The sequence below is a fragment of the Pinus tabuliformis genome, chromosome J (genome assembly GCF_031772625.1).
Source record: "Pinus tabuliformis cultivar Carrire ecotype Pingquan chromosome J, CPIR1, whole genome shotgun sequence".
Taxonomy (NCBI): domain Eukaryota; kingdom Viridiplantae; phylum Streptophyta; class Pinopsida; order Pinales; family Pinaceae; genus Pinus; species Pinus tabuliformis.
In genome coordinates, this window is record NC_142295.1 from 297,427,873 (window position 1) to 297,572,051 (window position 144,179).

Sequence of the window (144,179 nt, forward strand, 5' to 3'; positions counted from 1 at the left end):
GATGAATGAATGGAACAAGATTTATTGATATTTGCATTTGATATCTGCTACTGATGTTTCACTTTTGTACTCTTACTGGATGTTAGATCAAGAAGAGATAAATCATTATCACTTGAAGCTCATGAGTAGGACTAGTTATAAATGGTACTTCTATCTCTTAACTATTTATGCCTTTGTGTTAAAGTGATATTCATGTTCAGTTGTTTATATATTGATGCGTGAATGCTTGAGTTATCATTTGGCACTTTTGTACGGTGATAGCTATTTATTTATGCTTAATGTATGACTAGCTTATTATGCGATATGTTTTTCACAACTGTTTCATCTAACATTTTTATACGAAGTGGTTCATCCTTATTGAATTCTTTTCTCATAACAGTTGAATGATATTTATTACCAGTTGTTATTTGAAATCATTTTAGATCGCATAACGGAAGGACTACACCTCGGGTTAGTGTAGACTTAGATATTTCTGCTTATTAGAATACAATTTCCATATTATTAGATTAGAGTTAGAGTAAAAGTATTCCATTTAGAAACTGTTAGAAAGAGAAATATCAGTCCTTCACACACACACATAAATTGGGAAACTGGTCCCATATCCCCAGTCGGACCCACTATACCAAACGGAAAAGGAGCTGCTAACCAAGGTCCGGACAGGGTGGGTATCCCCCTTGTTGTAGACTCGATTTTCGGGGCTTCAACAAGCTACTGAGTCTGAAAAGAAAAAGGAGTAAGGTGAAATCTCTTCTGCACAGAAAATAAAAAACATGAAAATGGTTCCTCTTGTTAGACCTTTTCCTAATATTTGCACAAGAACTCGGAGAGGAAAACTTGCAGCTGAAGAGAAATCTAAAGCGCAAGTGCTTCCTAAAATTTCGAAAGCACATAAACAGCGACAAGAAAACCAACCTATTGATTCTGATGAGGAATTGTTGAAAGAAGCAGGGTATAAAGTGACCAGTAAAAACAAGAAAGAAGAAATAAAACCAGTTGCTAGAGCTAAGAAGAGACATACTAGGGAAAGAAACAAATACAGACTAAAATCAAAGCCCTAAATAATCCTAGTTTACTGACTGAAGTAAAAGTCATACAAGAACAACATGCAGAGTTGCAGACTGATGATCCTTCAATTGTAGAAATCAGAAGATCTTTGAGGAATCAAAGAGGTAAAGCTCCCATGGACCAGCCATCAGAGCCTTCCAAAAGAAGAAAGGTCCAAAAAGAAGCAGAAAATAAAGAGACCATCATCAAAGAAGAAACAGCCAAAATCACAAGTTCAAAATATGTTGTCGGAAATAAAACAAACTTGGATAAGCTTGTAGAGGGTGCAGCTCACATGAAATGAAAGGGTAATTTTCCTATAAAAATACCTTTTTGCATATTAAGTCAAAGTTTTGAATGTGAATATTAAAGCTCAGAATATCCAAGCATATACAAGTGTTTCGAAGTATTTTCTGTTAAAATTTTGAAGTGAAAATGTTATCCTACTGGAAATTCTGGAAGCGTTTCCAGTTTTTCATTGTTGTAGGTATTACCGAAATTTCCGATAGCACCTGTTTTAACAGAAATATACAACTGTTAGCAGAAACCTTTGGGCCAGTTTTGGAAAGACAACAACCCATAACAATATGGATAAGGAAGATGATGGATATGAGATAGTTATGAGGTTGTTGAAGGTTGTATTTAATGAAGCCATATGGTCATTTAATAGTCAAGTCCATAAAGAGAAAAACCAGCAGCAAAAGGGGCAGCTAGTCAGATTTTCCAACAGCAAAGTGTCATTTTTCCTCTTCTTCTCATCTACACCTGTACTTTCTATTGCAATTCGATGGGAGATGTTTTTAATATATAAAAGACACCTATGTAACAAGGAAATAGGGGAACCAACAATTTAGGAGAGTTGGATTTGGTGCCTTTCTCTCAATATATATCTTTTGTAAACATCATTTCAGGGGATATTGGTTCACCTGAAGATTTAGCTTAATAAAACAGCTTTTTTGCACTTCATGCTAGAGGATTTTGTGATTCAAGTTATATCTATTGTGTGGTTTTGTTATTTCCTTGTTTCAATTTTATGAATTATAAATTTGTAGTAGCTAGTAGAGTATAAGTGAGAATAATTAAGAGGATCTGATGATGACTTATCTACTATCCAATTTTCTGTAAATTATAATATATGTTCAAGTAGAACTTGTTAGTGAAGGTTTCACAAAGGGTTTGTGGGATACATTATACATGTTTTTACTTTCTATTTGTTGTTTTCCTTGTCAAGCCTGTTTTAATCTTTTAAATGATAAATTACAGTAGCTAGTATAGTATGAGTGAAAAATCATTAAGAGGATCTAATGATGACTTATCTATTATCCGTTTTTCTGTAAATCATAATATCATTTCAAGTAGAAATTGTTAGTGAAGGTTTCACAAAGGATTTGTGAAATACTTTATACATTTTCTTACTTTCTAACTATTATTTTCCTTGCCAAGAAACAGAGTTTGTTACAAGGTTGTTTATGTAGTTGAAGCGATTGTCTTAAAATACTCAGTTTCTTAGGATATTTATCAGCTACTTGTTCTCTTTCCTCTGCTCCCCTATATTACTCACTTAACCAGACAATTTATGCTTGCCAAAGCGTGCCAAATTCATGAAAGTTAAAGAGGAACACAATCATTTCAAAACTTCTTCAGAAGCCATCCCACCACTCCAAAAACCCTTTTAAATTTTGAAATGAAATCATGATGTGTAAGGCTTACTCCTTTTGTAGTCTAGGAGTAACTCCTTCCACTAACATCTTTGGCGTCGTTGCTGAGGAGGCGAATTGAAGTTTATCCCTGGGTAAATGACAAAGTTATAAGTATGGTTCTGAGGTGTACAGTTCCAGCTATCCTTTTAGACTACTTTACACCTGGCCACTCCATTATTGAAGTTATGGCTCCAAGAAAGGCTAGAACTAGGACAAACCCATATTCTCCTTTGAAAAACCATGTCCCTAATCCTGAGAAGCTAATCAAGAAAAAGAGTAAGTGAAAGCTTGTTTCTTCTGCTTCTAGTTTTTCAAAAGCTATTCCTGTAAAAGTACAGCCAATTCTGTCTCCTGATTTTACAAAAAATTATGTACCTCTCTCGTTTTCCAGTCAACAAACAACCTCTACATTGAGTGTTGGTGCTTCCTCGTCTACTATTCAAAATCCTCCAATTTTTATTCCACAAATCCTAGTAACTCACACCATGCAAGTCCTAATCCACCCCCTAACCAAATGGATGCAATTGTTGCTGCTAGGTATGCTCCTTTAGTTTTACCTCAACCTATGAATGCATTACAAGTAGTATATTATCTCAAGTATATGCCTAAATTTAATGGTGAAGGGGAGGTAAGAGCTAAAGATTCTCTTGCTAATTTTTATGCTTATGATGATAATCTGAACATTGAGCATGAAGATGTTTGGATGAGAGTTTTTGTTCAGAGCCTTGAGGGTGATGTAAGGAAATGGTTCAGATCTTTGACAGTTGGTAGCATCACTGGAATTGAAGTCCTAGATGATACATTTTTAAGAAAATTGGGTGACAAGAAATATTTTTTGTATTATATCACAAAATTTGGTGTAATGAAAAGAAAAGAGGGAGAATCAGTTTCTATTTTTTTTAAGAGATTCAATAAAATGTATAGCAAGATACCTACTAAAATCAAGCCTATTGAAGCTTCAGCTAAAATCACTTATGATGGTGCTTTTTATCCTAACTTTTGTTTATTGTTGAGGGAAAGAAGATCTACTACACTATCACAAATGCATGACAATGCACTGGAGGTAGAATCGAACATATTAGTAGCTAATAGACTCGGAGGAGGGATTGACAGAGAAAAAAGAAAGCAAAAAGCTAAAGTTTCTAATTCAAAAACTTCTGACATAGATCCTAAGCTAGATGAGCTTACCAAGATGGTCAAATCATTGACTACTAATATTTCTAAGTTGAAGATGGAAGCAAGACCACCTACTACCATAAATGTTTCATTTGATTTGCCAAATAGACAGTAGTTTAGAAGACCTAATGCTTCACAAATTCTGTAGAGAGAAAGAAGAGATGTTAATGATCAAAAGGTGTTGCCTCATTTGTAGAATGTTATATTTGAAGATGAATAAGAAGTTGAAGGGTTGGAAAGAGGTGCTGATATAAATTGTCTTAGAGACAAAGAAGGGATGATTCATCTTATGCAAGCAAAGTATGAAGACTTCATGTCATATACTCAGAATACTGAAGTGAGTCCTAATTATTCCATGATTGCCACTGATCATCAAAGAAGATATAATATTAGATCAAAGAAAACTAATGACACTTCTAATCCTGTTGCACAGCTAAAGAGGAATAAATATGTAGTTAAAATTTCAGCGGAAAAATATGGCAGACTAGAAATTCTGGTAGCATCTAATATTCCAGCAGGGAAACAAGTGACTAAACCTAACAAACCAAAAATTCTGGTAACATCTGATTTTCCTTCACTTGAGGTAAAAATTTCTCACAAACCACACTCTGCCTTCAATTTTGAAAATGAGATTCAGAAAATCAAGATTCTTGTTCCCCTTGTAGAACTCATGAAAAATCAAGATTTGAAAAATTCGTTTATGAAAGCTTTTTAGCCTTCACCTACTGAAGTAGTCTCTAATTTTGTTAACCTTCAATATGATAAGCTCACTATTATTTTAGGTCCATTGGTAGAAGATAGAGATGACTCTACTGCTCCTTTCTATCTATCTCTGAATATTCATGAAAAGATCCTACATAATTGTCTTATGAACTCTGGAGCTTCACATAATTTAATGCCCAAGGTAGTTATGGATGAACTAGGTCTTGAGATAACTAGAGAGTACCAAGATATATATTCTTTTGATTCCCAGAAAGTCCAATGCCTTGGTGTCATCAAAGACCTTGCAATAAGTCTTTTTCAGTTACCTATGAAAGGGATGGTAATGAATATTGTTGTAGCTAATATCCCTCCCAGATTTGGTATGTTACTTTCTAGGTCATGGATTAAAAGGTTGGGAGGAACCTTGCAAATGGATTTAAATTATGCTATTGTTCCTGTTTTTGGAGGATAACAAAGAAGACTTTACAGAGAATCTCAGCTAGCATATATCATTAGTGAAAAAAGAGACCCTACTAATTATCCAATATATGCTAGAACAAATGGAGTAGGTTCAAGCATTCTACATATGGATGACTCCACCTTGCCTACAAAAAATTTTCAGATTTTAAAGCTAGCTGAAAATCAAATCAGTCATGAAGGATCGAAGGTATGGCAAATGTTTTTTGATGGCTCACGTTCCAAAGAAGGTCCTGGTGCAAGGATTGTTCTTATTTCTCTTTTGAAGGAAAGTTCCACTTTTTCTTTCAAACTTGAATTTGAGACAACTAATAATGTGGTTGAATATGAAGCTCTGTTAATTGGTTTAAAAAAGGAAAAAGATATGAATATATCAAAAATTTCTGTTTTTGGAGATGTTGAACTTATTATTCAGCAAATCAGAAATGTTTATCAAACTAAGCATCCTAGACTAAGAGATTACTAGAATGCAGCATGGGACATTGTAGAAGACTCCTTCCTGGCCTTTAACATTTCTTTTGTTCCAAGAGAAAGTAATATTCTAGCCGATTCACTCTCTATTTCAACTAGCTCATTCAAAATTCCAATGCCTATAAAGTTGAAATATGAAGTGGAAGTTAGGTTTAGACCTAGCATTCCTAATAATGTTAAGCATTGGAAAGTTTTTGAAGATGACCAAGAGATTAGAAAATTCATTGAAGTTACTGAAGAGTTTTTTGTTCTAAATATTGATAAAGAAGAAGGCCTAACACAAGTTGATGTTGATCATCAAGATTCTAGAAATCTAAAAAAACAAATTGTTGATCAACCTACCAATCATATTCCCAAGGGGTTAATTCCACTTGAGAACCTTTTTTATCATAATGATGTTATAGTCAAGCCATAGTTAGCTGAAGCAGATGTTGAATTAGAAGATTAGAACTTGGGTACAACACAAGAACCAAGGTATGTGATGTTGTCAAAAGCTTTACTAGATGAAAGAAAAATGGAATATCACAAGTTGTTTTGTGAATTTGTTAATGTTTTGGCCTGGAAATATGAAAATCTTAAAACATATGATACATCTATCATTGAGCATAGAATACCATTGAAAGATGGCACCAAACCTTTCTGGCAGAAGTTAAGGCAAATCAATCCACTATTGCTACCAGTGATGGAAAAGGAAGTGAAGAAGCTGTTGGATGCTAACATCATTATTCCATTGAGATACTCATATTGGGTTACCAATCTAGTGCCAATAAGAAAGAAAAGTGGTGAAATCAGATTGTGTGTGGATTTCATAAATCTTAACAAAAGCTCCAAGAAAGATAACTATCCATTGCCAAAGATGGAGCATATTCTTCAAAAGCTAATTGGGTCAGACATAATTTCCATGTTAGATGGTTTTTCTAGGTATAATCAAATATTTGTCTAGCCAGAAGATCGACAGAAGACAACATTTGATACTCCTTGGGGTGCATCCATGTGTGCAAAGATGCCATTTGGGCTCATGAATGCTGGAGCTACTTTCCAACGTGCTATGGACTTTGCATTCATTGGAGAAAAGGACAAGTTCTTGGTCATCTATTTGGATGACATTACTATTTTTTCAGCTTCAGATCAAGAACACCTTCAGCACTTGAGACAAGTATTTGTTAAATGCAGAAAATATGGTATATCCTTGAATCTGAAGAAGTCTCATTTTTCTCTCAAAGAAGGTAAGATGTTGGGTCACATAGTTTCTAAAAATGGAGTGAGGATTGATCCAAAAAGAGTGATTGCAATTCAAGATTTAACACTTCCAAGATCCAAGAAAGAGATTCAATCTTTCCTTGGTAAGATCAATTTTCTTAGAAGATTCATCCCAAATTTTGTTGAAGTGGTGAAACATATTACTTGTATGCTAAGGAAGGACAAAAAAGTCAAGTGGACAGTTGAATCTAGAAATTCATTTGAGCTGATCAAAAAGGCTATCATTGAAGCACCTCACTTGCTAAGTCCTGAATATTCAAAACCTTGCTTAATCTTATCATTTGCTTCTCAAGACACCATTGTTGTTGTTTTGTTACAAAAAGATTCAGAAAATAAAGAAGCGCCCATAGCATTTTTCAGCAGAGCTCTTAGAGGTGGAGAATTAAAGTATGAAATGTTGGAAAAGCATGCTTATGCATTAGTTAAAGCTCTAAAAGCTTTTAAAGTTTATATTCTGCATGCTCAAGTGATAGCATATGTCCCTTCATCTATCATTAGAGAGATACTAGTTCAACCTGATATTGATGGAAAGAGAAGTAAATGGGTGACTAAAGTTCTTGAATTTGATTTAGAAATAAATCCTACTAAACTAATCAAAGGTCAAGGATTAGCCAAACTACTTGCTGAAGAAAATTGTAAAGTGTTGGGTTTGAATTTCATGGATGATAATCTAGAAGGGAAAATTTCAGAACCTATTGACAATATGACAATAGATTCAAAGCTTGCTGAGTGTAGCTAGTACAAAGATGTTATTTATTTTCTGAAATATTTTAAACCTCCTCCAGATTATGATAAAAGCAGAGTGAGATCTTTGAAGTTGAAAACCATTAAGTATTGCATCAAGGATAATTGTTTGTATTGGAAAGATCCTACAGGAGTTTTGTTGAGATGCATTGATCCAGAGGAATCTAAAAAGGTCATATTTGAAATGCATAGTAGTGTTTGTGGAGGTCATCATTATTGGAGAACTACTGCATACAAAATATTGAGAGCTGGCTATTTTTGGCCTAGCTTATTTTCTGATGTATGTGCTGAGGTGAGAGCATGTGAAAAATGTCAAAGGTTCACTGGTAAAAAGCATCTGAAGTCTTTACCTCTCAAGCCCATAATTGTTTCTGCACCTTTCCAGCAGTGGGGATTAGATTTCATTGGTGAAATTCATCCACCTTCAAGTGGGCAGCATCATTGGATTCTTGTTGCTACTGATTACTTCACCAAATGGATCGAAGCAATACCTACCAGGAATTCCACTCATAAAGTTATCATTAACTTCATGGAAGGAATCATAACTAGATTTGGATGTCCATCAAGACTAGTAGCAAATAATGCAGCTGCTTTTAAAGCCACACCATTGGTAAATTTCTGTGAAGATTATGGTATTCAACTTACTCATTCTACACTTTACTATCCACAAGGGAATGGTTTAGTTGAATCATCTAATAAAAGTTTGGTAAGAATCATCACCAAGTTGTTGGAGAAAAATAAGAAATTTTGGGACTCAAAACTCAAATTTTCTTTATGGGCTGATAGTGTGACAATAAAAATGTCTATTAATACATCACCTTTTCAAATGGTTTATGGGATTGATGTTGTTTTTCCAATCCACTTAGCTATTCCTGTAGCCAAACTACTGCAAGATCATGAAGCTGAACCAAATGACATGACTAGAAGAATTTATCAGATCATAGAAGTGCAGCAAAAGAGAGAACAACAATATGATTTGGTAAGAAAATATCAACAAGTTGTAAAGGAAGTCTTTGATAAAGGGACTAAAAAAGAAGATTTTCAGATTGGAGATCTCGTGTTGAAGTGGGATGCACAACACCAAGATCCAGGTAAGCATTCAAAATTTGATGCTTTATGGCTTGGTCCTTTCAAAATCTCAAATGCCTTGCAGAATAATACTTTTGAGTTGCAGCATCTTGATGGGATAGAACTGTATGGAGGCCCATTTAATGGGCGTTTTGTCAAAAAAAATCTTTTACTAAGGTTTTTGGTGGCCTGAGTTCACTGTAAATACCGATGTGATTTCATAATAAGACTCCATAACCCAATGACAAGGCACTGAAACTGTAAAAAAAAAAATCTTAGAGCCTCGCAGGGAGAGCTCTATCCCCTGTGGAGCCAATGTTAGCACAATTCTAGGCTAAGTCATGAGTAGGTTTTAAATTTTTTATTTTTTAGGATTAATTTTGTAAATTTCAAGAAAAATTAAAACACTACCGGAATTTCTGGTAGCGCCCTATTTTCTTGTTCAGACAGTCTGCCCTGTTTTTCAGACAGTCTTTTTGTTCCTGTTTTTTTTCCTATCTTTCTTTTAATTTTCTGATGCTACCAGAATTTCCGGTAGCATATTCCATTTTAAAAAATAAAGCCAAAAATGCAATCGTTTTCAATTGTCCATGTGTCATAATGGTGAAATATTTAATCCAAATCATGAGATTTCGTGATTGGATAGGTCACAAACTTTAAGTCAAGTCAAGTGGTAGTAGTTAATCAATTTGGTTGATGGAATTAGCTAGGTGTCAGTCACAACCATAGCCAATCGTTGCTTACTCCACTGATCTTAAATAAACCCATGTTTCCAAAGTTAAAACGTGTCTGTAGCATCAGTCTTAGTTATATGTTTAAATTCTGATGGTCATTCTTTCTGTTCCATATAGCGCACTATTGGAATTTCCGTCCAGCCCGAATTAAAGCAGAAAAATTGCCAGATTTGCAAAATATCTCGTACAACCACCTGTAGCAGATTAGATGGACTCTCCAAAGAAACTTGACTTCATCATTACTATTACATGTTGTCTATTATGACATGAAATCTCATTTAATCATGAAGGATCATATGCATAGGAGATTGAACCAAAAATTTATCTCAAATATTCGAAAATGGAGGAAATTTCACCATTTCGAATTTCTAAAGTGCAACAAAGGAGACAATAATTGTACTGGTTAAGAACACATCCCAGTTTTTCAGGCAACCTAATTCAAGCTAATTGCAACTTTTCTTGGGTAAGCTTCCATGCTTTGACACCTATTCTTCATAAAAAGCAAGTGGATATCCAAGAAATCAAAGTCTAGGAAAGGTGGAAAGCTTAAGAGAAATCGAACCTCAAGGAGTTGAACTAGTTGATCCTAATCCAAGTGTTACAAGACTGTTTATTCAGGAAGGCTGGTATCCACTCTGCACTAGGTTAGGAGGCTCACATCAAGGTGTATCCCAAGAGTTTGCTCAAACTTTCAATGGATAGGTAGCTACCATCCTTGGTTTCAAATCGCAGGTTTCAGAACAGTCAATTACAAAAGATTTTAACCTTCCCAGGAAGGAGAAAAGTGGTTTAAGGGACAACTCATTACAGGAGAAGATCTCAATACTTTTATTAGAGATGAAATAGAGATCCCAATTGGGCCAAAGGAATTTCCATCAATTATCTTAAGAAGGAATGGGAAGAAATAGTCAAATTGGTTAAGATTTTTCTCATTTGTGAGAGAAGGTATACAGTAGTATTTCTTTACCATATGAGGTTTCTTTTCATTTTGTAGGTATGAGGACTCTTAATCTTCCCTATATCATAATGAAGACCCTGACCAAAATGGCAGCTATAATTTAAAAACACCAGGAAGCATCAGAATACAACATGTTGCATCAGGCAATTATCAAGGTTCTGGTTGAAGAAGAACTGAAAAAGAGAAACCAAACTTGGGAAAATTTCTTGTTTTACAGGGCAGGCCAACCTGCACCAAAACCCCAAGAAACTTCTAAATCTTCTTCAACACAGGTTCAAACAGAAAGGACATCAACTACATCAGCTGAAGGAAGTTCCAAAAGAAAGGAAAAGAAGGAATGTGTAAGCATAGGTACCAAAAGCAACAAAGAGAAGCCTTTAGCTGTTGAATCTAAAAGGAAAAAGGAGTAAGGTGAAAGCTCTTCTGTCCAAAAAACAAAAAGAATGAAAATGTTTCCTCCTGTTAGACCTTTTCCTAAGGTTTACACAAGAACTCGGAGAGGAAAACTTGCAGCTGAAGAGAAATCTAAAGCGTAGGTGCTTCCTGAAATTCTAGAAGCACATAAACAACAACAAGAAAACCAGCCTATTGATTCTGATGAGGAATTGCTGAAAGAAGCAGGGTATAAAGTGACCAGTAAAAACAAGAAAGAAGAAATAAAACCAGTTGCTAGAGCTAGGAAGAGACATACTAGGGAAAGAATAAATACAGACTAAAATCAAAAGCCCTAAATAATCCTAGTTTACTGACTGAAGTAATAGTCATAGAAGAACAACATGCAGAGTTGCAGACTGAGGATCCTTCAATTGCAGAAATCAGAAGATCTTTGAGGAAGCAAAGAGGTAAAGCTCCCATGGACCAGCCATCAGAGCCTTCCAAAAGAAGAAAGGTCCAAAAAGAAGCAGAAAAGAAAGAGACCATCATCAAAGAAGAAACAACCAGAATCACAAGGTCAAAATCTACTGCTAGAAATAAAACAAACTTGGATAAGCTTGCAGAGGCTGCAGCTCACATGAAATGAAAGGGTAATTTTCCTTAAAAATACCTTTTTGCATATTAAGTCAAAGTTTTGAATGTGAAGATTAAAGCTCAGAATATCCAAGCATATACAGGTGTTTCAAAGTATTTTTTGTTAAAATTTTGAAGTGAAAACGTTATCCTACAGGAAATTCCAGAAGTGTTTCCCGTTTTTTCACTATTACAGGTATTACCGAATTTCTGGTAGCACCTGTTTTAACAGAAATATACAGTTGTTAGCAGAAACCTCCGGGCTAGTTTTGGAAAGACAATAACCCATAACAATATGGATAAGGAAGATGATGGATATGAGATAGTTATGAGGTTGATGAAGGTTGTATTTAATGAAGCCATATGGTCATTTAATAGTCAATTCCATAAAGAGAAAAATCAACAACAAAAGGGGCAGCCAGTCAGCTTTTCCAGCAGCAAAGTGTCATTTTTCCTCTTCTTCTCATCTACACCTATACTTTCTGTTGCAACTCAATGGGAGATGTTTTTACTATCTAAAAGACACCTATGTAACAAAGAAATAGGGGAGCCACCAATTTAGGAGAGTTGGAGTTGGTGCCTCTCTCTATACATATCTTTTGTAAATATCATTTCAGGGGATGTTGGTTCACTTAGAGACTCAGCTTAATAAAATAGTTTTTTCTACACTTCATGTTGAAGGATTTTGTGATTCAAGTTATATCTAATGTGTGGTTTGTCTATTTCCTTGTTTCAATTTTCTAAATTATAAATTTGCAGTAGCTAGTATAGTATGAGTGAGAATCATTAAGAGGATCCGATGATGACTTATCTACTATCTAGTTTTCTATAAATTATAATATATGTTCAAGTAGAACTTGTTAGTGAAGGTTTCACAAAGGGTTTGTGGGATACTTTATACATGTTTTTACTTTCTAGTTTTTTTTTTCCTTGTCAAGCCTGTTTTAATCTTTTAAATGATAAATTACAGCAGCTAGTATAGTATGAGTGAGAAATCATTAAGAGGATCTAATGACGACTTATCTACTATCTAGTTTTCTATAAATCATAATATCAGTTCAAGTAGAAATTGTTAGTGAAGGTTTCACAAAGGATTTGTGAAATACTTTATACATTTTCTTACTTTCTAACTATTATTTTCCTTGCCAAGAAACAAAGTTTGTTACAAGGTTGTTTATGTAGTTGAAGTGACTGTCTTAAGATACTCAGTTTCTTAGGATATTTATCAGCTACCTGTTCTCTTTCCTCTTCTCCCCTATATTACTCACTTAACCACGCAATTTATGCTTGCCACAGCTTGCCAAATGCATGAAAGTTAAAGAGGAACATAATCATTTCAAAACTCCTTCAGAAGCCATCCCACCACTCAAAAAACCCTTTTAAATTTTGAAATGAAATCATGGTGTGTAAGGCTTATTCCTTTTGTAGTCTAGGAGTAACTCCTTGTGATAAAACTTTCACTTTAATTAGTGTCATTTTCATGTTACATTTGCTCTAGCATGTGTCTCTTTCAACATCGTTTGCATATCACAAGTGTCGTTCACACTTTATAAAATGTCAACTTTTCACATGAGAAGTGTCTTGTACCGTGTAGAGTGGAGTTTTGGTTTGTTTCAAGGGGTAATATTTTTAATGATGAGTTGTTCTTATCATGAAAATATGTATCAAATGAATTTCCAAAGTTTCAAGAACTATCACACAAGTGTCGTCACTGTCATCGCAAAGTGTACATTTTGTGTCGCACTTGGTGTAGGTCATTGCAAAGTTGTTGCATTAAGGAAAATCATGTTATTCATGTGTTCTAAGTGTTCCTTGTTGTGTCATCAACTAATATAAGTGTGTGATCATGTTGAAGTATTTCATTGGTTTAAATTTTCCTCATTGATCCAACACTTTGTCAAAACTAGGAAAACTCCCCGACCAAGCCACTCAGCCTCATTTAGCCCTCCTGAACTGTGCACTATGCAGTCCCATCCCTCAAGTAGTTATGTTGTCTCTTGGCACTGTGCAATGCACAATTTCTACCTTCCAGAACTGTGCACTGCATAATCTCAATGTTGAAGCCCAACCCCTGAGCTCAAAAGTTGTTCAATCCTTGTCTCCAGCCCAACCTTAATTGTGCATTCTGCAGTCTCAAGCCTCAAACCTCATCCTTGAGATTATGAGTTACATAGTTGCACAGTCACCTAGCCTCATTTGCCTCCCAGAGCTGTGCAATAGGAAAACTCAATGCTCAAGCCCTTATCTTAGCTCCTTGGGTCCCTCAATTGTGTAGTCACTCATCCCTAGCCTTCTAGAACTATGAATTGCATAGTCTCAAGCTTCAAGCCTCAACCTTGAGCTCTTGAACTATGTAGTCCCTTGGTTTTTGTCCCTCCAGAATTTTGCATTTGGAAACCTCAAGCCTCAATCCATGACCTTGAGCTCTTGAGTCCCTCACTTGTGTAGTACCTCTCCTGGGCCTCTAGAACCGCACATTGCACAGTCACAGCCTTTAGTCCCGGACCTTGATCTTTGGAATTGTTCAATCCCTAAGTCAGTCACTCAACCAGTCACCAATTCTAGCCTCGAAAAGTGATTTCATGAAGCACTTTAGATTAGGGGTTTATCGTACTAATGTCATTTTTTCATGAGTGGATTGTAATTGCAAGTATTATTTCATGTTATGAAAAGATGATGATGAAGGATATGGAGAAGGATACTATGCTAAGAGACACCTATGGATCTAAATAAATCAGATGATCATTAGGTCAAAAGATGAAGGAACACAAGATTACAACAGAAGGAAGAAGATCAAGACCAGATTAAAGACTCCTAATCTTCAAGTCATGAGGAGGAGAAAGAAAAGTCCATGTTCTATCTATTAAGAAGACACAAAGTAACTAGCAACAAAGAGTGACTTGACACTTCCATGTCATCATGTAGTCCATGTCATCATTTTCATGTCACGTTGTGTCATGAGACATCATGTGCACATCTTTTTTTGGATTATAGTGGAGAAATATAATGTAAAGTGGAAGTCCAAGAGTCATTCATGTAATGTGAAAAGTCATGCAGGAAGTCAAAAGGTCATAGAGAAGTTGAACAATCATGAGGGTAGTCCAAGAGTCACATGGGAGGTGAAGGATCACTCTACTTGTTATATATAAACCCTCATTGTACAAGAAATGGACTTTTCACCTTGGCTTCTCCCATAATGCATTAGAGAGAAGAATTCAATACTTTTGGGGAGAAATTCGTGTCTCCAATGCTCCACTATTGGAGCAGTGATGTTTTTTGTATACATGTACCTTGGGACTTTTACTTAATACTTGAAGTCTAATGGCCAACACCTTTTCATACATGGATTGTGAATATTTGTAATATTGTTCTATAAATGTTTATTATTCATGTTTGCTTTCACCTGTACTAATGTAGTTGAACTATTTCAACTATTTTATTGCTTATCATATTGAGAAAGTGTTGTAATGGTTGTAATAATTGTAGCATCTATGTGGACTATTCTAATTGATGTTAGGCAATTCTTTCTTTCTTGTGTGTGCCTCTACTAGGATGGTACTATAACCTCTCTCTTAAAATCTCACTTTTCCTCCCTCTGAAGTATAAAAACCTTGATACACCTGCAACGAAACATTTACCAGGCACACTTGCTTACTTTTTTCGAAGGCACATATGTGCTTCTCTCTCTTACTGAAAGTTAAAGCCAAGGCAAATCTATAAGAATATATGGAAACCAAGACGATATTCTAGATGCGGCTCCTATTCCAAATTGTGTGAGGTCTAATTTCAACTTCACATCATGGATACCCCCTTGGTTGATGGATTTCCAGCACCTGTCAAGAGACCTTTAAGTTTTGAGGTGAAATTTTTAGGTTTGTCTTAATTATGGATTTCTTGAAATTCCCATAGGTCCTAACCAAGGAACCATCCTTATAATGATACTAGACACACAATCAAAATACGATTATATGGAACATTAACATGCAATGTAATATTTTTGAAAGTTTCTCATAATGAAAATGTGTTCTAATGAGAAATAAGTGATATTAAGAATTAGATACTTTTCTTCAAGAAAATGGTAAATTTACAATTTTATTGTGGAGTGTTACATGCCATATATAAGGTATGTGATCCAGGTCCGGGTGTGACAAAGGACCCTTCCAAGACCTTTTACTTTGGTGATGTGTTAAGTTGCATTTTTAAAAGAACATAAATGAATACATCTGCATGTTGTAAAGAACAGGAACATGACAATCATAAACACACAAAAACATAAGCCATTGATAAAAGAGTTCGTCCAGGAGGGACTACGTCTCTGGGCCCTGATGTCACGGTGGTGTAGGCCACTTCATTAAGTGTTCTCAATAGTGATGATGTACATAAGAGGCGATTTCACTATCATACAAGGAAAATGCCCTCACGCAGGAGTGGCTCCAAGAGATGTTCTGCCACAGGAACTCTCAGTCAAAAGGACTCCTATCAGTATGACACAAACTCATGCATGATGATAATGAACATCCCTCCAACATGGCATAAAAGGGATTTCAATACAATAATACATGGCGACACATGAGTATCCCATCAACATAATGACAAAGGGATCTCAAACAAAACATGATGAATCATGACAACAAGTACATCTCACAAATGATTTCACATAACATCAAGTAGGAATCATGAAAACAAGTAAGAAACAAGATCCCTCATCAAACATCAAACAGGGATCTGTGTAGCACAATGCATAGAAAAATAAGTACATGAATACACTGCATATACCTCACATCCAGGGGCCATTTGAACAAAAGGATGTCAAGCTGCTGAAGTTGTTCGTACCATCAATCTCACGGCGTTGAATCTCATGGAATGATAGCTCGCACGTTGAATTATGACACTTGCAATCCACTTTGAAAAGTGGCTGGAAAATGAAATGAGCAAATGGAAAATCTGAATGCACCATCAGATTTGAGGTGTCGAATAGTGCAAAATCAACTGTCAAATTTCTGAATTCTGAGAAAGTGGAAATCTGGGGCTTAAGGAATCTTTTATATTCCCCCTATATTCCTCAAAGATTCCCTCCTCCGTGTCCTCTGCAAATCGACTTCTTAGATCAAGAAACTGACTATGCCATCGGGTTCGTGTCGCCGAGAGGTGTAGGATCGACATAAAATTTATCCAATTTGGACACTGCAAAAATTTCATCCTCTTGAGAATTTTGCTCAATCATGGTTCCACCTGAAATAAATTAATTAAAAATCATCTCAGTTTCCATGTGCGCTCCTTTTCTCCTCCATGCTTGGGCGCATTAAGAAAACTGGTTTTATATAAATATTTCATGGTGGATTAAACATGAAATTTTGTTTAGCTGGATTGGTATGAGGAGGCGAATAGTAAGGAGGAGGTCGGGTGGTCAAACCCCAACCCCTCCACATTAAAACTTATTTTGTTTAAAGAAACTGCAATGCATTCTTTTGCGGGGGGGGGTTAGATCCGCATTGGGCAGCCCGCCCCTTAACTCCCGCAACCATTTTTTTGTTGGCACATTTAATGGAGGGTACATGGTTTGGTGTTTGGTGATTCATGGGGCCACCGCGTGGGCGGGACCGGCCCTCCTGCCGGCCGTGGGTTCAACTCCCACCGGCCTCATTATACGCAATGGCATTTGGCATTAAGGTGTCGGTCGGGTCCACCGAAGGTGGCCTGCGCCCACCCCATTTAAGTTTTAATATGTTACATTGTTCATTGGAGGGTTGGAGGGCTCGGTGTGGTAATGGCCATCGAGCCATATTAATTTTAAAATTTTGTTATGGTAAGGTTGGGGGGGCTAACAGGGGTCACGGCCTATCGGCCCAAAATTTTTATAAATGTAATATATTTTGGGGTCCAACAGCGGTGGCGAGGGTCATGGCCCACTGCCATTTTTTTTTAATATATATATATATATATATATATATATATATATATGTATATGTATATATTTTATTTTAAAAATCAATAGTCATTTTTAAAAAAATTGAAAAATGACCAAAGGGGACAAATTAAACAGGCCACAAATTCACCCAGAATCTGGCCCAGGTTGGCCGGAATCCAGTGGCTGGATTTTGTCCAAATTGTTGCCTCCTTAAGCCTGCCCAGTCACCCAAGTGAACCTGAACTTTGACTACTCCTAACTTTCACATACGGACTCAGTTTGATGAACCGTTTAGACCACTGTGATCAGGACGACGAGATCTACGCTCTAGTTCTGGTTCAAAATCATTCTGATCACTTTGATTTTCGAGCTTCCATAAGCCCTCTTTGTCCTGTGTGTGTCTCTGGAGCCACCTGGATCAATCCTCCCCACTGAGGAGATTTTGGTCCTCCAAAAGCATGAAAAATAATTTGCAACTTCTCTGTACCTTGTCTGCATCACAAGCATCCTGAAAGGCCTCGCTTCCATCTCCTTCACCTTTGTCCTTCGAAGCCTTAAGCGATGAGCCGACACTTGCCATTTCTGCAACCTGTAGTACCATTCTGCAAATTACATGCTTGACTTTCATGACTAACTAATGACCCAAGCATCCCATACTTGCCACGAGTTTATAACACATACTCGGTGGTAAAGTTTACATCAAGATGGACGCAATACCCCAGCTACGAAAACAAGGCCAACATATCATTATTGCTTCAACAAGTGATGGAAAACACATCATCATTGCAACATTTGATTTGAAAAAATAAGGACAAACACTATTGTTTCTTTGACAAGTGATGGACATAAGACATCACTTTCACAGTTCAACATGCAAATCAAAATAAGACCAGACATCATTGTTGCCTAACAAGTGATGGAAAACATCATCACTTTTACATTTTAAAATGAAACACATGCTTTACAAAAGCATGGCCATGACAAGCTAACATATCTGGAAACCATTTTTGACTTATCAATGTGAATGGGTTACCTCCCTATGGTGGTTTTGGTTGTTGAACAATTGCTTCACCTGGTCCATGCATCGACACTTTGTCTTTAAGGCACTGCTCTGGATGGAGCCTCCAAAATGTGGCTCTTTGATGGCCACTTCTGTCACAATGAATGCAATACATCTTCTTCTTCCAGATCTGCTTTACCTTCTATCGAGAGGGTTTTTCATGCCTCATCCTTTTGTGGGTTGCCATTCTTTTCCAACACTTCAAAAATGTATGGTTATGTAATCCACAAAAGGTACATGTTTTTTGATGCCATGTTTTACGTTCATATTTAACAACTTGGTTATAATCGAAATGAACATTTGAATGTCGAGAGTGGTTATACCTTTCCTTTCCATCTCTGGTGTCATTGTGGCGATGAGAGCTTGTCTCAGCTCTTTTCCTGTAATGGATACTACCATGGGATGATGGGGATGTGTTCCCATCATTCTCTTTCCTTGAAAATTTCGATGATGTCTCGGAAGCATCTGACACCTTCAAGCATTCTCCTTCAGTGTACCTCAAGCATGCAAATCGATGTTTATGCACAACCTCCAAAGGTTGAATTATTCCTTCGTTATTAACACCAAGTTCTTTTTCCTCCTCGTGCCTCCTCTTGGTAAGGAGCCTCATGTTTGTCCCTGTAATTGGGATCTCCACATCTCCAACAGAAATCATACTATGTGATGACGAAACTGAAAGGAAATCAACATCCTTACCTCCTTTGTCGATTTGGAAAGAACTGATGAGGGTTTCTCATCATCTGTTATTGGTGGTTCGCTTGCTGTTGTGGCGCATTCCCCAACTTCTTTTCAAACATACCCAAGTCCTGCCTGATGGGCTAATTCTTCCACTTTGATGGGGTTGACAATGCCTTGGCCATTAATGCCCAAGCCTTTCCCTTCATACCCCATTCTCTTCAACAATTTGGAGCCAATTCCTGTGGTATGATTTTCAGAAACAGCGAAATCATCATCAGGACACATACATGAATTTAGAAAACTACTTTTTACCTCACATGGGTCACGTTGCAACTTTTCCAAGGCCTCGTCCTTTGTTTGCAGCTGTCGTATCAAACTATGTTTCTCCTCTTTCTCTTCATGTAGAAGCATCTTCAATTCAGCGTTATCTATTTGAAAGTTTTGGTTGTTGTGCTTCAGTTCTTCTAGGTCCTCTTCCATGGCTTGTAATTGAAGCTTTCCTCTATGTCTTTCTGTAGAGTTTCATACATTTTCCACTCTTTTGGAAATTTTGAGCATGGTATCGTATATCGCTTTTTCATCCTTCATCCTTGCATGTTCCATTGTTCACGCTTTCAATTCACATCCATGCAAAGACCACTTGATCCAGGTCTGGGCGTGACAAAGGACCCTTCCAAGACCTTTTACTTTGGTGATGTGTTAAATTTCATTTTTAAAAGAACATAAATGCATACATCTGCATGTTGTAAATAAGAGGAACATGACAATCATCAACACACAAAAACATAAGCCATTGATAATGAGGTTCATCTAGGAGGGACTATGTCTCTGGGCCCCGATGTCAAGATGGTGTAGGCTGCTGCATTAAGTGTTGTCAATAGTGATGATGTACATAAGAGACGATGTCACTATCATACAAGGAAAATTCCCTCGCGCAAGAGTGGCTCCAAGAGATTTTCCGCTACAGGAACTCTTAGTCAAAAGGACTCCTCTCAGTATGACACAAACTCATTCATGATGATAACGAACATCCCGCCAACATGGCATAAAAGGGATTTCAATGCAATCATACATGGCGACACATGAGTATCCTATCAACATAACGACAAAGGGATCTCAAAAAAACATGGCGAATCATGACAACAAGTACATCTCACAAATGATTCTACACATCAAAAAGGAATTATGAAAACAAGTAAGAAACAAGATCCCTAATCAAACATCAAACAGGGATTTGTGTAGCTCAATGCATAGAAAAATAAGTACATGAATACACCACATATACCTCACATCCAGGGGCCATCTAAATAAAAGGATGTCAAGCTGCTGAAGTTGTCCGTGATCAGGACAACGAGATCTACACTCTGGTCCCAGTTCGAAATAATTCTGATCACTTTGATTTTCGAGCTTCCATAAGCCCTCTTTGTCTTGTGTGTGTCTCTAGAGCCACATGGATCAGTATGTAGATGATGATCAAAATAAACTCATAATATAAAATTATATAGCAAACTGACTAAAAATGTGCATTATAAAGAACTATGGGCTCTAGTTAATGAGTTGGGCTATATCTTCTTAAAACATTGATGATTTCTCAAACAAAGGTGTAGCAATAGTGGAGTTTAATCCATGTCCTACTTGCAAAGAGAGCACCAAGTCCATCCAAAATTAGATAAGAAATGAATAACTATTGTAAAATGATGTTATCAAAAAAATATTTATATGAAGAAGGATGGGAATGAATTTCAAGGAAAAAAATACAGTACATTGGACCTAACAACTCTTCAATTATCAATTCTCTTAATTTTATTAAATTCACATATCAAGTAATAACGCTTACCTAGTATCTTAGATAGCCTTTTCAAAAAATAATAGTCCCTTTATTCCTACTAGAAAGCTAATACAATTTACGCGCTTTCTAAATTGGTAATTCCTTTAAGTACACCATATTATAGAAATGTTGAGTATCTTATTATCATAAGGTTTGCAAAATAAACTATATATGTAGTTATTAGTCTGTGCCAAGGAAGGACTCTAGCAATGGATTTGCTTATTGACCACTATTAGTTTAACATTGACCAATTCAAGTTAGAATGTTTAACTTTGAAAAAAAAAAATCAATATCATTGAAAAAAATATTTTTCAAGCATTTGATTGGGCGATAACTTTGAAGGTCTTATTGCAGTCTTTGTGCCATATGGATAACAACCTCAAATTTTTTTGGCATAATTTCTAGATGTAGTTGCAATATTTATGCCATGATTTTTAAATATTTGTTCAATGATATTTTATTGTTAAGCTTTATAGAAAAACCACCTAAAATTAAAATCCATGAAAATAGTTCATACTAGTGAAAATTATAATGTTTAAATTGTGTGAAATTTTAATTATGTGGTAGTTTTTTTAAACTTCCAATATACTGAATGAATAATCTACTTTTTATCTAAGATAAATAAAATGATTAAATAATGTTTGAAAAACCATCATATTTTGGAAAAAAATATTTTTTTTGTTAAAGATAATGAAATAAAGAGGAGAAAGGGAATTGTCATTGGTATCCTTCCATAGCCACATGGATATCTTCCATGTAATACACAAGATCACACACAAAAAAGAACATACCCACTTGGATCTCTTCCCTGTGATACACAAGATCACACAACAAAAAACACAAAAAACCAAATCAAAACACGGTGAAATTAGCCCACTACAATCTTATCTTGCTACTAATACTTAGAATAGGAATATGAAGAAAATTTTATAAGAATTGGCAAACAATTCTATCACTACTAATGAATAACTGTGAATGGGAAGTGATATATATGTCTTTATAGAGAGAAATCTAGAAGACTAACTTTGGTGGAGGGTACTCTATCACAGGAAAAAGGAAAATATAGACTTGACACAAGTGAGGGTGGTCATGTTAGGACAATGAGGCTGAAAGAGAATGATAAAAAAATACGTGATGAATGTAAATTGTTGTTGCAAACACTGTCATCCATCAAGGCATATATATTATCAAATATTTCTTGAATGGAAAAATTGTTATCTAAACTTTTATCATTTTAATTGGAACTTAGTAACTATGCCATAATATACTTGGGAAGTTTCTAAAACATTTCCAACTTTCATCTTATAGGGATTCAATTATATATATATATATATATATATATATATATATATAGTATTTAGCTATATCGTAATTTTGAATTGATAAATTCCAAAGCAAATTATTAGGCAAAGACATAATCTCATATTAATTAACCAATATTTTTAATTTTTAAGTAAGTTAACCTAAAACTTAATATCAGTTTAACTAATATTTTAGTTTTTATTCTTTTTCATCCAATAAAAATTCTATAGTAAAAGTATTTACAAAAAACGAATTGGTGATCATCCAAGCTTCTATATGCTTGCCTTTTAATATGAACTTTTCAAAGTATTAAATGCTTATTTGGTTGTTTCCAAGTATTTTTTCTTGTTTTAATTGCAACACACGTTTTTTAACATTGAAGTTAGGGAGTGCATGAGAAAATGTTTGAACGTATTTTAGTTGGAAATATAGATTACATCTACAAACATATTATTTTTTCATGAATAATACCATGTCTCGTTTACATATACTTTGTTCTCAATTTTTTTAGTTTGTAAAGTATATATTTTTATTTGTATTTGAAATTTATTGGGCAGAGATGCTCTCTACAACCCACCTCTCTACAACTCACTATGAAGTAGATGTCAAGTGTAAATGTTTAACATTTAACAAATTTAATCTAATGTCAATGCCAACCCTAATTAAAAATCGATATAATTATTATGTATAAACAAAATATAAATTCAACATTGGTTTTATGAGACAATGGGAAGTGGAATTTTGCTTTTGAGAAAGAGTGAAATAATTAAAGTAATTTTTTTATTGGGTTGAGAGGTGCTCTCCAACCCAAAATCGAGATGTGCAACGTTATAATAAAATGACATGTGGTATTAAGAATCCATGGTATTGACCCATGGTATTCATGTGGAATATCAAGACGTTGAATCCATGTAGCCTGTAAAGATATCCTCCTTTATTTAAATTTTATTTGAGTAAATAACTTTTATTTGTATTTATTTATATTTTTATAATTAAATTTGATAATATATAAAATAAATTAATGCTTTCCTTTTTAAATTTAGAGTAATTAGTTTGTATTTTAACACATAATTGTTTTGCTAAACAATAATTTTTAATGAACCATCTAATGTGGTTAACATTTAACAAATTTAATCTATTGTCAATGCGAGCTCTAATTAAAAATCAATATAACTATTATGTATAAACAAAATATACCACATTAGATGGTTCGAAACATCGAAAAAAACTCATGATATGATTAATCTGAAAGAATTTATCAAAATCAGTATGGATCACAAAAGTCTAAAATCAAGCAATACTTTTTAATGTTTTCAACCTTATTCTATGATTCTTTAAATAACTCTATAACACATACAACTATATAAATTTGTTGTTACTGTTTTTTTCCATTCAAAAAACTTAAATAGTAACAATCATATTAACTAAAAAGAAAATATCACTATTATATGAAATGATTATACTTTTATCATAACTGTTTTTATGATTTGTTAATAACAAAATATCATCCACATAAATTAACAATAACAAAACATAACTTTTTATATGAATTACAAAGATTTTATTTTTTTGGAAAATTTAAATTATCAAACTTTATTACATAAATATGAATATAATGTTTTGTAAAACAATTTCATAAAATAATAATTTTTTATTAGCTTACCTATATAAAAAATATATATTAATATTTTCCATATTATATCAGTTTAAATATCTCTTATCATAATTTATATGTATCATGCTAACAACTTTTATATGCAAATTTTGAAACATAATGGTTAAGTTCAATAACAAAAAAATAAAAATATAACATATAGAATAACAAAAGCTTTAACTCAACTACATGTCACCAATGTTATTATATATTTGACTAATTTCATACCAACAAATACATAATTCCAATTGCTCAAAATTAAGTGCACTTATCTATATTAATAAATTTATTAAAATACTAAAAATTGAAAAACATCTTTAAATTTTTCTTTAAAACATCACATAAAATAACTAACTCACGCCACTATGCACAACACAAAACTACACCTAAAAAACATCAATACATAACACAAATAATTTGCAAGGCATAATCATTTCCAAATTTAGGGTTTCACACGTGTAAAAACCACCATTTACCAGACATAATCATGCCCAAATGTAAAGCTTTCACCAGTCTTGAAAGACCAATTTATTTATCGTAAAAGACTTATGAGTATCTCGTAAACAACAACAGAAACAATGTATATAAAAACATAATAATAAAAAATAATAATAATTTTTTTTTATCGTGGTGTGATTAACTGAGACTATTTTCTACTTAATAATATCCATAGTTACACGGGTACGGGTACGGGTACCGCTCTAGGTATTGGAGAGCAGGTACAGAAAGCTCCTCGCCCGGGGGAGCAGATCAAAAATGTTCCAAAATTGTCGGGAGTTTCAATTTGTATTTTGGAATTTTTCGGGAGGTTCACTGTCGTTGATTTTGATGTTTTGGGAGCTTCACTACAATGAATAAGTGCAAATTTAGGTGTATTCGTTGTCAGGTGCTGCTTAAACTGATGGAGCTATGCGAAGGGAAGGGTATGCGGATGGGTTTAGATTTGGATATGGGTTTGGAACTAAGATAAACAATTGTTTATGGAAAGCCCTTCTATCCAAATGAAGATGAGGCGTCTCGCCAATCTTGATCTTTGTTATTGGAAAGCTATTCATTATCCTCATATATGCGGATGGCGGATGGATATAAAAGAATTTAGGAAGATTGTTGACCACTGGCAAAACCATCATTATCGTTTAGCAAAACCATCATTATTGTCCGAGCTGAATGGACAAAAGATAGAATACTAAAAAAAATATAGTTGAAATTATGAAATATAAATGTTATTTAAAAAACAATTTTTAATTTAATTTTCATATTTATTTAAGTATAAATTATATATTAACTTGGAAATTTATAATTTTATCATACAATTCTTTTTAAAATAACATTGGATTTAAACTCTATTATTTTAATTCTTTTCAATTACTATTAATATATATTTAATTTTTTCTTATCTTTATTATAATTAGATGTAATAGATATAATATTTGGTGAAGTTACATCAAGGGCGAAGAATTGAACCAATGACTTAACATATAGCGTTGCATAAAATCACCTAATAATCAATCTTTTACATGTTTCTCTGCAAGATGGAATTTGATCCGCAAGTTTTGGATAGAAATAAATAAATTATTTTATTTTTATTTTTAATATATATTAAGTTTTAATATATTATATTATTGTCACTGCTAATTTAATGTTTCATGTAAATTTGGGCAATACTTCTAGCCGTGTCAAATACTCGTTCTCACGTATCAAAAATACCCATATACCTGAAACTTGTGCAACATAAATAATATCCCATCACAAAGAAGTAAGACATTATTTCTGTGTGGAAGAACCCAACGAAAAAAAGAGGACATGACATCCAATTATTATTGAGCCATCTATTCATATGGTGGCTACACTTTGTAAATGCAGACAATCACAAAAATGGAAACCCAGTAAAGAGAATCACAACACCCAACTTTTCTCACATCGATCATTCAAACAATGACCATTCTTCTTTTTTCTTAACAAGGAAAGTTCAATCAGCATTGACACCACCACCAGCCTCAATCAGCATTGACACCACTTCCCGCGTTGTTGGTCTGTCAGAAGGTGCCACACTGGTGCAAAACAGAGCAATTTTTAATACCAGGACCATGTTATCCACCACCCTCCTTTGGCTCAGATCTAATCGACCATCAAAAACTCCAGAAGTCAGTGGTGTTGTCTGAATTGAGTTCCTTACCCACGTCACAAGGTCTCCTCCCTGCTCAAGTGGTTGTAGTGGTTTTTTGCCCGTAATTAACTCGAACAAAACAACTCCAAAACTGTAAATGTCACATTTTTCAGTGACTTTCATTGTATATGCATACTCTGGAAACCAGAGAATAAACTGCGTTAGAACCTCATTACAGTAATAACAAAATATCTACGTGCATAGACTGAATAATACTACTGGTAAATTCAAATCTGGTGATGTATTAAATTTTTAGATTTCAACTCTATCAATATTTAGTCATCTTTAATTGTAGATTTTGAACACTACAAAGTGAAATTACAAATTCAAGTATTGACATTGTGGCCATAATCCAAATTTACAATTGATTCTCCTTAACTAAATTGTAGAGTTGGTTAATGAAGTGTGAAAACACAAATTCAACTATCCACTTTGTGGCTTCCCTACCATGACCCAAATCTACAGTACAATTAAGCTCAACCCTCCTTTTAGTGATTCTACAATTTCCTTTAAATTTCTTTGTTTAATGTTCCATTAGTTATTTTCCTTCCATTAAAATTCTTTGTTAAATATTCCAGAATTTATTTTCCTTCCATCAATGAAGCTTTCCTGATCTACTTATATTCTGTTCCTCAATCAGAAGCTTTTGCTCTCTTGGTTAAGTCATATACTTGAAGTTGATTCAATATTTCACTAAAAACTTGTTATACAAAAATGTTTTACAAATTTAAATTGTAAAAGCAAAAAAATGTCTTATAAATCTAGATGGTAGTTTTAGTTTTGCAAAAAGAAAAATCATTAGCTTTAACTATTATGAATCTACCAAACATCAAAAAATCAAATCATAACCACCAAGATCAATCATAACCACTAAATACATCTGATGAATAATAACGGTTCTGGAGTGCTATCTGTAAGAAATCAAAGAATTAATCTCAATAAAAATATATTCAATAATATACTCCAACCTAGTATCGTCATTGTTGCAGTAGTGACTCGTGACATTTTTCTTGAACAACTCAGGCTTACTATGATTTGATTCCACTGGCAGCCTTAACAACATCGAGTTTAGAAGGAATCAAAACTTTTGAAAGTCTTTGTGCACAGACATCAAATAATTATAACACAGGCAATATTTGATAATGCTGCTTAAAGTTTATAGTTATTATTAATTTGAATCGTATATCATTTACAAACAAACTCAATTACTTCATAAGTTTGTTTTTAATGTGTGGTGTAATATACTCAAGAATGATCTGCCAGTGCTCAAGAAAGTGTAGATTTGGACATCTCAATGAAAATTTAAAATTATTGGAATAATATATAGATATAAAGTTTTATTAAAGGGATTTTAATAAATTAGCAAGTTTACCCAACCAAGATACATCTAGATTAATTTTCAAGGGGATTAAAGATATTTATATTCACTCTAATAAATTATTATTATTATTATCTAATTTTAAGGTCACAGCCAAGGGACTTACTTTCGCATTTGACTGTTATTGCTAAGTCTATGAAGGCATACATACTCTAGCCCCTTTCACTTTTGAACTATTGGGCCCAAGAGGAAACACACGCTCTTAACCATTAGGCCCACTCATAAATATTATTCAAAAGACTAAACCCAAAAATTAAAAGTTTATATGTAATGTCAATGTAAATTACACTTCCAAAAAAATGGGACTAGGAAAATGTGCATAGATTCAAGTGTATTGAAAAAGGTCATTGTTGCTTTCTCAAGGGTAATTACTTCCATACCACCATTGGAGTGGTGTATTCTTTGGATGATTTCTTTTACTCATATCTTCTTATCTAAATTTGTTCTTCTAGTTCCATCATAGACATGACAATCTAGTCTTTTTCTCATTAGTTCTATCACATGACTCTACCATACTATATCAACTCCTGTGTCTTAGACCTCATATGTTTTGTACATTTCACATCAAACATCATGCATGGACATTATTTTAGTCAATATGTTCTTGTGTGTGAGTTTCTCACTTAACAATAAAGATTTTACTGTTTTCTCTAATTGAAATATGAAGGGCATATTTGTCCTTAACTAAGTGTCCACAAGACTTAGCTCAAATCATACTACTAAGAATATAGTTGAGTTAACATACTTTATATCATATATATACTTAAAAATTTCTATTTTTCCCTTTTCCTTCTCATCTCATTGTTGAAAATGCAGCAAGAAAATGTTAGTTTGACTTGCCTTGGTCAAACTAGAGAGAAAATTTGAATTTATATTTCAGCAGACAACTTGGATGAATTGAATTAGTTTGAGTGACATGGCTTGTGTCACCTAGTTAGCTTAGATAATTTGAGTTGGAAGACTTGTGTTTAGTCTAGTATGAGTGATTGTTAATTTCGAGCAATCTACATCAGTAAAATTGAGTTATTGTAAGTTAAACTAGTTCTAACTATTGGAGAAACTCATGGATGGTCTAGTAGTCGGGTGTGACTTCAGTCACAACTCAGCGATCAACTAGTTAACTGATTAATAAACCCAATATAACTATTGCATGCAGAGAATTTGAGTTACCCAGTTGAGATAGAGATCCCAAGGTAGTGTCTTATCAATTGTAGACTATTATGAGCTATACATGTGGTGCATGCAGTCAAAGGATGAGCCTAGATGAAATGTGCAATTCCTTTGATGAAAATTCTTATGCAATAGGGGCTTAATTCCTCATTAAACAACACAAGGAAGCAGGAGCTTGGAGGACACGAAAATTGGCTAAGCGTTGGCCAAAGTCAACTAGTCAGGCACAGACATAGCTTATGCACTTGCAAAGGTTGCTCAGGATTGAGTAAGCATTATATTTCATCTCTATTCTTTGATTAATGCAATACATATAATAAGGAGGAGTTTTGAGAATTTGTTTTCCCCTAGATAAATATTTGTGTTTGTGTGTTTAATCTTGATGCATGTTTATGATTTATGCTCGCTATCGTGAATTGAATTTTGCAAATGAGTAGAGTAGATGTGAGTCTTGTGTTTTTGTAAATTACATGAGAAATTTCATATCTACACATTAAATTTCTACATGGTGTAAGAGTAGGATTCACAGGAGAGCAAAGAATTCGAAGTTGCTATTACAGGAGGATGGAATTTGCAAGATCAATTCTTTAGAGCTAGCATGATGGTGTTCTATGGTCTAAGGTTTGAGTATACCCTTGAGGGTGGCTCGAATTTTGTTGCTTTGAAGGACTGCATGGAGGTGATATTGTAGGACAATGGGTTGAAAGAATTTGTTCGAGATTGACATTTCAAAACTAGGATCATCTGATGTCAAAGACATAGCAGAATGGAGGAAGTGTGTAGCTAAGGCAAGGAGAATCATATTGGAGGGTGTAAAGGACCATATTGTCTCCAATTTCCATGGGAAAGAAACCTCGTATGCAATGTGGCATGCACTTAAATATTTGCTCCAGAACAACAGTGACCACAAGAAACTGGCACTCAATGATAAGCTTCGAAATATCAAGATGCAGGAGAACATTTCTATTCAACAATACTTGAGAAAGTTCACACAATGTCATGATGAACTTGGTGGAGTTGGAGTTACTATTCAAGAGGATGATTTGATAATCCTAACCCTTCGAGGCCTTCCCAAGAGCTAGCATAGTTACCAAGAGTCAGTGAATGAGAGGGAGAAACTACCAAACTAGGAGCACTTATGGTATGATTTGGTACAAGAGGAGATAAGGTAGAACATCGGAGATGGGACCTCGTCCAAGTATGAGGGTGAGGAGAATTGTGCCTTGGTTGGAAAGGAAAAGAAGGGGAAAGGGAAAAAACCCCAATCCAAACCAGAGTCCTGTCAAGGGGGCAAGAAGAAGGACTTGTCTAAAATAAAATGCTTCAATTGTCATGAATTCAGGCATTATGCCATGAAGTGTCCACACAATAAGACAAGTAAGAAGGCCTTAGGAGGAGTGGCACGTGAAGCCTTGGATTCACAGTTCATTCATAATTTCACCCTTATCACATGCCTGATGAGCATAGTGATGGGGAGTGTGTGGTACTTGGATAGTTGTGCCTCATTCCACATGACGGGAAATAAAGAATTTTTTAGTGACCTAGAGGAGAAATACCTCCATATGGACATCGAGATGGGAGATGATGGAAGGTATAGTGTGACTGGTATTGGTAAAGTTACCTTTCAGAGGGATTTTGGCTCCCCTCTCAATCTCAAGGATGGCATGTATGTTTTGAGCCTAAAAAAAAAACTTATTATAGTTTCTATGTTGGAAGATTGTGGCTATGATGTTATCTTCAAAAAATTGAAAGCATTCCTAACACACATAGCCACGAGACAGGTGAGGCAGATCAAGGTTCATGTGAAGACCTTGTACAAGCTAGACGTGGAAGATTATGTTGCATTAAACACAGAGGTAGAGAAGGTGTAAATCCGAGATGTCAGTGAAATATGGCATAGAAGACTTGGCCATTTGCATGATGGCACCCTAAATATTATGCAACAGATTACCATAGGCCTCCCCAAAGGATCACTTGATCAACAAGATACATGCAAAGGGTGGACCTTGGGGAAGTACACAAATGCCTCATTCCATGATCGAGATAACAAAGCATATGTAGTCCTTAAAAGGATTCACTCTAATGTTTGTGAACCTTTCTTGACAACTTCCACTGCCAGACAGAAATATTATGTTATCTTTGAAAATGACTTCTCACAAAAGTGTTGATTCTTCTTCATGTGGAAGAAGGATGAGACATTGTCCAAGTTTGTAGATTTCAAAGCACTGGTAGAGAACGAAGCCAACAAGAAGTTGAAGGCTCTCATGAGTGATAATGGAGGTGAGTATGTGTTGAATGAGTTTTAAAAAATTGTGCAAAAGAAGGCATTTGACGGGAGTTAAAAACACCCCACAACCCACAACAAAATGGGGTGGTTGACAAAAAGAACCATAGTTTTGTGGGAGTAGCAAGGGTGAAGTTGCATGACCAAGGCCTACCACTTCAATTGTAGGCAGAGTCATGCAACACAGTAGTATACTTTCAGAACCAAAGTCCTCATCGGATTCTAGGAATGATTACACTGGAGGAGGATTTCTCGAAGAGAAGGCCAAATGTGTCTCACTTCAAGATATTTGGAGCATTTTTTACTGCCATGTCTCCAAATACTCTAGGAAGAAGCTTTATCCAATAGCTAAGTTGGGGGTATTTTTGGGTTACCTAGAAACTCCTCACAATTACCGTGTCTACCTTCCATCCCATAAGATGATAGTTGTTCGAAGGGATGTGAATTTTGATGAGGAGAAGGAAATGAGATGTTCTCTTGAGAGGGAGCTTCAGTTGCAACCAGATCAAGAGCTTTTGGCTCCAAAGGAGGAACCTCAAGAAGTTGTGGAGCAGCCACAAGTTGAGGAGCAGAGAGTGGAGACATCCACTCAAGCAGAAACATCCAAAGAAGGAAGAAAATGAACCAGAGAAGTTGAGAGGCTGATGCATGATGCTAGAGAGACTGTGGGAGCACCCACTTCTCAATGCAGGTAGAGAAGGTCACCAGATTGGTACACAAGCTACATGGCTCTAATGACAGATTTAGTTAAGATTTAGCCATCCTCTTTCGAGGAGGAAGTAGAGCAACCAATATGGGTTGATGCAATGGTTGAAGAGTATGATTCCATTGTAAAAAACAATGTTTACAAAGTGGTCCCAAGACCAACAAACAAATTAGTGGCAGGTTCGAGATGACTTTACAAAGTAAAGCATGCAACAGATGAAAGCATAGAGAATTATAAGGCCAGATTTGTGGCCAAGGGATTCTCTCAAGTTGAGGGAATTGACTATGAGGAAACCTTTGCACCAGTTGAAAGGTATTCATCCATTAGATCTATACTTGCTTTGTCAGCACAGATGGGGTGGAAGATCCACCAGATGGATATGAATAAATCATTCCTCAATGTAGTTATTGATGAAGAGGTGTACATTGAGCAACTAGAAGGTTTTAAGACCTTTGAGTGAGATTCTCATGTGTGCAGACTCAAGCCTGTATTGTATGGCCTCAAGAAAGCAACCTGTGCTCGGTACACTAGGATCGACAATTATCTCACGGGGTTGGGCTTCACCAAAAGTGAAGCGGATGCAAACCTTTATCATATTATTGTTGAATGTAAATTATTGATTATTATGTTATATGTTGATGATTTTATTTTAACCGATGATGAGAAGTTGATCAAATCTTGCAAGGAGGATCTTGCAAGAGAATTTCAAGTGAAGGAGATGGGGCTCGTGCACTACTTATGGCAAGGATATGGAGAACAATTTGTCTCTCAAGGAAAGTATGCTAATGAGATATTGAAGAAGTTTCACATGGAGAATAACAAACCCATGGAGATACCTCTAGCCACCAGTTGGAGAAAAGAGCATGCTACTCCAGGTGAACTAGTGGAATTTAGCATCTATCGGCAACTTGTGGGTGCACTAATGTATTTCATGAACAAATGAATAGATATGTGATATGCAGTAAAGCAATGATTAGGCCTACCAAATTATTTTTTAGGGAAACTAAGCATCTTCTACGGTAACTCAAAGGAGCCAACCATTTTGGATTATTGTACAGACAGATAGAGGGAGTGAAGTTGTGTGGCTTCAAAAATGCAGATTAGGCAAGGAGTCCATCAAACAGGAAGAGTACATTAGGAGGAATTTTCAATGTTGGTTCTACAGTGGTTTCTTGGTACAATAGGAAGAAAATATCAGAGGCACTCAACTCAGGAGAAGTAGAATACATGGTTGCAAGTTAAGTAGCATGTGGGGTGATTTGGATGAGCAAGATTCTTGTGGGACTTTTTTGTCGGATGATGGATCCTACTATGATATACTATGAAAATCATAGCTACATTAAGCTCTATGAAAATTGAGTCTTTCACAATCGATCGAAGCATATAGATATTTGGTATCACCATCTATGGGATTGTGTGTAGAGGAGGATCATGTTGCTTGATTACATTCCAACGAAGGAACAAGATGCAGATATTTTGACAAAGGATTTGTCAAAGGGTAAATTCGAGTTCAATAGAGGTAGGATTGGGGTATATGATAATCCCTTTCTCTCTGAAAGGGACTGTTGAAAATGTTGCAAGAAAATCTTAGTTTAGCATGCCTTGGTCAAACTAGAGAGAAAATTTGAATTTCTATTTTAGTAGACAACTTTGATGAGTTGGCTTGAGTGACATGGCTTGTGTCACCCAATTAGCTTAGATAATTCATTTTGGAAGACTTCAATTCATTTCAGTATGAGTGATTGTTAATTTCTAGCAATCTAAAATAGTGAAATTGAGTTATTGTGAGTTAAAATAGTTTTAATTATTGGAGGAACTAGTGGAGGGTCTAGTAGTGGGGTGTTACTTCAGTTACAACTCAATGATCAACCATGTAACTGATCAATCAACCCACAATAGTTGTTGCATGAAGAGAATCCAAGTTACCTAGTTGAGATGGAGATTCCAAGGAATTGTACTATTAGTTGTAAATTATTCTGAGGTGTCTAGGTGGTGCATGTAGTTAGAGGATGAGCTTAGATTATTTACGCAATTCCTTGGAGGAAAATTCCTATGAAATAGGGGCTTAATTCCTCATTGAACAATGCAATGAAATAGGAGCTTGGAGGACAGGAAAATTTACGAAGGTGTTGGCCAGAGTCAGCTAGTCAAGGAGAGAGATAGTTCAAACACTTGCAAAGGTTGCCCAAGCTTGAGAAAGCATTGTATTTCATGTCTATTCTTTGATTAATGTAATACATATAGGAAAGGCTTTTGAGGAGTTACTTTCCCCTAGATAAATATTTGTGTATGTGTGTTTAATCTTGATGCATGTTTATGATTTATGCTCATGATCGTGAATTGAATTCTGAAGATGAGTAGAGTAGATTTGAGTCTTATGTTTTAGTAAATTACATGAGAAGTTTTGTATCTACACATTAAATTTCGACACTCATTTCATTAAAAGATATTAATCTCATCCAAGTTTGGCTTATAAAACTTTCATCCAACAAGGCCTAGTTATGTAAATTGAAGGACAATGTAAGTCAAAGACAAATGAAGCCAAAAGGTTGATGTGAAGAGCATGAAAAGTTCGAAAATTTAAATTGATAAATCTAGATCTATGCCACCGTCTTAAAAATTCCCTTACCTCTAAGTTCTATGCTAAAAATGGGAACTAAAAAATAAAAGAAAAAAGAAATTATAAAAAAGCGTCAATGTAGTAATTCTAAGTATACCTCCCTATAAAAAAGGTGTGCATGAACAAACTAAAGATTCCTAGTTGTAGAAAACTAGTTTGACTAGATAGGAGATATTTAATATATATGAATTTGAAGGTTAATACATGAAGTTTTTTCCCCTTCCATAAGTTATTCCATTATATTACCTATTTCCATTGAGTGCTCGAGGAAATACTTCCTTACTTATGCATTGGAGCATGTAATAAGAGTCAGGTTGTACCACCATGGTAAACATATGAAAATTATAAAATTAACTTATGTTATGATGTCGTTGGAAGAGATCACTTATTATGAATTGACTAATGACTTGTGTTGACACTTGATTTACTATTATAGATGGGTCTTCCACATTCAGATCCATGAACTTGCATAAGGATCCATGATATTTCCTTGGGATCCATGTACCAGCAATCACAAAAATATGTAAACATCAAGATATCCATCGCACTTTTTAAGATCCATGACATTGGATTGGGATATGTTTCTCTACTTAAGGATCCACGATAGTGTAATAACATCGCTATATAGGTGTCCACATCTTCACTTTCACTCTAGTAGCATATGGATTAAACATGATACTATTGGGGTGGTCACAACATGATATCCTAGCACACATGTGGAGTGCACCTCTTTTGGACCTTTTTTTCTCACATGGGAGTGATTCTTAATTTCCTAGATGGGGTATTTACTTGTCGTGTTTGTGAACACCTCTCCTAGGTGCACTCTTTCTCCTAACTAACATGTGTGAGGTTATTAAATCCTTATAGAAGGGTTAATTTCATGTTTTATTTTCTATTCACATGTGTGGTGGTTCTAGAGCCTTCCACAAGAGAACGCCTAATATATTCTTTTCTTCTCTCATGTGTGAGAGTCCTCTTGGTTTTTCTCAAGGTTTCTCTCATGGTTTTAACTTCACATGTGTACTTTAACCCTTGATTAAGGAGGGAATGAGGATTTTTAGTAACCACTTATGATATTCTCTTGTGGTTTCACTTGGGAACAAGGTATTTGGTTCATGCTTTACTTAAGCACATGGTATGACCACCTCGTATTGTTTCAATCACATTGTAACTCATGTATGGGTTTAGGGAGAGACTCACATATATAAAATGGTGCCTCCCTCATTTCTTGTGATTAGAAACTAATTGGAGAGGATTACTTGCTCAATATTTTTGTGGTATATTCTTTATTTTCCTGAATGAATTTCCTAACGTGATTATAGAAGAGTCTAGTTATGCATATTTTCATTGAAGAAGGAGATATTATGAAAAAATCAATGCAAGGTATGAATTTCTTTTATTTGATTTATTTGTTAAATTTCAGGCTAGGTCTAATATATTGGGGGTGAATATCCCTAGGGTTTAATTCCTTACCTAGGTATATCTTTAAAATTTTAATTTTCATAATACTTATGTTAACCCCTGTATTATTCTTACATAGTTCATATTTCTAAGTTAGATGCTCACTGAGTAATATTCCAAGATGTATGGGGAATTCAAACATAAATGATAAGAGGATAATTACTTAAATAGTAGCTTAGACCCCATACATCCCAATGTGATAGGAACAAGATCATATAGAAAAATAAAATCAACATGAATGCCAAAATAAAACATAGACTAAAACAATACAAAGAAAACGCCAATGTGTGTGGTTCAAGCAATTTGGTCTACATCCACGTAAAAATTTTGCGTCCTTCCTTTTATTACATACAACAAAATGAAGTCATACAACTTGCAACACATCAACTACAACATCCTCTTTTCTTTCTCATAGTCTCCTCACTCTCAATGGAAATGCTCTCTCAAAAATAATACAGGCACAATACAAGTTGTTCATAAAAGAAGTGTTTCCCTCTAGCTCAAAAAACCTTAAAATAACTTCTAATGTCACATCTATGACCTAATGATAAATGATCTAGATTGACTATGAAATTAAAATATTTTACAAGGAAATTTTTCCAAACAAATTATATCTTGGTGTGTTTCAAGGAACCCACACTAGGGAGGGATCTAAAGAATTTTCACCACCCCCCATGGACCCCCTTATGACAATAGTAGTGGAACTTCCCCCCCACATCCACCATTAAGGACTAGGGTACAAGCATGACTATAAAACAATACCTTTAAATCAAGAAGATAATAAGGCTCCCAAACCAATAATCTCCCACTTGGAGACTAATTACAACAACTCCATTGTTAGTGAACCTATTGGACTATGCTTCAACTTTGGACCTAGCAAGTTTCTCATCTTCACCATCATGCTTGAAGACCAACTAAAATTGAGTGGAAATCTATTTCTCCATTGTTATTTCTTTCATTAAAATTTATACAACATTCTGGCTAGTATGTATCTTTTCCAACTTTAACTATCCATTCATCTTCTAAAATTGATTTTACGATATGGTATGTAAGTTGTAAGTTATAACGTGGGTTACCTTTGTTGGAGGAGTGTTACCACCTAAGGTAGTATATGTTTTGTGTTAAAGACATGATAACACAATGCCCAAAGGGGAGAGGTGCATTACTACCTGTAAGCACATAAAAAGAAAAACTTTGAGCTAAAACCCTGTTTTTTTCCCAAGGTAATCCTCTAGAAGTTCGAGCAAGGTCCATTTGATCCTCTCAAAGTTTCCTATCAGAATATCCATGGTATTTTCCCTTGGTATTGGAAAGGGATAGAGGTTATAAAAGGAGAAGAAGATTGAGCTACTAGTGTGTGATTTTCTTGATTTGATTGTGTCTTGTTTCGAATAGGTGTGCACTGGGCACGGGAGGAGGCTCAGATCTATTCCTCAATGAAAGATATAAAGAAGATATGAAAAAAATATTCAATACTTGGATTATTATTTGAAGATATATTGGTTTGATGAATATTTGAAAGACTTAACATCATGTTTTTGTTGAAGATATGATTGAGAGAATGCAGAGAGCAAAGAGCAGCAAAGGCTTGATATCACTATGTTGTTTTTGACACTATATGGAGAGATTAATGTGGTTTCTAACAATGCATATGTAGAGATAGAAGTATGCTAGTCTCTTTTGTAGAAATTAATGTGTAGATATGAAATTGTTCATGTAATTTACTAAAACACAATACACAAAACAAAGTTACCAATCAAATGAGAACTCTAGGAAAAAATCCCCAAAAAAACATGAAAAAATAGGGTGAAAATGAAAAGTGCTGATGTTGGAATAACATTTCTTTTCAGAGTAAATTTTCAACTTTTTAAAAAAATGGCAGTAAAAACTTTTTTTTTGTGCAAAAGATACCCTTAAAACGAAAGTGCGTTGATGCTGGAATAACATCTTTTTTTTCATGGTAAATTTTCAACGTTTTTTAATAATGACGTTAAAGATAAAATATCATGACTCCAAAAAACTTTAAATTTTCAATGTTTTCAATCATAACATTAAAGATAAAATATCACATCCTTGACAAACCTTAAAATTCCGACAATTTTCAGTCATGGTGCTAAAGAAAAAATACTTATAATTGTTTTCAACCATAGAATTAAAGATAAAATATCATAACTTAGAAAAACTTAAAAATATTGACAATTTTTCAACCATGGAATTTAAACCAAAGATTATGACTACAAAAAAACATTAAGTTTCAAAAAATTTCAAGCATGAAATTTTGGAAAAGAATTATGACAAAAAAACTTAAAAAATGAACACCTGAATGAAATACTTATTATACCAAGAGAACTTTATCTTTTAAATGTTAAATGTATAGTGATATTAAAATCTTAGCCTACGACAGCTTGATACATTGGAACAAAAATTTAAAAATCAACCATCAAATTGACACACTGTTATAGACATATTTGGGCATTGCAACCCCAAACTCATATGTCCATAAACTAAGGACTCCTTAATTCCCTAAAAGTGTTGTTTCACACCCTAAAGGATCATGGTCAACTGATTACATCATTTCCCAGAAGTTCCACCTAAAAAACTACTCAAAACTGGCCAAAACTAGACCATACAGATTGCTCCATGGGCAAGGTGCAATGCATACTGACTGCCTAACTGGCCAGGTACGATGCATACTGAAATGGCCTTTTGTGGGGTGCGATGAGCGAGAATAGACAAATGGTAGAGACAATTTGCAAGGTGGATGATCATGGAATCTTCCAGAAACTTCTCCTGTGACACTTGCCTCTCTGAATTCACCCAGGGATGAGTAAGAGATCATGAAATCTCCAAGTGGAACCAAGAACTATCAGTGGAATGACACTAATCAAAAACCCAAAGCTGACTCACACCCTTGCAAGACATCTATAAATGGATCCCTCATCTGAGAGATCTAGAGGCTGGAATTTTGTATTTTGTGAGGAAGTGTTGTTGGTTTGTTGGTGAGAAGAGACATTACATTGTTGGGTGATTTGCTTGTTCATGAGGTGAAGGGATTCTAAAACTGGGAGGATGATGTTGGATCAAACAGCTGGGTTGTAATCGTCTCTTACATTAATATTAATAAAGTTCTTCGAGTTTTCCTCCATATGATCATGTATTTGTGAAGCTTATTGTTTATGAATGCAATTGTATGGTCAATGTGTTTCCGATTCCGCATTGTTTATGATGTTTTAGATAGAGATGCTTTGATAGTTTGCTGTTACTTTGACTCTACAGGTACTCCTTGAAGCGGGACAAGTAGGAGAGGAGTGGAAAATTCTATCAAGGAAAGGAGAAATCAAGCTAGGATCAAAGCAGAAGATCCGGGTTGGTCCTCTTTTCTTCTCTTCCATCTATCACACTTAAAGGAACTCTTGGAAAGCTTTTATTGTTTGTTTCTAAGATAGCTACCCATCTTAGTGGGACTAGTAGTTCGAATCGACACTAGTTTTCCCCGAAACAAAATGGTGACTCCGCTAGGGAATAATAGTTTGTTTTGTTTGTTTATTGTTTGCTTTATAAACTACAGACGGAGCCTGAAGTTAGCCAGCTAGCCTTCGAAATGCCTTTGCTATGCAATTGCGAAGTAGATAAACGTTTCTTTAGTCAATCTCTGTGTTGGTTTATGAATGGAACATCTGACTTACAAAGCATTCTAAGTGCCCTTGTGGTAGCTTAGAACCTCATCAAATCCTACCCCTATGCTTTGTTATTACTGTCCATCACTACTCAGCCTAAATCACTAAACTTAGCTGCAATTCTTGAGCAAAAACCAAGCTCAGTTTCGCTCCCCAGCCCAACGCACTCTCTGTAACTGTGCAACCTGGATGCATCACACCTCCCATGTGTTGCAGGAGAGAGGCATCCCTGTTTCCCTATGTTGCAGGTGCGATGATTGAGTGATACTGTTTTCTTCTCTGAAATTTGGTTTTTCCTCCTTCTTTTCAGCTTTATTTAGTAGTTTTCCTGTTCATGATCAATACCTTCTTGCTGTAACCATCTCCCTTCACATTATTTCAACCTCCATCAGTTAGGAATTGTAAATTTTTTTGTGTATTTGTCAATCATTTACATTCTTCCTTTGTTGAAAGTAACCTAATCGAACTGTCACTTTTGATGCAAGTGTCGTAATTGTCATTTTGAATCAAAAGAAGAGTGTCGTAAAGTCTTCCTCTTCTAGATAGTTGATTGTACTTTTTTCATTGTACTTGATTTGAAAATTATTAGTATTTGAAGTGTCAAAAATAGTTTTCAATTCGAAATCGAAAAGTTTCATCTTAGTCTTCCTTTTAGTTTGAAAAGAAAATTGTTAGTACTGTCGCTTTGAAAGAAAATAGTTTAGATCTGTACTTAGCTTTCTTTTTGGCATTCACACATTAAGAAAACGGAAAACAAATAAATGCACGTGCATCTGCATTTTGACTGCATGCGAAATTTTATTTAGGAAAGTGCATTTAGTGTGTGCTCTATGCTCTCTGCTGAAAGAAAATCATAATCTTCTTTCCTTTGTAGCTAGGATTTTCATTGCTAAAAGAACATAAACGACTGTTTATCATTTTATATTGCATATTTAGGAATTTCACATCTACATCACGTGGTGAACCTTGAAAGACAAACTTCTAAGCAAGATCAACTCTAAAATAAACCTCAATGAACATAAAAATGCTTTGGAACCTAACGCAACACATCTAGAAGTCTAGGCTAGAGATGTGTTCTGGCGTCGTAAAACCTGGTAACTATCATTTTCATCGAAGGTTGGGTGATTCCTCCTCTTTGATACGACAAGTGCCAGTACGGACTTGTGCTCCCTGTACCGTCGAGTATATATTGGGAGACCACAATAAGCTGATATCCTTTATCCTTAGGAAGCTGTGTTTGCCGCCCTATTGATCATAATGCACTGAACACAACATTTGGGAAGATTGATTGTCGTACATAAGTCCTTGGTAATTTCTCTATCATTTATCACCAAGGTGTATTTTGCAATTTTACGATCGATTTGGTAAACCCTTTGTCTAGACTTCCAGAGCAGTCACTTTCATTCCTTTTCGACTCCTTAAAAGAAAAGGTCCATCTAAGCCCTTGTCACTTCAGGCTCATTAAAAATCGAAGGCGACTAGAGTCACCTTTAGCTTTTTCTCGAGTCTTAGAAATTGAAAAATCAAGTTGTGTCAAAGTGTCTTTAAAATTTATTTTAATCGAAATAACATCCCTATTCCTTCGTTGATCTAAGGTTGAGATAATGGAGTCTACCAATCAAGGATCCCCCTTGGAGGGAATCCTAGTACTTTCTCCTCTTGGGGATATATTGGTTCTCCATATATGGCTACATTGTCCCTTCCAGGAATCACAATCAGTTTGCCGGTATGGCTTTTCTCGACCTCTGTCATTCAAAACACCACAATTCCTCAACAATCTAATCAGCAACCAGATGATACTGAAGTTACCCCTTTGCCTTCTACTTCATTTGTTTCTCCTTCCCCTTCTTCCTCTTCGCTTGGTGAAACTAGTGACACTAAAAACCAAGTAGCTAAGAATAAAAAGAAAGGGAAGGAGAAGAAGAAGAAGCTAGCTAAACAAGGGAACAACAATGCATCATCTAGAAAAAATCCACACACTAAAGTTTCTAAACCAAAAACTCCATGCGTAATTTGCAAGGAGGGACATTACCATCAAGATTTCCCTTGGATCCCGTGGATCTTGAGGGAATGGTCTCCCCAGTTGCACCATTCAGTGTCATCAATCCTTGACAGTCAGGTTGACAGTGCACCATCGACTAGTGAAAATGAAGTTAGTAGACAAAAAGGAAAAGTCAAAGTTCCATGTAGGTTATGTGAAGGTGATCATACTCTTCACCGTTGTCCTATTCTGGATGAAGCCAAAAGCATTTTGGATAACCATCCTACTTCACCGTAGCAACTTCCAGCTAGATACAAGAAACTCTTGCCAAGTCCTTTGCTAGTTGAAAACCCAATTGACATAACTCAATTGTCGATCGAATCACCTATCATTGAAAGTGAACCTTCTGAGTCCATACCAGACCAAAGTAAACTCGTTGAGATGGAAGTCAATCCAATCTTGCCTTCAGAAAATCCACCTTCAGAGGATATAGTCTCCAAAGAGAATGAGAACGACACCGTTCAAATTCTTTTTGTCGATACAGAGTCTAATGAACTTGGGGGCAATCTGCCCATTCCTTCACAACAGGAAGAGACCCCCCCAGTTCGTGAAACTTATCCAAAAATTTATCCGGTACCTCATCTGAGCAGTCTAGTCATTTTCTTAGATTGGAATCAACTAGTGAAACCTCACCTTCCATCTAATGTACCATTCCGAATCATAGTACAAGTTTACAAAATGACCGTGTCTGGCACAATCACAGATGAAGGGGCTTCGGTGAGTATCCTTTCCTCGACTACTTGGAAAGCGCTTGGTTCGCCATCACTTTTACCTTGGAAACAAAATTTGTCGGGCTTCAACAAAGGAACCAGTCGACCATTAGGGATCCTTCCAAAGTTGCTGATAACTTTGAGAAAGAAAACCGTTCATTTGAACGTGATGGCAGTCCAAGGTCCACTAGATTACAATCTACTCCTTGGACGTGATTATATATATAGCATGGAAGCCATTGTCTACACATTCTTTTGAGTGATGTGTTTTCCACATGAAGGCAGATTGGTGCAACTTGTCGACCAGCTTTCATTTCCCGGTTCAAACACAGCTATAAATCAACCATCATCCCCAAATGTTCTCTTCGCATCAACAATTTCTCTTCAACCTTCATCCCATCCACCTAATTATAGTGAGTAGTTCAGTGAGTGTGATGAAGATTAGGGGGGCATGCACCCTGGTCTACTTCAGCAGGCAAACCCAGAGGAAAAGAGAGATTTTCTTGAAAGGTCATAATACTTAGATCGAATAACATTCCCGTACAGGTTATGTAATCAGTTTGACGTGATTATTTCCTTTGTACAATTGTGAATGGAAGCTCAAAGCATTCACCTTCATACGTTATGTGATTGGAAGCTCACGGTAATCACCTTCGTCTATTTCGATAGACAAAGCAAAGGAAGAGTTTTTGTTTGCCGATAGAAACAATTCTGCCTAACCGCAGGGACTTCCATTTGATACCCTGGAAACTCTCCTTTTACTGAAAGACCTGGGGGCATGCAAACCTTTGCGTGCAAGTGAAAAATGACCTTTGATTTTCTTATTTTGTAGGTCCTCAAACCTTTAACCTCATAGCTCGGTCATTTCTAGCTTACATAAAATGGTCATGAGCACATGTTATAGTAGTGATCAAGCTCATTAAAAAATAAATCTACTAAGAGGCATTATCAAAAGGCTGGTACGAGAAATGTTCCTGCAAGGTTCAAGCTCATTAAAAAATCAACTTACATTGAGCACATGTTGGCACAAGGTTCAAGCTCACTTAAAAATTGACCTGCCTTTGGTAAATAACCTTTTGTGATCGCTTTGTTATCTGCCCTTTTGAACTTTGGTTGTATTCCTTCCGTCACCTCCATTTCATTTAGCTGACCATGTGCTTCCACTTGATTGTTTACCCTTTTGAGGAACATCTGCAACGAGTGGTTCTGATTGCCACCCTCTTCACACTGCCATGTTTTGAGAAGTTCCAAACTTACCTGGAACCAGCTGCTACCCAGAAATACTGCTCGTTCCTAAAAAACAAGCCTCTTTTAAACTCTTTTTAGACTCGTTAAAATATAAAAATATTATCAAGCTATTGGCCTTTCCAGCTCGTTAAAGTAAGGGGAATGCCATCCCTCTCATATATTTTAATCTTTTTGGACTTGAGGGATTAATAAACAAAAAGATGGAGCACCTGTCTTTATTGGCTCATTAAAACTATCGAAAATCCATCCCTTTCATATTATTTTACACTTTTTCAGACTTAAGGGATTATGCCATGAAAAAGGACTGTTGGAGTCTCCTTTTCATCCATTTTCAGACTCTCTAAACATGAAAAGGACTGAGTTATCTTTGTTGTTAAACTCGTTAAAAAAATAACGACAAACTTGTCCACCCAGACAAGAACGAGTCTCATTGACGCTAGGCTTGCTAAACACAAAGCGACAGGTTTACCCAAAGGGAAAATTATAGACCAAGCATATGTTATCCTCCTCAAGCTTGTCAAAAATAAAGAAGTACTGGTCAGTAATGACTGGAGAAAAATGGGAAGAAAACTTGAAGAACTCTATTGGTAGCAAGTCGCTCTTGAACATGACACTTTCACTCCATCACCGTGATTGAGTTGGGTTGGGTTTTTTCATTCACCGTCGCCATTGGTCTACCATGCCATCCATGGGGTTAATGCTACCAGTCTGTATCAGTGTTGCCAATATGTTGGAGAAGTCATTCAAAGAATTCACCATCCAGCAAACACCTCATCCACTACATTACATTCACTCTTCATTTTTCATGGCCGCCATTCCTGAACCTTATATCATCAGATTGTTTTCACCTCCACAAAAATCATTTGCTCTGTTTCGCATCGTAGATATGGGATACATCAAGGCCCTCCTACAACAGGTCACTTGTTGTTGACATCAGCTCATTATCCAAGAAGTTGACTTAGAAACAACCCTTTCAGTACTGTGAAGCTTGCATGCCTCAATGGCAAGTTTCTCACTTCTGGCGACAGGTTTACATCAATGACCTTCGACTGAAATACTTTGCGTGGTGTTCAACATCAGCTCATATATTCACACCACGTGAATTGTACTGTAGTACCTTGAGGGTCATCATCATTATTGGTGACTCCTCTCGCGTCTGTTAACAGCTTACATCATTGGCTGGTAATCAGGCGATGTCTTTCCATGTTTGACTTCATAACATCTTTTCACATGGATTGACTTGTACATCAGGCAAAGATTGGACGAGTTTTGAAGACCCCAGATCTAGTTTCATCCATCTGGGCTACGATATATTCAGGAAAACAAAGACATCAATTGTACACAGAAGCTACACAGATAGTCATCTAGCCAGGGAAGATGACTCTTCATGTGAAGAATCAAGAGTCTGCAACAACAGACGATTGTATGTCCTATGCACATGAAAATGAATTTATAAAGCTGAGCATGGGAATGCCCACCTCAGCTAGATCATGAAAATAATATGATGATGATGTATCGTATTGTATCTTATACAAGTCACCTTCCAGTGAAAATACCTTAGATCCTCATGAATAAAGCATTTCACCCAACATCAGAAGATTTATGGCCTCATGCTTTAGGGGGCAGCTGTTATAGACATATTTGGGCACTGCAACCCCAAACTCATATGTCCATAAACTAGGGGAATCCTTGAGTCCCTAAAAGTGTTGTTTCACACCCTAAAGGATCATGGTCAACTAATTACGTCATTTCCCAGAAGCTCCCCCTGAAAAACTACTCAGAATTGGTCAAAACTGGACCATACAGACTGCTCCATGGGCAAGGTGTGATGCATACTGACTGCTTAACTGGCCAGGTGCGATGCATACTGAAATGGCCTTCTGTGGGGTGCGATGAGCAAGAATAGACAAATGGCAGAGACAATTTGCAAGGTGGATGATCATGGAATCTTTTAGAAACTTCTCCTATGACACTTTCCTCTCTGAATTCGCCCAGGGATGAGTAAGAGATCATGAAATCTCCAAGTGGAACCAAGAACTATCAGTGGAATGACACTAATAAAAAACCCAGAGCTAACTCACACCCTTGCAAGACATCTATAAATGGATCCCTCATCTGAGAGATCTAGAGGCTAGAATTTTGTATTTTGTAAGGAAGTGTTGTTGGTTTGTTGGTGAGAAGAGACATTGCATTGTTGGGTGATTTTCTTGTTCATGAGGTGAAGAGGGATTCTACAACTGGGAGGATGATGCTGGATCAAACAGCTGGGTTGTAATCCTCTCTTACCTTACTATTAATAAAGTTCTTCAAGTTTTCCTCCATATGATCGTGTATTTGTTAAGCTTATTGTTTATGAATGCAATTGTATGGTCAATGTGTTTCCTATTCCGCATTGTTTATGATGTTTTAGATAGAGATTCTTTGATAGTTTGTTGTTACTTTGACTCTACAGGTACTCCTTGAAGCAGGACAAGTAGGAGAGGAGTGGCAAATTCTATTAAGGAAAGGAGAAATCAAGCTAGGATCAAAGCAGAAGATCCAGGTTGGTCCTCTTTTCTTCTCTTCCATCTATCACACTTAAAGGAACTCTTGGAAAGCTTTCATTGTTTGTTTCTAAGATAGCTACCCGTCTTAGTGGGACTAGCAATTCGAATCGACACTAGTTTTCCCTGAAACACACACAGTGTTGGTGAAATCAACCCATTGTAATGAAAACTTAAAGGCCAACCATGAAATTGACACATCGTGAGGCAGACTCTATTCATTATAATGAAAATTTAGTGTTGGTGGACTCGACCTATTGTAATGAAAACTTAAAGACCAACCATGAAATTGACACATTGTGGGGCAGACTTTATTCATTATAACGAAAATTTTGAAATCAACCAATAAATTACACATAATGGGATTGGGTTGTTAGTCGAGCATCAACACAGACCCTGCAAATATATATATATATATATATATATATATATATATATATATATATATATAGATAATACAAAAGAAAGCAGAAATTCAAACATTGAAAAAAAAAAATGAAAAGGAAAAAAAATAAAAACTATAAAATGTAAAAAAATACAAAATTAATTTGTAAAAATCAAAAATTTAAACAAAAACTAAAAACAAAAAAATGGAAAAAAAAATTAAAAACTATGAAAAAAATGGGAACAATATTAAAAAAAGAGACATAATTCAAGAAAAAAAACAACAAATTCTTTTCAAAGTTAAAAAAGTAAAAAACATCAAAAATATTCATAATTAAAAAACATAAATAAAATTAAAACTTTTAAAACTAAAACTTAGAAAAAAATAAATAAATAAAATCAAAATTAAAAAAAATCAAAAAATCAAAAAATCAAAAATCAAAAATCAAAACTCGAAAAAAAAAAAATTAAAAAACAATAACAAATTAAATTAAAAACTATTTAAATTTAAATTTTAAAAAAAAATACCCTTGGGTAGCCTAGGTCAATTCCAGGAATTGACCTAGGCCTCCCTCGGCCATGGGCGCCCGGGCCGAGAGGCCTCATCCATGGCCGCCTAGGCCACGAGGCCTCAAGCCTGGTTGAGGCTCACGTTCTGTAGCGCCGCCCCAGCTAGGCCCGAGGCCCCGCAGCCATGGCCGCCCAAGGCCGCAATGCCTCAGGCCTAGCCGGGGTGGGTGTTGTGCAGCACGTGGGGCCTCGGGTGTCACGCCTCTATCATGGCAGTGGTCTTTCAACCGCACATAGGCAGGTGTGACACCACTGCCCACTTTCTTTTCACCAATACTTATGAGTACGAGCTACGCCTAACATTCAACACTTAGTTATTTTTCCCTTGCTTCTACTAAGCATTCATCATTTACACAATGGAATAACATTTACATCATCATCATCATATCATAAATATGCACAATGGATTACCTTCTTTTTAAATGGGAGGGGAAACTCCAAGATTAGAGTTTGACCAGTAATCAATAGTTCAATATTTTACAAATACAATTACAAGTACAACTTTGCTAGGAAACTCCAAATTTACCCTTAGAAACCTTTCCATCTTTTAGCAGTTTCATCCTCACTGGGTCAAGTCGCCCTTCGTTCAGCAATGCCCACCTCATGTTGTGTCGTGTAGCTCGTCGCACCGTGCAGAGGCACCCACTCTAACTCGGTGTCGCCCTCCGCGTTCAAACTTTTGCACTGCACCATGTAGAGGCACCCACTCCATCGGGTCGCCCTCCGCATTCATCTCTACCCATGTCCTATCGCAGCTCATCGCACCGTGCCTCCGTGCAAACCCACCGTGCTCGTGCCTTGCTTTGTGCTCAAAATTCCGCCAAACCTATAGATCGTCACATCATTCTGCCTGCTTGTGGAGACCCACCCAGTCAGGTCATGTCGCTCAGCTGCACCCATGAGTCGAGTTGCACATCGTGTCGCTGCACCCATTTCAATTCAGGTCGTCAACCTATTCTGCCTACCTGCACCCTTGTTTTGTTGAACTGTCTACTCGCTACCATGTCACAAAACTTGCCCATGCATTGTTTGCCCAGCCTGCAGCTCATTCACCCTTTCCTTGGCTCAGCACTTTGAACCATCCACCACCTGCACCATGCCCTAATCATATGTCTCTTCTCTCTTCACCCAAGTCTCTTGTTAATGCTTGATGCTTGAACTTCTTACTTTTCTTCCTTCCAAATCGATCGCCTCCTTATACGAACTCATCCATGCATTAAGGTTAGTCAGCCTACCTAGGCCGACCATACAAATCGCCCATGAATATATCAAATAACTCATCGGCAAACTGACTTGGGTCTGCTTCCACACATCCGCCTGCCCAGGGCATCCAACTCCACATGTAGGCCCAACTCATTGGATTTTCGACACTCCTTATAAACTCGTCATACGTGCACCCATACTTAGCTAATTTTCCACTTCTCAGTTTTTTGACTCTCCAAGTAACTTGTTGCACTGTCGCACAACTCGTAGAGGGCATGTTTAACCGAATGCTCCCGCTTGTCATGTCGCCTTTAACTGAACTCATGTGTTGTCGCAAAGTCGACTCGTTGCACATAAGCGAAGTTTTTCTTCCACCCTCGCCCATCGCACATGAGCACGCTCAGCTCGTGGTTGTGACATACTCCCCCACTTTAAACAGTTGTCGTCCTCGAAAATACCATCTCAGTAGCCACCATCGCTAATACTAAAAATCCATATATATGGGTATCCAGATGTGTCCACCTCTGACCTGCCTCATGCCAAAAATATGCCAAACACTACAAGAAAATCATGTGCTGGTACCCCTCATGTTGGTGACTAGTTGGGTAGCTAATCCAACCGTACATCACCTCCATAAGAACGCATGCTCCTACATCATCATGACTTATCTTTGCATGTTGCTACCAATTGTTTCCATCTCACCCCATATGTTTGCTCAAAACATAGGAGACTCGCTGCCATGAGTAGCTAACAATGAGCCTCATCCCCATGTCAGTCTAAGGAGTGAGGGAGTGGAGGCTGAAGGCTCTCCCTCTTCCTTAGCTAATAGCTCAATCCACCTGTTTGGATCTTCCTGCTCCAATCTCTGCATGTATTCTTCCCAACTCTCCATCTGAATCTTGGGTCTAGCATCTCCAAATCCTTCCACTACCTCTAGTCTACTTGATAGATCCAAGATACTATCAGATAATTCTCTAATCACCTGTGACTGCTCCATAATTTTTTCCTTTGTAAAATTCAACCTCTCTTAAACTTCTTCATCCTACTTGACTTCCTCCACATTCATCGTTGTCAACTTACACTCAGTTGTCATATTTCTTATGGTTGGTACACCAATGGGATCATCATCACACTCGTCGTAAATGTACAACTTTTTTAAGTGAGGTATTATCATAGCTTCAAACTGTTTCATAAATTCCATACCCAATACGTATTCATAGTCATCTATCTGCACAATCGTGAAGTTGAATTTCCCATTCCATTCACCTATGCTCACATCAACCTTTTCTACTACACCAATCACTGAATCTAGTGGAGAATTCACTGCTTTCAACTATGCTTGAACCGGTATAAATTTCAGCCCAATCTTCCTTGCAGTTTCTTCACTCATGAAGTTATGAATTACACCACTATCTACCATAGTGAGAATATTATTGTTCCCAATATTCATCTCCACATATTCCAACTTATTCCTTTCAAGATCTCATCGTGAGATCGATTCCGTAGCTGCCGCAGCTCCCAAAATCTGGATCACTCCAACGGAAGTTTCTTCTTTCTTCATCTTCGCATCGGCTTGTGCTACTACTGCCACTTTTGGTCTTGAAGGACAATTCTTCACCGTATGTGGTTCTTCACAAATCCAACACTTCAAAGGCTTCTTCACCTTCGACTTGTCATTCGATCTTAAAGGCTCTTCTTTTGTAGCCTTCTCTTTCGGCTTATATTTCTTGTTTTTGCATTCTTTGGTTCCTTCATCATAATTTTCTACCAAGTGATCAATTGTTTCAAAGGCTTCCTCTAATGCCTTGATCTTTTGCCTCTTCACCTCATTGCACACCCAGGGTTTCAATCCTGTAATGAAATTGAACACCTTGCCTTTCTCCGCCATATTGGGTAACTCCAAGATCGCACTCGAGAACTCTTGTTGATATGCTTGTAGGCTTCTTGTTTTCTTCATATATTTAATCTTCATCCTTGCATCCTAAGTCTGATCTTGTGGGCTAAAATGAGTCTGCAAATATTTCTTCATGTCATCCCAAGAAGAGAATTTCATAGCCTCACCATTGGCAATTTGGTGCATCTTTCTTTGCCACCACATCTTAGCATCTTACGTCAAGAATTAAGCAGCTACCTTGACTTTGGCCCAGGGAAAATTTTAAGGATGGAAATTTATCTTAAAGTTTAGAAACCTTGGCGAATCCCACTAGTCCATAATATGAAATCTATAAAATGTTTGGAGATATTTTTGTAAAAATATTCAAATTTATAATATTTTTATATAGTTTATAATTTTTTGGAAATTTCTAGGGTAAAATAATTTCATTCTATAAAATTTGGGCGAATCTTTTTTACAGAAAAATGGAAATTAGCGAAACTTTTTTTTTTGGAAAAAGTATAGAAAATTAGCCCATGGGCAAATATTAGCCCCTAAAATTTTCCATGCTTTGGCCTCATCATCAGGTATACCCAAACGCTCAAAGTATTGCTCCCATAAGAAATTGTAAAGAGCTTTCACACTCCTCATCCCATCATAATATTTAGGTTCTTTGACCCTCACATGGGAAACTCCTCCAACAGAACCTTGCCCAACTACTTTCTTCAAAACAACTATCTCATTTCGAGCATCGTCAAGTTCTTTCTACAAGTTTGAGATTTTTGCCAAACCTTGATCCCTTGTAACTCAAATGTCCTTGACTTCTTTCTCTGTTTTCGCATACATCCATTATGTATACTCGTATCAGATTTTGAGGTCTTCAAATTCTTCCTGCAACATTGTGTGCATCCCCTGGAATTCAACATTCTCGGTTTTCACCAAAGCCACCTCATAAGCTAATTCCTCCATTTTATCCACTACCCTGTCCATGAAAATTGTTTTGGCGTCACTGCTAGATTCTTCTATCATAACTTGAAGTTCTTCAGCTTGATCATCCATCACTTTTGCTCGTGATCTCATTGAGACCATAAAGTTCTTCTATCGTTCAACTTGACCCTTCACTTGTCCTTGTCGAACTTTCCAAAGTCCTGTGGAAAGTCTGATACCACATGTTACCGAAAGATATCTGCTTCACTTTAGCTTTCTGCAGATCATTCAAAATCCCATGGAATCCGAAGCTTTAACACCAATTGCCACGCCCCTATCCTGGTGGTGGTCTTTCAACCGCACATAGGCAAGTGCGGCACCGCTACCCACTTTCTTTTCACCAATACTTATGAGTACGAGCTATGCCTAACATTCAACACATAGTTATTTTTTCTTTACTTCTACTAAGCATTTATCATTCACACAGTGGAATAAAATTTACATCGTCATCATATCATAAATATGCACAACGGATTACTTTCTTTTTAAATGGGTGGGGAAACTCCTAGATTAGAGTCTGCCCAATAATCAATAGTTCACTCTTTTACAAATACAATTACAAGTACAACTTTGCTAGGAAACTCCAAATTTACCCTTAGCAAACTTTCAACCTTTCAGCAGTTTCGGCCTACTCGTGTCGGGTCGCCCACCTCACCAGGTTGGGTCACCCTTCATTCAACAGTGGCCACCTTGTGTCATGTCGTGTAGCTCATAGCACCATGCAAAGGTGCCCAAACCAGGTTGGGTCACCCTCCATGTTCAAACTTCTGCATTTCGCCGTGTAGAGGCGCCCACTCCACTGGGTCACCCTTGGTGTTCAGCTCTTCCCAAGCACTATCACATCTTGTCACACTGTGCCTCCATGTAGCTCACCCAACTAGGTCGAGTCGTGCAGTCGCACCCACACCTTCCGCAGCTCATGCTCCTTTTCACTCAAACTTCCATCAAACTTGCAGCTTGTTGCCTCGTTCTGCCTGCTTGTGCAAACCCGCCAAGTCGGGTCATGTCGGTCAGATGCACCTATGGGTAAGGTCACACGTCGTGCGGTTGTTCCCACCACAGTTCAAGTCACCGACATGTTCTACCTACCTCCACCCTCAATCTGCCAAACCGTCTGTCCACTGTCGTGTCACAGAACTCACCCATGCATTCTTCTCCCAACCTGCAGCTTGTTCACCCTTTCCTTGGCTAGACCCATCCACCGCGAATGCCTTGCCTTGATCATATGTCTCTTCTCTCTTTGCCCAAGTGTCTTGCTAATACTTAATGCTTGAACTTCTTGGTTTTCTTCCTTCCAACTCGTCTGCCTACTTATACGAACTCTTCCATGCATTAAGGTGGGTCGGCCTACCTAGGCCGACCATACAAATCACCCATGAATATAATGAAATAACTTGTCGGCCAACCGACTTGGGTCCGCTTCTGCACATCGGCCAGCCCAAGGCATCTAACTCCACACGTCGGCCAGCTTAGGGCATCCAACTCCACACGTCAGTCCAATTCGTCAGTTTTTTAACACTCCTTATAAACTCATCATGTGTTCGCCCATACTTAGCCAATTTACCACTTCTTGGTTTTTCGACTCTCAAAGTAACTTGTCACACTATTGCACAACTCGTCATCACACAACCCGTCAAGGGCACATTTAACCAAACACTCCCACTCGTTGTTTAACTGAACTCGTGCGTCGTCGCAAAGTCGACTCGTCGCACATAACCGAAGTTTGTCTTCCACCCTCGCCCGTCGCACATGGGCATGCTCAGCTCATGGTCATGACATCGGGCTAGGTAGAGGGGGGCATTGTGCAACGTCGTCTCATCCAGACCCGAGGCCCCGCGACCCTAGGCAGCCACGACCATGCTTGGTCGTGGTCACATATGGCCTTGGGCCTTGACTACGATGAGCGTTGTGCAACACCGTTCCCACCAGCCTGAGGCCCCGTGGCCCTTGGTGACCACATTCATGCTTGGCCTTGGCCACACGGCCTCGGGTCTAGTCGAGGCAGTGCTCCACAACATGTGCCCCTACAAGGCCCAAGGCCTCGCAACCCTGGGTTGTCTCCGTCGAGCTCGGCTTTTGCTGTCCAGGGCTACGGGCACTTGCGCCTGGCCGAGGTGGCCCTGCAAAGCACCCTCCTTAGCCAGTCCTAAGGCCCCGCAGCTCGGGCAGCCTAGGTCAATTCCAGGAATTGACTTAGGCCTCCCTGAGGCAATTTTTTTTTTAATTTTTAAAAATTTCCATTTAATTCCTTTTTAAATTTAATATGTTTTATTTCTTTTATTTTTTATTTTTTTAATTGTTTTACTTTTCAACTTTTTCTTTTATTCTCATTTTCTAATTTTAATTTTTTCTTTAATTTTTTTAATTTGATTTTTTTTAACTTTTTATTTTTTAAATCGTTTATATTTTTTAAAACTGTTTTAGTTTTTTAAAATATTTAATTTTTATTTTTATTTTTTCATTTTGTCATTTTATTTTTTTTAAATTATGTAGTTTATTTGTTTACTTTTAAAAAAAATGTTTTTAATATTTTTCTTTTATTTTTTTTCTTGAATTGTGTCCTTTTTTTAATATTTTCCCTTTTTCCATATTTTTTTACTTTATTTTTTTGTTTAAATTTTTTTATTTTTACAAGTTAATTTTGTTTTTTTATATTTTTTATATATATATTTTTTGTCATCTTATTATATATTTTTTATTTTTATTTTTTTGTCATGTTTTTTAAATTTTTATGATATTTATTATTACATTTTTTGTTTTTATTTTTTATTTTTTGTTTAAATTTTTTTATTTTTACAAGTTAGGTTTTTTTTCTATTTTTATGGTTTTTTTTCTTTTTTTAATATAATTTTTTATAATTGATTTTTTGTCATGTTTTTTATTTTATTTTTATGGTTTATTACCGACATGAAAATCAACAACATTTAAAAAAATGTATCCACACTTAATACATTAGAAAATTAAAGTGTAAAAAATAAACCCTCTAAACAAAAGGGATTGATATTGCACCGACACTTTTCAAAATCATGATGAAAATCACTAAACTTATAAAAAAAAATGTTCATACTTGATACATAAAAAAAATTAAAGTGTCAAAAATAAGCCCTCTAAAAAATGTGTTGATGCCGTATCAACGCTTTTCAAAATCAGCATGAAGATCACTAACATTTAAAAAAAATGTTACATAAGAAAATTTGAAGTGTCAAAAATATGCTCCAAAAAAATGGTGTATTCTAAATAACCACTTTTCAAAATAGGGTGTTTTTTTTGCTACCTCAAAAAAGTGGGTAATTGGTAATTTTCTTATTTGATAGGCAACTATGTTTCAAATCTACTCTACTCATATGTGGAACTCAATTCATGATCAAGAGCTCAAATCATAAACATGCATCAAGAATAAACACACATACACAAATATTTATCTAGGGGAAAGAAATTGCTAAAAACCCCTTCCTGTTTGTATTGCATTAATCAAAGAATATGGATGAATACATATGCTTTCTCAAGCCTGAGCACAACCTGCAAGTGTATAGTTTATCCCCCTTCCTGACTGACTAACTCTAGCCAACACTTAGCCAATTTTCAAGCCCTCTAAGCTCTTATTTCCTTGCATTGTTCCCTGAGAAATTAGGCCCCTATTAATTAAGAAATTCTTCAATCTAGATTGTGCAATTCCTTTATGTTCATATTTGATTGCATGCACCACCTGTACACATGGGAATAGTCTACAACTGATAGAACATTGTCTTGGAACCTCCACCTCAACTAGGTAAATTGAATTCTCTACATGCAACTATTATGTTTGGTTGATTAATAAGTTAATTGGTTGATCAGTGAAAGTGACTAAAGTCACACTGCACAACTTGACCTTCCACTAGTTCCTCTAATAGTTAGAACTAGTTTAACTCACAATGGCTCAATTTAACGAATTTAAAGTGCTAGAAATTAGCAATCACTCATGCTCAACTAAACTCAAGTATTCTAACTCAAATTATCCAAGCTATCTGGGTGACACAAGCCACGTCACTCAATTTAACTCATCCAAGCTATCTGTTTAAATGGAAATTTGAATTTTCTCTAGTTTGACCAAGGAAAGTTGAACTGAGATATTTCTTGCTACATTTTCAACACTCCCTCTCAGCAAGAAATGGATTATCAGATATCTCGATCCTGCTTCTATGGAACTTGATTTTTCCCTTTGACAAATCCTTTGTCAAAATATATGCATCATATTCCTCTGTTGGAATGTAATCTAGCAACATGATACGTCTTTGCACACAATCTCATAGATGGTGATACCGGATATTTATATGATTGGATTGATCATGAAAGACTAGATTTTTAGAGAGCTTGATGAAACTTTGATTATCACAGTATATCACAATAGTAGGATCCATCATCTAACCAAACAGTCCCACAAGAATATTTCTCATCCAGATCGCCTCACATGTTGCTTAACTTGCAACCATGTATTCTACTTCTGATGAGATGAGTGCTACTGATATTTGCTTCTTAATGTACCAGGAAATCACTGTGGAACCAACACTAAAAATTTCTCCTGATGTACTCTTTTGGTCTATTGGAATCCTCGCCCAATATGCATCTGTGAATCCACACAAATTCATTCCCTCTATCCATCTGTACCATAGTCCAAACTGAGTGGCACCTCTGAGGTACCATACAACATGCTTAGCTTCCCTCCAAAAACATTTGGTTGGCCTAACCAAAGCATGACTATGTTGTTTGACTTCATAGCACATATTTGGTCTGTGTTCACCAAATACATTAGTGAACCCACAAGCTACCTATAGATTGTAGCCTCCACTACTTCACCTGAAGTAGCATCCTCTTTCCTCCAACTGGTGGCTAGAGGTGTCTCCATGGGTTTGATACTCTCCATGTGAAATTTCTTCAGTATCTCATTAGCATACTTTCCTTGAGATACAAACAATTCCCCATATCCTTGTCATACTTCCAATCTGAGAAAGTAGTGCATGAGTCCAATGTCCTTCATTTCAAATTCTCTTGCAAGGTCCTCCTTGCAAGATCTGATCAACTTATCATCACTCGTTAAAATCAAATCATCAACATATAAGACAATAATTATAAATTTACCTTCTACCAATCTATGATAAGGGTTTACATATACTTCACTTTGGGTGAAGCCCAACTCAGTGAGATAGTTGTCGATCCTGGTGTACCAAGCACAGGGTGCTTGCTTAATGCCATACAATTCTCGCTTGAGTAAGCACACATGCGACTCTCGATCAAAAGTTTCAAAGCCTTTTGGTTGCTCAATGTACACCGCTTTCTCAATAATTCCATTGAGGAATGTTGTCTTTACATCCATCTAGTGGATCTTCCACCCAATTTGCACTGACAAAGAAAGTATAGATCTAATGGATGAATACCTTGCAACTAGTGCAAAGGTTTCCTCATAGTCAATTCCCTCAACTTGAGAGAATCCCTTGGCCACAAATTTGGCCTTATAATTCTCTATGCTTCCATTTTTTGCATGCCTTACCTTATAAAGCCATCTCAAACCCACCACTGATTTACCTTCTGGTCTTGGCATCACTTCCTAAACACTATTATTTACAATGGAATCATGTTCCTCTACCATTACATCAACCCATACATAATTCTCTACTGCTTCCTTGAAATAGGATGGCTCAGTCTCAACTAGCTTAGTCATTAGATCCATGTAGCTAGTGTACTGATCTGGTGACTTTCTCGGCCTGTGTTGAGAAGTGGGTGCTCCCATAGTCTCTATGGCATCACACAATAGCCTTTCAACTTCTCTGGTTCATTTCTTCCTTCTCTGGACGATTCTACTTGAGTGGTTGTCTCCACTCTATATTCCTCAACTTTTGGCTGCTCCACAACTTCTTGAGGTTCCTCCTTTGGAGCCAAAAGCTCTTGATCTAGTTGCAACTGAAGCTCCCTCTTAAGAGAACATCTCATTTCTTTCTCCTCATCAAACTTTACATCCCTTCACACAACTGTCATTCTGAGGGATGGTAAGTACACATGGTAGTTGTGAGGAGTTTCTGTGTAACCCATAAATACCCCTAACTCAGTTGTTGGCTCAAGCTTCTTTCTGGAGTCTTTGGAGACATGGAAGCAAAAAAATGCTCCGAAGATCCTCAAGTGAGACACATCCATATTTTTCCCTGAGAAAGCCTCCTCTAATGTAATCATTACTAGAATTTGATGATGACTTTGGTCATGCAAGTATATTATTGTGTTGCATGCCTCTTCTTACAAATGTAGTGGTAGGCCTTGGTCTGTAACATCACTCTCACTTCTCCCACAACACTACGTTTCTTTCTCTCATCCACCCCATTTTGTTGTGGGTTGTGGGTTTTTGTCAAATCTTTTCAAACTCATTCGACACATACTCACCGCCATTATTGCTCCTAAGATCCTTCACCTTCTTATCGATTTCCTTCTCTACCAGTGTTTTTAATTCTAATAACTTGGAGAATGCCTCATCCTTATTCTGTGTGAAGAGGATCGAGCACTTCCATGATCATTCATATACAAAGATAACATAATATTTATGCTTGTGAGTGGACGTTGTCCAAAAAGGTCCACAGAAATTAGAGTGGATCCTTCCAAGGACTACATTGTGCTTTGTTATCCCAATCATGGAATGATGCTTTTATGTACTTCCCCAAGGTACACCCTTTGCATGTATCTTGGGGAGGCATGTGGTTATGTTTTGCATAATCTTTAGGTCACCATGATGAAAATGGCTAAGTCTTCTATAATTCCATAATACACCGACATCATGGCTCTATACCTTCTCTACCTTCGTGCTTAATGCAGCATTGTCTTCCACATATAACTTGTACAAGTTTTTCACACGAACCCCGATCCACTTCTCCTGTCCCATGGCTATGTGCCTTAGGAATGCTTTCCCTTTTTTTAAGATCACATCATAACCACCATCTTCCAACATAGCAACTGAGATGAGATGAGTTTTAGATGAGATAGAGACTCCCTTGGAAAAGTAATTGTATCAATATTGGTTGCGTTATACCTTCCATCATCTCCCATCTTGATGTGCATCTAGAGGTATTTCTCCTCTAGGTCACAAAAAAAAATTATGTTTCCCATCATGTGGAATGAGGAACCACTTTCCAAGTACCACACGGTCCCCATTGTCATGCTCACCATGCATGTGATAAGGGTAAAGTCAATCTCTAACTGTGAAGCCAAAGTTTCACCTATCAATCCTTATGATTTTTCTTCCTTGTCTTCTTGTGTGGACACTTCATGGAATAATGCCCAAATTCATGACAATTGAAGCATTTAATTTTTGGAAAAGTCTTTCTTCTTGCCCCCTTTACTAGACTCTGGTTTGGATTGATATTTCTTCCCTTTCCCCTTCTTTGCCTTTCCATCCAAGGCATAGTTTTCTTCATCTAGTTTTATTCATCCTCACACTTGGATGAAGTTCCATCTCTGGTATTCCACTTTATTTCTACCTGTACCAAATTTGACCATAAGCGTTCCTAGTTTGTTAGTTTCTCCCTCTCATTCACCGAATATTGGTAGTTATTTCAGCTCTTGGGAAGGCCTAGAAGGGCTAGACTTACCAAATCATATTTTACAATATTAACACCAACTCCACCAAGTTCATCACAACATTGTGTGAACCTACTCAGGTATTGCTAAAGAAATATATTCTTTTGCATCTTGATATTACAAAGTTTATCCTTGAGCACCAACTTCCTTTGGTCACTACTATTCTAGAAAAAATTGATCAGTTCTTTCCAGATTGCATACGAACTTTATTTCCAGTGGATTTTTGATATAGTTTGTTCCTTTACTCTCTCCAATATGATTCTCCATGCCTTGGCTACACACTTCATCCATTCTACTAGATCCTTGACATTAGATGATCCTTGTTTTGGAATGTCAATCTCAACAAATTCCTTCAAACCATTGTCTTCCAGTACCACTTCCATGCAGTTCTTCCAAGCAACAAAGTTCGATGTTACCTCAAGGGAATACTCAATTCTTAGACAATAGAAATACATTCATCTATATCTGAAGAATTTATCCTGTAATTTTGATCCTCCTGTAATAAAAACTTCGAATTTTATACTCTATTGTGTCCTACTTTGATACCATGTAGAAATTAATGTGTGGATATGAAACTGCTCATGTAGTTTACTAAAACACAAGACACAAATCTACTCTACTCATCAGCAGAATTCAATTCACGCTCAATATCTCAAACCATAAACATGCATCAAGGCTAAACACACATACACAAATATTTATCTAGGGGAAAGCAACTGCTCAAAACCCCTTCCTATATGTATTGCATTAATCAAACAATATGGATGAATACATATGCTTTCTCAAGCCTAAACACAAATTGCAAGTGTATAGTCTATCCCTCTACCTAATTGACTGACTGACTTTGTCCAACACTTAGCCAATTTTCAAGCCCTCCAAACTCATATTTCCTTAAGTTGTTTCTTGAGGAATTAGGCCCCTATTAATTAGGAAATTCCTCAATTTGGATTGCGCAATTCCATTAGGCTGATCTCTGATTGCATGCACCACCTGTACACATGGGAATAGTCTACAATTGATAGTACATTGCCTTGGAACCTCCACCTCAACTGCGTAACTCAAATTCTCTACATGAAACTATTATTTTGGGTTGATTGATCAATTAACTGATTGATCAATGAGTGTGACTGAAGTCACACTGCACAACTTGACCTTCCATTAATTCCTCTAACAATTAGAACTAGTTTGACTGATAATAACTCAATTTAAGTGATTTAGATTACTATAAATTAGCAATCACTCATGCTCAACTGAACTCAAGCCATCCAACTCAAATTATCTAAGATAACTAGGTGACACGGACCATGTCACTCAAGTCAACTCATCCAGGTTGTCTACTGAAATGGAAATTTGAATTCTCTCTAGTTTGACCATGGAAAATCAAACTGAGATTTTTCTTGCTACATTTTCAACAGCTTTATGTAGATATATGATCTTTATTACTTTCTATGACATAAGTGTGTGAATTTCATTGTGACAGTTCTTGATATGTAGAGATCCGTGAATAGTTAGGTTTCACAAAGATCTGAGATTAATATGTTGCATTGATAGTGTATATGTTGAGATTGGAATGAGATTTGAATGGCAGAGAGTCATGTATGCTTATTTTCCTCAATTGTTTAATGTGTTTACAAAAGTGTTTTTTAGCATCTAAATAATTGCAGATGATTGCCATCAGGGTTTACAAAGATCCTCTTAACTTTTTCTTATTGTAGTAACGATGACCTATCATGTTGGACATATACTTGTTGGCTTGGTGATATTAAATTGAATGATGAGATTAGCATGACAAATATCGGTGATTTGTGGACATAGCTCTATGTATGCACATGTAGAAATTAGTGTGATAGAGCGGTTCATGTACGCTTTCCCACTAATGTTTGATTTGATAAAGATGTTATATGGGTAAGGTTGCTTGAGTTTTAGGGCTTGTTTTGCTAACAAAATATGTGACTTTTATCCTTGATGTTTTTCTTAGCTAACACAATATTTGTGAAAAAAGATTGATGATAGTAAGACTCTCTATCAATTGAGCTACATGTTGGTAAGGTTTGTATGTTGATACAAGTACTCACGCATCAGAACTTCCTGTTGATGGTGATGTGATGTGTCTATCTAGAGGTATTTGATGTTTCGAGTTTGATGTTGTTCATAGATTTGATTTGTAGAGATTGTATTTTCTTAGAAACAATTTTGGCATTGATTGAGTTACTTGTGGCTTGAGGATGGTATTATAGGGATTTATATGTTATGATTTTTTGCTTCATGATGATGGTTCTTTGCTGCTATTGGTCATTCATATAAATTGAGATTGGTAGATCTTGTTGTATCCTATATTCAAAGAAGGTTTTTTATGGCTCGATGTATTGATGAGTAAATAAGATGATTTAAGGATAATGACTAGTTTATGAGGGATTCGGTGCTAAGAGGTTTTTTGCTTTGTTGTAATTTGTTTAATTACTTTATGAGTATGATTTGAGTATAATGTAAGACTTGGTATTGATGAGAAAGTTGTTTGACTTGGTGTTTTTGAGATTTGGCTTGATTGATGAGTGATTGAATTTAGAGAGGTTATTGGCATCTTGTTATTCAGTCGTTCAGATTAAGAATATTGTTGGGTGTGGATCCAGTGTGAAATATTTTGAAACATGGTCCACAAATATGTTGAGTGTTGGAACCTTCTATGAGGGAGTAGGAGCTTCCTTCTGGTAGGAGTCGATAAACTTGATCAAGGAGTAGTATCTTCGTTCCTGTCATAGTTGGACAAAAGAGGGGGTGGTAGCCTCTAGCAAGTAGGAGCTTGTGTTCTAGTAAGAGTTTGCGCCAGTACAAGATGTAAAATATTTTTGCATAATAAGAAAGAAGTCATACACAACAACAATAGTGGTTTTCTCCCAAATTGGATTTCCACCTAAAAAAGCCAGTGTCCCTATGTTTTGATGTGTTGATGATATGTTGCATTCTAAGGTTCACATGTTCTTATGTTCAATGTTAATCATAATTTACTAAATATTATCATATCTATAACAAATTTTGTTGGTAATGAAATAATGGATTAGATGAATTTGAAAATGAAAAGTATAAACTGAGTAAAATTCAATTAGGTATGAAATACTGATTCACTGCCCCTTGGTCTCAATATTTATAACAATTGGTATCATAGTAGGTCTCTCCAGGAAAGCTTAACCTCTTGAGTGTAGATTAGGGGCCATGGGAAGGAAGCACAAGAAGAATAAATCTCAAATAACGAAGTCATCCCCGAAGTCATCCCCAGACAACTGTGATAGTGGTAGTGATGTATCGAATGTCAAGGAAATATCAACAATCGTAGGATAAGGACAATCTGTAGTGAAAAAAGTCAAGCCATAAAAGATGGATAATAAAGGTATACTAGTAACTGATGATGTTAATTATTAGGATTGGAAAGAAAAGATGAATTATAGGATAATATCCCTTGGATATAATGTTTGGAATTTATTATGTAATGGTTATACTAAAACCCATCCATCATGAAAAGAACTCCAGAATAATAGTTAGGTATTAAGCGAAATATTTTGTAACATACCCGATTTAGTATTAGAGAAAATTATGCATTATGAAACTGTAAAGAAGATATGGGATAAGTTGTAGGCCACCGATGAAGGAGAAGGAAAACTAGTAACAACGGAATTTTATTCATCAGGTAAAATGACAGGTAATCGTGTTTATGAAACATTAAATGAACCAGAAGGAAATCTTAGTTTATCAGAAGATGAGAGTCACTGTAACACCCTCCTCCCATGCTTACCCAACCTTACTAGTCCATCAGGGTAAATATGTGACGAAGAGTTACTATGATATGATTGGACCTCCTAGATCACCTTAAGGAAGTGGAACCAACATACCAACACTTTATAGACCTCCCTCAGGTGCTACAGGACTCCCAGGAGCTAACCAACCACTCCAGGTACCCAACCCCTGAGTTAACTTAGCCTTTTACTGAACTAAACCTCCAGCCACTCCCATGACAAGGCATCCATGTGACTAAAACCCTCTAGTAGTTCCCATAGGCCTTCTTCCCAGTGACTATAGTCTTTTTTAGCCATTTTTGTGCTAGGAAATATAGTATTTAACCCACTTTTTCAAGGCTAGGACCCAAGCCTCTGCCGAGAACTTGATGAAACACTCATAAGTGATAATTAACAAGAAGAAAAGGCCTCTAATACAAAACTTGAACACGTACCTAGCCTGACTCATCCTAACCATGACAGGAATTTTGTCAAACACATCATGGACGTGTATTTTACAGGTCATAAAAACACATTTGAACATAGGGGCCTCATACTTATATGAGATTCATCAAGAAGGTCTGATTCCCTCTCATAGTAGTTACATTATCACCTATTAGGTAGTTCGTTCATTTACATTAAATTTACTAATCAAAGCATGATAAGAGCCATAACTCAAGTCTATCATAAGCCATTCTTATAACCAACCTATAACCAAAGAAATATTAATGATAGAACAAACATTAAAGAAACATAATAACAAGTAAATTTACACATAGAACACAAGAGGAAAAGAGATCTTATTAACATATGCAAAATCCAACCAAGTTAGGAACATCCACATACCACACAACCATAGATTGGGCTGAACCAAATATTTCTTTCAGCCAATCACCCTCGTGCCATATTGAAAGCATGGATGTGGGACTCACAAAAAAATTAACCATGCTTTTAAGGCTTTATTGTATATCTTGCAAAAATTGGTCAAGGATTTCTAGGCCCGAAGGAAACACCTATACAACCAGGCTTTACCGTACATCCTGCCAAGAGATTCCTAAGCCCAAAAAAGAAACATACACTACCAGACTTTACAACAATCCCACCATATATTGGTCTAGGGATCACTAGATTTATACAAGTATGGATTCCCATATCTCTCCACCTAAACCGTGAGGAATTTTTTGATCTCCACCCTCAGGCTTTACCGCATACCCCAGCTTTACCGGTCCAGGGATTACTATGCCTTTGGAAATTTTTTTGAGACCACCTCACTCAGTTTTGAAGCCATCACACAATCCAGCTCAACTGATTAAGAGAACCCTATCACACCATGGCTATCCATAAACGATAAGAAAAGGCTAAAACCAATGTCACACCTAGAAAAACCCATGCCAATGACAACAAGAGAATCAAATACACATATGCATGTACCATGCATCCCAAAACTAGCAAGGAAATCATACATGAAACTCAATACTTGCAAGTAAGCCCATTGTAGCCACTTGATCCAACACTTCCTTTCTTAATCTTTGCTTCCCTTTGCTTTCTTGTCCTTCCTTTGCCTTCCTTTCTCCAAAGTTAGAGTGCTCCAAGAATGCTCTAAGTGTGCAAGAGCATGAGAAAGTATAGAGAATAGCTAGAGCTCCAAGCTAAAACTGACAAAAGGTTGTGAGGTGATCCTAAGAATCCTTTTTATCATTGAGGCCTCTATTTTCTTCACTTTCCATTATTTTCCTTCATTTTTCTCCTCACATGTAAACTGTGACATTTCACCTTCCTTTTCTCCTAATTTCCTTTATTTTCATAAATAAAATGCCAATTAATGTATCTTTCCTTTCCAAAGCCTTTTCCATTGCCTTTTCAAATTTCCCCTTAGCCATAATAAACCAAATGAACACCCATGAGGATGTCTTTCCCAACATTCATCTTGGAATACATGTCCCATCACCTTGGTCTTATTCTGCCTTTATTAGCGTCATTACATGAACTTTTAACCCAGGGTTATTATAGACCCCTCCCCCTTAGGGGAACACCATCATTGATGTTAAATGACACCTACAACCATCAAGAATGCTGAAAAGCACAACATACTTCCCATGGAGCTTTATAACTTAGCTTAATGAAATATTTACAATTATCAACCTCCTGAAAAGTAAATCAACATGACAAACATAGCAACATGACACCCATACTTCTTACTGGAGCTTTATAACACAACTCATTGCGATATATATATACATATATACCAAAACTGCTTTGCCTCAACTAGAAAACAATGAAGGATACATAACCCACATATGATCATCCATCTCCCATGTAGCTTCATGGGGCCTAAAGTTCTTTCGCTGCACTTTAACCTACTTGATTGCTTAGTTCTAGAGCATGAGCATCTTTCTCTCCAAAACGCATTGAGGTTTCAGCTAGAATTCTCTTTATGGATCCACCTGCAATACAGACCAATCAATAACATGATCATAATTATTTACATATATTTTAAGCAATGAAACATGGAAAACATCGTGGACTTTCACTGTCGGAGGCAGTGCATGTTTGTAGGCCACTGGTCCAATCCTCTCAAGGATATCGAAATGCCTGCAATACTGAGGTGCCAACTTTGCACATGACCCAATCCTCAAGGAGCTCTTCTTGTGCTTGATGCATAAATACACATGTTCCCCAACATGAAACTCCTTAAATTCCCTATGCTAATCTGCATAACTCTTTTTCCTATCTCTTGTTGCCTTTAGATTCTTCTTAATAACCTACATTTTATGTTCCATGTCCACTAATGATCTAGGTGAATATTGGTGGCCACCCACCTATTCCACTTAGACCTCCATTCAGTTTCATTTGTTTCCTTGTTTATTTCAGCATTTACTATTTTTAGCAGTTTTTCAGGTCCTCGACTTCCAAAGCAGTTTTGACCACCTAAACGATGGTTTTTTTAGGTCTGCTGTAGGCCTGTGGCAATAGTTATCGCAAATCCTGTAGTACTTAGAGAGATATTTCCAACAAGGTATCATACATGCCAAACAGAGATAATATGACCAAGTTATGACCCTGAGAGGTTGGTTTCCCAACTATCCCCAACGAGGGCCACAAACTCTTGGCGTTACATCTCCTAGGGTTAGCATTTTGGTTGTTAAGGGTTTTATCTTGTTGCTCAATAATAAATAGGCCCTTGAGTCTCATTGTAACACAGTTAACAGGCATGTAGCTGCCACATCTCTTCTTAGAGATAAGCTACCATCGCCTGAGTTAGCTTATTTCCATTCTATTTGTAAGCATAGTTCACTATTTTTCTATTAATGAAATGAAGTGTTTTTTTGTTGCATCTCTGTATTTATGATTATATTTGTAATTTGTTGTCTTCAAGTTTAAGTTCAAACCAGTGATATCAGAGTAGTCTACTCTTTCTTTATTTTTTCTTTGCATGTCCCCAACGAGGTCAAGGTATAAGGAGTTAGGGCTTGATTTGGTTGAACTGTTGTGAGATCAGCCTTGCAAACCCCAACGGCCACCCACGGTGGAAGAAAAGAAAGACGAGGGGTAAGGAGATCATTTGAAAATGTTGCTCGAGGAAGCCCTTGAGCGACAGAGGAACACAATGATGGATAATTTTTCCCAGATCCTTCGACGGCTACCCACAAGTGACACATCTTGATCCAGCAGCCACTTTGGAGGAACTACTCCTTTTAAAGTAAAATTTAACTTCAATATTCCCATATTTGAGGGATAGATAGATGCAGACACCATAGATAAATGGTTAAATCTGTTGGAAGGATATTTTTCAGTTCATGACTTTTCCAATCAGGAAAATATTAAATTTTCACTTCTCAAAGCCACCCCACACGTCAAGAACTGGTGGGAAACCTACTATGAACAAAAGGATGAGAGTGAACCCTTGTTGTTTTTAGCAACACCCACTTGGGATTCTTTCCGAGACGCCATCAAGGAACAATATTACCCTGTCAGGATCTATGAAGATAAATACATAAAGTGGACCATGCTATGGCAAGGGAGGGACCAAGATGTGTTGGAGTTCACAAATTTTTTCCATACCCTTCACACGACATTGGGTATCAAGGATTCTATGCGAAATTTGGTACTCAAGTACCGCGGTTTTCTACACAAGTACATCCAAGACGAGATGGAGTTCCTGGACATTTCCTCACTCGGTACAACATATCGATATGCTATCAAGATTGAGTAGAAGTTTAAACAGAAGAAGCGAGACTTTGGATCTGTGAATCCAAAGCAAGGAAAAGTCACCGCCAAACCATAGAGCAAAGGACAAATCCAAAGTGGGGCTACCTAGGACAACCCGCCAAAGCTGAAAGAAAATAACAACACCATAAAGACAAATAAGGACATAGGAAAATGGTGTGAGTTCCATAAGAGCTCCACTCACAACAAAAGTGAGTGTTAGGCCAAGAAGTCACTGGTGGCCGAGCTAAAGGCCTCTGAATCAGGCGCATGTTCTGAATCTGAGTCAGAACCTGATAAGGGGAATGAAAAATGGAAGAAGATCATTGTTGCAAAGCCTAGTGAGACCATGGCCACAACCAAGATCTAGAAGATTGAGCCCGCAGATCTAGAGGAGGAGGAATTCCTCTTCCACTCATTGATGTGGGTGAAATTTTCTTCGGTGTAGTTCATTGTCAACATTAGGATCCAAAAGAACCTCATTTCAGTAGAGGTCATGAAGTGGTTGGGCCTAAAGACTACAACACATCCACAGTTTTACACCATCAGGTGGCTTCACCAAGGACAATATCTCTATGTCAGCTAGCAGTGTCACCTTCCCTACAACATCAATCCCTTCACGGATGAGGTACTATGTGATGTTTCTTCTCTTGAAGTTTGTGATGTATTATTAGGACAAACATACATGTGGAAGCACCATGTTGTATAAAATTCTAGACCTCTCTATGTGATTATTGATTTGGCCAATAAGTTGTACATGATAACGGAGGTAGCCCTGCCTACCGCCATCTCTTTGATCACTGCAAAGCAATGCAGTGAGATCATTTCCCAGACTAGGAAATTTATCTGCCTTATAATTTGTCCTTAGGGCAAGAATAATGTTGTGACCATGGCTTCTTGGTAAGGCTCCTCCGCACAGTAGTAGTAGATCGACAAGGTCATGGAAAAGTATAGGGAAATTTTCACCTCACCTACAAAGGTAACTCTGCACTGTCAAGTCAAGCACTCCATCGATCTGACCCCAGATGCCCTGCTTCCCAATGGACCAATCTATCGACGCTTTATTCTAAAGAATGATCAGATCAAGAGGTAGATTCAGGAACTATTGCAGAAAGGGCACATCAGGCCAAGCTCATCACCCTGTGGGAGCCCAATTGTATTGGTAGAGAAGAAGAATGGGACCTAGAGACTCTATATTGACTATCAGGAGTTGAAAAAGATCATTATCTAGAATAGGTACCCAATCCCATGGATTGATGACCTTTTGGACCAGCTCAAGGGGGGAAAATATTTCAACAAGATTGAATTAAATTCATGTTATCACCAGGTGTCTATCAAACCCTCTGATGTGTGGAAGACTGCCTTCAAATCCAAGGAGGACCTTTTCGAATGGTTGGTCATGCCGTTCAGATTGACAAATCCCCCTACAACCTTCATGAGATTCTTGGAAAACATCTTGCGACCCTTAATCAATGCATTTGTGGTGGTGTATTTAGATGACATCTTGATCATAAACTAGATTTTGGAAGAGCACCTCCACCATATTCGATAGGTCCTTCAAACCTTGCAACAACACAAGTTGTGTGCTAACTTGGAGAAATGCACTTTTAGCCTAACCAAGGTTAAATATTTGGGGTACATAATTGATGAGTAGGGTGTGCATGTGGACCCAGCCAAGATACAAGTCATTCGGGATTGGCCAACCCCAACCACTCTAACAAATCTCCATAGATTTTTGGGTCTTTCCAATTTCTACTGCAAGTGCATGTTGGGTTCTCTCATATCACTTGACCTTTTAACTCAAGTCATCAAGGGCGGAGTGAAAGCAGATTTTTTTTGGTTTGAAACCCAGCGGCAGGTGTTTTCTGAGTTGAATCATCGCCTCTAATTTGCACCAGTGCTCACATTACTAGACCTGCAACAACCATTTGAGATTGAGACAGACGCCTCTAACTATGTTCTTGGTGTGGTTCTTACTCAGCAGGGGAATCCAATGGTTTACCATAGGGAGACACTTTTAGACACAATTCGAAAGTATCCCACTTACGACAAAGAAATGTATTCCATTGTGCAGGCCTTCCGTCAATGGAAGCATTACATTATGGGGAAGGAAACAGTCATCCACACAGACCACTGACCCCTGCATCTCTTACAGACACAAGGGAAGTTGCAAAACGATTGCCATCAGAAATTGTCCACCTACCTGTAATAGTTCCATTTGAACATTAAGTATCAGAAGGGAAGAACTAATAATGTCAATGATTTCCTCAGCCGACCACTAGTCATGGTGCTGATCACTATGCTTGACTCTTGTGGGCACGAGACTTCAGGGTGGCTTCATCTTTACCAAAGCGATCCATATTCAGAAACACATACTAGACACTCCTAGAAGGGAAGCAAGTTCCAAATTTTCACCTTCAGGATGCACTGTTATGCCACCTGGGAAACATTAGTGTTCCTTTAAGCGAGCATTGCAAGATTATTTTGGAGGCACATTATAATCGAGTCACTGGACATTGGCGGTATTGTAGAAGTATTTTTATTGGCTGAAACTTCATCAGGATGTTGGGAAGTACATTAGATCCTGCACCGCCTACGCCATTTCCAAACCAACCATCATGAAGCAAAGCCTATATAATCCTCTACCTACTCCTAATCTTCCTTGGGAATCTATCTCCATGGATTACATGTCAAGCCTTCCTTCTACCTAGCATGACAACAACTGTATTTTTTGGTCATCGATGGATTCTCCAAGATGGCCATGATGGTGGCCTGCAAGAAGAGTATCACAACAGAGGCCAATGCTAAGCTCTTCTTTGAGTGAGTGTGGGTACACTTTGGGATCCCACAATCCATTTTATCATATCGGGACAACAAATTCCTGAGTGCATTTTGGTCAAGTCTATGGTCAATGCTTAATACAAAACTTATTAAGTCCACAACTTTCCATCCCCAAACTGATGGGCAAACATAGGTTGTCAATAGGATGATCGTACACATTCTACACATGTACAACTCAAAGCATCCACACACGTGGGATGAAATTATCCATTATGTCTAGCACAGCTACAACAAAACTCTCCATAACTCAACAGGCCATGGCCCCTTTCAAGTAGGGTTGGGATTTTAGCCATTATGTCCCACTGATGTGGCCATACCATTTGCAGCCACTCAGGAAGATTCGGCTCACGTCCAGTGTGAAGCTAATAGGGCTAACAACTTCATTTAGTGCATTCAATACATTCGCTAGCAGGTACATGATATATCGGACAGAGCCAATGATAAGTACAAGCAGTGCCATGATCAACATCGAGTGTTGCACAAGTTCTAGGTGGGCAACAAAGTTTGGCTACATTTCCCGAAGGAGTGCCTCGATGGACCCCACCACAAGCTTCGCACGCTTTGATATGGACTATACACCATCACCAAGGTTTTTGGTGACAATGCCTTCTAGCTCAGCATCCCACTGTTCCTTGGTATGCACCTAGTGTTCAATGTAGAGCGCCTTCGGCCATACTTTCCACCATTGTTGGACACATCCGACATTGTAGAACAACTCACACCAATAGAGCTCAACCCAGACTGCAAGGAAGTAGCCACAACTGATTAGATCATGGACACACATATCAAAAACACTTACCAATAGAGGATCCAGCTGTATCGAGTTGTCAAAGTAGGTCAACTCCTTCACCAGGGCAAATGGTTCACCAAGGACCAGGATCGACAGAAATTTCATCACCTCATGGAGGCTATGCATGCAATAAGGACCATTGTTTCCTAAGGGGGGAGGAATGATCCAGGTGGATATTCGTGGCCACCTGCCTATTCCACCTCGAGCGCCAGTCGATTTCATCTATTTCCTTGTTTACTTCAACATTTACTATTTTTAGCAGTTTTTCGGGTCCTGAACTTCCGGAGTAGGTTTAACCCCCTAAATGACATTTTTTTGAGGTCTTTTGTAGGCTAGTTGCATTGAAAATCTTATAGCACTTGAAAAGACCTTTCCAGCAAGGCATTGTATGCACCAAATGGAGATAATATGACCAAGTTATGACCCTGGAAAGTTGGTTGCCCAACTAACCCTAATGAGGCCCACAAACTCTTGGCATTGCATCTCCTGGGGTTAGGGTTTTGGTTGTTTAGGGTTTTATCTTGTTTCTCAATAATAAATAGGCCCTTGAGCCTCATTGTAAGATAGTTTACAGGCATGTAACCACCACATCTCTTCTCAAATATAAGCAACCATCGCCCGAGCTAGCTTATTTCCATTTTCTTTGTAAGCATAGTTCAATATTTTTCTATTAATGAAATGAAGTGTTTTTATGTTGCATATATGTATTTATGATTATATATGTAATTTTTTGCATTCTTGTTTAAGTTTGAATCAGCCAACATGTCCGGTCCTATTAACACCTTATTCACTAGATCACTCCAACTAATGGGAGTATTATGACTCTGCCCATAGAGTGCCTCAAACGGAATCATCCTTAGTGACTCTTGATAACCATTGTTGTAAGCGAACTCAACTAGTGGAAGGTACTTTTCCCATTTTTGTTGCTAATGCATAACATACATTCTCAACATGTCCTCTAAAATCCTATTGACCCTCTCTGTCTATCCATCTATCTATGGATGATAATTTGTGATGAAGGATAAATCTATACCCAATCCTACAAATAACTCTTTCCAGAACCTAGAAGTGATCTTAGAATCCCTGTCTAACACAATCTTCTTCGGAACAGCATGTAGCCTCACTATCTCCCTTATGAAAACCTGTGCTACATCACTAGCTGAATAAATAGGCTTCATCGAAATGAAGTGTGCTACCTTTGTCAAATTGTCCACCAAAAACTATGATGGAATCATGCTGTCTAGTTGTCCCTGGGAAACTTGCAATGAAATCCATGGAAATGACCTCACATTTCCACTCTAGAATTAGAATCGCCTATAGTAGACCCCCTAGATGCTTACACTCTACTCTTACCTATTGACAATACAAGCATCTAGCCACAAACTCTGCCACTTCCTTCTTCAGATTTGGCCAATGGTATAATCTCTTCACCATTATCAATGTCTTTTGATATCCCGGACGAACTGAATATGGCTTAGCATGAAATTTCCTCAAGATAAGCTTCTTGAGCTCACTGTTGTCTGGCACATAGATCTCGTCCCTAAATCTGACCAAACCATCCATGGTGAGACGATAGTCCACATATTGATCACCTATGCCCTGTTGTTGTAACCTGTGCCTAAGCCCCCTATAATTTTCATCTTGTTATCCTTCTTGTAATATACGCTCTTGTAAATCCTTCCCATATGAGCTCATAATTGTTATATGATTTACTTGTACTCTTCTTCTAAGATCATCTGCAACCATATTCTCCTTTCCCTTAATGTACCTGATATCGAAGTCAAACTCACTAATCATGGCCAACCATCTAGCTTGTCTGGCATTGAGATTCGGTTTCTTAAATAGGTATCTAATTCCATTGTGATCACTTATCAAGATGAACCTCCTGCCAAGAAGATTGTGTCTCCACATCTTCAAAGCATGGATGATCGTTGCCAACTCAATATCATGTGTAACATAATTATGCTCGTGCTCATTAAATTTTGTTGATTCATAACATACTACCTATCCCTCTTGCATCAATACTCCACCAAGTCTTCTCTTGCAGGCATTTGTACACACCACAAACTCTTTTTTTGGATCTACGATCTTTAGAAATAGAGCATTTGCCAACAACTATTTCAACTGTTCAAAAATTGCTACACATTCCTCTATCCATTCATGTTTATTCCCTTTTCACTGCAATGATGTGATAGGATATGAAATTTGCGAGAAGTTCCTAATGAACCTCCCGTAGTAACCTGATAACCCCATAAATGACCTTATCTCATCCGCATTCCTAGGAGCTTCCCATTCCATGATAATACTTATCTTTTCCGAGCCCACTGCTATGAATTCCTTGGAAACAACATGTCTTAAGTAATGAACCTTTGTTTGTAAGAAACTGCATTTTCTAAGCTTGGATACAACTGATGATCTCTTAGAAATCTCAATACTTCTACTAAGTGTTCAACATTCTCTTTCTCATTTTTAGAATATATCAATACATCATTAATGAACACAATAACAAACTTGTCCAAATAAGGACACAACACACTATTCATCTAGAACATAAAGGTAACTAAAGCATTAGTCAAAGCAAAATGGACTTCAATAAAATCATAATGCCCATACTTGGTTTGGAAGACAATCGTGTAGATGTCCTCTTCTTTAATGCTTGATGGCATCTTGATCTCAAATAAATATTCGAGAACATTATTTCTCTTCAACTAGTCAAACGAGTCATCAATCCTCAGCAACTGATACCTATTCTTGATGGTTACCATGTTCAACTATCTGTAATCAATGCATAACCTAAGAGTATCATCCTTCTTCTTTACGAACAACACTGGTGCACACCAAGGTGACACACTTGGTCTGATGTATCCCTTGTCAAGAATTTCCTTCAACTGCAACTTCAATTCCACTAACTTTATAGTGCTAATCTTGTATGGTGCATTTGATGTTGGTGTTGCCCCTCATACCAACTTAATAGAAAAGTCCACTTCCCTGTGAGGCGGAAAATCTGAAATATTTTTTGGGAACACATCCTAAAACTATGGTATGATCAGATACTTTCTCAATACCTCTATGTCCTCAACTTCCTTATCTTTATCACTAGAAATATGTGCTACAAACAATACACATCCTTTTATGCGACTGCATTTGGCCTGCGTAGTTATAACCATCTTCACTGATGTTGCCTTATTCTTACCTTGTAGGATTATTTGTTCTCCACTATCATCCAGGAACTTAAAAGCCTTATCATAAAATCTACCTTAGTCTTGTGAAGTTACAACCAGTCCATACCCAATAGCATATTGTATGCAGATCCCAATGTAACTACATTTAGATGCGTTGATGTAGGCATACCATTCAACTCAAATGCACAAGCTCTTACACAAGGATGAACTATTTTCTTTGTACCTATAGTGTAATGTCCCTTCTTAAATTATTTTGGAACATGATTTATTTCTACATTTTGGGGGCCAATTTTGGTGAAGACAGGACCCATTTGAATTTTGATAGAAGACTTAGGAGTTAGAGGCAAGTTAATTTTATTTTGTTCTATTTTTTTAATGATATGTGGGGACCACCGACATAAGAAATACGCACTCCCTAAGCCAATGATTCGAAATGCATGAGAGAGAAGAAAAGGAGGGAAGAAAAGGTGGGAAGAAAGGCTTCATGAAAGTTATAAAAGGAAGGCAACACACTTCATTTGGCATTCTTGGCTATTGAAATTGATTTTGTTGCTCGAGTTGTCTAGTCGGGCCACTTGTTGTTTATAAAAAATTTTCTAAGTGGAGCACTAACACTTTCTTTGGGGGACTTTGAGTGCCACCCTAGAGAGGTTCGTCCATTATCATCAAGAGAATATTTGTAGAGAGATTTCCAGCATTTATATTCAGTTCGCACTAGCAGTGCATATTTTTGGAGGCCATAGTAGCGTATCGAGTGTGGCCATTGCAACATTCTTTTGGAGGGCTATTTCTTATGGAGAGAAATAAGGGAAGTATTGGTGGAATTGATTGATACCTTTCTAGAGTGTTTGAGAAAGATTATGTTGGTGTATTGGCAGGCAGTGTGGTTCAACAGATTTGGAGGGCGTAGGGCCTTTTGGGGGCCGATTTTGGATGGTCAAAACCAGACCAAACCGTTTTTGGGTTCTTTTGGGTTTTTAACAAGGACCTCATATATAAATTTGCAGAGTTTTCTGAGCACCAAAGGTGGGGTTTTGAGTCATATCTTTGCAGAAGATAGCATAATTGTTGGGGACTCCGCATTGCCTTTTGGGGTTGATTTTGGGAGGTCAAAATCAAGTCAAACCATATCTGGGTTTTTGTGGGTTTTGTGAGAGTTTGTGGCTATATTTTCATATTTTTCTGGGTGATATTCGAGCCTGAAATCCTAATTCTTATGAAAAGGCGAATTACTAGTTAGTTGGGGAATTTGCACCATTTTGTGGGTTCGAATTTGACTTGGAGATAGTAAAAACCATTTTTGGGTTTTTTTTTGAAAGATTAAGACTAATTTGGCAGAATTTTTTTGAGCACTTTTGGAGGCTCAAGCAGGCGTTTCTTCCAAGCCACATTTGGAGAATTTCTAGGGCCAACGCAGAACATTGAGGAGAAGTCTTTCCTTTGCATCTGGGCAACCTTTTTCTCACCTAGGATTGTCTATCTTGCTTTGATAGGCTAGGTGCACAAATTACATGCATTGTACTCTCCTTTAATAGTAAAATGGCTCAGTTTGGCGCAGTTCTAGTGCAATTTTATAGGTGTTGAATTGTTGTCTTAATTTTTCTGTCATATGTGTATTTTGCTTGTTTAGCACTGCTATTTACTTTTTGGGACATTATAGTGGTATCAAAGCATGATCTTGGCCCAACTGTGGGTAACCAGTACGATCATGGAAGACTCGGGTACGTAGGCACAATAACGGGTGAAACCATAGACAAACCCATGGCTCAAGAGAAATTCAGTGTACATAAATTATGGGGTGGAATTCATTGGGACAATGAGAGGTTGGCCCAATTGAGGAGGGTGACAAACCAAACCCATCATCATCCTTACAACTGAGACACTAGTGGTACACAAACCATGGGGGTGCAACCATCTACACCATGTGGGGTAAATGGGTAGACTCAAGACACCAGAACTCCTCAGAAGGAGCAGATAGGACAGGAATAGTTAAAGGGTGAGACTAGGGAAAATTTTAGGGGCTAATATTCATCCATGGGCTAATTTTCTATACTTTTTTCCAAAAAAAATATTTTCTAATTTCCATTTTTTTGTAAAAATGGTTCCCCTAAATTTTATAGAATGAAATTATTTTACCCTAAAAATCGCCAAAAAATTATATATAGACTATATAAAAATATTATAAATTTGAATATTTTTAAGAAATATTTCCAAACATTTTATAGATTTCATATTATGGACTAGTGGGATTCACTAAGGTTTCTAAACTTTAAGATAAATTTCCATCCTTAAAATTTTCTCTGGGTGAGACTAGGAGGAACTTCTATTGGTGGAGACCTAGCTTTGGATATGAGCGGTCTGTGGATGAGATTGAGCATGCGGTAGAGGACATGCAGGAGTGTGAGGAGCACATCGGTATACCCAGTGTGGCACAAGAGACACTATTGTTTGAGACCTCTTTGATAACATCATTGGACACCTTAGGGGAGAGAGTAGAGCATACACCCATAGGGCCATCCATTAATGAGGTGACAGGAGACACATACATATCCACTGTTGAGGAGGTGACATTTGTTGTTGAGGTATCCATTGATGAGGTATTTGTGGTCGTGATTGATTTTTCAGGTGATAGCAGCACACAACAAGATGTTGAGAGGTCGAGAGACATCACCACCCTTGACGAGGAGCCGATAGGTACAGAGGCACCCAGATCTATGACAAAGTTGCAGGATGACAGTCACCTACAACAACATGGAGAGCACATAGAGGGGTGTGAGCTAGTCATGGAGGGTCAGTTTGTGACTCATGTTGAGCCCATGGTGGAGGAGGACAAGCACTCTTCTTTAGGGCCAACCAATGACTTAGAACAGATAGATGCACAAACCGTCAACAAAATTATAGAACTTCTAAATAGTATCTCTCTCTGGGCTTATATAGATGGGGCTTGCAACATTGCTAGACTACCTTTGCACTGCATAGAGAGAGATGCAAAGACTGCTTGACAAATTTTATGTGTTGACTAGGATGGTCAGTTGAGGTGACATGAGTTGCGTAAGGTGCAACACTCGCAGGATGGAAGGCTTGTTCTATGTGTTGGAGTTTGTGCATTTTATCCCTCTCTTAGGGTTGGATGGCGAGAGATCCTAAGTTGGTACCCAATGGAGTGGGCTAGACTCATTGACTCTTATCGTAGTCTTGAGTGAATCTCAATGGGAGCTCTCAGGCATCAAGGGTACTAAAGACCCAAGTTGGCATTGGGATCCAGGTAGGGCTTCCTATCTTATATCATAAATGTGGGATGGATATGGCATTGACGAGGTAATCAACCCAGTTCCTGAGTGCATGCATTCCCTAGGGGAGTTCTAGTCTACACTAGTGGCCAGGTGGTTTGTGAGCAGACTCCATTGATTGTTTTGGCATGTTGGTTGCATATGGGGGCGCAAGATGATTAGTATTCGCTGGCAGGAGCTGGTTGGAAGAGGTGGCATGGGTTGGCCACTAGACCAGATATTGTATGGAGACGATGTTATTCCATTGAGGTCTAAGGCTCAGGGGTCACAAAGGATTGACACAATAGAGATATCCCCTCTAGCATGAGTGGATTTAGGGTGCTCAAGTCTACTAGGATGGATGAGAGGACATGACGCGTGTCATTGTGGGGTCACTAGCAAAGTGGTGGACACTTTGGAATAGGAGGGATACCATATGTTATAGGGTGGTATGACAGTAGGAAATGGTACAAAATACTGCACAGAGTTAGGTTGTAGGGTCCAACAATTATATAGAGGGATGATGCCTGATGCATACCGACCCAATTTTATGCCATAGAACCCAGTGTTGTGCAGGGCTATGTAGCGAGGAGTAGTGATTTGCAAAGGAGCATGGAGATGCATGGTGGTATACCACAACATGCTGGTTTAAACTCTAGGGTAGTAGGAGTGACTCGCATCGCATTGAGGATGTGCAGGGAGTGACATGTGTAGTGACACAAGATGGTACAATATGATATAACCATAACCGGGGGTATCCAGTGGTGCACAAGGACAGGTTACGGTGTACAATGGCATGTTGAGGAGTGCAATAGTACTTGGTGGTATGCAATGACACATGATGCAGCACAACAAGATCTTGGAGTGTTGCCTCCGGGGAGACTTATGGACAAGGATAGTAGGTGTACCATTGGATGCAACTCACCTAAGATCGATGAAGACATTCTTGAGCATCTAAGGACACCATGTTTAGTGGAGGCAGGGCCTCAAGGGGGTTATCAACATATTCGAGGTGGAGAGAGGGTCATCCATAAGCTTACTCTTAAGCATTCTAGCAGACTCTTGATCATAGACTTTCGGACACACCCACCCATCATCCTCCAGTGTTGCTTACAGTCACAAAGGGTTTGGTTGTTGCCCTTTAACACTCTCCATTTAGGCAACAGGGCATGGGAGGCTCACCTTAGGCAGTTGGATGAGACACCACGTTTCATGGGCCGAGAGGAGACTCTACAGTTGAGACACTTAGTAGGTGCATGACTTGATGGTTATAGGCTTAAGGATGGCATGGTTGATTGTCGAGATAGGATATGTTCCACCCCTAGGCTCACACTTGGGGAGGTGACCGAGAGGGAGTTACATTGTGCTTTTTTGGCTGGACAGCTCGAGATGTTAGGTGAGCATGAGGTGCGTAGGATGGTCCTCCTTGTTGGAAGGATGATGCCTAGGCTTCCAATAGTACCTAGGCACATCATCAAGAGTTGGGATAGCAAATCTCTCCATGTGATCTGGCAGGTAGAGAGTAGATGGATATTCACGACACAGGTTCTTGATGCTCGGTGCCTACCAATTGGATACCTAAAGGAGGTAGGGACAGGGCACATAGGGGTCCCAACAACTAGCAACATATCACAATGACAGGAAGAGAGGATTGGAGGTTGTGGACCTCTAGTATGGTTATGGGATCCAGGGATCCAGTGGATTGGTGGGATACTCCACTGCTGAGTGAGCATGGTAAGGATAACAGGCGGACAGATGGGGATCATCAAGCCCTCACAATAAGATGAGGAAAATTGTTGCTCAGGATTGGGGCTAGCCATGGAGTGATAGGCGTTGGCATTGTTGAGTTGCTTTGGCAAGATTGGCCTAGCCTTGATCATCGCATAGATTATGGCCAAGAGTTATGGGAGAGGAGGCTCAAGTATGAGCATGCTAAGCAGTCAATCATGACCAAAGTATCACGATGTCAGTAGGATAGGTTCCTTCTGCAATGGCCAGGGGATTCTGTTATAACAGGGCCGAGTAGTTCAGCTACTCGTAGAGGTGAGTTGGTTCTACAAGGAAGGGTCATCCAGATCTTCCATTTGGTTTTAGTGATTTGTTAATGGTGTGGAGCACTTCACCGGTGTGGCAGGGTGATTGAAAGGAGGAAATCAAGGGAGGCCTGGCTAGACGAGGGTTCAATCCCACCATGATTGGATTACATCTTCAGGATTTTACTCTTGTAGTGCATGAGATGGATTACTCAGTAGGGAAATTTCATGGGGAGTTGGGCAGAGTCCTACATTATTATGATGCTCTACTTATTGCTAGCATGCAGAGGGCTTCTGATACTTGTAGCTGGTTGGATAGCGAGTGGATCAAGGCATGTTTCACATTGATTAGGATGGCTTGGGATCTTGGTATGGAGGGATTCCTTGATGTCGGGATAGTGCTGAGATTGGGGATGACTCAATGGTACATTGGGAACTATGGTATTATTGGTGGTTACAGTGGTGATCAACAGTCAGAAAGGGCACTCATTAAGGCATTGCTTGAGGACAAGAAATTTTTGGCGAGGAGGACTATAATGTCCCTTACTAAATTATTTTGGAACATGATTTATTTCTACATTTTGGGGGCTAATTTTGGTGAACATGGGTCACATTTGATTTTTGATAAAAGACTTAGGAGTTAGAGGCAAGGTAATTTTATTTTATTTTGTTTTGTTAATGATATGGGGGGACCACCCACATAAGAAATACACACCCCCTAATCCAATGATTTGAAATGCATGAGAGGGAAGCAAGGCTCCATGAAAGTTATAAAAGGAAGGCAACACACTTCATTTAGCATTCTTGGCTTATTGAATTTGATTTTGTTGCTCAAGTTGTTTAGTTAGGTCACTTGTTGTTTCACAAGATTTTTCCAAGCAGAGAACTCACTCTTTCTTTGGGGGACTTCAAGTGCCACCCAAGAGAGGTTCATCCATTATCATCCAGAGGAGTTTTGTAGAGAGGTTTCCATCATTTGTATTCACTTCGCACCAGCAGTGCTTATTTTTGGAGGACGTAGTAGTGTATCTAGTGTGGCCATTACAACATTCTTCCAAACGGATATTGTTTGCCAAGAGAAATAAGGGAAGTATTGGTGGAGTTGATTGATACCTCTCCGAAGTGTTTGAGAAGGATTTTGCTAGTGTATTGGCGGGCAGTGTGCTTCAACAGATTTGGAGGGCATAGGGCTTTTTGGGGGTCGATTTTGGAAGGTCAAAACTAGGTCAAACCATTTCTAGGTTTTTTTGGGTTTTTGACAAGGACCTCAGATATAAATTTAGAGAATTTTTTTAGCAATGGAGATTGGATTTTCAGCTGTATCTTTGCAGAAGTCAGTGTAGAATTATGAGGGACTACGCAATGCCTTTTGGGGGTTGATTTTGGGAGGTCAAAATCAGGCAAAACTAATTCTGGGTTTTTTTGGGTTTTGTGAGAGGAGTCCATGGCTAAAATTTCAGAAATTTATGGACGATATTCGACCTAAAATACTAATTTTTATAACAAGGCGAATTGTTAGTTAACTAGGGAATTTGCACTATTTTTTGGGGTTTGACTTTAACTTGGAGATAGGCCAAACTCTTTCTGGGTTTTTTTGGGTTTTTTGTGGAGAGCTCAATATTAATTAGGCAGAATTTTCTGAGCATTTTGGTGGCTGAAATAGGGATTTCTTCCAACCTGCGGTTGTAGAATTTCTAGGGCCAATGTAGAACATTAAGGAGAAGTCTTTCCTTTGCATCCATGCAACATTTTTCTCACCTGGGATGGTCTAGCTTTCTTGGGCAAGCCAATTGCACACATTTCATGCATTGTACTCTCCTTTGATAATAAAATGGCTTAGTTTGGCACAATTCTGGTGCAATTTTATGGGTGTTTAATTATTATCTGAATTTTTTTGTCATATGTGTATTTGCTTGTTTAGCATTGTTATTTCCTTCTTCGGACATTACATGTAGCCAACTACACTAACCAAGATTCTACATGTACTTCTTTGTTCAAATCACACTTAGCCACCAAGTCAAGATTAACATAACTATAATTAGATCTAGGGTCAATCATAATAGAAACAACTTGATCACAAAGCTTAACGTCTATCTTGATGATGGATTCTTGGTGATCTGCCTACCTATTATCCAATGTTGCATAGATATGAGGAATTATCTGCCCAACATTCCCAAGTTGTCTGCACTTCCTATGCATTATAAATCTGAGGTCTACCACCTTGATTTTGTGATCAATATTTCTTAAGATGCTCCTTACCACATGTCTAACATTGCAACTGTCTCATTACATCACCTCTATTTTGTTGTTCTCCAGGCTGAGATCCACTAAACTTCTTGTAAGGTGCAACATTATCTTTCTCACCTGCATCTTGGGGCCTTGTTCTTTTCGGTTGAAATTTACCTTTAGTCTTGTCTTTCACTTTCCAGCCTTGTTGAGATTTTGTCTTACACTTTGATTGCTCATAGTAGTGCTTAAACATCCCAATGACTTCTTCAAGTGACTGAGGCTCATCATACTCAATCCGATCTTTAAATGTTAAGGGTAATCTAATGACAAATATTTGAAATTTGGCTTTCTCATCCTTAAAATACAGTACATGCCTCAACAATTCTAGGAGCTTGGTCGTATACTCCTTATTTTTCATTGATCTCATCTTTATCTCATAGAACTCCTTAGCTTTACTATCATAGTACCTCTCTGGCAAATATTTCTTCCTAAAAAGTCTCTTGAATTCATGCTAACTCAGATCCTATGTCTTGATATCTCTAACTCACTTCACATCTTCCCACTAGATGTCTTATTTCCCTTTAAGGTTGAAGATATCTATTCTAGCCTTCATATTCTATGTGTAATCATGCATCTCAAAGAACTTATTCATCACGAGTAACCATGCCTCTGCATCTTGCGGCTTCTTCAAATATCCATCAAAGGTAGGTGGCTTGGCTTTCTTGAACTCATCTAGAAAATATCACCTGTCATTCCTCCTATAAGGATGATAACGATGATGACCATGGTACCTTTCGGAACCAGAACTAGAATATAACCTATGTCCATCAACTCTCCCATCTGACGTATCCAAGAACCTACCATATTGATCTTGTCATCTATGTCTGACCTGTGCTCACCATAATACTTGCTACCATATGCCCCATTAGTCTTGTCCTATCGTCCATGATTGATCCTAAACAATCTACGTCTCTGCAAATATCACAAACTCTAAAGGATAACTACATTAACCTATGCTTATTTCTCATGTGCCTGAATGATTATGTCATTATCTTCTTTGTAACTTCTTATTTCTACCTTCAAACTTCTGAATGTGTTTGCTATGTTAGGAGAGTACCCATCACCATGCTACTCATCCCATGTATAGGGGGAATCTCATGAACTATAATCTACCATCTTGCTAGTCATCTTTGCTCTTCTTCTTCCAAGTATATCATGTCAACTAAACCAAAATATATACATAATCAACGTACCTCAATATCGTTCAGGGGAGGATCTCTTGTTTGCAAGATCAACCAGATTAGCATGATACATGTATAATCATGTAACAATATATAAACATCATCTCAGTCATTATCCAGTTACCATGCATGACAATACCAACTGCATACCATGACTTCATGGGAACTATAACTGTGACAATGCATGCATACATCCACATAGACAATAGTGATACACAATGAATGCATAATCAACTGACATGCATTCATGCCAAACACATCCCAACAACAACACCTTCAACTTCTACATGAAAACACAACTGCAACAATGACCATCACCATGCATACACATCAAGCATATAGACAATCTACATGCATGCATGACAAACACATTCTACCCATCTAATCCAAGGGGTGAACTTTGCTCCGATACCACTCTGTGGTATCAGATATCACCAAAAGAGACTAGAAACCAGATGTCACCCAAAGAGAATGGAACCCACTCTGATACCACTCTATAAGACCCTCCTCCCACACTTACCCAAGCTTATCGGTACACTGGGGTAAATATGTGATGAAGAGTTACTATGATATGGTTTAACCTCGTAGATCACCTTAGGGAAGTGGAATCGGTGTACCAAAACTTTACAGACCTCTCTCAGGTGCTATAAGACCCCCATGAGCTAACCAACCACTCTAGGTGCCCAACCCCTGAGTTAACTTAGCCTTTTACTAAACTAAACCTCTAGTCACTCCCATGATAAGGCCTCAATGTGACTGAAAGCCTCCAATTTCTCCCATAGGCCTACTTCCCAGTGACTACAGTCTTTTTTAGCTAGTTATGTGCCAACGACCGTGGAATTTAAGCCACTTTTTTAGGAATAAGACCCAAGCCTCTACCCAGAACTTGATGAAACACTCAGAAGTGATAATTAAAAAGAAAACAAGGCCTGTAATGTAAAAATTAAACAAGGACCTAGCCTGACTCATCCTAAACATGACAGACATTTCATTAAACACATCATGCACATGCAATGTATAGGTCATAAAAATGCATCTGAACATAGGAGCCGCATACTTATCTGATATTCTTCAAGAAGGTCTGATGCTCTCTCAAAATAGACACATTATCATCTATTAGGTCATACATTCATTTACATTTAATTTACTAATCAAAACATTATGAGAGCCATAACTCAAGTCTGTCATAAACCATTCTTATAACCATCATATAACTAGAGAAATATCAATGATAGAACAACCATTAAAGACACATAATAAAAATCACATTTACACATAGAACACAAGAGGAAAATAGATCTTATTAACATATACAAAATCCAACCAAGTCGAGGACTTCCACATACCACCTGACCACAGATTGCGTTGAACCAAATATTTCTTTCATCCAATCATTCCCATGCCATATTCCAAGAATGAATGTGGCACTCACAACAAAACTGACAATGCTTCTCATGCTTTACTGCATATCCAGCCAAAACCGATCAAGGATTTCTAGGCTCGAAGAAAGCACCTATACAACTAGGCTTTATTGTATATCCTACCAAGGGATTCCTATGCCCAAACAAGAAACATACACTGCCAGAATCTACCGCAATCCCACGATATACCAATCCAAGGATCACTAGGCCTATACAAGCATGGATGCCTTTGGATCTCTCCATCTAAACAGTGAGGAGTTTTCCCATCTCCACCCTTAGGATTTGTGCCCGAGGATTACTAGGCCTTTGGGATTTTCTTGAGACCACCTTACTCAATTTCAAAACCATCCGAAAATCCAGCTCAAACGAGTAAGAGAACCCCATCACACCATGGCTATCCAGAAATGGCAAGGAAAGGCTGAAACCAATGACACACCTACCAAAATTCATGCCAATGACAACAAGAAAATCAAATACACACATGCATGTACCATGCATGTCAATGCTACAAATTAAATCATACATGCAACTCGATACTTGCAAGTAATCTCGTTGTAGCCACTTGATCCACCCCTTCCTTGCTTGATCATTTCTTCCCTTTGCTTACTTGTCCTTTGTTTTCCTTCCTTTCTCCAAAGATGGAGTGCTCCAAGAATGCTCTAAGTGTGCAAGAGTATGAGAGAGTAGAGAGAATAAAGAGATCTCCAAGTTAAAATTGGCAAAAGGCTGTGAATTGATCCTCAAAAGAATTTTTATCATTGAGGCCTCTATTTTCCTTCATTTTCCTCCTCACATGCAACCTATGACCTTTCACTCTCCTTTTCTCCTAATAAATTCTTGTATTTTCATAAATAAAATGCCAATTAATGTCTCTTGACTTTCCAAATCCTTTGCCATTGCCTTTCCCAATTTCCCCTTAGCCATAATAAACCAAATGAACACCCACTAGAACATTTTTCCCAACATTCAGCTTGGAATATGTGTCCCATGACCATGGTCTTATTTTTCACTTATTAACTTTATTACATGAACTTTTAACCCAGGGTTGTTACAGTGACCATGAAGTACTGGTTACCGGGTGCAAACCCCGGAAGTGACGATTGACGCTATGTGATTCATTTCACTAGTTTCAATCCCACTTCTTCACCCCTGTGAGCATCACCCGATGCAATGAGTGCTAAGTGAACAATTCAAAAATCACGAGAAATTAGTCAGTTACGACTACCTCTCATGGAAATGGTCATACGTTAATGACTTACTTAACGCAGTTGAATCCCAAAAATGATATCTAATATAATGCACTGCGTAAACCCCTAATACTTAAAAACCATTATTATATCAAATGGAATTATTGGTTTGGAACAAGAAAGGTTAAAGGAAGTATTTAACCTTAAAAAAAACTTGTTTTTCCTTTGAAAAGGATTAGCAGTATTGAGAATAAGTTGCAGTGATATGAAAATAGTGACCATGATTAATCAATAAATATTTCATTAGTAACAACAAAAATTAATGAAAGGAAACAATATTGTGAAGGACTTAAAGCTGAGATCATCTCTCTATGATCGGATATGGAAAAGTCAAACAAATGAAATGAGGATCTACTTCAAGTATTTGAAGAACAAGAGAATGGGCTTAAAGAAGAAATTATTGAGTTAAGAATACAATTGTAGGAAGGAAGAAAATTTGAAGAAAGAAAGAGGAAGCAATATAAGGAAAGGGAAGATCAGTGTCAAAGACTAGAGGATGAGCTAAGTATTATAAATGGTAAATTAGCAGAAAAGGAAAAAAAAATGAAATTTCAAGATATTGCCAAGATATTGGACAATCTTCTCAATAGTTAAAGGCCACCCTCCATCAAATTATGCCTTGGCTTTCATGAAACTGTTAAGGGATAATCTAGCTCACAAGATTGTGCAAGAAATCTTGAGGTTAACAAAGAAAACTCTGAAAATCCTAGTAAAGAATTAAGAAGTCAACCAAACCAGCAACCGAGAAAATTGAATTTTCAAAGGAAATCATTTACCCCCAATAAGTATGAAAAAAATAGAAATACAAATCCATTCTCTCCTTTGGTCAATGATGTTGAATGTTTTATTTGTCATAAATTTAGACACATTGCCATTGATTGAAAAAGCAGATTGTATAGTCTCTCCACGGCTATATCATCGGCTTCTAGGTACTCAAGTTTCTTTAAGGGGTATTTTTTTACATGCAATGTATTTTGTCAGAAATCTATTGATTGCAATGAGAGAAATATGAAGCAAAAATATTATGATTCTCATGCCCCCTTCTCTGGTCACATAAGGTGTTATACATGTAGAAAAAGAATGCAAGACCAACTCAATGAACTCATACAAACATTTAAACAAGTAGATTCCATCCAAAGCAAGAAACCAGATAAGAATATTGTTATCAAAAGACCTGAAAAAGATGGATCCACCAGAACTTCTCATATTAAGAAAAAGGAAGAAGAGCAAGTGAAGTGTGGCCTTTCTCTATGCACATTTGAAGAAGAAGACCAATGGTATATTGATAGCGGATGGTCTCATCACATGTCTAGAAATAAGAGAAATTTTATCTCTCTAAAGAAAAACAAGAGTGGTAAAATTATTCTTGGAAATAGTGCACCTACAAAGGTGCTAGGAAAGGGTAGTGGTGATCATGATGTTAAGATAACAAAAGCTGCTAATGTATTATTGGTTGAAAGTAGAACATTCTAAGTATAGGCAAAATAGCTGATAAAGGGCATATAAATGTATTTACATCAATTGGATGCAAAATTATATGTTGAAAAGTGTGCAACAAGAAATTCTTGTTGAGAGTGCAACAAGATGATGGAGCTTAGTGAAAAGAGTCACCTTCACTAAGTGGGCCCGCAGGCTATTTTTGGCGCAAGTCTATTTTTAGACTATGTCTATTTTTAGACATATGGATCATGTCTATGGATTGCAGGTTGTTGTTTATGGATGATTGGTCAAGTTGGGAAAAATAGATGGACTTCTATTTTTGATCAAAGTGTGAGTGATCACAGTGTGAGTGATCAAAGTCTATTTTTAGACTGGCTATCAAAAATAGAAAAGTCAAATATTATTGTCTCATAATAATATTTGGACTATAAACTTGATCTTATTCTCTTGGAGCACTTCAGGATGAGCTACGGATGTGGTACATGCAGATCCCAGAGGGAAATACGTGGTTACCTATGGGATTACTAATATTTGCATGCAGGACTTCAGTTAGAACTCAAGTGAGTTGAGTTTAGTGGACTGGAGGTGCAGTTGATGGAGTTGTGTTCAGTTTAGCTTTGTTAAACTAGTTGTATTTAGTCTAATTGGTCAATAGACTAGAGATGAGTTGGGTGAATTAGTTATTAATTAATTCACAAGTTATTAACTCATAATGCAACTATAGAATACATCAGTTAACTCAGTTGCATGTCAATGCATGTTCAGTTCAACAGGGACAGGTGGTAGAGAATCAGATTGCTATCAGTTGTGACTATAGTTGTGCACCAGATCTTGCACAATCAAGGGATTGAGTATGCCAATGAGTTTGCTCACGTATTTGCCCACATTATAGCTTGTGTTCACGTCCAACAAAGTGTGAGTGACTATTTTGCAGGTGAAATACGAGTTTGGGAAGTCATTCTCATCAGTTCTTGAGCAGGTATTGAGCAGTGGAGGCAGGCAAGCAGTGGAAGAGATTTGGAGATCAGATCTGAGCTGTATTGTGTGTAACAGAGGTGGAGATACTTGTGAGAAGTATTATGCTGTGTAATGTTACATGACTCAATCATTAATATACAGATAGTTGGGGTTTTTAGCGAGATGCTTTCCCCGGGATACATACTGTGTTAATGTGTGAATGCTCTTGATGTTTTATTGTTATTGATGCTGCTATATTGATGATCAACGTAGAGGAGTTTATGTATTGTGTATGTATTCCGGAATAGTACATGATCAAGATAATCTCTGTTGAATATGTGTTAAATTATTCAAAATTTCTACATGGTATCAGAGCTGTTGATCATCAGATCTACTATTCAGGAAGTGTCTACATTCTATTTCTTCAGGCAGAGTCTGTAATCGGGCCAGGTAGCCTCTGGATTCATCCTTCCTTTGGAAGGTGAGATATCTGGTGAATGCCCATACAGTCAATCTCTGTACGAGAAATATTGTGTTCTCACGAATCTTAGATCCGAGGCGGTTGAGTTGGTTGCTGGTGGAATTCGAATTTAATTCCAAAGAAAGAGATAAAACTCAGAAACATTCAGTGTGAGAATGGAGACAGTATGCCCCAGTATCTCACGAAGTTCACCCAATGCCGGGATGAGCTGGAAAGTGTGGGGGTGACTGTCGAATGAGGATGGTGAGTCTAGCACTCCTTGACCTTCCTAAGAGTTGGCATAGCTACCAGGACTCAGTGAATGGAAGGGAGAAACTGCCAGGATGGGAGAGACTTTGGTTGGATCTTGTGCAGGAGGAGATTAGACGGCACACCAGAGACAGTTCTTCATCTATGCAGGATGAGGAGAATTGTGCCTTAGCGAGTAAGGCGAAGAAGGGGAAGGAGAAGGTTTCTCTTTTCGAATCTTGTTCTTCCAATGATGGGAAGAAGGTTGACAAGGCGAAGGTGAGATGCTTTCGTTGTCATGAGTTGGGTCATTATGCTACTAATTGCCCAAAGAAGAAGTCCAAGAAGGGATCCGGGGAAGGATCTGAAGGTGAGGCAGCCTCACTTGCTTCACAGTTTGAGTTGGACTTCACACTCTTTGCATGCATGGTTTCATCCATGGTGGGAAGTGGTTGGTTTCTTGACAGTGGAGCTTCTTTCCACATGACCGGTGACAAAAGTTTGTTCAGTACTTTGGAGGAGAAAGATCTCCAGATACTCATAGGGATGGGTAATGATGAGAAGTATAGTGTCTCAGGTGTAGGCACGGTTATTTTTCAGAGGGAGCATGGAGCTCGCCTTACCTTGACCGATGTCAAGTATGTACCAGGACTGAAGAGAAACTTGGTGTCGGTCGCGATGTTGGAAGATAGAGGCTATGATGTGGTCTTTAGTAAGGGAAAGGTTTTCCTTAGACACATCATAACTAGACAGGTGAAGCAGATTGGTTCACGGGTCAAGAACCTGTATGCTCTTGAGGTTCAAGATGCATGCAAAGCCTTGAGCAGTGAGGCAAATGATGGAGACTTGGTGGTTGAGAGGGAGTGTATATTACCTCTCAACATGCAGAGCCAGAAGAAGTCTCAGACGATTGTGGAGGAGCCACGATTGGTGCAGCAGCTTCAGGAGGTTGTGGAGGAGCCACAACAGGGGAAGCTGAGAGGAGATCGAGTAGAGACATCTACTCATCCAGAGACCTCCAGTAGGGGGAAACTTCGAGCCAGGTGGGCTGAGGGATCACATGCAGCCATACCTCCAGGTAGGAGGTGGGGTGATGTGGATTGATTGTCCTAAGGAGGAGGGGCGGGATCCTTGAGGTACCCAACCTCTTAGATGAGACCTTGCTACGGGAGCCCGGATGTGTAGTAGCAGGAACTGACTGATTGGGTAGAGACAGATGCGGATGGAGCGGCAGAGAGAGCGACAGTGCAGGGAATCCCAGGACAACACATAGCTAGCAGGCTGCAGCAATGCGAGAGGCACAAGTGTTTTGCATGGTGCTAGGTGGCACAGAGAGGTGTGCAATGGTGCGAGATGCATGGAGATGTTGCAGTAGCACAGATGTCAGAGAGGGAGCACTTGTCAGCAGCAGGTAGAGCTTCAGCATCAGAGGGTGTTTCTATCCCAACAGGGAGGTTAGTTGGGAGGTGCAGTGCGGATGCAATGCTGGGAGATAGAACCAGCAGCAGCACGGATGCAGTCAGAGATCAAAGTGACAGAGGCTAGAGTAGTCAGATACTGAAGAGCACAGAGATGCAGAGTTTCAGTCGACAGAGGCAATAACAGTCAGAGATTTTGATGACAGAGCAAGTGTACCGGCCAGATGTGTTGAATGGAGAACATTCCAGAGTTACAGGATCGGGTTTGAGAGGAAGCCTTTCTTGTTGAGAGGGAGTGTTGAAAAGTGTGCAACAAGAAATGCTTGTTGAGAGTGCAACAAGATGATGGAGCTTAGTGAAAAGAGTTGCCTTCACTAAGTGGGCCCGCAGGCTATTTTTGGCGCAAGTCTATTTTTAGACTATGTCTATTTTTAGACATATGGATCATGTCTATGGATTGCAGGTTGCTGTTTATGGATGATTGGTCAAGTTGGGAAAAATAGATGGACTTCTATTTTTGATCAAAGTGTGAGTGATCACAGTGTGAGTGATCAAAGTCTATTTTTAGACTGGCTATCAAAAATAGAAAAGTCAAATATTATTATCTCATAATAATATTTGGACTATAAACTTGATCTTATTCTCTTGGAGCACTTCAGGATGAGCTACGGATGTGGTACATGCAGATCCCAGAGGGAAATACATGGTTACCTATGGGATGACTAATATTTGCATGTAGGACTTCAGTTAGAACTCAAGTGAGTTGAGTTTAGTGGACTGGAGGTGCAGTTGATGGAGTTGTGTTCAGTTTAGCTTTGTTAAACTAGTTGTATTTAGTCTAACTGGTCAATAGACTAGAGATGAGTTGGGTGAATTAGTTATTAATTAATTCACAAGTTATTAACTCATAATGCAACTATAGAATACATCAGTTAAATCAGTTGCATGTCAGTGCATGTTCAGTTCAACAGGGACAGGTGGTAGAGAATCAGATTGCTATCAGTTGTGACTATAGTTGTGCACCAGATCTTGCACAATCAAGGGATTGAGTATGCCAATGAGTTTGCTCACGTATTTGCCCACATTATAGCTTGTGCTCACGTCCAACAAAGTGTGAGTGACTATTTTGCAGGTGAAATACGAGTTTGGGAAGTCATTCTCATCAGTTCTTGAGCAGGTATTGAGCAGTGGAGGCAGGCAAGCAGTGGAAGAGATTTGGAGATCAGATCTGAGCTGTATTGTGTGTAACAGAGGTGGAGATACTTGTGAGAAGTATTATGCTGTGTAATGTTACATGACTCAATCATTAATATACAGATAGTTGGGGTTTTTAGCGAGATGCTTTCCCCAGGATACATACTGTGTTAATGTGTGAATGCTCTTGATGTTTTATTGTTATTGATGCTACTATATTGATTATCAACGTAGAGGAGTTTATGTATTGTGTATGTATTCCGCAATAGTACATGATCAGGATAATCTCTGTTGAATATGTGTTAAATTATTCAAAATTTCTACATTATAGAAGAAGATGTTGGAAAAGTTATAGAAAAAAGATTCATAAACGTAGACAAATTATATGTTCTAAATAAAAATCTAGGCATAAATAAGAATTCAAGTTCATCCTCTTCATATTTAGAGTAGGGGAAGATATTTTCCACTATGGTATATTATATACGATGCTTATTTCTAAAAGTATTGCAGAAATTCATGTGGAGCATATGATAGCTTGATGACAACTAGGTCTATAGGACCATTGTTGCATGATCTCAAGGGGAGTTATGCATGTGTTTTATTTGACTAGTTCAACTTTAATGATGGCTCCATGTGTTATTATGATGATCATTCTTTTGATGATACTAATGTTTCATTTGGTAAATCTATTATGATCATGATGGATGATGGAGCCTTGGCATAGGTCCAGGGGGAACTTCTCATGAGCTTCTCATAATTCATTATTGGCGTTGTATTTCCTTAGTACCAAGGAACATTGCAACTACTTATCTAACATTGGTTTACTGCAAACTATTTATGATTCCTATATGGTGTTTGGAATTATGATCTATGACGAATTCATATTATTGTTGTTTCTTTTTAGATGAGTCTTCCTACAATCCTTATTTGATGCATCTTCATTGTTGAGGAGGATAGATATATATGTTGCTTGGGTTGTTGCTATGGAGTTTTCATGTTGTTGATTAGTATTATCTTGCTTGAAATATTGTAAAAGGTCTTGATTTATACGTTGATAGGAACTTCACATATGTTGCTGCTAAGATCCTTGTGATATCATACACCATATTATTATTGTTGATGGATGTCATGTATTTTTTATGGCCATGTACCATCATTGTCTCATTCTTTTGGTGTATTGGTCAAGAAGTGAACCATGTTGTAAACATTATAAAATTCAATCATGTATGGGCCCTATCATGTCATCTCATGTATATAGCCTTGTTGCTTTGGGTGATTGATGTAAACTTGGGATGACAAAGTCTTTGATTGTGTTAGTCATGCTTATGGGAAATATATGATTACGTAAACCAAGTATTTACTTTACAAAGCCCTATATTTATATTGTATATCACTAGAAGGCCCAGTAAATGCTCAAGGGGAGCCTGGTCAGGTCATGGTGTTGATTAAAGTGATATCTTGTAGCCAAGTTCTTTGCTTCACATTAGCAGATCAGATTTATAGTGTTGATCGTTGCAAGGGGATTACTTCTCTTGGCTTGGTTCTACCCTTTTCCCTTCATATCAAAGGGGGAGGGGGAAGGACTTGGTCTTTTACAAGAGGTTGACATCAAGTCCAAAGGGGGGTATTGTTGGCATTATGATTAGTGTGTTGTAGTTGATGTCAATCTGGATGTCAACTTGTCCATTATGTCATGATTTTGTCACATTATGATACTATTGGTATGCATGAATAATTGATGTGCCTAGCTAGGTCAAGGTTGGAGGATGTTTCCTCATAATTATAAAGGTATTACAAGTATCCTGATGATTACATAGGTGTCTTAATTTATTACATATGATTTGCACAATCTAGCTCAAGTTTTGGATCAATTGTAGAATAATGGACAAGGATTGGAGTCGTTTGAAGGTAAAGACAACTAAGAGGACATAGGTGGCTAATGGAAGAATTTTTAATGAGTATTTTGAGGTGTTATTGAAGCCTTATTAAAACTTGACATGACCCTTACGATTTGGAAAAGGCATGTTAGAAGTTTGAGAAAGTTTGAGCAAAGTTTAATTATGTTTTGACAACTTTCAGGGCATGGAGACAGAGTAACACGAGTTACCTCTGTTGGAGGAGCATTACCACTTAGGGTAATGTAGGTTTTGTGTTCAAGGCTTGAGTTATAAATAGCTTCCTAAAGGGGAGATGTTAATTACTACCTATAAGCACGGAAAAAAGAAAAATCTAAGGCTAAAACCCTAGTTTTTTCCCAAGGTAATCTTTTGGAAGTTTGAGCAAGGTCCATTTGATCCTGTCATTTTCCTATCAACAAATCCATGGGATTTTCTCTTAGTATTGGAAATGGACAGAGATTATAAAAGTAGAAGAATATTGAGTAGTTAATGTGTGCATTTCTTAAGTTTCTTATGTCTTGTTTCGAACAGGTGTGCACCAGGGTGCAAGAGGAGGCTCAAATTTATTCCTCAATGAAAAATTTAAAGGATATCTGATGGATGTCCTAAATTACTTTCTTATTACTTGAATATCTATTGGATTAATGAATATTTGAAGGACTTGACATCATGTTTTTGTTGCAGATCTAATTGAGAGAATGAAGAGAGAAAGGAGCAACATAGGCTTGATATTAGTGTGTTTTTTTTATAGTGTATGTAGATATTGTTGTGGTTTATAATAATGTATATGTAGATATCAGAGTATGTTAGTTGCTTTATGTAAAGATATGATATTTATTGCTTGCTATGACAGAATTGTGTGAATTGCATTGTGACATAGGTCATGATATGCAGATATCCATGAATAGTGAGGTTTTGCAAAGATCCAAGATTAATATGTTGCATTGATAATGTGTATGCTGAGATCAGAATGAGCACTGAATGGAAGAGACTCTTGTATTTTTCTTGTACTCAAGTGTTTGATCTTTTTATAGAAGCTTTTTGAAGCGGCTAAATGATTATAGGTGACTGTCAAGAGAGTTTGCAGAGATCCTCTTAAATTTTTCTTATTTCATTAACAATGGCCTATATGTTGGACATATACTTGTTCGCTTGGTGATAGTAACTTGAATGATGATATTAGCATGACAAATATCAATGATTTGTAGACATAGTTTTGTGTATACAGATGCAGAGATTAGTGTGACAAAAAGGTCCACGTATGCTTTCCCACTGATGTTTGATTTGACATATATGTTGTATAGGTAAGGTTTCTTAACATTGATATTATATTTTCTACAAGACTAGATGTAGAAGTTATTACATTGCACCAGGCACTATGGGGGAGTCACAAGGGGGCGACATTTCCCCCTGCCACGGGGTTTCTACATAGGGTTCAAGGCAGTGCCCCGAAACAATTTTTTTGAGGCAGACCCAAGGATGGTTGGGTGGACCAAAGGATGGGGGCAGATCCAAGGATGGTTTGGTAAACCCAAGGATGGGGGAAAACCCAATGATGGTGGGTAGACCCACCCATGGTTTTGTGCATGGTTTTTTATGCATGGTTTTGGGCATGACGTTTTTTCCCATGGTATTTTGTTGATCTGGTCAAGGAAACTATGGTTATGTTCCAATATAGGGTTAATGGATTAGGAACTTATGAATTTTTCAGAATGTACATAATGTATTGTAACATTGAAAGGAATATAATGAAAATCAATCTAGTTTTCCCAGTTTTAGGTTCCAGAAGAAAAATCTCTATGTATATTGTCTTCTTTGACCATTATATATTTTCTATTTTTTTAAGAATTCATTTGTAGGTAATTTCTATACAAGGTTAAAACCTTCACTCTTCTATTTTAACATTGCATGATATGCTACTTGGTGTTGTTAAATAATTAAACCGTTCTTGAAGAATGTTATTTTTGTCCTTGAACAAATATATTTTATCATATTTTCAATCCTTGAATAGATATATTTTATCCTATTTTATCATTAGATTGTATAGGAGTGAAATATGTCCTAGAAAGGAATGAAGAATATTTCAAAAATATGGCTGCCCCAAAATTTTTACCCATATCACCAATGAAAGGGGGAAATAAAAACAGTAGCCAAAAACATTAGCATACACTCCATATGTTACAAGTAACAATATAATCATGTTCTATATTTGAAACAAATTATAATATTTGAAGTCATAATTGGCAAATGATGATAAGGGTAGAGGTTAAATAGTCACTAAAAAAGTGCAGGTTTAATTTTTTGGGAAATGTCACATGAAATGTTCCCTTAGATGATTCCTACCGAATTTGAGAAAATAGTGTACAACGTAGAATGCATCAAGATCACTTATGAGAAATTTGTTTCTACAACAAAATGGATTTGATAGTCTAATCATTGTAGTCACAACCCTGTGCAAGGAATATGTATAGTATAAAATTGAGAATTTACATTATCAAAATATCTTATTAAGGAAAATGTGGCATAGGTGCCACTCAATGTAATGTAATTTTGATTTTGATATAAAATGCATAATTTGTCTTCTTGCATGTGATTTTCTATTGTTCTATCAACTTTTGGGTCATATATTATTAATGGTTTCTCATTATGAAAACTATTTTATCCTGTGTGACTCCCTTAAAAAAATTAATGTGCTAACACCTCTCTAGCATCAACATCAACAATATTAGAAGTTTTGGATTGTTTGCACAATAAACTAAATTAATTAATCCATCTGTGGGTACGGAGAACTAATTAGGATAGAATGGGAATATTCATTCCAAATTCTTAAGTACACCAACATTTCATGTTGTAGATATCATATCTATGACATTCTAAAAATTCTAATGTGCAGACGCTTGGTTTTTTAATTTTATTTTTAGATAGGTGAATATGATATATTCTAGAATACCGATAGATAGTGTGATTCCCCTCCAATAATCGGTCTAAATGTATGCCCTATTTCTACATAGTTGTAAATACAATTAGAGTTGTCATCCTTAGAGTAGTTCTGGCTGCATGAGATGACACATGTATTTAACAATAAAAAGTATATACAATTCTCAAACATGGCAAGCAATTAGTTATTAATAGAACTATACTTAAAAGAAAAGGTTTCAAGTTTGGAGGGTTATGGCTTGACAGATGGATGGTATATAAAATTTCAATGAGTTTTTTATAGAGAAAAATCTACAAAATTCATGTGTTGATAATGTTATTATTGCTATAAATTTTATTATTATTATTATTATTATCACAAATATGGTGGAGATCAATTTTGAAACAAACTAAATCCTATTTTTCTCTACGGTGTTTCAAGATTTCATTCCTACTTGTAACTTCTATTAAATGGATAGCTCGCTCATAACTTGTAAGAAATGCATATCTTTCTCTGAGAAACAAAGTCTGAGAAATTGTGAAACTCATACTTGCGGTTGATCATCTTGTAGGTGCTTTAGGTATAATGACAAGCTAATGGAATCATGCAATCTAGAATGCTTACTCAAGAGAAGTGATGCTTAAAAACACTAACTCTTTCAATAAATCTTTGAAAATTCCTCCCATGACTACCAACACTAACTTTTATATGGACTTTAATCATGGAAACATTTTGTTAAGAATTTGGTGTGCATCCTTTAAATTCGTGCAAGCTACATACGTAGTTAGAAGGGTATTTCTTATATGTGTATGAGACTTGAACTTGGTTCTCATTACATAGGCATGGATCTCTTTACATTGTGAGAGAGCTAATAAACCAACTCAAGCCTTGAGAACATGAGGAAATATGTAATAGTCCAAGCTAATGCCTATCAGTTACTTTTGGTGATAAAACATGAGAGATTTCTCATTTCATGATAAAATTAGATGGACATCTTCCAAATTACCACATTTAGCATAGTATTTATAATCCTATTAGCTAAAAGGATTTCTTGTTTAATTGCAAGTGAAACTATCAAGTAATGGAGACACATGGCTTGTATGAGAATCATCTTGTTGGCATATGCTGGAAAGAAATAGTCGCATATGTGGAATTCAATCTCAATACCCAACTCATTCACATAATGTAGGTTGTTCAATGCTTCTTGCATGTTCCCATCTTTGCACAGTTTTCTCATTTATGAATTACTATTATAATGTTGGATCACATTTCCTACTATTATTACCTTTCTTGAAGTTATATCTCATGTAAAGGGTATTTTAAAATATTTGCAAACTTGTTAGGCATTTCATATCTGTGTTTTTCCATAGTCCTTGCATGCCCAATGTTCCAACCTACACTCTGATACCACTTGTAACATTCCTTGGCTACCAATCTTGGGCATTGCCACTTATAGTGCTATTGATATTGTAATAGAAAAAAAATAACATAACCATAAATAGCATAAACAAGTTTGAGAACACATCTACTAAAATTCACCGACTGATGCAAACCTTGGATGCACCACCCATTCATATACCATGTTGTTCCAGTTCTCTAAGAAATGGGTCACCCCCAAGCTAGGGTCATGACTTAACAATGTCAATGGCTATCCAAGCTAGGTACATGTCCAATATTGAATATGAATAGGGCCAAGGTACCAAAACTTAGTAGCCTCTAACCAACCCACACAACCTAAAGTAGTGCGCCCCCTTCTCTGCACTCACAGTCCATTGGGTTGTGCCACTACCCTTTAGGGTTTCCAAATCAGGCCAACCAAGTACGTCCCAGAGCCCTATGGCTTCCAAGAGTTACTGCTACCGTTAGGATTTTCATGTACCCTATAGGACCTTGCATATGGACACATGTCCCTCCTGATAAATATCCCATTGAATTGGGGAACTCCCTTTTTATAGACATGGGGCCCCTTACTTTATATTGTAGTAATATATTCTAATATTATATTTTTATATCAATTCACTTTACCTTTATAAGATTGGCTAGGGATAACATATTGTTTTCCTGGCTTAGCCCCCTTGATAAGCTCCCTAACTTCTTTTCCTTTCGCGTCATTTAATCTTAGTCCCCCATACTCATTTTTCCTTTGGTCTATAGTTGTGGTGTTGTTTTATTAATCTTAGTATGTTTACATATCATTCCCACTAGGTTCATTGGCTTATTAACACACATGCTCTTTGGTTTGTCGACACAGGCACCCTAGCCTTAAAACACATATGTGCATTGGCCCAATTGCCTAACACATTTATACACGCAAAATCATGCAAGTCTCAATAGAATCTAACTCACTATCCTAAATATCATATGTACATTTATAAGACCATTTTGGGATCATGCGAGGGATATTACAATGTGGAGGGATGAGCTGTGCCATCAATACCTAGTTAAGGGTGCTTTGTTGGTCAAGGATGCCTAGTATTTTCATCATATATAGTATTATGTTTTTATTTTAATTTCAATCACTTCTAGGAATAGGTTATAATTTCCATTATATATACACTTCTAGTTTTTCAAATTTCTTTATGTAGATATTTTTATGTAAATATAAGACATATTTTTCAAAAAAAAAAACAAAGTGTTTAGTGGGCCTCATTTGGTAATATCTTATAGTGGAATGATTTGATGTTACATTTAATGGCTTCCATACGTATAGTATTATTAACTTTGATGATCCCTTTTGACCCTATTACATCACTAAAGAAGATCCTACCACTCAATCCTCTTTTGAGAAGCATTGTACTCAATACATGTACCTATGATGTACATCCATAAGCCATGATTCCATGTACAAATGCTAACCTCAATGTTGAGAGTGAAGTAGTCCAAAAAGTGTGTCCATAAGGGGTTGATTCACAAGCCAAGGTTCCATGTGCTAGTGGTGCTCTCCACATCCAGAATGAATTCAACTAAGATATATGTCCATAAGGTCAAATACCAATTATTGCATAGTTTCTATTATATAGAAAAATCTAAATTCTTTTATTCATGATAAAGAGAAACTATATAAATCCCTCCTTGGTCGAAAAGAAAGGAAGAAACATAGCTCAAAATCCTAGTTCTTTCTTTATCCCATTGCTCTCAATTTCAGTCAATACAATATAATCATAAATATAAACTCAAAATTTATCATACCACTCTATTATAAGGGAGAAAAAAAATAACTCCAAAGTCGTTACATAACACCTACTTTCACTATCCTTTTAAAACTACACAAAATCATAAAGTTAGTGAATATTAATTATTATCTCTACACCATAAATGAATCATTTATACATTATTAAAATAAATTCACTACCTCCAACTAAGGCACATATAAGGCCCCAACACAAATCATCGTTTCACTCTTAAGAAAAGTACCATTGAAAAAACATGAAATGTCACCTCGAACTAGTTGCAACCATCTCAATCTCCATTGTAAATAGTCACATGTCTATATGGTAATTTACAAACCGTTTAACTCATACTACTACTATTATCTCTCTTGGTGCATCCTCATAATGAATCCATCTATGGCATCTTCCCTTCTCCTTAGGTTGCCTATGTGCAGTATGGGTGATGCATCCTCCTCATCTCTAGTTACTCTATTGAGAATCTCCCATGATCATCAATCCATCTTACCATAATATCAAAAAGCTAATTGTCTTACTAGAATATCGAAGTGCTAATTAAGGCAACCACTAGGTATATAAGAAATAATGTTGAATACAAGGCTCATCCCTCCATCCACCATTTCAACCATGTAAAACCTCTTGCAACTCTAAAAAAGTAGTGTTGACTTCAATCTAACCAAGATAATAACTAATACATATTTGTGAATCTAGTTAAAAACTAACATTAGGATGATGACCCCTTGTGATAATTTGACTCATTTGACTTTCACCCAATGGTAGTGATGTCCTTGGTATTTTTGTTATTTCCATCCCAACTTTACTTCAATACCATGCAATTGTGACTTGGTGCCACAAAAGAGGGATCACATGTCCCACCATTAATCCTCATATATTTCAATGCATGAAGCATTAAAAGAATTTTAAAGAAAAAAAATAAACCTCAAAACAAAAAAGTGTATTGACAAAACCAACTTCATAATAAACAATAAGACTCAATATAATGATATATTAACTTTTTTTAGCTATATTTTCTCTTCTTTTTTAATTTTTCTTTTAGCTATATTTTCAACTTATATTTAGTAAAAAATATAAACACCTTTTAAATTCCACATTTAATAAGTAACCACTCAACATAGTCATGAGTACACCCACCCTATATAAAATTAAAAATATATAATAATAAAAAACACATTTACTCTATATAATTTTTCCTCTATATATTTATTAAAAATATATAATAATTAAAACATCCCATAAAAATTAAATAAATAATATCATTATATTTTTTCCTTTAAAAAATTATAACTCCTAATTTATTATTTTATAAAAGTTTTATTTGAATAATCAAAATTCATCTCACTTTCTTGATAAACTTTGTAAACATTTAAACACTCATAATATTTCTCCATCCCTTTTCATTATTATTATTTTAATAAAATTTGCATTTGGGAAATCAAAATTCCTCGAACTTTCTCGTCTTTTAAGAAATAAAAGACCGATAACATTCCTCAATACCTTTACAAACCTTCTGCAGAAATAAAACGAACATTTGTTTAGACTAAATATTTAAAAATAAAAACGCGTGCACCTTCAACAAATGGGACTCCAGTGTGACACGTAGACGACGCAATGCATATATATATATATATATATATATATATATATATATATATATATATTTTGCTCGGTCTGTCTCTTGTTCGATAGGCCCAGAGAATATCGTGCACAATCCAATATCTTACGACCTACGCGCAGATTTCTATTTTTTTCTAGTTAATATTTTTTTATATAGAATTAAATTTATAATTAAATTTGAATTTCTTAACTATGATCTCCAGCTAACAATATGAAAAAATAAGGTTTGAGGAAAAAAAATTATATATAAATTATACCATAATAAAATCTAGACTATTTTATTTATAATAAAGCAAAACCTTAGATATAACTGAAAACCCTAGTTCCAGTCGGGTAATCAATTCGAGTACATCTCTTGCATTGGCAAATCCATGAATCTGGGCAAAAGTAAATTCAACTGACCATTTAGTACCAATTCCTCTCGCCCCTAATGGGTTAGCATGAGCCATTCCAGTGATGGCTAAGTCGGGTTGTAGCTCGCGCATACGTCCAATCTCATTCGAATTGTCTAGTTTCTCTACAATACGTAGTATGGGCATACACATTCTTATACATGTATTTTGTAATAGCGCTAATTCAGCAGCTTGATACCATTTATCCATATATGGAATACCAATTTCATAAACGATCATACCACATCTGATTAAGAATCTCGCTATAGATATTTCTATTAGATTATCTCCCATGAAAAAGACAGATTTTCCGCGTACCAAATCAAGATAATCTTTTAAACTCTCCCATATCCGTTCCTCTCTTTCCTCCAGACTCTGGGCCTCAATACCAAATACAAGACAAATCCTTTCGATCCAAGCACACGTTCCGTCCGGACCAATAGGAAAAGAAGCTACGATTAATTCGCATTTTTTTCGTCTTATCAAAGTTGTTGTTGTACGACTAAGAAATGGGTTAACCCCACAAACATAAACTCCATCACCCAGTGATGGAAGATCGGCAGTGGGCAACCAACCTAATACCTTGATGAATTGGCGTCTTAATTCTGTATCAAGTTGAGAAACCAAATTCGAGGGTAAAGACCCAAAAATAACTAAGGGAGGATGATTTGCATATTCCACCAAATTCTTTTCCTTCAGAAGAGGAAAAGGGAATAATTTTGTTTTAGTTTCTTTTGATTCACCAATGGGGAATTCTTGGTCTGGACAACGATGTGCCATTACAGCTAAGATAGTATCTTCCCCTGAGTAAAAGCATAATCTAGTCCATTTGCTCTTGCCACTAGAATTGGTACTCCAATTTCATATTCCAATTTGGGTGCCATACCTTCCAAATCCATTTTTATTATTTCTGTAGTACAGGTGCCTATCCATATGATGACGCTGGGGTCTCTATCTTTTCTTATCCAAATACAAATCGTTTTCAATTCCTCATAATCGTTCAAATGGGCCGATATATCTCCTTCTTCTAATTCTGCCATTACATAACGAGGTTCTGCAAAAATCATAACTCCAAGTGCATTTTGGAGAAAATAACCACATGTTTTTGTGCCCACTACCAAAAAGAAACTATCTTCAATCTTTTGATACAACCAGGATACACAGCTAATAGGATAAAAGCTATGATAATTTCCCGTTTCACATTCAATCGTTATAGTTTCAACAATTTTTGTCGACATAATAGGGTGGGAATAAAAGGCTAAGGATAAATAAGGAAAAGAAATAATGAATAAAAAGACTAGTAATACAAAAGAATGATAACAAGAAATAATAAAATTGTCAACAAATTGACAACAAATTGTGGAGAAGTGGAGAAATTGTTGATTCTAAATCCTCGTAAACCCAAGTCAATTTTCCTTATTATTTTTTTCCTGTCCCCCACCACCAATGGGATTTACATAAAGATCAGAGAGTAAACTAAATAATTCCCGATCTGGAATCTCTTTTGGGACAATACCTTCTGGTTGGGACAATATTTGATCTGATATGCCTACATAATAATTACAAACATAGTTAAGGGATGGTTCAGATCCAACCATTTCAAATAAGGTTTTACCCTTTACTCTGGAAACTCGGATATCCTCAATAATAGGTAATACTTCTATTACAGGCATTGGACATGCTTCTACATATTTATTTATAAGATCTCTTCTAGATGTACGATTTCCCACCAAGCCTGCTAATCATAGTGGATGTGTACGAGCTTTTTCCCTTATAGAGGCAGTAATACAATGAGTTGCAAATAATGCATCGAATCCATTATCTGTAATAATAACACAATAATCTGCATAGTTCAATGGAGCGGCAAAACCTCCACAGACTACGTCACCTAATACATCGAATAATATAATATCATATTCATAAAATGCATTTAATTCTTTTAACAACTTTACAATTTCTCCCACCACATATCCTCCACACCCGGCTCCTGCGGGTGGAACCCCTGCTTCCACACAATCCACCCGTCCATAACCCTTGTGAATTACATCTTCGGGCCAAATATCCTCATAATGATAATCCTTGGATTGTAAAGTATCTATAATTGTAGGTATTAGAAATCCTGTAAGAGTAAAAGTACTATAGTGTTTGGGATCACACCCAATCTGTAACACTTTTTGACCACGTCTCGCTAGAGCGACTGAGATATTACAACTAGTTGTTGATTTACCGATTCTGCCTTTCCCGTAAACTACTATTTTCACCGCCAATCCTCCTTTATCTAAATCTAAAAGTTATCTCTTTATTTCAAGGTTCTATATAATCAAATTATTCTTTTTTTAAGTAATACCTAATATTGAATGGTAGGAATAATTATAGATCCTATTGTATTTATAGGTCAATACCTCTAGGGTGGGGTGTCCAAGAGTTGATAAAAAACCTTATTGACTTTCTCGTTTATACACTGGATTAGTCGTAGGTTCGAATCCTACTTGGGGAGATCCGTTTTATTCAAAATAAAGCTCGTTTTTACCATTAGGAGTAAGTCAAATGTTACATGTCCTTGTTCATAATATATGAATGCACAATCGCCACAGGATCAAGATAGGATCCCGGTCATCCGGGAAAGGCAAAATGGAAAACCCTAGTTCCCTCAATACTGTACATATGACACATAAATATAAATCTATTCTCAAAATCTTTTTTTTTTTTTTTTTCTTTTCAGAATTCTCAAAATCTACCCTATAAAAATTAAATAAATAAAACATATAAAATTAAATAAATAGAACATATGTAAATTAGATAAAAAAAATTAACTAATAATCTTTTTAAAATTAAATAAATTCATAAAATAAATTATACTATTAATTTTTTTTCTTAAAATATAATATAATCATTAACCACATAAAACTATAAATATAAATAAAACCTTGACCTTTTCTTTTAATATTAATATTAAAATGTGATTACCTATATGGATGTGTATGTAAATTTATCATTATGACATATGTTAAATTATTATTATGATATATGAAATTAAATTTTTAAATATTTTATTTAATATACTTATCAAAATTATAAATTTAGTATTTTTTTATTAACCTAATAAAATATTATTAGTATATAATAAAAATGTATTCAACATAATTAAAAAAGTAACGTATTCACAAGATTTATTATTATTGAAAAGGATTCATACTATTTTGTTTTATAAAAAAATAAATTTAAACGAAAAAACCATAGTTACATGGGTACCGCTCTCAGGTATTGGAGAGCAGGGACCTGAAACTCGGAGCTTGAGAGCTGATCCGAAACACTGCAAAATCATCCGGAGTTTCAACGGGTACTTTGGAGGTTTTCGAGAGCTTCACTGCAACAGATTTTTGACCTTTTGGGAGCTTCACTGCAATGAATAAGTGCAAAGTTAGGTGTATTTGATGTTTCCAACTTGGGTGCTACTTAAAAACTAATGGAACTGTGCGAAGGGAAGGGTATGTCGTTGGCTTTAGATCTGGATATGGGTTTGGAATTAAGAGAAACAATTCGTTTATGGAAAGCCCTTCTATCCAAATGAAGATGAGGCACCTCGCCAACCATGATCTTTGTCATTGGAAAGCTATTCATTCTCCTCATATACGTGGATGGCTGATGGATATAAAAGAATTTAGGAAGATTGTTGGTCATGGGCAAAACCATCATCATTGCCCAGACTGATTGGACGAAAAGATGGAATCCTAAAGAAAAAAATTGAAATTATAAACTATAAATATTATTTAAAAAACATATTTTAATTTAATTTTCATATTTATTTAAGTATAAAATATATATTAACTTGGAAATTTATAATTTTATTATACAAACTCTTTTTAAAATAATTTTGGATTTAAACTCTGTTGTTTTAATTTTTTTAATTACTATTAATATATATTTTATGTTTTCTTATCCCTATTATAAATAGATGTAATATATATAATATTGGTGAGGTCACATCAAGGGTGAAGAATTAACCATTGACTTAACATATAGCATTGCATGAAATCACCTAATAATCGACTAATAACAACCTTTTTTTTTGGTTTGGGAGTTCTGCATGTTTCTTTGCTCAGAAAGAATTTGATTGAGAAATTGTTGATGAATTAATATTTTGATTTTTTTTTTGTTTTACATATTTCTTTGCAAGATGGAATTTGATTGGCAAGTTTTAGATGAAAATAAATTAATTATTGTATTTTTATTTTTAATATATATTAAATTTTAATATATTATATTATTGCCGCTCCCAATTTGACGTTTCCTGTAAATTTGGACAATATTTCTAGCCATATCGATACTCGTTCTAGCCTATACCAGAAACTTGTGCAACATAGAAAAAAACTAAAAGTAATAGTTTTTCTATGAACTAAAAATCATCTTATATTATATTTTTAAATATATATTTGATGTTTCTATGTGCTTGAAATTTTAAATTAATTTTGTATATTTTGTATAATTAAATTTATAAGTGAATTTATTTTAAAATAAGATTTTTATTCATAATTTGAATTTAATTATTAATAATTATTAAATTAATGTTTAAAATTTAACTCCATAGAAAATGTTAGAATATTCATAATAGTGTTCATAAATTAAGAATTAAGATTCATCTCCAAATTAGTTATGCTCTTTTATTTAATTAAAGAAAATGTCATATCAATACATGTAATATTGAGCATGGTGTATTGATCATAAAACATGATATAATAGCAAAAGTTAAAAATTTTGTGAGATAAATCTTCATAATTAAAACATTGTTATATATATATATATATATATGAGAAATTTTATTTCTATTTTATAGTAGAAAAATTTATGATATAATTAATAACCGGCCTAGATTCATCTTAACTCTAGATCTACCAATCGTTGAGAGGGATCAAATCTCTTGAGATGCAAACATCTTTTAGAGTGAAAAGAGATTTGATCCCTCTGGGTGCTTGGTAGATCCAAAGTTAAGATGGATCTAGGCTCGTATAATATAAATGTAGACATTTAAATATTTTATTTATAATTCATATTCTCCACATTAAAATGTTAAAACATGCTCCCTCATATTTTTTTTACGTGTGTGCATACATTTAATTATTTTTATTATTAATATTTTCTAAAATATTGCATGTCAAATCCATATTAATCATTGAAAGAATTATAAATATCACTCATACATTGAATTAGAAAACAACAATTAATGGAATTGAATTTTGTCAATATTTCTCTCTATATATGTTCCATGTTAAAATCTTTTACTCAACCTATGTATTGAACATTTTTATTTATAATCTAGGCTAAACTTTTCTTTGTTATTGATAGTTTTAAAATCTTATATCACAACTCCATATTAGAAATAAAATAAATTACACATCTCCCTAGTTATAAAAGTGAAAATATAAGAATTTTTTTAATTTAAATTACTTTATTTTTCTCTATATAAAGTAGATATAAAATTATGTTACTTGATATAGACATTGATAGTAAAATATTTTTTGTTTTAAATATCACATGTAATATGAATAATACTATTTATTATCATTTCCATTTTAAGTAGTGAAGAAATTACATTTCTTCCTTATAGTAAAAAGTAAATTATTTTTTTTACTCATCAGAAAATTATTAATTTTTTTTTTTTTTTAACTTTTTGTTACTTTACATTTGTTAAGTAATGTAAAATTAAGGTGCAAATTGACTTATTTTAATTATGGCCAACATTAAATTTTTTGTTATCACTATTTTAAATTTGTTAATTTAAATTATTATTTTACTATTTTTAAATGTAACTTTAACTTACAACATCTGGTTGTCCAACAAATGGGCAGAGCATGCCTCCCTTGCCCTCCTGCAGTCTCAATTGTGCTTCCCAAAATTTGCACAATTTTGCCTCCTCGTCGAGACTGTCCTTCCCAAAATTTGCACAATTTTGCTTCCCAGCCGAACCAGACCTTACAGACAGTCATTGTCTGCTCAGATTGTCTGTCTCCATCTCTCAATGACTCTTGCCCAGTTTTCATCAACAGTTGCGTGAAGCCATCATCCTGCATCACAACGCGGCTACCTCAGGATCATGTGTCATGGTATACTAGGAGGTTTTGGATTTAATGTCGTCTCATCATGAATGATTGCAGGTAAAGGTACACCAACAAACATGTCAAGATGAGAAATGGGATGAACGAAGGGAGCACATGCAAATGGACAGATTCACCCACAAACGAAGTATGCAAAGTGGACGAACGCAACTTACATGCACCTTCAAGGACAAGTGAGCATGTCAAGCCTTTCAGCATGAAAACAAAGAACAAGATGCATTTCATACTAAGGTTGTAAAGGGGGCACAACAATATTAATTTAAAATAAAGTTATAATTTAATTGATTTTAATAAAAAAAATTAATCTAAATCATGAGATAAGTGTTTTGATATTTATCATTTACTAACTACTACCCCTATCACCTCTAAATAAACCAATATTTATAAACACGAAATATCACAAAATTTAAACCTCAAATATTAAATTTACACATCTTTATAACAGGGCCATACAAACTACAGCCCTTGAAGCTATTAAACTATTTAGGATTATAATTACCTTCGTTTATATTTTATTAAATTCATTTATTTATTTATTAAAAAAATTGGTACCCTACCTTTTTTCCCAAACATATACTAATAAAGCCTGTGAATGAACCAGGTTTAGAAAAGAGCCAATGAATATTGAAGCCCATCACCAGATTTTAGCGTCATTGCAACATTGGAGTGCTGAATATGATAAATATGAATCTCACTGTAACTTCGAAAAAATCATTCAATTAAAAGAAATTAAACTTATTTCCAATGTACAGAACCTACTTTCGTGGCTAATTCTAACCTGGTCTCCTTGCGTGAAAAGAGAAAAATGGCAACCTGAATGAAGATAAGTGTTAACCCTAACTTGGTTTCCCTATGCGTAGAAAAAATAGAAGAATCGTGCATGGAAGGAATATTCATGCATATTCTTGAGTAATAAATGTGAAGTATATGACCAGTGCATGGAAGGAATATCCATGCAGTAGAAACTCCTCAAATGAAATAGCATGTTTCTTAGTGAAAGACGGAGAAATAGTAAATATGATTCAGCCGGGTGCAGACATAACGTACCAGGAGCAATATAGCCATATGAACCAGCAACAGCAGACATTGACAGTGAATTTGGAACATCAATCAGCTTTGCCAGTCCAAAGTCTCCCACATGCGCTTCAAAATCATCATCAAGTAGAATATTGGTGGACTTTATATCTCGATGAACAATTCGTGGTATGCAATCGTGATGTAAATATGAAAGCCCTTCTGCTGCTCCTCTGGCAATTTTGTAACGAGTATCCCAATCTAATATACATGAACTTCCATGAAGCAGCTCACCCAAGCTTCCTTTTGGCATATACTCATACAAAAGAAGCTTTGATTCTTGGTCATAGCAGAAACCATACAGCTTCATGATATTGCGGTGTCTGATTTTACCAAGAGTTGATATCTCAGCGTTGAAGCTGTTTTCTACATGGTTTCCTTGGCTTTGAGAAGCCATCTTCTTGACAGCAATAACTTCTCCAGAATGCATGGTGGCTTTATAAACTGTTCCACATGCTCCTCTTCCAATCACAGCTGTCTCAGAGAAATTATCTGTGGCTTCTACTAGGTCTTGGGAAGTAAAGCTCTCTGTTGGGAAAAAGTAAACAATATACTCTTTTGGAGAAACAAGCGCACAACGTACTGGTTGCCGGGAAAAATAGTAGATGGCCAGCAGCATAATCAATAAAGACCCCCCTAAAATGCCAACAATTATGGCCACAATTTTCCCCCTTGTGTTCTTCGTCTCCTGCCAAACAGGGGAAAAGGCAGATGGCCATGCATTTGAAAGTTTGCATGCATCTGGCATTGGCCCTCCACAGAGCCCTTTATTTTCAATGAAACAACTAACAGACATGCTGAGAAATATAGTTTTGTTAGGCAGAGGCCCAGTAAGATTGTTATATGAAAGATTGCACACGAATAAACTGGAGAGGTTTGCAAATGAAGGAGGAAGTTGACCAACAAATTGATTGTTATTGAGATATATGGATTCTAACAAACTCAGGTTGCCCAGTTCAGCAGGTATTTTTCCTGAAAGCCTATTCAAGCTCAGATTTAGAGCAATCTGCAAGCCTGTAAGATGACCAAGTTGTGGTGGGATAGGTCCTGAAAACTTATTCCCACCCATTTGCAGTTCTATCAAATGGGAAAGCCCTCCAAGAATACCAGGTATCCGCCCTGACAGTTTGTTATCAGAAAGCTTCAGTAATTCCAAAGCAAGAAGATTGCCCATCTCTTTTGGGAGACTGCCAATAAAAGAATTTCTGCTCATGTCAAGTCGTTGAAGTCTTGCGCATTCGCCAAGCTGCGGAGGAATGCTTCCTGTAAGCTTATTTGATGAGATATTAAAACTCACTAGTTGCGAAACATTCCCAATCTCGGGCGGAAGGCTACCCACCAAATAGTTACTGGAAAAGTCAAGCCTCTCCAGCGTTTTGCAGTTCCCTAGCCCTGGAGGAATTAATCCACTGAACTGGTTCTGATATAATTCAACAGCAGTCAAATCTACAAGTCGGCAAAGCTCCACGGGTAGGCTACCACTCAATTTGTTCTCTCCCAGACGCAGCTGCACTAGGGATTTGCAGGTAGTCACACCATAAGGAATATTCCCCACCAGTTGATTGGACCGAAGGTGTAACATTTCCAATCGTCGAAGCTTGCAAACTTGATTTGGTATACTCCCACTGAGAAAATCTAGTGACAAATCGAGCACTGTTAGTGTACTGTAAATTCCGATCTCTGGAGGAATTATACCACTCAAGAAATTATCAAAAAGTTGTAGATATTCCAAAGAGGTCAAATATTGGAATTCAGTTGGGATAGTGCCATTAAGTTGATTGATGGACAGATCCAACCTCTCTAAATTTCGTAACTGTCCCAGCTCTCGAGGAATATTTCCCGTAAGATGATTATCATATAGGTGAAGCAGCCGCAAACCTTTAATGCGACTAAGCTCTGAAGGAATGGATCCTGTCAACATGTTTTCGGAGAGATCAAACTCAATTGCAGAAACACAGTTCCCTAGCTGCCATGGGATTGTTCCATTCAAATTATTCCTATACATATATAGTTTCTTTAGATTTTGCAAGTTTCCAAGCTCCACTGGAATCCTTCCAACCAAATTGGTTTTATACAAAGCAATCATCTCTAACTTGCTGCAATTTCCGAGCTCTCTAGGAATTGAACCCGAGAATCCGTTCACCCACAATATCAATGTCGTTAAGTTGCTAAGCTTTCCTAACTCCTTCGGAATTTCACCTTGAAAGCCATTTACAGCCAATCCAAGAATCTGCAAGCTTTCACACTCGCCCATTTCTGGGGGAATTGGACCTGACAGCATATTGTGCCCGGCTCGGAAGACTTTCAAGTTCTTGAGATTCTTAAACGATGTAGGCAATGAACCAGTAAGATTATTGGTATAGATAAGAAGCTCCACCAGAGATGAGAGATTACCAAGCTCTTGTGGCAGATTTCCACCAATGTCATTCTCAAACAAATAAAGTTTTGTCAAGGACATTAACTTGCCTAACTGCGGAGGGATGTTACCTTGCAAGCTATTGGTACTCACATCCAGAATCTCCAGCTGCGAGCAGTCCCCAAACTCTGGCGGCATCTCACCCGACAGCTCGTTCTTTGAAACGTTAAAAACTCTCAGAGAAGTCAAATTTGCAATATTGGGGAACAAGCTCCCTGTTAAATTCATACCACTGAGATTGAGGGACCATACTCTAGGATTACCAGTACTGTTTATGCACTTTACACCCTCCCAACTACAAGGATTCTCATCGGTGGACACCCAACTTTTCAATTTACCAAAGCGGTCATTCAGGTCTCTTTTAAACTCAAGAAGACAATGCCCTTCTTCATTAAGCCCATCAAGGTGAACAACCAAAAGGGCAACCACAATTGCCCTCAATGCACTACTCTGGGAATTTTCAGGTACCCTCATGTTGTTGGGCCTCTGCTTATCTTGACACAATGGACTTGTGGTGTCTATTATTAATTGCAGTGCAGTTGGAAAAAACAAAAGGGAAAACCAACAAAATCAATCCTCTCCTGCAAAGCTAATGGCAATGAAATTGTCTTAAAAAACAATACTAATGTGAATGCTAATGCAATTGAGTCAATGGTTTGTGGATTGAATACCAGACAGTGCACATCTCGAGATAGTGCACATCTCGACATTCCAGCCTTCAATCATTGGGTCTCCTCTTTCCTAGAATTCCAATTTTCAACTGCGTCTGTTATCAGCCATTAGGACAAAGAACCGGAAATTTCGTGTAAAGAAAGGAAAAGGAAAATGAGGGAGTCCACTGTAATCCATTTTCTCGCTCGACAGAACTTCAATGCGGCATTCTTGGACAATCAGTTAGTCGCCACGCTTACTGCAACCCTTTTTCTTTTTCTCTTCTTTGACTTGGAAAGGAAAGAAGGAAAATTGTGAAGAACAGTTACAGTGAAAATCAGAGAGACTTAAATTCAATAGAAATTGCAAATTTAAATTGTAATGAAATCTTTTATTAAACCCGAATAATTGAAATTTTAAATTTTGGGACATAACAGTATGAAATTCTCGAAAAAAACCAAAGGATGTTGTCAAAAAATGAGATGACATGAATGCCCTCGTTTATCCTTCGATTCTCTGGTCCCGTCGCTGTGCTGATTCAATGCATTGGGAGCTTTTTTTGGTTGGTTAAATCAATTCTTTTTAATTTATTTTTTTTTGGCGTTAATGTCAATTTGATTGGTGAAATGAAAATGCATCCAAAATCTCAGTCTCTGTTATAATTTTAACAATATTGGTACAAAGAAGTGTGTTTTAGTTTGGTAGGCAAGATTTCAGTTCATGTTATAATTTTAACAATAATTGTACAGAGAAGTGTTTTCTAGTTCAGTATGTAAGAAATGTTGTAATGTTTTGTCGTGTAAATATTTTGACTTGGTTTATAAGAATCCATGGTATTTTTCTAGCTCAGTATGTAAGAGATGTTGAAATGTCTTGTTATGCTTTCCATTTATAAATAATGAAAGTACATAGTTCAAAGAATACATAATCTAGGGAAGACTTTATCCATGTATTAGATCAACTTATTGTCACATGTGCAAAAAGCAAATATCGTAATGACTTTATCCATGTATTAGATCAACTTATCGTCACATGTGCAAAAAGCAAATATTGTAACCTCCATGGCAGACTCAAAAAATAGCATACTTTACAGTGAGTGGAGAGCACTACCTTGTAGATTAGGAAAACAAAAACATTATGACAAAACATATGACTTGCTTTATGAGAACCCACAGTATTCATGTGGAATATAACCTAATTTAAGGAGATGATTAAATCTCTTGAGATGGAAATATCTTAATATGCAAAGAGATCTCTCTTGACACTTGGAGATTTGATCCCTCTTGACACTTGGTAGATCCTAGTTAAGATGGATCTAGACTAGTCTATTGTTTATTTAAATATAATCTTATTAAAAAAGAGAGTTTCAAAATTTTAGATTTTTTATTATTATAAATATTACATAATTTTTTTTACTACAAATATTATGTATATATTCAAAATTTAGTAAGATATTTTTTGGTGTTACAATTTAATGAAAAAATGTGATTAAATTTATTAAATAACTTGTATTTTAGAAATCAAAATTTATAATTATGTTATTAAAAAGTTTTTAATCATACAGATAATTTCCAATTCTCAAATTTGAATTTTTACCGACCCCCTTGCTATAATTATCTTTTTAACTTACATCAATATCCTATATTCACTAATCATTTAATTTATATAGTTAAACTAATTTAATTATATTACAACTTTAAATTAAATTATCATCATGATTATATAAAATATTATTTTACTATTTTAACCAATAAAGTTACAACAATATTTTCATCATGAGTTGCCTCACTAAAATGACACATCATTAAAAAAATAAGTAATTATATTACAACTTTAAATTAAATTAATATCATCATCATTATATAAAATATTATTTTACTATTTTAAGCATTAAAGTTACAATAGTATTTTCATTATGAGCTGCCTCACTAAAATGACACATCAATAAAAATAAGTAAATTTACAATAAAATATACTAGCAATTGCACAAGAGGTGCAAAGGAGTGGGATGAATGTGGAAAGCAATAATTAAGTAAAAAGTATGGACAATGAAATAGAATCAAAATTTGAGTTTCTAAAGAATGTAGTAGGAGGTTAAATTTAAGAAGAAAGTTACATTAACATAAATGTCTTAGAACAATGACAATACTCACAGGCGCACCTTACATAACAGAGGAGTTCAATTTCTTTAGTTATTTTAAAACGACATGAAATATTTTCTAAATATATATCAAAGTGCTTAAGGGTTGGGCATATACTTCCAATGTTGTTGAAAGTGTTGGTTTAATAGAAATGGTGAAAATAAAGTGGCAACATTTAATCTTAGTGGAGATATCTATGAAGGATTGTGGCTCGCTTGAAAGGAGGAAAGGGTCCTTTGCTATTACACCCAAGAGTTTAGTTGCAACATCATTGAAAGAAACAACATTTTCCAAATGGCCAATGTGGTCATGCAATTCAAGATGGAGTACATAGTGGTAGTCACATTCAAGGAAGGAACTGTTGCATTTCGTGTAATTCCACATGTTGTCAAATTGTTGGACAACCTTTTTCATGCATTTCATCCCATCAATGCTAAGGGGGCATGTAAATAAGTAAAAATCTTCCATGTTAATTGTTGTAGCAATAGCACATATGATAGTCGATAGAGCTTTCTCAAAGAGGGACATTGAAACAAGTTGATCAATTATTCTTTTTAGGGGCTTGTCAGAGACGCTTGTGTATTTTCGACTCAATGAAGGTGAGGATGACTTCAATGTGGTGTTTCCTAAAACCGCTGTTGGAGTTGGTGTGTTTCAACAATATTTGGGTTTATAAGAAGGCAAGTGGTGGGGATAGTTCCAATAGTCCTTCCATTGAACTGAACAACACAACCCCCTTTGATTTCAGAGACTAAAGTGGTTCTTAAGGTGTGAAGGTAAAAATGTTTGCCCCTCCAGCATGACATTGCACACCCCATAAGGTGATATCAATGTTGTAGCCTAACATGTCATGCAAGGCCAAATTTTTATTGGGAGTTCCCAAGCCATTACACCAATGTATGATGGATGTAGGAGAAGTTGAACTAATAACACCAAGAACATCAACATTTGAGTTGATAATTGCAATTTTGATTGAACATTTTGCCATGAAATGAAAGAAATGGGAAGGAATTGATTGATCATCTTGTATGCACTAAGACATAGTTAATGTGAAGAAAATAAGGATTTCAAATGAGCTATTCAGATGGTTGTAGTTGGGGTTATGATTATGAAGAGCAACTATCTACTTCGGTGGTTGCTTACTTGCTGATGAAACTTTTCTATTGCAACATTTGGTTATGCCCAGAGTGAGATGACTAATGGAAAACTATGCATGTAAATAGCTAAATTACCACAAAATTTATCCAATTCCTTATTTAATTATGTTATTATTGAAAAAATTGTTGGTTTATTATGTTGACATGTTGGTGTGAAGATGAAATGAATCGGTTTTCACACCTTTGGTTTGACCACTTGGGTCATTACAATGCAGAGGACAACTTCAAAGAGCTAGACCAAAATGTTGCAACTTCAAAGAGCTAGACCAAAATGTTGTAGCTTAAGTGTTCCATAGAAATGTTGGCAACTATTGGGGAAAAGGAGGAACCCTTAGTTGTACCTTCAATTTGTTCATAACAAGATCCTTTAAAGGTAAGAAAAGTGGAGATAAGGCAAATTTTAATGAGGTTAATTGTTTCAAGATCGACGAGTTTGAAAACAAGATTTAGAGCTTCTATAATGCGAATTTTGGTGAATAAAGAAGTTATCTCAAAACTTTTCCATGATGTCATGCTCATCAAAATTTAAGTGATTTTCTTTTAAATAAAATATAAAAAACGTTAAATAAATAGAAGAGTTTTTTATCCACAATGATAGATAAATGTCCACTCAAAAATATTAAACATCTCAAAAACTCCTACCATTCATTTTAAAAAATTGTTAAAAAAATACAATATTAATATTAAAAAATAGGTAAATATATTATTTATGTTAACCAACTTAAAATACTATATAATCGCTATATTAAAAAATTACTAATTAATATTAAAAAATAAATATTTTGTTTATTTTAACAAACTTAAAATACTATATTAAAAATTACTAATTTCTTTCACATATATAATAAACCTACCATATAAAATAACATTACTCTCTCAAATTATTTGTATTTATTGTTATTATGTATATGTCTCTGCAAGAAATTTTACTTCCACAACTCAATTTAAAAACATTTCATATTATTACTATTTTTCCATCTTTTATTATGTGATAAAATACAGTTCTCCCATTATAACAAATGAATGCATTGGTAAATAACCATTCTATTAAAAAGGTGTACCCATGTACACACCTTTATATTCAAAGTCCCAAAATGCCATCTATAATCAACCCACCCTTCCTCATGGTTCTATCCAAGCTCCCCCTCATTTGAAATCACCCACATGGTAATTAATACTCTGGTGTTATTTGATGTATTACACGAGATATTCCACATATTAATTAATGCTCTAGTGTTATTTGATGTATTACATTGTTTCAAGATTTTCCAAGACACTGAATATATTAAAAAAATATTTTAAATAAAAATATTTTAAATAATAATTATTGTCAATTTGAAAAAAAAATGAATCCAAATATAAAAGAGTTGGATTAAATTTTAAAAAATAATAATAAAAATTCATAAAAATTAAAATTCTAAAAATTAGATTAATCGTTAAAACCAAAGCTAATATTGCCTAAATTTTATTGTAACTCAAACAAGAAATGCAATATCACAAGAGAGATTAATAAATTTCAAAGTTATGAATATATAAAAAATTGGCATACTTCTTTGTATTTACTAAAATAAGGAAGTTTACTAAAATAAGGAAGGAGGCAGAGTAAATGAGAAGAAAATTACCAACTTTTGAAAATTACATTAATCCTTAAAGCCAGCGCTGGTATTGCCTAAATTTTATTGTAACTCACACAAGAGATGCAATATCACAAGAGCGAGATTAATAAATTTCAAAGTTATCAATATATAAAAAATTGGCATATTGCTTTGTATTTGCTAAAACGAGGAAGGAGGCAAAAATTGGCATATTGCTTTGTATTTGCTAAAACGAGGAAGAAGGAGGCAAAGTAAATGAGAAGAAAATTACAATTTTTTTATTTATAAACAGATTAGTGGTAGGGATAAATATTAAAATTGAACATATTTTTTTCTTTTGTAAGTTTGGCAAAATTATATCATTATAATGTTTTTTAAGTTTGGCAAGATTATATTTTCTATCATGTCTAATATATTATCCTCAGAAAATGTCTTAACAAAACACCCGATCACCATCTATTCAAGACCTGGTAGACAAAATCAAACATACTTGATTTCTAATAATCAACATCAATTTTTCCCAATAAAAAGTTCTCCCGATAAAACGAGATATAAAACGAGCATGGAACGAAGCACTACTAAGTGCATGTACAACTTGTCTCTATATTATTCGAGGGCATCATTATTAGATGCAGACATAGCAGAGAACACAATATAAATCCTAAAAGAAGCTAGATTCGAAACTAAGTTAAAAAGTTGGCAGCAAGGCACAAGTCAACTTTATTCTGCATGAACATCACACCAGGAAAGATTCAGTTGAACTATTACTGATTAGACCTAAAAGAATAAAAAGAATATGAAGGTGTGCCATGGCACAAACTAATGTGGATCAATTCTGCTTTGGGTCCCTCCCCAGCGTCTACAAGAGCAACATGCAATGGTTAAAAATGGTCTAGATTGAGGGACCCTACTCCAGGGTCACCAGTACTGTTTATGCACTTTACACCTTCCCAATTACAGGGATTCTCATCGGTTGACACCCAACTTTTCAATTTACCAAAGAGGTCATTCAGGTTTCTTTTAAACTCAAGAAGACAATGCCCTTCTTCATTAAGCCCATCAAGGTGAACCACCAAAAGGGCAACTACAATTGCCCTCAATGCACTACTCTGGGAATTTTCATTTATCCTCATGTTGTTGGGCCTCTGTTTATCTTTACAGAATGGACTTGTGGTGTCTGTTATGCAGACTGGGGTTCAACAATTCAAATACAATCATAGAATTGCAGTGCAGTTGGAAAAACCAACAAAATCAATCCTCTCCTGCAAAGCTAATGGCAATTAAATTGTCTAAAAAACAATACTAATGTGAATGCCAATGCAATTGAGTCAATGGTTTGTGGGTTGAATAGCTGATAGTGCACATCTAGACATTCCAGCCTTCCATGATTGGGTCTCCCCTTTCCTCAAATTCCAATTTCCAACTGCATCTGTTATCTGCCATTAGGGCAAAGAACAAGAACTTTCGTGTAAAGAAAGGAAAAGGAAAATGGGCCAGTCCACCTCATTGTACACACAAAACGTCGTAATTAGCTTGACCATCACAAGCCCTCGTGCTTGTGGATCGATTTTGTCGCTCGACAGGACTTCAAAGCAGCGTTCTTGGACAATCAGTTGGTCGCCACGCTTACTACAACCCTTATTCTTTCTTCTCTTCTTTGACTTGGAAAGGAAAGAAGGATTCTCTTAAATGTGGTCGTCAGAAATAAGAACATGAATGCCCCTGTACTGCACCCTCTATTCGTGGATTCTCTGCTCCCGTCTCTGTCCATTCAACGCATTGGGAGCTTTCCTTCTTCTTTTAATATCATTTTGATTGGTTAGATGAAAATGCATCTCAGTCTACCACAACAATCTTTGTTTATTTAAATATAAATGCATCCAAAATCCCAGTCAGCCACAACCACAATAATCTATTGTTTATTTAAATACAAATGCTTCCAAAATCTCAATCTATCACAATAATATCGGCGGAAAATATGTAATAATCCCTTATTCCAAACCAAAGTCATGTGGTAGCATGTCATTGCTTATTTGTATATATAAATTAGTTTTATATAGTTTTTAATTTTTCTAATTTAAATGATATGTGCAAAGATTATTTGAAATAAAAATAGACTTCACTGAAAATTTATATATTTCAAATTTCAATTACATTTTTATTTTAAAATTTCAATTATATTTTTACATCAAAATAAATGGATAAATGCAAAGAATTTTTAGCTATACAGATGCAATTATTTGAAAATGATTTTGAATGATTTACTAATTAAACTTATATAATTTGGCTAGTCAGATATAAATCAAATATATCCTTAATATCCTTAACTAAAAGTTTATAAATATCTATATAACAAGATTTTTTATGAAATTTCTATTTTAAAAAATTGGAAATGTTACCTAGTTTTCCTAATTAAAACATCTTTATAATCATATCAATGTTCCATTTAACAAAGCTTAATGAGACTAAAATTGAAGCCTAGGAGACTAAAATTATCTTAAAAAACAATATTAATGTGAATGCCAATGCAATGGTAATGAACATGTCTCAAAAAATAATTAGGCCTAATGAGACTAAAATTGAAGCCTAAGAGACTAAAATTTGAAAGAGCATTTTATTACTCACAATGTTGTTGAACCCTGAAGAAAGCAAAAAACTATCCATCTTCTCATACCAAGCTCTAGGAGCTTGTTTGAGACCATACAAAGATCGCCTGAGCCTTCAGATAAGTGAATAATTATGCAGGGGGTTGCTCCATGTAAATCTCCTCATGTAGAAAAACACTCTTAACATCCATTTGGTAAGCTAACCAACTTTGGGAGATTGCAAGAGAAAGCACAAGACAGAAAGAATCCGTCTTGGTGACAAGAGAAAAGGTCTCAGAATAGTCAATTCCTTCAACCTGTGAAAATCCCTTAGCCACAAGACGTGCCTTATGTTTGTCTATAGATCCATCTGCTGCATATTTGGTTTTGTAGACCCACTTGCAACGAACCAACTTGCGTCCCTTTGGAAGAGGAACAAGATCCCAAGTATGATTCTTCATCAAAGAAGAATACTCTTCTGTCATGGCAACTTCCCACTCAAGTTTTCCAATAACATCAAAAAATTGTTGTGGATCCTCCGAAATGACATGACTCAAAAGAGAGATTCCTTAAAATTTCTCTTACAAAGACTCCTCCTCAAGGAATTATCCAGAACAGGTTGTTGTTGTACAAGTACTCATGGAAGATTCTCTTCTATTTGGGGAACTTCAACAGAATTTTCTTCTTCTTCCAAATCTATAAAAGCATCACAATGATTAAAACCATAGTCAACAATTGAAGATGAGGTAGTAGGGGAAGAAGATGATCCTAGACTGATATTTTCATCAAAATGAACATCTCTTTGGAACAAAACTTCCTTAGAGTTAAGATTAGAGAGTTGATAAACTTTCATATCTTCACAGTAACCAACAAATATCAATTGTCGACTTCCATGTAAGAGTATTCTATTAGTCACAATCTTGTACTAGAACATACAAGAAAATCTCCAAAAGAAACTGTGCTTCTACAAAAAAAGATGTCATAGAACTCTTGATGCTAAAGTTGGCGTGGCAGAAATGACGAAGTCGGCATGGTAGAAAAAACATGTCGTCTAAAATGATAAGCTTCGACTCCAGAGGGAGAGTGAGTGTAGACATGATGCTACCAACAGCCCATAATAACTCGTGTTGTTCATCTCACTCTCATCCAATCATGGGCATCATCATCGTAATCTTGGTTGCCTGAGAACCTCTTACCCAAATTCAGAAAATAAATTCAAAAAATGTAAGAAGATCCATGATAATAAAAAAATTAATAAAGGAAGAAAAATTCAGCAGGGAAAAAATCACCTGCTCTCACACAATGTAAGAGCATTTTATTACTCACTATGTTGTTGTGTGTTGGAGTCATGATTTCCATTACACCAAAACCCGTAGGTGTTAGTAAACAGACACATCGCTAGTGTTAAGCACATGCCACGAAACACATAGGGAGCGTTGGATTATCCAATTCCCAACAATACCCCGCCCCCCCTAAACGTGAGCCAAGTGTGTTTCGAACTCGAGACATTTGGCTCTGATACCACTTGTAGTTGTCACGATTGCAGTTACACCAAAACCCGCAAGTTTTAGTAAACAGACACATCGCTAGTGTTAAGCACATGCCACGAAACACACAGGGAGCATTGAATTATCCTTCTAAACTGCCATTAACGAGGAGCATTGAATTATCCTTCTGCACTGCCATTAATAGGGAGCATTGGATTATCCAATTCCCAACATTGTGTACAAGTACATAGAAGACCTTCATTATATAGCAATGAAGGAAGTTACATTGTCTGTTAAAAATAACGATGACAATTGGAAAGATGCAAGTCCCTATGTAAACTTACAACTCACCATACTTAACTCATAAAAAAATAAAGTGTTGAAAAAGCCAACTCTAACAAAATTATCCTTACCCATACAAAAAAATTAAAATTTAAATACCAATGCAATTGAGGCAATGGTTTATGGATTGAATAGCAAATAGTGCACATCCCATTGAGTCAATGGTTTGTGTATTGAATACCAAATAGTGCACATCTTGAAATTCCAGCCTTCAATAATTGGGTATCCTCTTTCCAAGTTCCAAGTGCCTCTGTTATCAACCATGAGGGCAAAGAGCCAAAAATTTCATGTAAAGAAAGGAAAAAGAAAATGAGGTAGTCCACGGTAATCCATGGTACCATATTCTCTGGTACCGTCGTCCTGATTCAGCGCATTGGGAGCTTGCTTTCTCTCTCTTTTCTAGGTCATTTCAGTCTCTCATTATAAATTTAACATTCAGTAATGATCTATTTTAAGTATAGAACATGAGTTTAAAAGATCAAATTTTTTCAGGTCCAAATTTTTTTAAAGTGCAAAATACAATATATTATTTTTAATTGTTTAAATTGTAATTTTGAATGCTAAATAATATATATATAAGACTAAATTAAAAAATTTAACCATAATTTTGTTTTTCTATATATAAATATATATGAAGTTGATATTGACTTAAATTAGTTACACATTTCTTTAAATTCTAATTACTTTACAGCATATTCATTTTTTTTTAAAGAGCAAGAATAGACGTAACAACTTACACATCCCCTCATACTGAGATGTAGAATGAGGTTTTTACACATCCCCTAAGATGTAGTAGAATGAGGTTGTTACACATCCCCTCGTCTCGGCTCAATAATCTATTGCTTATTTAGATGCTTATTTAAATATGATCTTACAATCTTATTAGAAAAAGAGCACTTCAAAATTTTAGAATTTTTTTTTACAAACATTATGTATTCAAGATTTAATAGAATATTTTTGGTATTGCAATTTAATAAAATGTTGTGATTAAATTTATTAAATCAAATGTATTTTATAAATACAATTTTATAATTATTTTGTCATTATTTTTTTAATAATATAAATGATTTCCAATTCTCAAATTTAAATTCTTACTAACCCCTTATCATAATTATATTTCTTACTTGTATAAAATATTATTTTAAATAAAATTTTATAATATAATTATTTTTTTTATTAGTTAACCAATAACGTTACATAACTCTTTCCATTTAGCAGAGAGGCTCATTCTATAGCCCAGTATGACGTGTAACTCTGTTTGACCATAATCAAAGTTGAAATTTTGCGCCAAAATCTAAAAATCTAAAAATTAAAAAATAAATTAAATAATTATACAAAACATTTAAATAATGTATGTTCATAAAAATTCAAATGAAGAAATTAGATCCCTCTTGGCTCATGTCAGATCCATATTTAAAATGGTTCTATGCTCGTTATAAGTTTCCTAGTAAAATGACACAACATTAGAAAAAGATGACAAGTGAGGTCATCAAAAGTAAATTTGGCTCAAAATATGTAATCTCCCATCATTCCAAAGAAAGTGAATTTGGTAAGATAAACATTGATCGTAAAACCTCAACTAAACAAACTTAAGTTGGACCATATAATTTCTAGAGAAATTTTGACATAATTAAACAAAAGTATGGTAATAAATTATTTAGCTAATCTAGAATAAATTTACAAAATAAATATCCTTAGTTAAAGGAAGTTTGGTTTTGGCATCTAAATTAAGGAAAAAATTGCATAATAGATAACCATTAAAGTTGACATCTATGTTAAAGAATTTTTAGCAATGGTATCTATGTCGAAGAATCCTTACCTTGTCATCTAAAACATGGTGAATTTGGTAGAAGAAATATCTCTAACTCTAGAAGTCTAAGCCCAAGAAATTTTAGTTCTAATATCTAAATCAAGGTGAATTTAGAGGATTAGATACCCCAACTTAGAGTTGAGATTGAAGAAGTATGGGCTTGGCATCTAAAAGAAATAATAAAGGGAATTGATATGTAAATTGCCATGCATATTTTACTAGAACACTTCATTATAATAAATCTTATAATATTTTGAAATCTTTCCCTTAGGTTCTAGATTAATTAATTACTAAATTTATTCAAATTTATAAAATAAAAATAATAAAAAATTAAAAGAGCGGGTACGTAAAAACATCATCCATACATATGAGCACAAGATTTATCTTGAGAAATCTAATATGGGAGAAAAACCAAATAGAAAGTGAGGTCTATCCTTTTCTCTCTTTGCTTCAACTATAAGAATGCACATACAAAGGAATGGGCATTCCAAAGGAGTTACTTTTGACATTGTGGGCTAAATGGATACTACAAAATCTCACTCCTCCTCTTATATTATGCTCTAAAAATGGCACTCCTAGATGTTTTTGCTCAACTATGGAACAAGTAAAATATAAAAGAATAAAACCCCTTCTCCTAGTATCTTGGTAATTAACATAACCCAATATCAATCTAGGGTTAAAGGTTTGACTTCTTCCACCCTTAATATGATAAGGTTTTGGATCTTTTATAATCTTGTAGAAATCCTTCACATGGTTAGCCCCACACGTGCTAATAAAAGGGATAAGGTAGCATCCACTCATACCATGGTGGTCAATTAGGTAGGTCAACTTGCAAGAGGAATAACTTTCACATACAAACTCAACTTGAGGGTGATCTTTACACCATTGGAAAGGTCTCGACATGTAGATAAATGTGAAGGGTGTATGCACAAGTTTTAAAGCCCACAAACCAAAAATACATGATTGATACCTCCAAATTGCTATATAAGATTTCAAATTGGATATTTCCACTAATATGGGCCCTACAAGCCAATCCATCCAAGTTTTCCACCCAAATAATATCGATATAGATGAAAATAGTATGATGATTGAATTTAGATCCTATGTGCTCAATGAGGAAGGTTTTTAGTATCCAAATGCTCTATTGAATGAGGGAAGGAACTTTTTCCTTTTCCTTCTCCTTGAAGTACCATTTTTTTTTCTTGGAAGTTGTATTTTCAACCCAATCTACCAAAGGTCATATTGCTCTTGTCTTCTAGGTTTGAATTTATTGTACAAAATTGTGCCTTTTATAAGCTATGCCTAAGCATCTAGGTAAGTCCTCTATAGTAGGTACACTACAAGAAAAAATGACATTGGTGAGAGGCGAAAAATATCACCATAAGCTCATTGGTGACAGTCAAAAGAGCCTTCGTCACCAAAAATTGAACGTCATCAAAAGTGGTGTCGCCAAAAGTATAGGTGTTGTAGTGACATTCAAAGTCTGTCACAAATAATGATTTATAATGACAGATAGTGACTGTCACCATTTCATATGAGCAATGGTGATGGACCATAGCCTCTGTCACCAAAAACTAAACGTCACCAAAGGTGGCGTCGGCAAAAGTATAAGTGTTGTAGTGACATTCAAAGTCCGTCACCAATAACGATTTATAATGACAGATAGCGACCACCACCATTTCATATGAGCAATAGTGACAAACCATATCCTTCGTCACAAAAAACTAAATGTCACCAAAGGTGGCGTCACCAAAAGTATAGGTGTTATGGTGACATTAAAGGTCTGTCAGGAATATTGATTATAATGATGGATAGTGACCATCACCATTTCATATGAACAACAATGATTTATTGTGATGGATATTTCATGGCCGTCACTATTGGTGCATATATATGGTGACGTTCGTTGATCCTCACTAAAAGCAACATTGCCATAAGTATAGGTGTTGTGGTGACATTCAAGGTTCATCACGAATAATGACTATAATGACGGACATCGACCATCACCATTTCATATCAACAACAACGATTTATGGTTACAAACCTTTGAGGTTCGTCACTATTGATGCATATATATGGTGGCGTTCGTTGACCGTCACCATTTCATATTTTGGTGACGGTTGAAAAATGTCACCAAAGCTCATTGGTGATGGTCAAAAGCTCATTCCATATGGATCATGTCAGGGCACGATGGAATCGAACCACCAACCTCCTACTTGTAAAGCAGGTGCTCTTCCATTGAGCTAGCACCCTTTAAAGAATTAGACTTTTAAAATTAGACCTTAAAACTTCATAAATTGTAAATTCTCGACAATATTTTATTAAACAAGCAAAGAAACATCGAAGTTGTAGGTACCTACCTAATGGTTATGGAAGTTATGAAAAGTGGTTGAAGGGAAAATTAATTATGTATAAGAGAATCAATATGTTCAGTTGGATACTCAATTAGAAGTGAAAGTCTGAAGACATTTATAATCTATAAATGACCTATAACTAAAAAATGCACCAAATATTGCAAAGGAAATGTCATAAGTTGATAACATATGGAAGAAGAACATTGATGAATACAGATGTAATATGTTATAGGTTGAGTGAAAGAAAAATCTCAATGTTGTTATTGTTTGGTGTTTAGATATCTGAATGATATCTAAACTTCTGTGCAAATGTAACACGGATCTCCGGAAACCATGAACGACATATAATAAAAAATATATATATCCCCTTTACATAAACCAACATGCAATTTCGAATTTCACAAGTCCACACTCAAAACATGACAGCGACCAACAAATAAAAGAAATTGACTTGGACAGAAAGCAATATCTTCACCTTCATTCTTGAGTTGCTTCTGTTTATTTGAATTTGAATCATGACATTCTTTATTTGACAAGGAATCAAAATCATCACTAGTATTAAATTCATCCAACATGGACTTTGGATATCCCACTAATATCTGCGTTTTTGTTGCCATGTCTAAAAACCATGGAGTTTCCTGTTGATAGTACAATAAGATGTGTTCCTGCTGCTCAAGAACACATTCCTTAATAACCATTGTTACCTAACAATAACCAAAGAGACAACACAATATCAACGTACACAAAATCCCCTACCGAAATATAATCATAACTTAGCAAAGAAGTCTAAAAGATGTTCTTAATTAATAAACTTTGTATTTGGAAATATTGTTTCTTTAGATTTAAAAAAGACTATGTTGTACAACACTTCCATCTATTTATCCAGGCAATTCTATCATAGCATATGTCACACAGTAGCAGTCTACAGTACCTAAAGTAAAAAGACAAATTTTCTCAAGAAAATAGATTTAGAAAAAATATTTGAAAACTATAAGTTTGTCATCAAAGCTTTACTTAATTTAACAACAAATTAGTTGGAGTTTTAAAATCAAAATCATTCATAGGAAATGAATAGGACAATGGAAAAAGTCATTATTCATACAAATAAAGCTAGAGTCATTATTTCCATTGTAGATAACAAAAATTTGGGCAGTAGTCTAACAATTAGAGCTTATTTTCTGGGAAGACTCGTCAATACCATCATTTTTTTTCCACAATCTGTTGTGTCTCTAGATCCAGATCAAATAGCTTGCCATTCTCAAGTTCTAGCTTTCAAGTACTAATTTCTGGCTCACCCTTTAAAACACAATTCTACCACTCCATTTTATTTTGTTTTGTCAAGAGAATTGGCAGGACCTTCCCATCCTCTATTTTACATAATCAATAACCATCCATCAATGATATAAATAATAACATATACACAACAATGGCCAAAGATGTTCTTGTTGTATACCTATGTTCTAGGACTCATCTGACCTTACTGGTGCAAAGAGATCACCCTGAAAAGATAACATCCACGTGGAATTTAGAAAAAAAATTAAATCAAGCTCCAAATAAACCAATCAAAATGTGAAAATCCTTTTAATAAATAAAATCTCGAACTTAAAATAAAAGTGGCCTAGAATTGAATGTTATATCAACCATGTCAAGTAACTAACATCGGGTGAGAAATACAATCCATGCATATTGGATTAGTGAAATAATTGATCTGGTAAAGCTCAAAAACAGATGAATTAGAGCTAAGAAACGCAAATAAATGACTTATAACTAAGACATGAGGTTTCCCTTTCAACCCTATCGTTAAATAACTCTTCTTTATGTCACTTACCATTAAACATTTTTTGATACCAGGTGGAAGTGGTATTGTAACATTAACCTTTGATAGTCTGTTTCCACGACTACTTCTCAAGATCCGCTCCATTACCAACATTTGGGGCTAGATAAGATACATGTAAAAACCATCAACATGAAAATCAAATCTACATCCTTGTAAAAAAATGGGAGGGAAAAAATTATCCACAAATTGAAACAGACTGTAGGATACCTCATTCCTGCAACATGATTATCTTGTCATTAACAATAAAAAAATAAATTAGGAGAAATGTAATTTTTGCCACATTTTGACAATGAAATATTTTTCATATTATATGAACAATGGATGAAAAAAGTCAGCTAAATCTTGTTAGCATCAGGATTATAGTAAAACATAAAGGAACCGCTCACACATATATAATCCTAAATGTAATTGTCTATACATATAAGTATTTATTGAGGACATTGTATTTTGTGAAAATATGGAAGTCAAATCTTTGAAATAACACAATTTATGGTACCAATGCCTTATGAAGTCCATTAACTCAAGTATTTATGAAGTCCATTCAGGAATTTATTCAAAGTTCAAAGTTTAAACAATTAACATGTAGCCTAAAAAAACTCAGATTTGAAAAGGAGATAACCCAAAGATGTAGAGTATATATCTCACATTTATATATCCTAATTTCCAAACATTAAAATGACATGTTTTAGCATACTATTCTGAATTCAACCCAAAATGCTAGAAAAAATTTTTGATGGTTATTTTGCTACTATAGAAGTTTTATACATGCATTTATTTAAACATTTAGCTTGCAATGTCAAACATATCTAAGTATGCACACAATACGTTGCATCTTTAGCGCTGGTGTGTGAACTTGAGACAACGAAGTCTAACATTAACCATTTTCCTACAATATGCACTAGCAAAATAGGTGAACAATGGTATTGTAGGTATGTGTTATGAATATATGTATTGCAGGCCAATAAGAGTATGGATGGAACATTCATGTCCAACCCTTCCATTTTTGCCTATAATTTACACTGGTCTAATAGGTGAACAATAGAACTGTAGGTGTGCATTCTGTATCACTTACCCAAATCCAACACCTTCAACATAGAAATTTCAAAGAATATGTCCATAACTGGTAGGTAATTTGCAAAATGAAAGAGTTGGCTTGATTGTTTCTGGAGAAGACTAGATTCTTACATTGTTCAATCTAAACTCATGACACTTTTCCAAGCTTAGATGAAACAAAAAGGAACCAAGCTAGAAGGTTATTTAAAGAATCCTTACTGAGCTAGGGTAAAATGTTAGCCCTTTTTTGTCAAAAAACATAAATGTAAAAATTTTAAGAAATTCAGTGAAGACACTATAGAAATGTCCTTATCAAACCACTAACATAAACAAAGCTAAGAAATATTTCTTTGTAAAAGAGATATTCATGGTCAAATTAACAAGAAAGTGACCTTTTAGCATAGTTAATGCACTAGTGCTCATGTCGTAGTGTCCTAGGGCATGCTAGGGACTACAAGGAGTGCTCATGTACATCTAGAGAAGAGGTGGGGAGACATCGAGCTGTAGTCAGGAGGATTGCAAGCGATGATGGGTAGATACTTGAGGTACCCAACCTCTTGGATTATACCTTGCTACGGGAGCCCCAAAGAGAGAGTAGCAGGATTGGCAGATGTGGGTAGAGACGGATGTGGATGAAGCAGCAGAGAGTGCTACAATGCAGGAGTCCCCGGGTAGTGCGAGGCTAGCAGGCTACAATAGTGCGAGCCCTAGTTGTGGTCACAAAGGAGCCCTAGCTGCATTCATGAAGGGAGACCTAGACGCAGTCTTGAAGGAGCTCTAGCCACAGTCGAAAAGGAAGCCCTATCTGTAGTAAAAGACAGCACTAACCACAGTCAAAATGAGGCTTAGCCACAATAAGAGAGAGGCCTAAGACACAATATAGAGAGAGGACTAAGATGCAGCCAAGAGAGGCATAAAGACGTGGTCAAGATAGGCCAAATATGCAGCAAAAGGAAGGCTCTTATCCACAGCAAAGGAGGCCTTAATCCATAGCAAGAGGGAGGCCCTTATCAGTCATCAAGAAGAAGCATATAGTTGCAGTCAAGGAAGATCTAAAGCAGCACTCAGAGAGGCCCTAGACACAGTCAAAGGGAGGCCATATCCACAACAATAAGGATCCATAAGACAGCAAGAAAGAAGCCCTAGAAGCAATGTGGAAGTCTTATGTTTTGTTGTAGGTACAACGTGTGAATGAGAGGTTGTTTTGAGTGTTTTTCTTGGGTGCTTTTGCAGGGAGAAAGGCCGAAGTTTGAAGTTTAAGATCACAGCAAGAAGAGGCATTCAACGTGGGTTAAATAGGGTTGTTTTGTAGCTATTCAAGGAAGACTAAAGGGTTGAAAAGAGACCGAGTATCTTGCTTGAAGCTTCAACTAGAGGATGAAACTCAACTAAAGGATGACTTAGCTTAATAAAGTTCATGATGGCCTTTTACAATCATATACTTATGAGCGAACCCAACTCTTATTATTGGGACTTATCCTAGTGTCCTGAAAGGTGGGATATATAGGACAAATACGATCTCCCTTTCTCCATTGCATTCCTCCCACCTTGAAAATCAAAAGGGAACATAATGAATTTCATATACACATACTTAATAGATATATATTCCCAATCTCTTTCCATCTATTAGTTGTGCCTACTTGAGCTAGGCTCAAGCAATTAGTCAATCCAAAGCATGCATATCCCTACTTATTCTCCACACGCTTCTGGGTGGATCTCTCTATCCCTGTAGTGCCAATAAAAGGGTTTGGGTATGGTAAGGGCTGCTAGCTAGTTTTTTGAACCTTTGTATTTACATCTATTTTCGCCTAGCCTTACCCTACTCTCATCTCTATGTATTCTCAAATTAAACCAACTACACAATCAAAAACTTTGTTCTTGTGTGGTATCTCAAAATACTTTTCAAGCATAAAATTACAACATACTGTCACAAGAAGACTAATCATGGTTTAACAGATCAAACTTGATATCTCACATTAACAATTTCCTTTTATGTAATGCCAGTCTTCTGCCCAAGCCTTGGAACCATGCCTAAAGGGGTGTACTACATGACCAGGGGTTTACACTGCTAGTAAACTTAATTATAACTAATTATGAGAACAAGATAGCATTTTTTATGTCCCAGATTCCTTAAATTAAAGATTAGCTTCCTGTATGAATTACAGTGCACTGATAGAAATAGAGATAGTTTCCAACAAAAATCACCCAAAAAAGTAGCAAAAGTCATAGGAGACACTTATTTCGCTTCTTTGGTGTTGGTCTTTGAAGACCTCCACCACCATCATCACTTCCACATTGATCCTCCTGCACCTCAAGAGTTGCAGGTACCACTCTGCCCCTATTTCTTGAAATCTCTCTGATAGGAGTCTCTGCAGCCTTCTGAGAGAAAGGAACCATAAGTGGATTGGTTCTGTGAGTCATCAACTCCTCACCACTTTCAACAACTTCCATCATCAACTTCCAATTTTTAAAATCAAACCAAAAAACAAATTGGTTGTAAGAAGCTTCTCCAGATGCCATTTATGTATGTCTGGGAGCATTTTTGGGGACAACAAAATGTTTTCCATTTTCATCGACATTTATTTCAACTCTACCATCCTTTACTAGAAATGATAACACAAAGTTGTTTTCTACTATCTGGGAAAATGATATTCTATTTAGAACCAAATTCTCTAATCTCTCTTGCTCTTTTTTTCGCAAAATGTTAAATATGTTTGCCATATTCTTGTCTGTTTCTGATTTTTCATCTTCCAAGGACTCTTTCACTGCTTCAGGTCGAGTGCTTTCTGTCGGCTTAGTCTGTTTTCTCTGTACTATAGCTTTCCTTTGCTTGGGTTCATTATCCATTGGTCCAAGCATAGTGCAAATTCCTGCCACATGCTGGAAAACAAAAGCAGCTAAAAGCCCAATATTTCTCCATGATATTTGGGTTTGATCGTCATTTCCCTCCAAAGACCTGCTTCCATATGCCTGGTCACTATAGTTTCTTAGAATATCACTACTAATAAAATCAACTGGAGTATCACCATCATTGTTTTGTGATTTGTTAATAGTAACGAGGATTGTGGATGTGAGATCAAAGAGTGTATCAGCATCTGTAACTTGCTCACAAGGTCTCTAAACAAAAATGTGCAAACTTTCCACTTTGCTAATTATAGCCTCAAATTTGCGAGATTCTACTTTTAAAATATTTTCTCTCTCCTTAGCAATTGAAGTATTGAGGGGATGATAATGGTACCTTAATATATAGTGTTGCACCATACTCTGATTGTTACCATTTCATGCAGTAGCATCTTCTTTCTCTCTCGAGGTCTTACTGTGGCCTTGTTGTGATCCTTTTACCCCACGAGAGGAATCTTCCAGTGTCTGACTCAATGTTTCTTCCTCTTTAACTCTAGCTTGGGTATCAATCCTTCTACCCATCCTTTCTATCACCTGCTTTTGGAGTTGATAGAAATGAAAATATTTAACCAAAGTTGGAAGGAAGGGCTTGAAATTGAGATTTCTGATTGAAGAACTACCGTGAAATGGAAAGAGAGCAAGAAAATATTTTTGTGTTGCATTGAAATGAGGGAGGGAAGGGAGTTGTGATTTCCCCTACCCTGAGAAGTCTGCTTTGTAATAGAAGAGGGATGAAGGCCCACTACAGCGGATATAGAGTACCAAGACATATGCACTGTCGAATGAAATGCGTAGGTGCAGTGTGCCAATTAAGCATGAGGATTGGGAGAAGTGACACATGTGGGAGAGTGGCCATATTATTGAAGAATTGTTTACATTGAGGAAGGACACCATTTGAATATGGTAAGAATGTCAATTCTAACGTGGAGAGTTTCCAACACCACTTTCTCATCTACATGAGGGAGTTTACAATTTGTATATCTTTGTCTCAGTCCCATAGTGAATATATTAGTGTGAGGATCCATTGTTTCATGATCCATATGTTGGATGCTTTGCTGAACTTGAGCTTTATAAGGAAATCCGTTTAGATATCGAGAATGTCTCAGAAATTTATTTGAACAATTATTATCTTGCAACAATGTTTATTGATGATAAATTTGTTGGTAATGTACACATGCATAGAAGAGTGTGACTGATGGCATGGATACTCGGCCTTTCGGGTCGAAATGGCCACCTCTAAAGATAATATTTGGAATATCTTTTGAGCCTTTCTTTGAGATGGCATCCAAGAAGTTGGAGTGAAGACGTCAAGGAAGTCTATATTTTGACATATTCCAGCTGAATCACCAAACGTGCAAGAGAAACTAAAACCAGGGGTTATATAAGTAATAGCCCCAGTGTATGGGAAATCCAGGCTTTTAGAGGAATATTTCCGCATTTAATAATTGGATGAGGATGAATATTTCTGTTACAGTATGTGTTGTTATTGATTTGTTTGGACATTTTGGGTCAACACTTGGCCCATCTTCAAGAACATCCAATAACGTTCGAGTCCAAGACAGATTTAAAGAGATCATTTATCAAATTAGTTATCCATCTATGAAAGACAAACAAATTTTGGAAGAGATACATCATAGTGCTATCAAAGAAAATTGTGGACCATGTTAGAAAATGGATCAAAAAGGTTTTCAGAATGTCTGCTAAAATTTGACATTTAGCATTGTCTTAGCATTTTCTTATCAACTTTCATGGAGGCAAAAAGTGACAGGAGAAACTTGCACGATAATGGCGGCCACTAGAATGAGAAACACAATGAATTAGCAAAATGGAATCTGTTGCTATGATGACACATGGGAAGATACTTATTACTCTCAACGTGGTTGTATAGGAAAAATAGTTTTTGCCTTTGAGTATAGTTGATATATCGTAATGTAGCGGTTGTTTCCCTGCTGCAATAAAACAAATATATATCCATCTCAAGGTGGAAGAATAACACTAGTATACCTTTGAATGATATGGGCTACATGTTGTGCTCAACAGCTAAGAAAGTCTCTATCAGCCATAGTGCGATGAAGGGATGGGTTCAGGTTTCTGTGCCCGTGCTGTCAATGTATATTGATACAAGTGATGAAAAAACATATGTTCAATTCCCTGGAACATATCTTATTTTCATTACTTGTCCAGGATAAATCCATGGCCATAGTTGAGAAATGTAATCAAAAGAAAATAAATATGTAGTTTATTTAAACAAATGTGGCATGAGCGGAAAACATATGCACCAAATTACAAAATGCGAAAGTCAAAGTTTTGTATAAATGTTTTAAATTAAAAAAAATTCAAACACTTGCGAGGAAGTTTAACGAATGCGACTGCCCAACACTCATCCAAGGGACATTCGAGGACGGTCGAAGCCATCCATCAATATGAAGAGATCTATAAAATCAAACAGGGACTTTGAAGAAGGGATCCCTGATTTTTCATACCCAAATGTTGCCTGATTATTGAGTAAGGGCCTGATGAGTTACTGAGGGTTTCCCTTTTGTTTTTGTTTCAATCTATTTTCATGGTTAGATTTTTGCTAATATGATGTCATTGGTGGACCTTAATATACGGCATTGCACCATACTCTGATTGTTACCACTGCATGTGGTGGCATCTTCATTCTCTCTCGAGAGCTTATTGTGGCCTTGTTGTGATCCTTTTACCCCACGAAAGGAATCTTGCAGTGTCTGACTCAATGTTTCTTCCTCTTTAAATCTATCTTGGGTACCAAGCTTTCTACCCATCCCTTCTATCACCTACTTTTGGAGTTGAGAGCAATGCAGAAATTCAACCAAAGCTAGAAGGAAGGGCTTGAAATCTATGTTACTAGAAAGGGGAAACGAAACGAGAAACGACAACGAGATGAGAAACGAAGTTTGGTGATTTCACATTCAAGAAATGAGGAGAGAGAAAAACAAGAAAAATATGAAACATACAACCAAGAATTTGTTTCACATTCAAGAAACGAGGAGAGAGAAAAACAAGAAAAATATTAAACATAAAATGAAGCATTCATCATTAACATTCTCGAATATTATGGTTCATAGGTAGTTTCTCATAGGATTTAGCTTCTCACATTAGCCATTCCTTAATACTTATAGTGATCAACAAAGCTTCCATTTCTCACATAAGCCATTCTTGAATACCCATGTTTGATCCTCTAGGTTGGCAAATACAATAGTGAAGAAACACATGGCACCAAATTCAAGTTTGATTTAGCCTTTGCATTTTCTGGATGAGTACATGATCCCACATACATTGTATATATTCTTGGATGTGACATGAGTGGACCTCAAATTTGGGATCTATTGTATCATTTTCCACACAGTTATTGGGTTATTTTCTTCATGGTTGGGTAACAAGATGGTGGAGATTGCGTTGATCTCCATTGGATATAGAGCCAAAAATAGAGGGTTGTCTCGAACTATTGCCACTTTGTTATGGGCAAATTTAGTGTCTTTTTGAACGACTAACCCCTACACCTAGTAGAAAGTCTAGAACAATAGTTAAAGTAATTCCATTGCTTTTCCTATAGCTAATAGATAAAAGAAAGAGGAGCAAAAGTACCAACCTGTATCTCTCGCTCAATCCCTCTTCCCTTTGACTGCTTTCACCACTCCCTTCCATACTTAACTCGCTTGAAAGGTACCTGCACACAAGCCGAGATAGAAAACCATCAAAGCATACATATCGATTTGTTAACTAAACATATTATAGAATCGAAAGTACAATATACATCACATAACACATGAATGGGAAAAAGCATAGAACTCTTTATTCATAGAAAGGAAGATTACAACCCATGTAGATGCATGTTCGATTCAGCATCATCCTCCTAGCTTCAAACCCTTCTCTCCTCATGGAAACAATAATTTGACATGATAACATTACTCTCTCTACTAATCTCATCCAAGCAACGTTTCCTTATCTTAAGAAGTCTCAACCTTAGACCAACCTTGAATGCCTGGTCAATTTATAGCTGAATGGAGGAGGTTAAGCCATTAATGGCCCTCATGAATGCTTTGCCATATTTGGGAAGTGGTTCCATGGAGGAAGGGATAATGGATTAAGGTTCATTCATCTCCTTCCTCATCCAAAAGTGAGCCCAATCCCTCTAGAAACATATAGAAGCATCCATTGGATGAGGAATCCAATGGATTCATTGGAAAAATTCGATGGATCTCACCCATCGCAGGTGATACAAAGGCCAGGTGCTATGCATAGCACCCTGATAGTGTAGTGCCTGCCATTCATTGTAGCCAGATAGAAGGCCACCTGTGATGGTCTACTTAGGGACATTTTTGGATGAATGGTGTCATGAAACTCTTGGGAAGCAAGCATGATGTAGGTTAACTTCATTAGGGAATGAAAACAACTGAATTAGGGGTTGATAGACCCTAATATCACTGATCTAGAAGTTGGGGTTGATGTGCCCAAATTTTCCTATAACAGATGCCCCCTAAAGCATGAAGTCGAAAATAACCATGTCAAGTGAGGTGCTTTACCACTTTGGAGAGAAGGTTTCGAATCAGAAGGTGACCTGCATCAGTTACAATACAAATATCATGATACTTTGATTTTTTCTCATAATTAGCTAAGGGAAGGCATACCCATGCTCAACTTTATAAACTTTCATTACATGTACAAATATAGTCATCTACAGATATAGACCCATGAATGGTTGACCATAAATGAAAGGCCATTGTACATTTGATATAGTACTCCTGAATATATCGTAGCCCGGATGGATGAAACTAGATCTGGGGTCTTCAATCTCGTCCATTCTTCACTCAAATACAAGTCTAACCATGTGAATGGATGATCTGAGGTCGAACATGGAGAGACATCGTCTGATTACCTGCCAATGATGTGCGCTGTTAACAGACGCAAGAGGAATCACCAATAATGGTAATGACCCTCAAGGTACTGCAGCACATTCCGCATGGTGTGAAAAAAATGATTTGATGTTGAACACCATACGAATTCTTTCGGTCGAAGGCCAGTGATGTCAACCTATCGCCGGAAGCGAGAAACTCACCATTGATGTATGCAAGCCTCAAGGTACTGAAGGGGTGTTTCTAAGTCAACTTCTCGGATAATGTGTTGATGTCTACAAGAAGCGACCCATCACAGGAGGGCCTTGATGTATTCCTCATCAACGACACGAAACGAGGTAAATGACTTTTGAGATGAAACATTGATTGACAACACAAGGTTCAGGAATGGCGGGCATGAAAATGAAGGTTTACTGTATTGTAAAGGATGAGATTTTGAACTGAATGACTTCTCTTGAACATATCGGCGACACTAAAGTGAATTGGTAGCATTGACCCAAAACAAAGTGATGGATGGTATGATAGACCAACGGTGTGATAACCATCAAGCTAAATGATTGAACCCACATAGTCACAGTGATGAGGTGAAAGTGTCATGTTCAAGAGCGACCTGCTACCATAAAGTGTTCCCAGCTTTTTCCCATTTTTCTCCAATCATTTCTAACCAGTACCTATTTATTTTTTATCAAGCTTGAGGAGGATAACATATGCTTGTTGTATAATTCTACCCTTTGGGTGAATCCATCGCTATTTGATGTTTTAACGAGTCTAGCGAAGGTGAAACTCAGTCTTGTCTAGATGGACAAGTTTGTTGCTATTTGATGCTTTTAACAAGTTTAACAACAAAGATAACTCGGTCCTTTTCACATTTAGAGAGTCTGAAAAGGGACTAAAAGGAAACTCCAAAAGTTCTTTTTCGTACATTTGTCTCTCAAGCCCAAAAAAGCATAAAACAATACAAGAGAGAATCTATTGATCATGTTTGACCAACGAGTACCTTTTTCATAGTTAATCTATCTCAGCCCAAAAAAAGGGGTAAAACTATACTGAGTGGATATCGATTTTAATCCATTAATGAGGTAGAAACGACAAGTGATCAACAATTTTTTCATGTTTAGAGAGTCTGAAAAGAGCTTAAAGAGGACTCCATTTTGAGGAATGAGTGGTGTCTAGGATAGCAACTAGTTCTGGTGATGTTGGAACTTCTCAAAACGTGTTGATTTATGTGAAGAGGTTGTCTGATAAGACCACTCATTGCAACTTTCCCTAAAAAAAGGTAAAACAACCAAGTGAAAATGTATGATTGACCAAAGGGATGGTGGCGATGGGATGAAAAAAACCAAGGCTCATTTGAAGAAAGAGGCTAATAGAATGGCAATCACGAGGGTTAAATTGGAAATGGGTTCATTTTTACACAAGCTTGAACTATAGGGAACTATGCTTGGATTCAGTTTCATGTTTACACAAGCTTGAAACAAACAAACTATGCTTGGTTTCAATTTCATTTTTACACAAGCTTAAAACGAAAAACTATACTTGGATTCAGTTTACATGCCCCTAGCATGATGAAAGGGAAAATCTCCTGTAACCAGATGGAAGTCGCTGCGGTGAAGCAGGACGGTTATCCAACACATTTTTGGCTTCGTCCAGATAGACAAAGGTGAATGGGGTGATTCCCTTCACATAACCTACAGGGAAACTTAACTTTACCTCTAGGTGCATGCCACCCAAGCTTCATTACATTCACCTATGTAGACTACTCATGGCTATCAAGTGGATGGAATGAAGGTTTTTGTATGAGATCAAGTGAAAGACTCGACTGGGATTTTATGAGATCTAATCAAAGACTCGACTTGGAACTTTGCTCCAGGGGACCTTGTTTCATTTCTAAAAGAGATTGACACATTACAAGGAACTCTGCTCTGATTCCATGTTTCATTTTTTAACGAGGTTGACACAAGACCAGGAACTATCCTCATGGACCTATTTCATTTTTTAACGAGGTTGACACAGTATAAGAACTATCCTCGTACTCCTTGTTTCATTTTTTAACGAGGCTGACACAAGACAATGAACTAGCCTCGAACCCCTTGTTTCATTTTTTAACGAGGTTGACACAGTAAAATAACTATCCTCGGATTCCTTGATCACAACTCATAAGAGGTCATGAAAGAGAGATCCGGTTCTAATTCCCCCAATACATGATGTACAACATCACTGAATTGATCGTCAGTTGATGTAAGTATGGAACAGGTTGCCACATAATTAACCTGTGGCACGGATGATACCATTGGTATAAAAGGACCAGTTAGGGAAGATGGTTGACTAGGAGCCATATTTGGACCAGGAAATGAAAGCTGGTCAACGGTGACAATTCTACCTTCATGTGGAAAACAAATCACTTGAAAGAGTGTTGAAGCAATAGCTCCCATGTCGTAAACATAGTCATGCCCAAGAAGTAAATTGTAATCTAAAGGGCCTGGGACTACCATCACATTCAGATAAATGGTTTTTCCTCCGAAAGTAATAGGTAATTGAGGAAGGATCCCTAATGGTTGATTGGTTCCTCTATTAAAACCCAACATATTCTGTGTAACAGGCACAAGTAGTGGCGAACCAAGCACTTGCCAAGCAGTTGAGAAAAGGATACTCGGTGATGCACCTATGTCTATAATAATACCAGATACAATCATATTACAAACTTGTACTATGATCTGGAAGGGCACATAAGAAGGAAGGCGGAATCCTACCAGTCGATTCCAATCAAAGGAAGTGACTAGACTACTTGGAGGGGGTACTGTAGAAACATAAGAATTAACCCCTTGAGTTACAAGAATGGGAGGATTTTCCTCTTGTCTTGATGGAACAGGAGGACAACCCCCAAGCTCATTTGAATCTGATGAAACAAAAAGAACTTGAGTGGTATCATGTTCACTCTCTTCGGGAACAGTACAATTTACTAAAGGTGAAATCGGGTCAATAGATACCTCGACCTATTGATTTGGGTCAGGTAAAGGCTCATTGGATTCACTTCCAGAGAGAGTGGTTTTGACCGACGATTGATTTTGGTCAGTCAGAACATCAATTAGTGAAGGATTTAGGGAGAGTTTCCTGTAACTAGATGGAAGTTGCTGCAGTGAATCAGGACGATTATCCAACACTCTTTTGGCTTCATCCAGATAGGGAGAAAGGTGAATGGGGTGATTCCCTTCACATAACCTACATGGAAACTTGACTTTTCCCTTCTTTCCATGAACTTTACTATCACTAGTTGATGGTATGTCACCAACATGATCTCTAGAGGTTGATGACATAGCATGATGTGAACGAGAAGACCATTCTTCTAAGATCTGAGGAATATCAGGACAATTTCGAAGAAGATGGTCTCCCACACAAATTTTGCATGGATATCAAACTTTGTGAGGCTTGACAGATGATTTCTCATCAGATGTTGCATTCAAAGCAATGGTTGCTTGGTTTCCCTTTTGTTGAATTTTCTTCTTCTTCTTCTTCTTCTTCTTCTTCCCTTTCTTCTTCTTCTTAGCCACCTGGTTACTAGTACCAATACTTTCACTAGGTGAAGAGGAAGAAGGGGAGGAAGAAACAACTGAGGAAGAAGACAAAGGGTCAACTTTAGTATCAACTGGAAGTTGATTTTGTCCAGTTGGAGGTGTACTCGATTATGGAGAAATCACAAAATTTTAAACCAAGGAGGTTGAAAACAACCATACTGGCAAGCCAATGGTAAATCCTGGAAGGGACAATGTAGCCATATATGGAGCACCAATATTTCCAAATGGAGGAAAAGGACTAGGATTCCCATCAAAAGCAATTCCTTGATTGGTGGACTTCGAATTTGTTGCCATATGTTTCAACCTAAGATAAACTAAGAAAACAAGTGTGGAGGATGTTATCCGCGGTCAATTAATTTTTACGACACTAGAACTTAACTTTGGTTTTTCATTTTTTAAGAGTCGATAAAAAGCAAAAGATGACTCTAGTCGCTTTCATTGTTTAATGAGCTTGAAAGGACAAGCGCTCAGATGAACCTTTTCTTTTAAGGAGTCGAAAAGGAACAAAAGTGACTACTCTGGAGATACTAAGCAAGAGGGTTTACCAAACTAATCACAAAATTGCAATATACACCTTGGTGGTAAATTAAAGAGAAATTACGAAGGATTTACCGTATGGCAGTCACTCTTCCTGAATGTTGTGTTCGGTGCATTGTGATTGATAAGGTAGTAGACTCGGCTTCCTAGGGATAAAGGATATATATACTTGATGGTAAAGGGAGCACAAGTCCATACTAGTACTTATCGGTTCAGAGAGGAGGAATCACCCAACCTCAATGAAAATGACAGCCACTAGGTTTTAAGATGCTAAAACAAATCTCTAGCCTAGAAACCTCTAGATGTTTGCGTTAAATTCCAATGTGTTTTTAGGTTAATTGAGGTTAATTTTAGGTTGATCTTGCTTAAAATTTTCCTTTGGGTTTCACCACATGACATTTTTCCAAAACTCCTAAAAATGCAACTAAAATGAGAAGCATTCTTTTCATTTGTTTTAAACAATGAAAATCCTAGCTACAAGGGATAAAGCAAACAAGTAGTTTTGGATCAAACATCAAAGAGCACTCACTAATGCATTTCCCTAACCATTCCATTTAAGCACACACAATCAAACTCTAAGGTGCAATTACATGTATTTCTTTTTCTTTTCCATTCTCCTTAATGTGAATTATGCACTAAGAAAAACAAATGAACAAATGATTCAAAAGATCTTTCCATATAAATGTCGATTTATGACAATTTCACTTAAAGATAAAGGAAGACTAAATGACACTTTCAATTTTAAGGAAACGAATATTTTCAACACTTAAACGAAAATATGAATCAGATGCACAAAATAGACCAATTGATTATTCTAACAAGGAAGATTTTATGACACTTTGTATTTGACAAAAAAATCGACTGAAACTACTTTCAACAATGGACTGCAAATGATAAAACAAATATATAAACAAGCATTTAACAACCCAGTCTAAATCATGTTGAAATAAGGAAACAAAGACTGCTTTCAAAGACAAAAACTCATCTAAATTCAATAAGCAATTCTAACAACTGAAAATCGACTTAAGGCTTCAGCTCCTAGATGGGAAAACTGATCCTAAAGGAATCATCGCAGGCCAGAGTGAGGGACAATGTGATGCATATTATTGTCTCTGTGCAGAGGGTGCAATGCATAGCACCCTGTCAGTTACAAAGGTGCTATGATTACAGAATGACAATTTTATGCTCAAAATTGACTCAAATTTCAGTGAATTGGACTTGAATTCGATGAGAAACAAACGGTAAAGTATGTCAAAGTGTTCCAAGAGATTGATTAGCTACTATAAGGGATCAAATCAATCCCCAACAGAGTCACCATTTTGTTATGGGCAAATTTAGTGTCTTTTCGAACGACTAACCTCTAGACCTAGTAGCAAGCCTAGAACAACAGTTAAAGTAATTCCATTGCTTTTCCTATAGCTAACAGATAAAAGAAAGAGGAGAAAAAGTACCAACATGTATCTCTCGCTTGATCCCTCTTCCCTTTGACCACTTTCGCCACTCCCTTTCATACTTAACTCGCTTGAAAGGTACCTGCACACAAGCCAAGACAGAAAACCATCAAAGCATACATATCAATATGTTAACTAAACATATTATAGAATCGAAAGTACAATATACATCACATAACACATGAATTGGAAAAATCATAGAACTCTTTATTCATAGAAAGGAAGATTACAACCCATTAAGATGCATGTTCGATTCAGCGTCATCCTCCCAGCTTCAAACCATTCTCTCCTCATGGAAACAATAATTTGACATGATAACATTACTCTCTCTACTAATCTCATCCAAGCAATGTTTCCTTATCTTAAGAAGTCTCAACCTTAGACCAGCCTTGAATGCCTGGTCAATTTATAGCTGAATGGAGGAGGTTAAGCCATTAATGGGTCTCATGAATGCTTTGCCATATTTGGGAAGTGGTTCCATGGAGGAAGGGATAATGGATTAAGTTTCATTCATCTCCTTCCTCATCCAAAAGTGAGCCCAATCCCTCTAGAAACATCTAGAAGCATCCATTGGATGAGGAATCCAATGGATTCATTGGAAAAATTCGATGGATCTCGCCCATCGCAGGTGATACAAAGGCCAGGTGCTATGCATAACACCCTGATAGTGTAGTGCCTGCCATTCATTGCAGCCAGATAGAAGGCCACCTGTGATGGTCTACTTAGGGACATTTTTTGGATGAATGGTGTCATGAAACTCTTGGAAAGAAAGCATGATGTAGGTTAACTTCATTACGGAATGAAAACAACTAAATTAGGGGTTGATAGACCCTAATATCACTGATCCGGATGTTGGGGTTGATGTGCCCAAATTTTCCTATAACACACTTGCAGAACCATAAATACTACAACATCTGTTTGAAGACAAAATCTAAAGAGAATACTTTCAAAATTTTATATTTAATCCATTATAATAGAAAACTAATCTTTATAATAATAAAAATAATATATTTTAAAAGTATAGTTGAACTAGATATTAAATTGCTAGTTTGAGAGAAAAAAATTAACTAAATTATTTAACTACTAATTTATAAATATATATATAAAATATCTATACACATTACTAATTTATAAAAGAGATTTGATCCCTTTAGGGTGTTGGTATATCCGAAATTAAGATGGATCTAGGCTAGTATATATTATTTACCATAATTATTGTTAAAGTGTATAATGGCTATCTCATATTTGTATTTGCATTGATTAAATGATTATTATATGTAGTCATGTTTTATATTAATTATTTTAATGCATCATATATATGGTTTTGTATAGTAAATTTATTTTTATGTTAAATTTTAATAGTTAAATTTAGATATTCTTTCTTGATATTAGTTATTTTTTATTAATTTTCATTTTATTCTATTGGATCCATTAAAATTTGTTATGTGAGTCAATATTTCCAATTAACAAGTGTGGTTGATCAATATAAATAAGTGAAATAAATTATTAAATTGTGATATTTTTTTATTTCTACTTAGTTAAATATTATATATAAATATCACTTGTGGTTATAACATACCAAACCATTCATTTTTAGTTGTTAAATATGATTATGTTAAAATAACTTTTAATAGATATATATATATATATATATGTTATCACCCATGGTTAGAACTTACCAAACCATTCTTTTTTAGTCCTTAGATTTGTTTATGTTAAAATAACTTTTGAAAAAATGTTATGGCCTATAGTTTTGTTATACTTTATGTTCATTTAATTTACTAGTTTTTGCACATGGTTTTGTTAGATTCCATGGTTCTGTATTCAATATTTATTTAGTTTATTAGTTTTTTTCTCATCAATTTTCTTTCATAAATTAAAACAAGCCGGGGAATATGTTATAATATTTGCCTTTTAACTCATTAAAAATAAAACAAAACCAAATCAAATAAAAAAAATTAAAAAACAAAAAATTCTCTAGTGCATAGTTTTTTCTTGCCCATGGTTTTTTCCCATGGTAATCCTAACCCATGGTTTTTGTCCATGGTATTTTTCTCCAATGTAGCCTATTCAAAGGCTAATAACTAAAGCAACCTAGATCTATTTTAACTATGGATCAGGCGTTGAGAGGATCAAATCTCTTCACTTAAAGAGATTTGTAGAGAGAGAGAGAGAGAGAGAGAGAGATTTAATCTCTCTTGATGCTTGAGAGAGATAGATCTACGCTCGTTATTTATAAACGAAGAGGAGTATTTTCTTGTAGTAGTAATCCTATTTGTTTTGTATTTAAAATTTATTAAATGATGGATTTCTATTTGATTTTTGAGACTTGTTTATTTTTATAAATTTACAATTATTTCTATCACTATTTTTATGTAATTATGAAACTTTTCATATTTATCATAGTTGAAATTATGATTGTATTATAGACTTATTAATCAATAGCTTGTTTCTATTAAGCTTTATTATTGCAAATTACCTAACATAATCTCTCTTATCACCGATGAAAAAAGTATTTATGGGACAAAAGTATTAATAGGATGGATAATAGATAATTATTATTTTTTATATATTAAATTAATGTCTTTGGTTGATGATATTTAATATTATAGATAGTCTAATAGTTGATAAAAGTTTCTATAGGATGCTTTTATCAAAATCCTTTTCCAATCATTTGAGAGGTTATAAACTAGACCAATGGCAAAATAAAATATTGGGTCCCAATGTTTATATAAAATAATTAATTAACTAGAAAAATTAACTAAATTATTTAACTACTAATTTATAAAAATATATATAAAATATCTATATACATTACTAATTTATAAATATATATATATAAAAAACCTTATACATTTAAATTTATAATTTTATATAAAAATACACATTTTAAATATTAGATACAATCACTAAATCCACTTTTAAATAAAGGCAACACAAAAGTAACAAAAAAAACAATTGGAAAAACTTAACCATACACTGCTACACATCAATGGCTACAATTAAAAAAATAACATAACTTTAACTAATAAAATCCCTAAATAGTCAATGTTGTTGAAGATATATTAAGCACTATTACAAGGTGTTGTCACTAGGGAGAACATCCAACCTATTTGCAACAAACCTGTTCCGTTAGCACCTAAGTTATATATGGTTGACTTCTAGCCATAGACTTTGAAAATGCCTTCAAAAGCTATCCAGAAAACAATGCTTTTTACGATTCATGTCAACATCGGGAAAGGATCCATATTGCAAATGAACTAGATCAATAGTTTCAAGAAACGAACCATTTTTGGAAAACCCAATTTCTTGCATTAAAAAACAAAAACTACCGTATAAAATAGTTTTTCGTACCATTCCATTTTTTAGACAGTTTTTTTCAGAAATGAAGATTTCCATTGCGTTTCTGGTAAAAGAGCTTGAAATTGAAATTTCTAATTAAGAACTACCATGAAATGGAAAGTGAGATTTCTGATTAAGAACTACCGTGAAATGGAAAGAGAGCAAGAAAATATTTTGTGTTGCATTGAAATGAGGGAGGGTAGGGAGTTACCCTGAGAAGTCTAAGTTGTTGTTTTTTCTGTTGTTTTCCTGGTGTGGTATACTACCAAACTACTATTTTTGTAATTTCTGGTGTGGTATACTACCAAACTACTATAAGAGTTCAGCTTATATTTAATATAAATTTCATTGCCAATATAGTAATTGTGGGGCTAGTTCATTTGAAGCTAAATTCTTAAAAAACAAAACCCAAATAACCTAATTTCAGGTGAAAAAGTTGGTAGATTGTTTGAAGCAATTGAAATTGAGGAAGGAATTAAAGGAGAGAAAGGGTACCTGTGCAAGTATTTTCTTGGGCTCTTGAAAGAAGACCAAGGCTTCTGAT

General features: G+C 36.1%; 1 protein-coding gene across 1 annotated transcript; it reads right to left on the minus strand.

Moving 5' to 3' along the window:
- Positions 1 to 1,487: 1,487 nt before the first annotated feature.
- Positions 1,488 to 110,417, minus strand: LOC149226932 (uncharacterized). The gene is made up of 4 exons (XM_089380358.1): positions 107,501 to 110,417; positions 25,762 to 26,076; positions 19,301 to 19,377; positions 1,488 to 1,556 (listed from the first exon to the last, which is right to left on the minus strand). The coding sequence occupies exons 1-4, from the start codon at positions 110,415 to 110,417 to the stop codon at positions 1,488 to 1,490; spliced, it is 3,378 nt and encodes a 1,125-aa protein (XP_089236484.1).
- Between the last annotated feature and the right edge of the window lie 33,762 nt (positions 110,418 to 144,179).

Bases quoted from the DNA above. Each gene is read 5' to 3' on its own strand.
- LOC149226932 (XM_089380358.1), bottom strand. From the start codon at position 110,417: ATGAGGGTACCTGAAAATTCCCAGAGTAGTGCATTGAGGGCAATTGTG. The intron at 19,378-25,761 runs GTGGTGTCAATG...ATGAAGAGAAAG, and splicing joins AATGCTGATTGAGGCTGGTG to AGGAGAAACATAGTTTGATA. The intron at 1,557-19,300 runs GTAAAAAGTAGT...CTGTTAAAACAG, and splicing joins TGCAACGTGACCCATGTGAG to GTGCTATCGGAAATTTCGGT.